Here is a 136079-nt window from a genome sequence, read left to right on the forward strand (position 1 = left end):
AGGTGATTATTATGGGGGGCTTCAACTACCCCGATATAGACTGGGAAACTGAAACCTGCGTATCTCAGAAAGGAAACCGGCTTCTGTCAGTAACTAAGGATAATTATCTGTCCCAACTTGTGCCGGGCCCAACTAGAGGGGCAGCCCTTCTGGAGGCCGGATAGAGGGGCAGCCCTTCTGGAGGCCGGATAGAGGGGCAGCCCTTCTGGAGGCCGGATAGAGGGGCAGCCCTTCTGGAGGCCGGATAGAGGGGCAGCCCTTCTGGAGGCCGGATAGAGGGGCAGCCCTTCTCGACTTAATTTTAAGCAACAGGCCAGATAGAATAACAGACGTACGAGTGGATGGGCACCTCGGGAACAGTGACCACAGTATAATACAATTCCACTTGTCCTTCAGTAAGGTGCCTTGGAGGGGGGTTACAAAAACGCTGAATTTCAGGAGAGCAAAGCTTGATCAGCTGAGGCTACTTTCACACTTGCGTTGAACGGTATCCGTTGCATTGCGTTGTGTAACGGATGCAACGGATGTGTTGCATATAGTGACACAACGGATGCAACGGATGCTGCAAAACAACGCAATTCGTTTTGATTTTTTTTTTTTTTTTTTTCCCGGTTTTACCAGCGGCAGACTATAGTGAACGATCAGCTGATCGTTCCCTGCAGCCGGCCGCTGGGTGATCAGCTGATTGCTCCCAGTAGCCGGCCGCCGGGTGATCAGCTGATCGCTCCCGCCCGCCGGGTGATCAGCTGATCGCTCCCGCCCGCCGGGTGATCAGCTGATCGCTCCCTGCAGCCGGCCGCCGGGTGATCAGCTGATCGCTCCCTGCAGCCGGCCGCCGGGTGATCAGCTGATCGCTCCCTGCAGCCGGCCGCCGGGTGATCAGCTGATCGCTCCCTGCAGCCGGCCGCCGGGTGATCAGCTGATCGCTGTCACTTGCCGGCGCCCGGGCATGCCGGCGGGCGGGCGCTCAGCTGAGCGCTGTGACTTGCCGGCGGCCGGGCATGCTGGTGGCCGGTCATTCAGCTGAGCGCTGTCGCTTGCCGACGGCCGGGCGCTCAGCTGAACGTTCGGCCACCGCGAGCCAAAATAAAGTTTGATTTAAAAAAAAAAAAAAAAAAAAAAAGAGCATGCGCAGTGAAATCCAGAGGATTCCGCTGCTCAAAATAACGTTACATGCTGCGTTCCTCCCGCTGGGCGGAAGCAACGGAGCGTCGCCCAGCGGAAGCAACGCAGCTCCTTTTGGTACAATCCGTCAACCATACAAGTCTATGGGAAACAGCGGAATCCGTTAACGGATTCCGCTGTTTCCCAAAAGGGCGGATTGTAACGGAAGGAAAATAACGCAAGTGTGAAAGTACCCTTAGAGAAGACCTTCGCCAAATTGATTGGGACAATGTCCTCAAAAATGGGAGCACAGAAAATAAGTGGGAAATGTTTAAATCGGTATTAAACACCCACTGCGAGCTAGCCATACCATACGGAAATAAAAGGGCTAGGAACAGGAGAAAACCAATGTGGCTGAATAAGGATGTAAAAGGGGCAATGAAGAATAAGAAAAAGGTATTTAAAAAGCTAAAACAAGAAGGCAGCGAAGAAGCATTAAAAAGATATAGAGAAAAAAATAAAATGTGTAAAAAAACAAATACATTTAGCAAAAGTAGAAACTGAGAGACTCATTGCTAAGGAAAGCAAAGCAAATCCCAAACTATTCTTTACTTATATAAACAAAAAAAAGATTAAAATTGATGGTGTTGGCCCTTTAAAGAATAATGAGGGTAAAATCATAGAAAGCGATGTGGGAAAAGCAAATGTTTTAAATGCTTTTTTCTCAACTGTGTTCACACAGGAAAAGCATATGCCACGGGAAATGCAGAGTGATCATGTAAACACTTCATTAAGTATGACCTGCCTAACCCAGGAAGAAGTGCAGAACCGACTTAGTAACATTAAAATTGACAAATCACCAGGCCCTGATGGCTTTCACCCTCGGGTAGTAAGGGAGTTAAGTAATGTGATAGACAGGCCTCTATTCCTTATATTTAAAGGGAACCTGTCATCAGAAATTTAGCTATAAAGCTAAAAGTTCCCCCCTCTGCAGCTCCTGGGCTGCATTCTAGGAAGCTTCCTATACTTCTTGTGGCCCCTTTTATACCAAAATAAACACTTTGTAAACTTGTACCTTTTCTTATGCAAATTTCATAAATCTTCCATGGTGGCGGGCTGCCTGGGGTCCGTTGCTGTCCTCCAGCAGATTTACGCCGCCCCCGAACGCTGAATTTCAAAGCTCAGGACGCCGCCCCTGGGTGCCCGTGGTCCCGCGCATGTGCTGTTCCACTGTAGCGGTGCCGTGCACTGTGTGCACATGTGACCGCTGGTGATGCTTTGCGCGGGCACGAGGTTATGGGCGGCGCTGTGAGTGTCATCAGCAAGTGCCGCCCATAACCTCGTGACCGCACTTTCCCCTATTACTCCAGCGTTATGCGCAAGCGCTCGCTCGCCAGATGACCGGACGTCACCTGCTGCTGAGCAGGATGGGAAAGAGGTGACGTCCGGTCATCTGGCCAGCGAACGCTTGCGCATAACGCTGGAGTAATAGGGGAAAGTGCGGTCACGAGGTTATGGGCGGCACTTACTGATGACACTCACAGCGCCGCCCATAACCTCGTGCCCGCGCAAAGCGTCACCAGCGGTCACACGTGCACACAGTGCACGGCACCGCTACAGTGAAACAGCGCATGCGCGGGACCACGGGCACCCAGAGGCGGCGTCCTGAGCTTTGAAATTCAGCGTTCGCGGGCGGCGTCAATCTGCTGGAGGACAGCAACGGACCCCAGGCAGCCCGCCCCCATGGAAGATTTACCAAATTTGCATAAGAAAAGGTACAAGTTTACAAAGTGTTTATTTTGGTATAAAAGGGGCCACAAGAAGTACAGGAAGCTTCCTAGAATGCAGCCCAGGAGCTGCAGAGGGGGAAACTTTTAGCTTTATAGCTAAATTTCTGATGACAGGTTCCCTTTAAAGACTCTATAAACTGGGTCTGTTCCACTGGATTGGTGACTCGCCCACCCCAGGGCTATGGGACACCCGGTGCCGGGCCGGACTAGTCCGGTGGTAGTCAGTGGTGGCTGGGCCCGGCTCCGTGGCCCTGGTGGGTGTCAGTAGAATATGTGGCTTGCTTGTTAATGGTTGTGTTCGTGACGCCACCTGTGGTATGCGGCTATTAAGCCGCCGCTGCTGTGTGAGGCCTCCGGGATGATGATATAGCAGCTATGGTAGTACTGCTCCCCACAGGTGGAGCAATGCCCGGGGCACAGTTGGTGCTTGTGGAAGTCTATGGCGCTGTGTGACTAACACGGTGCAGGGCCGACAAGCAATGAAAGAAACAGGCACAAACAGTAGTCTCTTTACCTTCTCCTCTTTTACTCGGCAGAAACTTAGTCCTGGGAGACCGTCACAGATGGTAAAGGTGGTCCGGCCGGCCTGGAAGTGCCTGGGGTGATCTTTGGCCAGTTGAGTATGAGGCCTACTCCTTAATCTTTCTCTGCTGTTTTAGGACACTGCACTTTGGGTTTGCAATTGCCCTCTTGCTGCTGGGACTTGTTGTTCGTCCCCTTTTCTGTGTGGTAGACTGCGCAGGCCCTCTCTGGTGCTTCTCTGCTGGAGCCCACACCAGGCCCTTGGAATGCAGCTGTACCTTCAGATTGCTTCTGGGACAGGGGGCTTGCAGCTCTCCTGCCCTCCGGATTCAGCTACCAGGGATGGATTTTATGCCCTGGCAACTACAGACTCCGATGTCCGAGTCTCTGCTGTGCCTCTCTGCTCCCCTTGCTTCCCTGGGCCAAGCTATCCAAGCTCTAGGCCTCAGTTTCACAAGGCAGCACTACTCTGCGTCTGCACTCTTTCACTCCTGTCTCCAGACTAACCCCCACTTCCTCCTTCCAGCCAGACTTAAGGAATGCTCCCTGAAGTTCCAGGTTCAGAGCTCCCCCTGCTGGCCGGAGGGAGAACTGCGGTTGGTGTTACACTTACTGGCCAATAGATCTCCCAATTACCTCCAGGCTCAGCATTAACCCTTTGGGAGGGCAATGCTGTTGTGGCGACCAGGTCCTGGGGCGCCACACTCCCCCTTAGTTAAATTCAGTACTCCCGGACTGTAGAAACAAACATGACATGTTAAAACATTTCATCCCATTATGGGAGGCGCATTACTTTAACGTTACAACCTTAAACATTACTATAAGAGTCCAGTGTGGCTCCCTGCCGGGTGTCCATTACACTGCTCCATGGGGGACCCGCCGCGTTCAAACCCCCAACGTAGGCCCTGGGCGTGCGTCAGAGCATTGATGACCCCACTCTATGCACGCCGGACGGGTTTTTCTTCAGGGGTGTTGAGCACACTGGTGCTAACTATGAACAATTTAGGTGTTGGCCACCCATAGTCCAGTGGCCCAATTGTCCATTTTCGCAATCAAAGAAAAAGAAAACATTTTGTACACAACATGACAGACATTTTGCATAACTATTTACATTCTAATAAGTACTCTTTCCCTTATACAGTTGACTCTCTATACCTTAGAGGGGGTTGTCCCCGAGTGCTGCGCTGGGACCTACGTAGCTCTGGTGTTTGCCCCTGACTACGTGGTGTGTCTTCTATCTCAGCACTACAGGTGGGCCTAACCCCAATAGGTAAGCGTGATGGTTGCCTTTGTGATCTAAGAGTCGCCAAGGGTATGACAGGTTCACCACTGACAGGGGGTTGATCCTCCTGTTCCACTGCTGGCGTGTCATCTCGTGCTGGAGCGGACGGTTCTTTAGGTGGATCCGGAACCTTTTCTGTTTCTGGCTCGACCAACTGCGGAAACGTCAAAACTGGTACCACTATGGCATTGTTTATTCGGGTCCAAGTTTTGGGGAATTTTCCAAGGATGGTTTGAATCATCTCCCCTTCTTTCTCTTGACTTTGGGGACTTCCTTGTACTCCTTCCATTTCTCTTTGGATTCTGCACCGTTCAGGACACGCTTTCAGGCGGTCTCGAGAAATTGCTTGATAGGTCTTGCCTTCATCCTTGCTTATGAGGCATACCTTACTATTGTCAAAGTTGGAGGGGATAATGGTGTAGGGCTCGTTTTCCCACTGATCATCCAATTTATGCGTCCTCCGCTTCTTCTTGAGGACTTGTTCTCCAGGTGCTAAGGGAGTTGCTGGGGCGGTTTGATTGTAATGCTGCTCTTGTCTCGTTCTTGCTTGAGACAGGCTCCTCTCTACGCACTCCTGGACCTTACGGTACCGCTGCTGCCGTTCTGTATCCCAATCCTCTATTTCTTGAACCGCCTCGGGCGACACAGTCCCCATCTATAAGTCTACAGGCAACTTGCCAGGTCTGGCTCGCATCAGGTAAGCGGGGCTGCAGTTGGTCGAATTCACTGGGATATGGTTGTACAGGTCTACCAGATCGGGCAACTTTTCTGGCCATTGGTTCCTTTCCTCCAGCGGTAGGGTCTTCAGCATATCAATAACCACATGGTTCATTTTCTCGCACAGTCCATTGGTTTGGGGGTGGTACGGTGTGGTTCGGATTTTCTTACAACCGTACATGTTACAGAACTCTTGGAACACTTCAGCCTCGAATGCAGGACCCTGATCAGTCAGTACCCTTTCCGGATAGCCGTGAGGTCGACAAAAGGATGCCTGGAACGCTCTAGCTGCTGTCCTGGCTGTCTGGTCCTTCACAGGCACTACTACCAGGAAACGAGAGTAATGGTCCACAATGGTGAGAGCGTACACATAGCCTGACCGGCTTGGTGTTAACTTCACGTGGTCCAGGGCCACCAACTCCAGGGGCTGCTTCGTGACAATTGGCTGTAGGGGAGACCTTTGGCTGGCATCATCCTTCCGCCTCAGGTTACACGGGCCACAGTCTCGGCACCACTTCTCGATCATCTTTCTCATGTGCACCCAATAGAACCGATCACGGAGTAGGGCCTCCAACTTCTTCCACCCGAAGTGTCCTGCGTTATCATGATACGCTGCTAGGACCATTGGAGCATCCCTCTGCGGAACCACTATCTGCCAGACAAGTTCATTTGTTCGCCAGTTGACATATCTCTTGCAGAGCTTGCCTTGGTAGGTGAACAGTCGTCCCCTCTCCTTCCACAGCTGCTGGGCTTCCTCTGGAGCGTCTGGGCCAAGATGGGTCTCAGCTTGCGCTAGCTTCTCTTTGACCAATCGCACGGCCGGGTCACCGTTCTGTGTTTCTTCCCAATTATGGTGGAGTAATGGGTTGACCGAGACCTCGTGCTGGCTTGAGCGCTTCACTCCCACCGCATGCTCACACTGGGAAACACCTTGGTGATGGAAAGCCGGTAACTCTATCTCTTCGAGTTCATCCATGTCTTCTCCAGACTCGGGTAAGTGAGGCATTCTGGACAGCGCATCAGCATTGTTATTCTTCTTGCCAGCCCGATACTTGATGGTAAAGTCAAAGTTAGACAGCCGGGCCATCCATCGCTGTTCCATCGCACCTAACTTGGCTGTTGCCAGGTGTGTCAACGGATTGTTGTCCGTGAAGATGGTGAACTTGGCCGATGCCAGATAGTGCTTGAAGCGTTCAGTCACTGCCCAAACAATAGCGAGGAACTCCAGCTTGAAGGAACTGTAGTTTTCTGGATTCCTTTCTGTGGGCCGAAGCTTCCTACTGGCGTACGCTATCACCCTCTCTCTGCCTCCCTGTACCTGGGACAGAACTGCTCCCAGGCCCACGTTGCTGGCGTCTGTATACAGTACAAACGGTTGGCTGTAGTCAGGGTAGGCCAGAATTTCTTCTCCCGTGAGAGCCCCTTTCAGCCGGACAAAGGATGTTTCCAGTTGGCTGCTCCATTCAAATGGAGGGCTCTGCTTCTTAGCCTGCTTTGGCTGGCCCACCAGGAGATCTTGAAGGGGCGCTGCTATCTTGGTGAAACCATCAATGAACCTTCGGTAGTAGCCCACCAGTCCAAGGAACTGCCGCACCTCCTTCACTGTGGTGGGTCTTGGCCAGTCCTTGATTACAGTGACTTTCTCCGGATCAGGTGCCACACCTTCTGCGCTGACCACATGACCCAGGTACTGTACCTTTGGCTTCAAGAGGTGACATTTGGACGGCTTGATCTTCAGGCCATATTTCGACAAGGACTCAAACACTTCTGCTAAGTGCTTCAGGTGGTCCTCATAAGTCTTGGAGTAGACTATGACGTCATCCAGGTACAACAGCACGGTTTCAAAGTTGTGGTGGCCCAAGCAGCACTCCATCAACCTTTGGAATGTCCCTGGGGCGTTGCAGAGCCCGAATGGCATACAATTGAACTCACAGAGGCCCATTGGTGTCGTGAATGCAGTCTTCTCCTTGTCCGCCTCTGCCACGGGAACCTGCCAATACCCACTGGTGAGATCCAAGGTGGAGAAATAGTTAGCTGACTTTAAGGCTGTTAGTGACTCCTCTATTCTGGGCAGTGGATAAGCATCTTTATGTGTAATGCGGTTAATTTGCCTGTAATCTACACACATTCTCATCGTACCATCTTTTTTCTTTACGAGCACTAGTGGAGCTGCCCAGGGGCTACAACTATCTCTGATAACCCCAGCCTCCTTCATTTCCCGTAACATTTCCTTGGCACACTGATACTGTGCGGGGGGTACAGGGCGGTATCTCTCTTTAATGGGATGATGATCACCCGTGGGGATTTGATGTTTAACCCCTTTCACCTGCCCAAAATCTAGGGGGTGTTTGCTGAAGACCCGCTCGTACTCCTGTACCACCCGGTAAACCCCATGCTTTTGGTGCGAGGGGGTGGAGTCGGTGCCTACATGTAATTTTTGGCACCAGTCTTCCGGCTGCCCCTTGGAGCCATTGTCTTCCGCCTGGTCGGACGGGATCAAGGGTTCCACTGCTTTAATGGTATTGCTGCTGACAGTGTACAGTTTTGCTACAGTGGCGTACCGGGGCAATTTGGCCTCCTCCTCCCCACAATTCAAGACACGGACGGGCACTCTCCCCTTGTGGACGTCCGCTACCCCTCTGGCTATCAGGACTCCAGGCCTACTGTCTGAATACACCGGTTCTACCAAGGCATGGTAATCCTGACCCTTGAGGCCTATTGCTGCCCGACACCATATCAACATTTCACTTCTTGGGGGTATTACAATGGGGAGGGGGTCACTTACCCTCACACTGCCAATTTCTCCTCCGGCTAGCTCTACCTGCTGCCTCCTCATCAGGGCTCTGATCTCCCTCTGTAGGACACGCTGCTGCCCGGAGCTGGCAGTTTCAGACGCCTGTTGCAACAAAATTATCACTTCGGCAATACAATTTTCTATCACATTTGTACCAATGGTTAGCAGTGGGTCAGATTCTTTGCGATCAATATCTACAATTATCATCCCCTGACATGGCAATTCCACCCGCCCCACTTTAATGGTTACTTCTTTGTACCCAATTTGAGGTAAGGGCTGACCATTACTGGCCACAATTGTTAAATCATCATCTGGGCCATGGTCAATGTCTGAATCAGCCCAATATCTTTTGTACAGTTTGTGGGGGATGGTTGTTACCTGGGACCCCGTATCCAGGAGGGCATTCAAAGGGATCCCATCCAGCACAATGGGAAGTGTGGCACCCCAGGGTTGCCACAGTAACAACACAAAGGGTTAACTCCCCACACACAACACCAAGACCTCCTGGCCAGAAGGGGGAGACCAAGCTGCTTCCCTGTATATTCTGGTGGGGGGGGGAGGAAATGGTCAGAAGTAGTTTCAGTTTGGAAGTTCAGTGCAGAGCACTGAGGAGACAGGATCTCTGCAGGTTGGAAGCTGGCTTTAGCTCACCTCAGGATCCACTGACCAATTCCAGGCCTAGCTGAGGGTCTGAGGAAAGGAGACAGATTACACAGAGGAACATTCCTGGGAGACAGAGCATTGCTGAGTTCATCCCAGTGGAGCACACAGAACGGATGCTGGATCCGAGACTGCAGGTTACATACTGCACAGTTACCACCAGAGAAGTGAAGATTCCAGATCTTTCACCTGTACCACAGACACAAGCAACAAGCGCAGAGTTCAGGAACATACTAGTAAGGACTCGAGTTGCCTGTCAGGTCGGTACCGAGGAGCACAGAGCCAGCTGCATAGTTCACGCAGCAGCAGGGCCACAGACACACAGTGCAGGCAAGGAAGCCAAAACGGCCCGGCTGGGTGGGAGAAGCCCTGAACCCCTCACAGACTCCGTGGACAGTACTCTGCTGAATAACATCATCAGTAAAAGACAAAGAAACTGCAAAACCGTGAGTCTGCCTGTTTATTGTGCTCGTGTCCTGCACTCCCCCCATAGACTAACATACTGCCCCGGGGAAAAGGCTCTACCCGTGGGGAGCCGTCCCATCTCAAGCTGCCTTCCATCACCCCGGAGGTTCTGCAGCAGCGGTGGTCATCTCTGATCACATTCCACGGGTGGCGTCACGAACATAACCCCCCCCTTTTATTGTGGAACCAGGGAGCACAGACCGGGTCACGACACCGTGATCCCCTTTCCAGAAGCGACCCCTTGGCCCGGTTCTGGGTATCTCCTTAACCCCTGGCGACACAACTTTGGCGTCACGAACAGGATGCGGACTGGACCCGGCTGCAACCCGGGTGACGTGTGCCTGTAAAGACTTATTGCATCGCATAAAAGACTTGCACTGTGAATTGTTGCAACAAAGAACGGACTTTAAACTTTGCAAAGATACCTGGAAAAATTCAAAAACATCATTGGTAAAATTTTCCAGGCGCCATCTTTAATCGCGCCATTACCTGCTACGCGCGGGAAAACATCGCGCCTAAACTAAGACTCCGCCCACCGCTTGCAGAGGAGGTGCGCTCGGTGCTGCGACCCGAACGAAAACGCAGAAAAGTGTCCCAGGCTTGCTGTCAAGAAGACTGGTGAAATTAACTAAGGGGGCGCAAAGATGTCGCAGCAGGGAGATGCTGTTGTACCCGGCGGTGCAGCAGCACCTATCATGCCGTTCCTGATGCCGTACACCCCGGGTGCAGTGTGGCTGCCGCAGTACTCAGGTGAGCCCAACACACTTAATGACTTTATCGGAAAGCTAAAAATCTACTACAGCATGTACCCCCTGACAGAAGCTCAGCGTGTTGGTATGCTTATGGGACAGTTAACTGGCAATGCCCAGCGGGAGGCTACATCCTGGCCGGACGATGCAAAGGACACTGTAGAGCATATAATAGCTGGACTAAAAGCAGCTTTTGAATCCACTGCTGGCAGCCGGGCTAAAATGAGGTTCTTTGGATGCAAGCAAAAACCTAGAGAGAGCGCAAGAGACTTTGCCTTAAACTTACAGGAGGCGCTCAGAGCACTTAAATTAGCAGAACCTGCCTTAGCCCCTGGAGCAGATAAGCTGCTGATAGACCAATTCCTGGATGGACTCTCATCCCCTTCCCACCGGGGACAACTGAGCATGATGGTGATCCAGGATCCAGGACTAACATTTGCCCAGCTAAAGGATAGAGCCATCCGCCTCCAGCAGGTGGAGGAGCCGCAGGATATAGACTCTGTTCAACACCTTACAGTGGCACCCCAGCAGCCAGTAGTGCCGGTGACATCGGCCATGTCAGCGGCTGCTGCTAACCACCTGGAGCCGATCACTAATGAGGCTCTACATCAAAAGCTTGATGCCCTGACAGACACTGTTGCTTCCATGGCTAGAATCGTCCAGGAGCTGCGTGGATCCAAGTCTGCACCCAAGATTGAGCTGGCGACCAGCAAGGAGGATGTCCCATGGATGAGGCCTAGGAGATACCAAGCGACGAGAGGACGACCCAGCGACCGCTACCAGCCGGATGGACAACCCATTTGCCGCCGTTGCAATGAGCCAGGTCACTTTGCCCGTGAATGTGCTTTAAATGGGGATCCCCTGGGGAGGCGGGCCGCTCCTCAGGAATGAACTCTCAAGGTCCTTCACCCTGGCACGACAAGTATGTGGGGGGACGTCCAGTCATCCCCATCGTGCTGGATGGCATTCCGCTCAATGCCTTGCTGGACACTGGTTCCCAAATATCATCAATTCCGCATGTCCTTTATAAGAGGTACTGGGCTGATTCAGACGTTAGCAGTGGTCCATCTAATGTTGCATTGAATATATGGGCTAGCAATGGTGAATTAGTACCACAGATTGGTTTCAGAGAAATGACCATTAAGGTTGGGAGAGTAGAATTGCAGAATCAGGGTATTATCATTGTTGATGTTGACCGACGAGAACGTGAACCAACTATGCTGCTAGGAATGAATGTAATTGAAAATTGTTTTGCAGAGGTAATTACTGTCTTGCAGCAGATCGTCGAGACTGCCAAACCTGGGCAACAGAGACTCCTGCAGAAGGAAATTAAAGCCTTGATGCTGAAGCAGCAGGTAGAAATGTCAGGAGGTGAAATTGGCAGTGCAAGGGTAAGTGACCCAATACCTATTGTAATTCCTCCCAAAACTGAAATGTTGGTCTGGTGTAGAGCCGCAATAGGCATCAGAGGGCGAGACTATCAGGCCCTGGTAGAACCCGTGTACTCAGACAGTAGGCCCACTGTATTGACGGCCAGAGGAATAGTTGAGGTACACAGGGGGAGAGTGCCAATACGCCTTCTAAATTGTGGGGAAGATGAGGTCACCCTACCTAAGTATGCTACCATGGCTAAGCTATATACGGTTGATAACAACGCCATCACCACCGTTGAGCCCTTGAAGCCGTCAGATCAGGCGGAAGACAATGGCTCAGAGGGAAAGCTGGAGGATTGGTGCCAAAAGCTACATGTAGGCACCGATTCTACACCCTCCCATCAAAAGCATGGAGTATACAGGGTAGTGAAAGAATATGAACAAATATTCAGCAAACACCCATTAGACTTTGGGCAGATCAAAGGGGTAGAGCACACTATACCCACTGGTAACCATCCACCAATAAAGGAGAGGTATAGACCAGTACCACCAGCTCACTACCAATGCGCCAAAGACATGCTCAAAGAAATGAAAGAAGCAGGGGTAATAAGAGACAGTTGTAGCCCCTGGGCAGCCCCACTAGTGCTAGTTAAGAAAAAAGATGGGACCATGAGGATGTGCGTAGACTACAGACGGATCAACCGCATTACACACAAGGATGCATACCCATTACCTAGGATAGAAGAGTCATTGGCTGCATTAAAATCCGCTACTTACTTTTCCACCCTAGATCTGACTAGTGGGTATTGGCAAGTTCCTGTGGCAGAGGCTGACAAGGAGAAGACAGCGTTCACCACGCCGATGGGCCTCTGTGAGTTCAATTGTATGCCGTTTGGACTCTGCAACGCGCCTGGTACCTTCCAGCGAATGATGGAGTGCTGCCTAGGACATAAGAACTTTGAAACTGTCCTCCTGTACCTGGATGATGTCATAGTCTACTCCAAGACCTATGAACAGCATCTACAAGACCTGGCAGAAGTGTTTGAAGCCTTATCCGGATACGGCATGAAAATCAAGCCATCCAAGTGTCACCTTCTAAAGCCAAGGGTACAGTACCTGGGACATGTCGTGAGCTCAGAAGGGGTAGCACCAGATCCTGAAAAAGTTACCGTGATCAGAGATTGGCCGAGACCCACCAGCGTGAAAGAGGTGAGGCAATTCCTGGGACTGGTGGGCTACTATAGAAGATTTATAAAAGGGTTCACGAAGCTAGCAGCTCCCCTACAAGACATCCTGGTAGGACAGTCAAAGAAGTCTGCAGCCCGAAATCCTCCTTTCCAGTGGAGTGATGAGAGAGAAGAGTCCTTTAAGACGTTGAAGTGGGCACTGACAGGAGAAGAGATCCTGGCATATCCAGATTACCATCAACCCTTCATTTTGTACACGGATGCCAGCAACGTAGGACTGGGAGCAGTATTGTCTCAAAAGCAGGAAGGCAAAGAGAAAGTTATTGCCTTTGCAAGCAGGAAGCTCCGGCCTACAGAAAGAAACCCAGAGAATTACAGCTCCTTCAAGTTAGAACTACTGGCAGTAGTTTGGGCTGTAACAGAGCGTTTCAAACACTACCTGGCAGCTGCAGAATTTACCATCTTTACTGACAACAATCCGTTGACCCACCTGGACTCTGCAAAACTAGGTGCGCTGGAACAGCGATGGATAGCCCGACTGTCAAACTACAACTTTGTCATCAAGTACAGGGCAGGCCACAAGAATGGGAATGCAGATGCCTTATCCCGGATGCCACACTCGGGGGACGTGGAAGAGGAACCGGAGGGACTGGAAGAAATTGAGCTGCCGGCCTTTCACCGTCCTAAGATGGGACAGTATCAACCGAGTGTCTACCAAAAACAACAGCAGGCAACTCTCAACCCATTAGCACACCACGGATGGGCTGACACACAAGACAGTGATCCAGCTGTGAAGCTAGTGAAAGAACTGCTTACACAACAAGGTGCTTACCCTAATCAGAATGCCCCAGCTGAGACGCAACATCTCTGGAAGGAGAGAGGTAAATTGTTCCTGTACCAAGGGAAGCTCTGTAGAAGGCACACCAATCCAAAAACACATGAGTTGGTCTGGCAGATCATTGTGCCCAAGAGAGACGTCAAGATGGTTCTGGAAGCTTACCACAACGGTGCTGGTCATTTTGGTTGGAAAAAGTTGGAAGTGCTCTTAAGAGAAAGATTCTACTGGGTTGGCATGAGAAAATCAATTGAAGATTGGTGTAGAAAATGCGGACCGTGCAACCTCAGAAGAAAGGATCAACAGAACCAGAGAGCTCCACTCCAGCCCATAGTAACCAAGCAACCACTCGAGCTAGTCGCATTAGACCACGTCAAGTTGTCACCAAGCCGGTCCGGCTATGTCTATGCCTTAACCATCGTGGACCATTACTCACGCTTCTTAGTGGTGGTACCCGTGAAAGACCTTACAGCTAGAACAGCAGCTAAAGCATTCCAGACGTACTTTTGCAGACCCCATGGTTACCCAGAACAAGTCCTTGCAGATCAAGGTCCAGCTTTCGAATCACAGATCTTCCAAGAATTCTGCAACATGTATGGCTGTAAAAAGATCCGCACAACAGCATACCATCCCCAAACAAATGGCTTATGTGAGAAGATGAACCATATTGTGATTGACCTGTTGAAGACCTTACCAGAGTCAGAAAAAAATCAATGGCCAGAGAAATTGCCAGACTTGGTGGACTTGTACAATCATGTCCCGGTGAGTTCTACAAACTGCACCCCCGCTTACCTTATGCGTGCAAGGCCCGGTAAACTGCCAATTGATTTAGATATGGGAATTCTGAAGCCAGATGCGGAAGTTCAAGAATCCAATTGGGATACCCTACGTCAGCAGCAGTATCGCCAAGTACAAGAGTGCGTAGAGAAAAGTCTCCAACAAGCTAGGGGAAGACAAGAGAGAAACTTCAACCAGCATGCTCTAGCAACCCCATTGCAACCTGGTGACCAAGTTCTCAAGAGGAAACGGCGCACAAACAAATTGGATAATCAGTGGGAAACCACCCCATATACAGTCTTACCATCCAGTATGGATAATCCCAAAGTGTGTCTAATCAGTAAGGATGAAGGAAGGACATCAGCTGTCGTGTCAAGAGATCAACTCAAACCGTGTCCTGAAACCCTGAAGACACCAGAAGTCACCTTACCCATACAGGTACAACCTGTCAAGAAGGAAGAAGATGTATTCCATACAGTCTTAGGAGATTTCCCAAAAACATGGCCAAATTACTATGGAGCAGTAGTAGTCCCAATGATCGCCTTCCCTCAAGTGGTGGAACCAACATCAGAATCCATACCACAAGAAGTCCCAAGACATGAAGAACTGGAAGTTGAAACCGTAGAGGAAGAACAGATTCCTGGTCCCAGTGGGCTTGCCAGTCCTACAGTCAGTACCCCATCCTCACAAGTACCAGAAACACCAAATAGGTACACTTCCACCCACACCATTATGCTAAGTACACCCAGTACAGCAACAGTACGCAGATCACAGCGTAGTACTCAGGGTCAGATACCAGCAAGATATAAGGACTAATGTGAAATTGCATATAAAATGTACATATGTTATAATGTTTATATGAAAAACCGTAACAGTTTAGTGTACAGAAAAGGTGAGAGAAGAGTGGTGTAAGGTGGCAGCACGGAGAGTTACAACTTGATCACATTGTTGGTGGCCCGAGGGCCGTGAGGCCTACTGCACTTATGACCAGAGTAGAGACACCTTTAAGAAGTGTTTGTTGATTGAAATGTTTATTTAATTGCAACGTTAAGACCAAAAGCCCAGTACCTACAGAGACTATACTGTATGAACACTTATATATTTTTGAACATTTTGGACTCTTTTTGAGCTTTAAGGTTTTTGTATTTTTTCCTTTTGAGACTCTGTATATATATAATTGTTGTGATAACTTGTTTGTTTGTTTCACAGTCCCGGAGTACTGTTCTTCACTAAGGGGGAATGTGGCACCCCAGGGTTGCCACAGTAACAACACAAAGGGTTAACTCCCCACACACAACACCAAGACCTCCTGGCCAGAAGGGGGAGACCAAGCTGCTTCCCTGTATATTCTGGTGGGGGGGGAGGAAATGGTCAGAAGTAGTTTCAGTTTGGAAGTTCAGTGCAGAGCACTGAGGAGACAGGATCTCTGTAGGTTGGAAGCTGGCTTTAGCTCACCTCAGGATCCACTGACCAATTCCAGGCCTAGCTGAGGGTCTGAGGAAAGGAGACAGATTACACAGAGGAACATTCCTGGGAGACAGAGCATTGCTGAGTTCATCCCAGTGGAGCACACAGAACGGATGCTGGATCCGAGACTGCAGGTTACATACTGCACAGTTACCACCAGAGAAGTGAAGATTCCAGATCTTTCACCTGTACCACAGACACAAGCAACAAGCGCAGAGTTCAGGAACATACTAGTAAGGACTCGAGTTGCCTGTCAGGTCGGTACCGAGGAGCACAGAGCCAGCTGCATAGTTCACGCAGCAGCAGGGCCACAGACACACAGTGCAGGCAAGGAAGCCAAAACGGCCCGGCTGGGTGGGAGAAACCCTGAACCCCTCACAGACTCCGTGGACAGTACTCTGCTGAATAACATCATCAGTAAAAGACAAAGAAACTGCAAAACCGTGAGTCTGCCTGTTTATTGTGCTCGTGTCCTGCACTCCCCCCATAGACTAACATACTGCCCCGGGGAAAAGGCTCTACCCGTGGGGAGCCGTCCCATCTCAAGCTGCCTTCCATCACCCCGGAGGTTCTGCAGCAGCGGTGGTCATCTCTGATCACATTCCACGGGTGGCGTCACGAACATAACCCCCCCCTTTTATTGTGGAACCAGGGAGCACAGACCGGGTCACGACACCGTGATCCCCTTTCCAGAAGCGACCCCTTGGCCCGGTTCTGGGTATCTCCTTAACCCCTGGCGACACAGAAGGACCGGTCGTCCTCCCACGTACTTGCTGCGGCTGGGGTTTGAGCCGGGCTTCCTTACACCTGGGGGTTGGCTCCTGGCCCCAGGCTCAGCCCGTTTAAAGGACAGCGTCGTGCAATGTGGCCCGCCTGGTTGCAGTGGCGGCAGATCGGTTGTCCTGTTGAATCATACCGGTCTGTGTCTCTGCCTCGGGTCGGCGGAATCCTCCTCTGTCGCATCCATGGGACGTCCTCTGGGCTGGAGGCCAACTCGATTTTTGCAGGCGAGGGGGTCATTTGTAGAGACTGCATGGTCTTGGCAAGGGCAGCCACAGTCTTGGTCAGCTCCTGGAACTGCTGTCTGAGCTCTGCAGTGGGATCCTTATCCAGGGACTGCGCCTCAGCCCCTGCAGTGGCTCGTGTTGCAGGCACCACCCCGGGGTACGTGATAGCAAGAGGCCGGAGGGGTACTGGGTCATTCGGTGTAGATTCTCTCAGTACCCTGATGGCCTGGTCCTTAAACTTGGCAAAGTCCAGAGCAGGGTTCTGCAGGACCAGGATACGCAGCTGGGTCCTGTGGGCATCTGACAGGAGCCCCTCTATGAACTGCTCAGTTAGGAGTTTGTCTTCTTCACGTACACTCTCTGGATCCACCTGTTTAACTGCTTTCAGGGCCTCCTGCAAGTTTAAGGCATAGTCCCTTATGCTGTCTGTGGCCCGCTGCTTGCACCCAAAGAATCTCATCTTTATCTCTGCTGCGGTGCGGGTGTCAAAAGTACTCTTTAGCTTGGCCAGTATCTGGGCTGCTGTCCCTTTATCTGTATCAGGCCAGGACTTCGCTTCACGCTGGGCTGCGCCGGCTAGCTGTCCCATTACTATGCCCACCTTCTGGCTCTCAGTCAGAGGATACACCCTGAACAAGCTGTGCAGGCTTTCTCTGAAGTCACTCAAGGTATGGGACTCCCCGGAGTACTGCGGCAGCCATTCTGCTCCCGGTATGTACGGCATGGTGATCGGCATTACCGGCGCTACAGTGGGGGCTGGGGCGACGGCGACTGGGACTACTTCGGCCGGTGCTGCGGCGCCTTGGGCGATGGCAGCCACCTGCTCTCCCTCGGAGTCGGACATCTTCCTCCCCCTTAGTGAACCTTACCAGGCTCCGTTCACTTTTCAAATTTTCCTCTGGGTCGCGCGGGGTTAACAGCGCTCTGCTCTGATGGCGCGCTCCCTTCGCGCTCTTTGTCAGGCACGCCCCCCTTCTTTCTGCGCTCAGCGAGGCTAATGGCGGCGGCAGTTTTCAAACAATGAAACACGCAGTAACACAGTCTTTTAAGCGCAATTCTTCAGGCGCACAGTACCCGGTGTGACCGGGCACGAAATCCTGTTCGTGACGCCAAAGTTGACTCGCCCACCCCAGGGCTATGGGACACCCGGTGCCGGGCCGGACTAGTCCGGTGGTAGTCAGTGGTGGCTGGGCCCGGCTCCGTGGCCCTGGTGGGTGTCAGTAGAATATGTGGCTTGCTTGTTAATGGTTGTGTTCGTGACGCCACCTGTGGTATGCGGCTATTAAGCCGCCGCTGCTGTGTGAGGCCTCCGGGATGATGATATAGCAGCTATGGTAGTACTGCTCCCCACAGGTGGAGCAATGCCCGGGGCACAGTTGGTGCTTGTGGAAGTCTATGGCGCTGTGTGACTAACACGGTGCAGGGCCGACAAGCAATGAAAGAAACAGGCACAAACAGTAGTCTCTTTACCTTCTCCTCTTTTACTCGGCAGAAACTTAGTCCTGGGAGACCGTCACAGATGGTAAAGGTGGTCCGGCCGGCCTGGAAGTGCCTGGGGTGATCTTTGGCCAGTTGAGTATGAGGCCTACTCCTTAATCTTTCTCTGCTGTTTTAGGACACTGCACTTTGGGTTTGCAATTGCCCTCTTGCTGCTGGGACTTGTTGTTCGTCCCCTTTTCTGTGTGGTAGACTGCGCAGGCCCTCTCTGGTGCTTCTCTGCTGGAGCCCACACCAGGCCCTTGGAATGCAGCTGTACCTTCAGATTGCTTCTGGGACAGGGGGCTTACAGCTCTCCTGCCCTCCGGATTCAGCTACCAGGGATGGATTTTATGCCCTGGCAACTACAGACTCCGATGTCCGAGTCTCTGCTGTGCCTCTCTGCTCCCCTTGCTTCCCTGGGCCAAGCTATCCAAGCTCTAGGCCTCAGTTTCACAAGGCAGCACTACTCTGCGTCTGCACTCTTTCACTCCTGTCTCCAGACTAACCCCCACTTCCTCCTTCCAGCCAGACTTAAGGAATGCTCCCTGAAGTTCCAGGTTCAGAGCTCCCCCTGCTGGCCGGAGGGAGAACTGCGGTTGGTGTTACACTTACTGGCCAATAGATCTCCCAATTACCTCCAGGCTCAGCATTAACCCTTTGGGAGGGCAATGCTGTTGTGGCGACCAGGTCCTGGGGCGCCACATTGGCGGCTAGCAAATGTGGTACCAATATTCAAAAAAGGGTGTAAAAGGCAACCTGGAAACTATAGGCTGGTAAGCTTAACATCTGTTGTGGGTAAAATATTTGAAGGGTTTTTAAGGGATACTATTATGGAATGTCTCAATGTTAATAATTGTTTAACTCCATATCAACATGGATTTATGAAGGATCGCTCCTGTCAAACTAACCTGATCAGCTTCTATGAGGATGTAAGCTCTCACATGGACGGAGGAGAATCATTGGATGTCATTTATCTCGACTTCGGTAAAGCATTTGACACTGTCCCACATAAAAGACTGCTAAGTAAAATGAGAAAGCTTGGGCTCGGGGAAAATGTGTGTAGATGGGTAGGTAGCTGGCTTAGTGGTAGAAAACAAAGAGTGGTTATTAATGGCGCATACTCAGATTGGGCCAGGGTTACTAGTGAGGTACCACAGGGGTCTGTATTGGGCCCCCTACTATTTAATATATGTATTAATAATCTGGTGGATGGTTTACAGAGTAAAATATCAGTATTTGCAGATGATACAAAACTATGTAAGGTAGTTAACACAAAGGAGGACAGTTTGCAACTACAGATGGATTTGAGTAAATTGGATAATTGGGCTGAAAAATGGCAAATGAGGTTTAACACAGATAAGTATAAGGTTATGCACATGGGAAGGAGAAACAGATGCTACGATTACCTACTAAATGGAAAACTGCTGGGGAAATCAGACATGGAAAAAGACTTAGGCATATTAGTCAATAAGAAGCTAAATTGGAGTGCCCAGTGTCAGGCAGCAGCCACCAAAGCAAATAGGGTGATGCATTAGAAGAGGTCTGGGGGCACGAGATGAAAACATCATTCTCCCTCTGTACAAATCACTCGTGAGACCACACTTGGAGTATTGTGTGCAATTTTGGGCGCCGGTGCTCAAGAAAGACATTACTGAACTTGAAAGGGTTCAGAGGCGGGCTACTAAAATAATAAATGGAGTGGGTGCATTACAATACACGGAAAGGTTATCAAAATTAGGTCTATTTACTCTAGAAAAGAGAAGACTTAGGGGAGACCTAATAAATATGTACAAATATATCAGAGGGCCATATAGAGATCTCTCCCATGATCTGTTTGTACCAAGGACTATGACAAGAACAAGGGGGCATTCTCTTTGATTGGAGGAAAGAAAATTCCTACATCAGCATAGAAGAGGGTTCTTCACGGTAAGAGCAGTGAGGCTCTGGAACTCTCTTCCTGAGGAAGTGGTGATGGCCAACTCACTGAATGAATTTAAGAGAGGAATGGATGCTTTTCTTGATAGCAAAAGTATAGAAGGTTATAAATAGCATAATCTTACAGGTAGATAGAAGAGCGACCAAGATTATTAGAGGAATGGGTGGGCTGCAATACCAAGACAGGTTATTAAACTTGGGGTTATTTAGTTTGGAAAAACAAAGGCTTAGGGGGATCTAATCACAATGTATAAATATATGAGGGGACAGTACAGAGACCTTTCCAAACATCTCTTTACACCTAGGCCTGCGACTGGAACACGGGGGCATCCGCTACGTCTTGAGGAAAGAAGGTTTAATCATAATCACAGACGAGGATTCTTTACTGTACGAGCAGTGAGACTATGAACTCTCTGCCGCATGATGTTGTAATGAGTGGTTCACTACTAACATTTAAGCAGAGCCTGGATGTGTCGCGGGCGGGGAGGAGGGTGTCCGCACACCGCGCTCACCCCTTCTGCTCAGGTCCGGCTGCTCAGTGGTGGCTCGAGCCGTAGGCCGGATCCCGGGGGTTTTCCTCGAGCGGCACTCCTCGCCCGTGAGTGAAAGGGGGGGTTTGGGATGTTGGGATCATGTCCGTGACGCCACCCACGGTTGTGGTGATGTGTAGCACCACCGCTGCTTAATGCGGGGATCCCGGGGATGGTGATGGGGAGCAGCCAGGTGTTGTGTTGCCCCTCCGTGGGTAGGGGTTGGTGATCCCAGGGCCCGGTGATGGCTTGGGAGGTGCAGGGCTTGGTGGGCGCAGGGACGCGGGGACAGCGCTGTGCCTTGCGGCACTGTGGTACTCACTCAGCCTGAGACGTGACACAGTTTGTACGGTAAACCAAACGGCTGGTAGGACGGTCCCACAGACGGCTGCTTTGCTTCCCCGGCAGGTGACGGTGATGTCTCTCTTCCCTGCACCTGTATGTACGGATGGTTGCGATGGGTCCCCACCGGTAACCCGCTCCCCGGCTTCAAGCTGGGCCGGAGGAGCACTACACTTTGCCCGCAGGCGCTGGCCCTCAGAGACTGGTGCCCTGGCGGTGGCGGTGCCTCTGTTGTACGGGTTGGGCTGTTGCCTTCAATCGGGACTTGGTTGTTGGGGGAATCTACATCCCCTTCACTGACGGATTCGGCAAATTTGGCGACTCCTAGCCTTGCCGGGGTCCGAGAGGCCCCTGCCCTGGTGCTGACTGTCCTTCGGAACACTGCTCCAGACCACCGGGCACACAGCCAACGGGGTCCTTCCAGGAACTTCCAAACGGTCCCCCTCCGGACAGTCACCGCCGTCGCTGACCTTGCTGTTCTGGCCCTACACAAAGCTGGGCTCTCAGGCTTGGCACACTCTCTGCTCTGTCACCACTTCTTGCTTTCCTCCTTTACTACTCTTCTTTCCTCCACTTTCCACTTGCTGTTTACTTTAGCCCTGCCTGGACTACTCCTCCACTCCTTCCACTTCCTCCTCCCTGACTAGACTGCCTGGTTTCCCCCCGCCTCCAGAGCTGTGATCTCCTTGGTGGGCGGAGCCAACCGCCTGGCCCACCCCCTGGTGTGAATCATCAGCCTCTGGAGGAAGGCAACAAGGATTTTTGGTTCAGCTTGGGTGTGCCTACCTGGGGTGTGGGGTGTTGGTGTTGTGACCTGTGACCTCTGGCTTGCCCAGGGCGACACAGATGCCTTTCTTGAAAAATGTAATATTACCAGTTATGTATATTAGATTTTATGACAGGGTGTTGATCCAGGGAACTAGTCTGATTGCCGTATGTGGAGTCGGGAAGGAATTTTTTTCCCCATTGGAGCTTGTTTGACACATTGGGGTTTTTTTTGCCTTCCTCTGGATCAACATGTTAGGCTACGGGTTGAACTAGATGGACTTAGAGTCTCCCTTCGACCTTAAAAACTATGAAACTATGACCAGGAATCTGGTGAAATTTCAGATTCTGCTTCAGGCTCCTCTTCATCCTCTTCTTCTTCCTCTTCTGATGAAGACCTAGAGGGCAGACCGTGTTTTCCAACAGCTGAGGTCAACCACCTTGTGAAAGCGGATCCATTATGGGTTTCGTGCACGCTAGAGGACCGGAGTCCTTGGAAGATTTAATGTTTAGAGATCTAAAACATAAGAAAAAATGTGCCTTCCCAGTACATGAGAAGATTAGGAAATTGGTGGAGGATCAGTGGAAGAGACCAGATAAGGGTGCTAGCCTCCCCTCCCTGTTCCAGAAGTAATATCCATTCCAGGATCAGGATTCCTCCCTTCGGGATCACTGTCCCAAGATTGATGTGGCAGGAGCCAAGATGACAAAGAGGTCTTCTCTTCCCTTAAAGGATCTCGGTAATTTGAAGGATCCCCTTGATAGAAAGGCTGATCATTACTTGAGATCAGCCTGGAAAACGTCTGCAGGAGCACTTAGACCAGCAATAGCAGGCACCTGCGTAGCTAGATCTTTGATGGTCTGGCTACAGCAATTAGAAGACCAGCTCAGGGACAATGTCCCTCGCGAAAATATCCTTGCGGCCTTACCCCAGATGAAAGGGGCTGCTACATTTTTGGCGGATGCATCAGCAGATACCTTGAGGTTGTCAGCGAAATCATCTGCTTTATCTACTTCAGCAAGAAGATCGCTATGGTTGAAGTCTAAATCTAAATTATGTGCTCTGCCTTGTGAAGGAGTGTTCCTATTTGGTAACCCCCTGATGACATCCTAGAGAAAGCGGGTGATAGAAAGAAGGGGTTTCCTCAATTTCCCTCTGCTCCATTTAGGACCCGTTCCTTCAGGAAGAGAAAGTATCCCAAGAAGAAGCCTGCTGCAGCCCAAGATAGCTAGAAGGATAATAAAAGGAAATCATTGGGTTTCATGTTCAGGCCTTCCGGAGAGGGTAAGAAGTCAGCACATGGACTCCCCCGTCCAAGTGGGAGGAAACTCTCCTCCTTTTTTCCCGCCTGAAAGAATATCTTGTTTAATGACTGGATCCTTGGAGTTATTAAGCAGGGTCTCAAGCTTCAGTTCCATTTGACCTCTTGTGGGTCACTAATTGTTACATCGCTCGGCAGGTCAATGGAAAAACAGCTAGCCCTACAACTGGAAGTGCAGGCTCTCTTCAACAAGTCTGTTCTGGTGGCAGTCCCCAAGGCGGAAGAGGGGCTCCGGTTTTATTCACCACTGTTCCTAGTAAGAAAACCAAACGGGTCATTGAAGACGATTATAAACCTGAAGCGCATGAAGAAACATCTAGTCTATCATCATTTCAAGATGGAATCAGTGAAGTCGGCCATATATTGCTTTTTACGGGCTATTTTATGGCAGTGTTAGATCTCCAGGATGCATATTACCACATCCTGATTCATGTCTCCCATCAGAAGTTCCTCAGAGTAGTCCTTCTTATCGGAGGAGAGATGAGACATTTTCAATTCAGAGCCCTTCCCTTTGGTTGGCTATGGCTCCGAGAGTCTTCACAAAAGTGGTAGCGGTGATGATAGCACACATCTGCGAGAGGGGATCCTCATTGTTCCCTATCTGGACATTTTTTTTAATAGTGGGAATGTCGCGGGCGGGGAGGAGGGTGTCAGCACACTACGCTCGCCCCCTTCTGCTCGGGTCCGGCGGCCGCTGCTCAGTGGTGGCTCGAGCCGTAGGCCGGATCCCGGGGGTTTCTCGAGCGGCACTCCTCGCCCGTGAGTGAAAGGGGTTTGTTGGGTGCGGGGATTGTTATAGTTCGTGACGCCACCCACGGTTGTGGTGATTTCACCACCGCTGCTCAATGCGGGGGTCCCGGGGATGGTGATGCGGAGCAGCCAGGTGTTGTGTTGCCCCTCCGTGGGAAGGGGTTGGTGATCCCGGGGCCCGGTGATGGTTTGTGAGGTGCGGGGCCTGGCGGGCGCAGGGACGCGGGGCAGCGCTGTGCCTTGCGGCACTGTGGTACTCACTCAGCCTGAGACACGGACACAGTTTGTACGGTAAACCAAACGGCTGGTAGGACGGTCCCACAGACGGCTGCACCTGCACTCCCGGTAGGTGACGGTGATGTCTCTCTTCCTTGCACCTATGGTTGACTTGTGGTAGCGGTGGATTCCCTCCGGTTACCCGCTCCCCGACTACAATCTGGGCCGGAGGAACTCTACACTTTGCCCGCAGGCGCTGGCCCTGAGAAACTGGTGCCTTGGCGGTGGCGGTGTCTCTCTGCTTCAGGTTGAGCTGTTGCCTTCAATCGGGACTTGGTTGCTGGGGGATCTACGTCCCCTTCACTGACGGATTCGGCAAATTTGGCGACTCCTAGCCTTGCCGGGGTCCGAGAGGCCCCTGCCCTGGTGCTGACTGTCCTTCGGAACACTGCTCCAGACCACCGGGCACACAGCCAACGGGGTCCTTCCAGGAACTTCCAAACGGTCCCACTCCAGACGGTCACCGCCGTCGCTGACCTTGCTGTTCTGGCCCTACACAAAGCTGGACCCTTCAGGCTTTTCTTCCTTTACCACTTTTCTACTTTCACTTAGTTGTTTACTCCTTTCTAGCCCTCAGCTAGACTTCACTCTTGCCCTGCCTGGGCTTAACCGTTGTTTACTCAAGCTCGTCCCTGAGCTGACTGCCTGGTTTTCCCCGCCTCCAGAGCTGTGATCTCCTTGGTGGGCGGAGCCAACCGCCTGGCCCACCCCCTGGTGTGAATCATCAGCCTCTGGAGGAAGGCAACAAGGATTTGTAGTTTAGCTGTGATGTGCCTACCTGGAGTGTGGGGTGTGGTGGTGTTGTGACCTGTGACCCCTGGCTTGCCCAGGGCGTCACATTCCCCCTTAGCAAAATGCAGACCGTCCGCGGGCTGCCGTCCTACACCGGTTTTATTTTTCTGAAAAAGATAACATTTTGGAAAATCAACATATAACATTTTTAATAACTCTTCCCAAGACGGGAGGCACATTTACTTTTAACGTTGCAAACGGTTTACGGTTACGGTTTCCGCTCTCTCCCACCCAAGCAACCTGGCCCTGATACTGCCCCTAAAACCCAGGCAGCACCCCTTGACCCACAGTCCAGCACACGGTACCCGAGCGGGATCTGTCCTTCCCCTCCAGAGGGTAGCCACCGGTTCCTTTGGTGGCTGGGCCCCAGCCTGCTCTGCTGAGGGCCCTCCCTCCAACCTGCCTCTCCGGAGGCGGCATTGCGGAAAACGGTAACGGTAACCAACATATTTACAAGCCACTAACGTCTGTGGTTGCCCTGCAAGTTCACGGGCATGTCCATGGATAGTTCCCATGCATTTTAAACGGTCCCCACGGGGACAACGGTGCCGGCTCCGGCCGGTTCAATCACTACTGACAATCTGGTGAAAACTCGGTAATCATCATTTTCATTTTTCAAAACTTTTAAACAAACAAATTTTTCCAACAACAAACAGGTGGTCCCCACGGGGACGGTGCAACGGGCCTCCGCTGCCCTACTCCGGTCCCTCTGCTGCTTCATCCGAGGGAGGGGGTGCAGGGCTCACCCTGCTCTCTTTGCTGCTCCTGAGCTTTACATCCAGGGCAAACCACCCCCTCTCTCCGCAGTGTCGGGTGTACCGCACCATGTCTCCTGGTATGAGGTTCCGGCCAGGATGTTCCTCGGGCAGGTGGGCATTCACATCCCGCCGGGCTACAAACACTTCGGCCTCCAGGCCCGGTTCATATATAAACCCGTAGCCCCGGCGGACATCAAACCGCCTCACCTGCCCCTCGTACAACGGGCCCCGGACACGGAAGGTCGCTTGCCGCAGATTTTCTTTTTCCCGAATGGCTCGGGCCACCAGCTCGGCTTTCCTTCTCTCCCTCTCCGCGATCTCCAGGCCCAGCTTTGTCGGCTCCCTTTCCCAATATGGCGCTGCTGCCAGCTCCGGCGCACGGGTCGGGCCCCGCGGGACATCCAAAACGTTACCCACTGTCAGGAAGGTGGGCGGCGTATCCCGCGGTGTCATGGCCTTGGGCGCTGCCCTGCAGCAACAACCCGGCGCCACCTCAGCCGAGGTGTGCGGGATGGGCACAGGGGCTTTCCGCAGCTGGGCCTTCGGCTCGGAGCGGGTCATCGGCTCCGGCTCGGGGACTGTCTCTGGCACACTCTTCGGGGCCTTCCATGGCAACACCTCCGGTTTGCTACGGGCTCCGGCTACAGGTCGGTCCGCTGGGGCGGACGGGCTGGGTATCGCTACCGGTGGCGGTGGTAGCGGGCCTAGTGGCGGGGTCACGGCCTCCGAGACGGGTGGCGAGGGAGGCAACGGGGGGAGAGGGCTTGGACCGGGTCCCTCAGCTGCAGCGACCGGTCCCCTCCGGGACATAGGGGCGTGGGTCACTCACCCTCCCTTCCTCCGCTTCCTCCTCGCGTCTCCGCACGGTGGCTATAACGTCCGCCATGTCGGTCTCCCACTCCTCCAAGAGGAGCTGCATCTTGACCTGCAGCCTTAGGTGGAGCTGCGCGGTCCGGATTTCCACCCACGCTGCGGTTCCCGGCGCGGGGGCCACGGTGTTTCGGGACGGCATCCACATGGTGACTTTCTCTCTTTCTTCCAGGAACGGTATGTTTGCAGGGTCCTGGCGTCCCTGCTTTTATAGCCGCGACTACATGCGGCCAGCCGCCATCGCGTCCCCCTTAGCTCTTTCTGGCCCCTCCTCTCTCGGGGCGGGGTCTTGGCCTTCGCGCCTCTACTGCTCGAGAAGACGCTCGAGCGGGAACTTTTCGCGCCAAAGATGGCGGCTTCTGCAATTTTTCTGCCGGATACCTCCGGCGGTAACAAGGCGCACCTCTACCAGACGGCAGAGCGGTAAGATCCTGTTCGTGACGCCAAGTTGTCGCGGGCGGGGAGGAGGGTGTCAGCACACTACGCTCGCCCCCTTCTGCTCGGGTCCGGCGGCCGCTGCTCAGTGGTGGCTCGAGCCGTAGGCCGGATCCCGGGGGTTTCTCGAGCGGCACTCCTCGCCCGTGAGTGAAAGGGGTTTGTTGGGTGCGGGGATTGTTATAGTTCGTGACGCCACCCACGGTTGTGGTGATTTCACCACAACTGCTCAATGCGGGGGTCCCGGGGATGGTGATGCGGAGCAGCCAGGTGTTGTGTTGCCCCTCCGTGGGCAGGGGTTGGTGATCCCGGGGCCCGGTGATGGTTTGTGAGGTGCGGGGCCTGGCGGGCGCAGGGACGCGGGGCAGCGCTGTGCCTTGCGGCACTGTGGTACTCACTCAGCCTGAGACACGGACACAGTTTGTACGGTAAACCAAACGGCTGGTAGGACGGTCCCACAGACGGCTGCACCTGCACTCCCGGTAGGTGACGGTGATGTCCCTCTTCCTTGCACCTATGGTTGACTTGTGGTAGCGGTGGATTCCTCCGGTTACCCGCTTCCCGACTACAATCTGGGCCGGAGGAGCTCTATACTTTGCCCGCAGGCGCTGGCCCTGAGAAACTGGTGCCTTGGCGGTGGCGGTGTCTCTCTGCTTCAGGTTGAGCTGTTGCCTTCAATCGGGACTTGGTTGCTGGGGGATCTACGTCCCCTTCACTGACGGATTCGGCAAATTTGGCGACTCCTAGCCTTGCCGGGGTCCGAGAGGCCCCTGCCCTGGTGCTGACTGTCCTTCGGAACACTGCTCCAGACCACCGGGCACACAGCCAACGGGGTCCTTCCAGGAACTTCCAAACGGTCCCACTCCAGACGGTCACCGCCGTCGCTGACCTTGCTGTTCTGGCCCTACACAAAGCTGGACCCTTCAGGCTTTTCTTCCTTTACCACTTTTCTACTTTCACTTAGTTGTTTACTCCTTTCTAGCCCTCAGCTAGACTTCACTCTTGCCCTGCCTGGGCTTAACCGTTGTTTACTCAAGCTCGTCCCTGAGCTGACTGCCTGGTTTTCCCCGCCTCCAGAGCTGTGATCTCCTTGGTGGGCGGAGCCAACCGCCTGGCCCACCCCCTGGTGTGAATCATCAGCCTCTGGAGGAAGGCAACAAGGATTTGTAGTTTAGCTGTGATGTGCCTACCTGGAGTGTGGGGTGTGGTGGTGTTGTGACCTGTGACCCCTGGCTTGCCCAGGGCGTCACAGGAACATCAGAGGAACACCGCAGATCCAGATTCAGTCTGTAATAATCGATCCTATGAGACCTGGGATGGATTCTGAACCTCGAAAAATCAAAACTGCAGCCCTCAACAAGTCAGACCTTTTTAGGTCTGATCCTAGACTCTCGCTCCCAACTCTGCCTCTTGCCCCAAGAGAAGGTGTCTTCTGTCAGGGCGCGGGTCTCCTTGGTCATATCAGATCTGGTCCTCCCCCTCAGAGAAGCAATGTCCCTGTTGGGGTCCCTGGTGGCGTGTATTCCTGCGGTTCCCTGGGCACAATTCCATACCCGTGCACTACAGGGGGAGGTGTTAAGGGCACAGAGGCAATAAGGAGGATGTTTGGACAACACATCAAACGTTCCTCTAGTCCGTCTATCTCTCCACTGGTGACTAGAGGTTCGAAATCTATCAGCTGGGGTTCCTTGGTTACTTCCAGTTTCAAACATCATCGCAACTGATTCAAGCGTGTTAGGTTGGGGGGCCCATTTGAGGGATCACGTGGCTAAGGGGAGTTTGAGTCTTCGGGAAAGTCAGAGTTCCTCAAATTTCAGAGACGTCTGCGTTGTTGGAAAGGCTCTGAATACCTTCTAGACCAGTTCTGTGTTTAGCTTTTACCCACTGGGATCTGAATTTAGTTTTGGATTCCTTAACAGGGCCCCCCTTTGAGCCCCTTGCCCAATCTACGGTTAGGTCTTTGACTCTGAAAGTTGTACTGCTAGTGGCTTTAACTTCTGCCCGGAGGGTGAGTTATCTTCAGGCCCTTTCTACCATGTTTTTCCAAAAGTAAGACACTGTCTTAGGCTACTTTCACACTTGCGTTCAGCGCAGTCCGTCACTATGGAGAATAGCGCAGTCCGTTAACGCACTGCGCTATTCTCCATAGACTTGTATGGACGACGCACTGTAACGCAAGTGTCAGCGTTGCATCCGCTGGACGACGCAGCGTCGTTATTTTGACGCTGCGCCGGGCGAATGGAACGCTGCATGTAACGTTTTTTTGAGCAGCGGAAACCTTTATTTTTCACTGCGCATGCTCTCTTTTTTTTTTTTTTTTTTTTTTAATCACAAACTTTATTTTATTTCTCAGTGGCCGAATGTTCAGCTGAGCGCTCGGCCGCCGGCATGTCAGGGCACTCAGCTGACCGCTCGGCCGCCGGCATGTCAGGGCACTCAGCTGAGCGCTCGGCCGCTGGCATGTCAGGGCACTCAGCTGATCGCCCGGTCGCCGGCGTGTCAGGGCACTCAGCTAAGCGCTCGGCCGCCGGCATGTCAGGGCACTCAGCTGATCGCCCGGCCGCCAGCATGTCAGGGCACTCAGCTGAGCGCTCGGCCGCCAGCATGTCAGGGCACTCAGCTGAGCGCTTGGCCGCCGGCATGTCAGGGCACTCAGCTGATCGCCCGGCCGCCGACATGTCAGGGCACTCAGCTGAGCGCGCTCGGCCGCCGGCATGTTAGGGCACTCAGCTGAGCGCTCGGCTGCCGGCATGTCAGGGCACTCAGCTGATCGCCCGGCCGCCGGCATGTTATAGCGCTCAGCTGAGCGCTCGGCCGCCGGCATGTCAGGGCACTCAGCTGAGCGCTCGGCCACCGGCATGTCAGGGCACTCAGCTGATCGCCCGGCCGCCGGCATGTCAGGGCACTCAGCTGAGTGCGCTCGGCCGCCGGCATGTTAGGGCACTCAGTTGAGCGCTCGGCTGCCGGCATGTCAGGGCTCTCAGCTGATCGCCCGGCCGCCGGCATGTTATAGCGCTCAGCTGAGCGCTCTGCCGCCGGCATGTCAGGGCACTCAGCTGAGCGCTCGGCCGCCGGCATGTCAGGGCACTCAGCTGATCGCCCGGCCGCCGGCATGTCAGGGCACTCGGCTGATCGCCCGGCCGCCGGCATGTCAGGGCACTCAGCTGAGCACGCTCGGCCGCCGGCATGTCAGGCAACTCAGCTGAGCGCTCGGCCGCCGGCATGTCAGGGCACTCAGCTGATCGCCCGGCCGCCGGTATGTTATAGCGCTCAGCTGAGCGCTTGGCTGCCAGCATGTGAGAGTGCTCGGCCGCCGGCTATTAAGAGCGATCAGCTGATCGTTCACAATAGTCGGCTGCCGGTATTGTAAAGAAGAAAAAAAATAAATAAATAAATAACGCTTTCTGTTATTTTGTACAATCCATAGCATTGCGTTGTGCCACTATATGCAACACATCCGTTGCATCCGTCACACAACGCAATGCTACGGAAGCCGTCCAACGCAAGTGTGAAACTAGCCTTATATTTTTTTTGCCTCCCAAAAAAGCACTAGGGCTTAATTTTGGAGGAGGTCTTATTCTTGGAGAAACACGGTTGGGGGGTAAGTTTATCCCCAAAAAAAGCAGACACCCCACTTCACAGGAGACTCATACTCAACAGACCCGGACGTCTGGGTGGCTCCCAAGTCCTCCTGTGATCTCCAGTGGTTGCTGCACACCGTTCACCCCTGCTGCTGGCTGACATACTGACACACACAGCCGATCGCAGACACACACAGCAAATCACACACACAGCAGATCCCAGACACACACAGCAGATCGCAGACACACACAGCCGATCACAGACACACACAGCAAATCACACACACAGCAAATCACACACACAGCAGATCGCAGACACACACAGCAGATCCCAGACACACACACAGCAAATCACACACACAGCAAATCACACACACAGCAGATCCCAGACACACACAGCAAATCACACACACAGCCGATTGCACACATACGCACACATCACATCCAGTGCTTCCGGTCATAGGGAATGATGAGAGCAAGTCATGTGTCCGGCCGTAGGTCCTGTTCTGCAGGTCCTTGCGCTCCACCGCACTGCCTCTCAGGATTCTGCCGGCGAGAAGAGATCGGTGTCGCTGGATGTGGTGAGTGCGTATGCGATCCGATGTGTGTGTGTGTGATCCGATGTTTGTGTGCGCGATCTGATTATGTGTGCGATCCGATGTTTGTGTGTGAGATCCGATGTTTGTGTGTGAGATCTGATTGTGTGTGAGAGATCTGATGTGTGTGTGTGAGATAGCTTATGTGTGCGGGTGTGCAATCACTGCAGGTCCTGCCGCTCAGCGTCGGGTGAGTGATTGCGGGGTTCTGCTGTTGTCGCGGGCAGAGGGGCCGCGCTCGCTACGCTCGGGTCCGCGGCTGCTGCTGCTGCTCGGTGGCTCATTAAAACTTAAAACGGTAACATGGTGCTGATGGTCCCAACGGGGAAACTGGGTTGCAATGGAGGACCGCTGCCTTTATTGCTCATTTCCGTACTCCTCGCCCGGCTCCAGGCGAAGAAATACAGGCTCTGTGTCAGCTCCTGAGCCGCTGTCATCTGACTCCAGGGGGCTGATGGCGGGGTCCAAGAGGACAGATACGGTGTCCAGCTGAGCCCAGACCTGTGACTCCTCAGTGGCAGGCGATTCGTTGACGGTCGGTGCACGGAGGACCGTCATCGGTTTTTCTGAGTTAACCGCTCCGGCATTTGGTTGGCCGGCGTCCTCTCGGGCCTGCGGGCCCTGGCGGGGCATCAGCGCGGACTCTGCCATCCCCATCGGGGGCGGTGGGCTGAGCGGGGCAGTGAGGGCGGCCAGCACAGGCGATGGAGCGGGCCCTGCAGGGGCCGGGGGTAGACCGGGTCCTTCAGCCGCAGCGGCCGGTCCCTCGGGGACATAAGGGCGTGGGTCACTCACCAGCTCCTCCAGCATGGCCTCTATTTCATGCGCCCGTACGACCGCAGCCAGCTCCTCCACTTCAGCGGTCCAGCAATCCAGAAGATCACACACCTGGGCCCGGTTGCGACAGCACAGCAACATCACTTGGGCATTCAGCCACGCCGCTGTCCCGGGCGCAGGCTCCAGGGAATCGGGACTTTCAGATGGGGTGGACATACTGACGCTTGTGCTTCCAGGAACCGGATGCGTGGCAGAGTCCTGGCGTCTCTGCTCTTTATACCTTCGGTTACATCAGGTACACCTGCACCCGCCCCCCCTTGGTTCTTTCTAGCCCTTCCTTCTTCTGGGGGCGGGGCCTCACTTTCGCGCCCTCCCTGCTCGGGGAAGACGCTCGAGCGGGAATCTTCACTCCAAAGATGGCGGGAACTTCAAATTTTTCGGCCGGACGCCGCCGGCGGGGACTTCAAGGCGCACTTCTACCGGTAGGTAGATTGGTTCTATCCTGTTCGTGACGCCAAGTTGTTGCAGGCGGAGGGGCCGCGCTCGCTACGCTCGGGTCCGCGGCTGCTGCTGCTGCTCGGTGGCTCGAGTGGTGGGCAGGACCCAGGGACTCAAACAGCGCTCCTCGCCCACGAGTGAAAAGGGGGAAGGTGGTTTGTTTGGGGAAATAGTCCGTGACGCCACCCACGGGTCATGGTGATAATGGGCACCACCGCTGCTGGTGACGGGGATCCCGGGAGCGATGGCAGGGAGCAGCTAGGATGTTGGTTCCCCCTCCGTGGGTAGGGGTTGGTGATCCCGGGGCCCGGTGGTGGTACGGGGAGGCAGGGTAGCTGGGGTGCAGGGTTGCAGAGGCATCGCGGCGCGGTGCCGGATGGCACTGTTGTACTTTTCGCGGGCGGGGAGGAGGGTGTCAGCACACTACGCTCACCCCTCCTGCTCGGGTCCGGCGGCTGCTGCTCAGTGGTGGCTCGAGCGGTGGGCCGGATCCCGGGGGTTCCTCGAGCGGCACTCCTCGCCCGTGAGTGAAAGGGGGTTGTTGGGTGTGGGGATTGTTTATTGTCCGTGACGCCACCCACGGTTGTGGTGATTTCACCACCGCTGCTCAATACGGGGATCCCGGGGATGGTGATACGGAGCAGCTAGGTGTTGTGTTGCCCCTCCGTGGGTAGGAGTTGGTGTTCCCGGGGCCCGGTGATGGCTTGGGAGGTGCAGGGCCTGGTGGGCGCAGGGACGCGGGGGCAGCGCTGTGCCTTGCGGCACTGTGGTACTCACTCAGCCTGAGACGTTGACACAGTTTTTACGGTAAACCAAACGGCTGGTAAGACGGTCCCACGGACGGCTGCACTTGCTCTCCCAGTAGGTGACGGTGATGTCCTTTTTCCTTGCACCTTTGTTTACTTGTTGGTTGCGATGGGTCCCCACCGGTAACCCACTCCCCGGCTTCAAGCTGGACCGGAGGAGCTCTACTCTTTGCCCGCAGGCGCTGGCCCTGAGAAACTGGTGCCTTGGCGATGGCGGCGTCTCTCCTACACTGGCTGGGCTGTTGCCTTCAATCGGGTCTTGGTTGCTGGGGGATCTACGTCCCCTTCACTGACGGATTTGGCAAATTCTGGCAACTCCTAGCCTTGCCGGGGTCCGAGAGGCCCCTGCCCTGGTGCTGACTGTCCTTCGGAACACTGCTCCAGACCGCCGGGCACACAGCCTCCGGGGTCCTTCCAGGAACTTCCAAACGGTCCCCCTCCAGACAGTCACCGCCGTTGCTGACCTTGCTGACCTGTCCTGCACACAGCTGGACTACTTCAGGCTTTTCTCTCTGTCACCACTCTTGCTTTCTTCCTTTACTACTTTTCTTCCTTCACTTTCACTTAGTTGTTTACTCCTTTCTAGCCCTCAGCTAGACTTCAACCTTGCCCTGTCTGGGCTCAACTCCACACTCTATCTGCCTGGTTTTTCCCGCCTCCAGAGCTGTGATCTCCTCGGTGGGCGGAGCCAACCGCCTGGCCCACCCCCTGGTGTGAACATCAGCCTCTGGAGGAAGGCAACAAGGATTTTTGGTTAGCTTTGGTGTTCCTAACTGGGATGTAGGGTGTGGTGGTGTGTGACCTGTGTCCCCTGGCTTGCCCAGGGCGACACATACTCACTCAGGCACAGATTCACAGAGTCTCTGGTAAACCAAACGGCTGGATGGACGGGTCCCGCAGCCGGTTGCAGTGTCTTTGCTCTCCCCGGACAGGTTGATGGTGGCTGTCTTTCCCTGCACCTTTGTAGAATGTCTTGACTCCGATGGCTTCCCAACGGTAGTCCGCTCCCCGGCGTGTATGTACCGAAGGAGCCCGTTTTGTCCGCAGGCGCTGGCCCTTGGATCTCTAGCCTATGGCGGTGGCTTTTTATCCTCACTGTGTGGACTGTTGCCTTCTATCGGGTCTTGGGTGTTAGGGAACCCCTGGGGTTCCGGTCACTCTCGGATTTGACCGTTGTCGGCTGCTCCTAGCCTGGTCGGGGTCCGATGGCCCTGCCTTTGTGCTTGGTACAAATCTGCTCCCCGGCTCGGTACCAGCGGGCCACCACCCGTCCCCGGTCCTACGGTTCCGCTGACTTGCACCACCTCCTGCAGACGGCCACCACCATCTCCCGACCTTGCTGACAGTGCCTGGGATCCTACCCAGACACTAGCAGTTTCTCCACTCCAAACTCAACTCCTCACTCCACTTCCACTGAACTCCAAACTGAACTCCCTGACTGAACTGAACTACTCTTTTTCCTGCCTCCAGATCTGTGAACTCCTCGGTGGGTGGGGCCAACCACCTGGCTCCGCCCCACCTGGTGTGGACATCAGACCCTGGAGGGAGGCAACAAGGATTTTGTTTGACTGATGTAAACTATCCAGGGGAGGGGGTGTGTGTGATGTTATGTTTGTGACTACCTGGCTAGTCCAGGGCGTCACACTGTCTATAATGAAGTGTCCTGCAGTATCTTTATCTTTTTTAGCTGCACGAACACTTCATTACTGAACCGCAACTAGGGCTTATTTTCGAGGGAGGGCTTATATTTAAGGCATGCTCCGAAAATGCTGAAAATCCCTGCTCGGGCTTATTTTTGGGGGAGATCTTATTTTTGGAAAAACACGGTATCTGTCCTCCTTATATGCAGATCATGGATAACAGAGTGATCCTTCGTATTGATCCTTCTAAGGTAGCTAGTCTTTCCACTGATCTCATGAATTATCCTCCCCTCCTGTTCTACACCTAGAAACTCGAAGGAGGAGAGGCTTCATACCTTGGATGTCTGAAGGTCTTTGCTTCATTACCTAGAGATCACTAAGGCTTGGAGGAAAAGTCAGGTTTTGTTTGTTTGTTTCTAAGGTCCTAGGAAGGGTTGTTCAGCTTCTAAGGGATCCATAGCTAGGTGGGTCAAGGAGGCAATTAGGGAAATCTATTTAGCTGAGAACAGACCAGTACCGCAGGAAATCGCTGCTCATTCTACCAGATCGGTGGCAACCTCCTGGGCCGAGCAGGTGGATATGCCCTTGGAACAAATCTGTAAGGCCGCAACCTGGTCCTCTTCTACGACCTTTTTTACTTACTATCGCTAGATTTGTCTGCCACTGCGGATTTGACTTTCGGGAGAAGGGTGCTACTGGCTGTGGTCTCTCCGTAAGTGCATTGTTGTCTTCACTATCTCTCTGGTGGCGCTATCGTGGTGAAGGGAAAAATCTAAATTTCTTACCGGTAATGTTTTTTTCCAGAATCCACAACAGCGCCATCTTTTTCATATTGCACCTTTCTGGGGTTGGTATCCACATGTTTTGTTCGTATGGTGATGTTTTTAGTTATTTTTATATTATTATTATGTCTGGTATTGTAACACCCACGGGCAAGGGTTAAATTACATCACAGGACCTGGTGATGTTGGGTCTGGGGATGTCACAGGCCCTTTCGCCCGGTTTCATGCCCCTGAGGTGTACAATAAAGGAGGGGGTGGTAATGGAGGTTTGATTTTGTGACGCCACCTGCGGTATGCAGCCAGTGAATTAGCCGCCGCTGCTGTCTCTGTCCTCCGGGGCGGATGGTAGTAGCAGCCAAGGTGTTTCTGCTCTCCACAGTTGGAGCGGGCCCCAGGGAGGATGATGAAAGGAGTAGTGATGGCGGATGCTGAAGCGCGGAGCGGTGGCGCCGGCAAGGACAGGTGGACACAGTCTCTGCAGGTTCAAGGTTTTCTTTCCTTACAGTCCTGGTTTTATCCGGAAGATAGCGGTCACCACCATGATGGGCCCCAGCCGATCCCGAGCAATTCGAGGTCACTGCCGGTGTTCCCACTGTGAGTCCTTTCTGGTCGGGGTCCCTCCAAGGTGGAATATGGAACAGGGTGCGGGTATTCTCTGCACTCTCCATAGACCCTGGAATCCTGTGTAGCTATAGAGAACTCGGGCTGAGCTGGATGCTCCAAGCCACGGGTCCTATGGCACTCACAAAAGTGTGAGGTAAAAGAAGATTGGACCGAGGTCCCAGGTGTGTTTCTCACCCCAAGCTGTGCCCAGGGCTAACTGGCTATGTGTGAAGATGCTCCTTCCCTTTTCCCCAAGTGGTTCCCGCCCCCCAGGTTGGTGTCCCAGTGACCGGGAAAGTCCCATGCTTTGTGACGGCCACCCCCCTATCTACCCAAGGCCATCCCCCCCAGTGGGAAAGCACCTAACTGTGTGTGGTTTGTGAATGTGAGAATCACTAGCGATTAACCTCTCCTTACCTGGGATGAGTACTGCATCTTAAGGGAGATACAGTACCCTGTGGCGACTGAAGCCTCAGGGGCGCCACAGTATTCCTCTCTGGCTCTATAACCTAACTGATGCGGTAGAGAGGTGCCGCCCTTTTATTTCAGTGGGTTTCCTGCCCTAAGATGTGTGGACCTCTCTCTCTGGTGGCGCTGTCTTGGGTTCTGGAAAAAAACGTTACCGGTGAGTAATTTAGATTTTTCTTTCTTTGCTGCCTCTCTCCTATTTTCATTTAGTTTTGATGTGATTTCTTCCTTTCTTCCCTTGTCCATTTTTCTTTCTTGCTTCCTCTATACTTACTTTTTCCTCTCCCCTGGAAACATTTTTTCATCTGTTTCTTCCTTTTCTATCCACCTTCCTTCCTGCTTTCCTTTCTTTGCTTTCTCTCCTTTCCACTTTTTTTTTACAACGTTGCTTTTTTTCCTTCTCCCCTGCAAACATTTTTCCTTCATTCTGTTTCTTTCTTTCTTTTTGTTGTCTTTTTTTTCTCTTCCGTTCTTTCTTTCTGTCTTTTTTCTTTACTTCTTCCTTTTCTTTCTTTTTCTTTCTTTTTATTTTTCTTTTTCTCTTCCTTTCTTTTTTCTTTCTTTCTTTTCCTCTTTCTCTCTTTCTTTTTCTCTTTCTTTGTCTTTATTTCTTTAGTTTTATCTTCCTTTCTTTCTCTTTTTTTTCTTTCTATTTCTTTTTCTCTGTTTCTTTCTTTTTCTACCTTGTTTGCTTCATCTTTCTCTTTCTTATCACTTCTATCTAATTTTCTCCCCACCTTTTTTCTCCTGATCGCCTACTTTTAGCCTTTTCTTGTTTCTTCTCTCTTTATTTCCTCTTAATTTTACTTAATTCCTTCTTTTTTTACCCTTCCTTCTCTCCCTCCTCCCTTTATTTTCTTTCTGCCTTTTCACTTCCCCTTCCCTTATTATCTTTTCCTTTCTCCTCATTTTCTTCCTACTTTCTTTTTTTTGTATATATTTTCCTTCCCCCTTACCTTTATTGTTTCCTTGTATGTTTATTCTCTGTACTTCTGCTTCCCTCCCCCTTTATTAATTTCCTAATTCATTCTTCATTTCGTACGCTATGGAAGATAGATAGATTTTCCCAAAACTATGATAAATGAGTTAAATATTCTTTGTACGGTGCTACACAATGTGTCGGTGCTATATAATATATAAATATGTAGTAATGTGCGGGAAAAGTCCGTCCTTGCATACAACAGATGTCAGAATAATGCAAACTAAGTTCAGCCCCTCCACATCAGTTTTCCTACATCAGCCCTGCTACATCAGCCCCGCTACATCAGCCCCGCTACATCAGCCCCGCTACATCAGCCCCGCTACATCAGCCTCGCTACATCAGCCCTGCTACATCAGCCCCGCTACATCAGCCCCGCTACATCAGCCCCGCTACATCAGCCCCGCTACATCAGCCCCACTACATCAGCCCTGCTATATCAGTCCTACTACATCAGCCCTGCTTCATCAACCCCTCCACATCAGAACCTATACATCCATCCTGCCACATTAGCCCCCCTACATCAGTCCCGCCACAGCAGTTCTGCTACATCAGCCCCGCCACATCAGTTCTTCTACATCAGCCCTGCTACATCAGGTCTGCTACATCAGACCAACCACATCAGTTCTGCTACATCAGCCCCACCACATCAGTTCTGCTACATCAGCCCCGACACATCAGTGCTGCTACATCAGCCCCGCCACATCAGTTCTGCTACATCAGCCCCACCACATTAGCCCTACTACATCAGCCCTGCAACATCAGTGCTGCTACATCAGCCCCGCCACATCAGTTCTGCTACATCAGCCCCACCACATCAGTTCTGCTACATCAGCCCCGACACATCAGTGCTGCTACATCAGCCCCGCCACATCAGTTCTGCTACATCAGCCCCACCACATTAGCCCTACTACATCAGCCCCGCCACATCAGTTCTGCTACATCAGCCCCACCACATTAGCCCTACTACATCAGCCCCGCCACATCAGTTCTGCTACATCAGCCCCACCACATTAGCCCTACTACATCAGCCCCACCACATCAGTTCAGCACATCAGTCCCGCCACCTCAGCCGTGCTACATCAGCCCTGCAACATCAGTTCTGCTACATCAGCACCACCACATCAGCCCTGCTACATCAGACCCACCACATCAGTTCTGCTACCTCAGTCTCACCACATCAGTACTGCTACATCAGCCCCACCACATCAGTTCTGCTACATCAGCCCCGACACATCAGTGCTGCTACATCAGCCCCGCCACATCAGTTCTGCTACATCAGCCCCACCACATCAGTTCTGCTACATCAGCCCCACCACATTAGCCCTGCTACATCAGCCCTGCAACATCAGTTCTGCTACATCAGCCCCACCACATCAGTTCTGCTACATCAGCCCTGTCAATCAGTTCTGCTGTATCAGCCCCGCCACATCAGTTCTTATACATCAGCCCCACCACATCAGTTTTTCTATATGAGCGCCACCACATCAGCCCTGCTACATCAACCCCACCACATCAGTTCTGCTACCTCAGTCTCACCACATCAGTTCAGCCCTACCACATCAGTTCTTCTACATCAGTACCACTACATCAGCACCACTACATCAGTTCTGCTACATCAGCCCCGCTACATCAGGTCTGCTACATCAGCCCCACCACATCAGTTCTGCTACATCAGCCCCGCCACATCAGTTCTGCACATCCGCCCCACCATATCCATTCAGTCCCGCCACCTCAGCCGCCACCTCAGCCGTGCTACATCAACCCTGCAACATCAGACCCACCACATCAGTTCTGCTACCTCAGTCTCACCACACATCAGTTCTTCTACATCAGCACTACTACATCAGCACCACTACATCAGTCCACTACATCAGCACTGCCATATCAGTTCTGCTACATCAGCTCCACCACATCACTTCTTCTACATCAGCCCCATCACATAATTTCTGCTACATCAGCCCCACGCACACTACACCATTCCACTTCCGAAGGGCTGCAGAAGGAAATCACATAGGACCAGGGCAATGGACCACAAGGAACAGGAGGCAGAGGCGGGACGGGGGAAGGATGCAGAGGAGGAGGATGATGGACACAAGGGTGACTTCCACAGAACGACATGGGGCAGATACAAGGGATGGGGGCATAGCGCATGGATGGAGACATAGAGGGGCAGCTTGGCAGGTGCGACCATCCCCTCCTCTATGTCCCTCTACTCAGGGGGCCTTGAGCAAAGAAAAGGAGGAGAAAACAAAAAAAAATCACAAGAAGAGAGGAGGGCGAGATTCATCATGTCCTCCTCCCTCCTCCCTCTGCTCTCACCCCCTTCCATTCCCGCAGCCAATAACGTAGAGAGCCGCACCATCCGCAGTGCCATATATAAATGTGCAGAGGGGGATCAGTCTGTTCACATGAAGGGAGAGCAAGGTGACGCTACTTTGGGATTAAAACGAATAACATCAGACTCTTCCCTCTTCCCTTTCTCTCAATCCCTGTCTCCAAAATCTTGTGCCCCCCCCCACTTTCCTTTTCATTCCAGACAAAGACCCCCCCCCCTCACCCCAATTGGCCTGCACAGCACTTTTTTTTCCCTTGCCTCATCGAGACCATTTTTTCTATCTATAGATATATCTATTTTGGGATCTTTTTCTACCATTTTTGAAATATTTTTGGATATATATTTTTTCCTTTATAAGAAGTCGGGGGAATATTTTTCATCGCAATTGAAATTTTTTATATTTTTTTTTGTAATATCTAGCTTTTTTTTTTTCTTCACGCTCCGGTTTCTTGTCTCGATCCCGTGACGGCCGCCGGGAGGGGGCAAGGGAGCGGCGGGGTGGGCAGGCGCACCTCGGACGCCAGAACGCTGAGAAAAGGAACCCGACGGCAAGAGAGGCGCAACCGAAAATCTACAGGATCCAACCTACGTTCCCTCAGCATGGTGACTGTAAGTACCGCCATCTTTCTTTTATTGTTTTTTTTATATAGAAAATGTGTGGTGAAGAAAAGGGTTAATCAGGAGGATGCTGGGGTTATTTTATTTTCTTGCACTGTGCTAGGAGAGGAGGAGGAAGAGGAAGAAGGTGCAGAGAAAGGTGGAGGGATGGAAAGAGAAATCTCAGGGGAGTCCCAGCTGGGACTAGAAGGCATCTTACAATGCAGCAATGAGAAGGACAGAAAGTGGGGGAGGGGGGGCGAGGGAAGGAAAGGAGAGCGCCTGACCTTGGTACTCCGAGATACTACCGGATGGATGGAGGGATCTGTGGAGCGATGGGTGGATGGATAGATAGAAGGATAGATCGATAGATAGAGGGATAGATAGATAGATAGATAGATAGATAGATAGAGGGATAGATAGATAGAGGGATAGATAGATAGATAGAGGGATAGATAGATAGAGGGATAGATAGATAGATAGAGGGATAGATAGAGGGATAGATAGATAGATAGATAGATAGATAGATAGATAGAGGGATAGATAGATAGATAGATAGATAGATAGATAGATAGATAGAGGGATAGATAGAGGGATAGATAGATAGATAGATAGATAGAGGGATAGATAGATAGAGGGATAGATAGATAGATAGATAGATAGAGGGATAGATAGATAGATAGATAGATAGATAGATAGATAGATGAATAGATAGGAAATATATCCATGGAATGATGGATAATTATGACTTAATTATGAATATTATTTGAATATGAGATAGATATAAAATCTTTAGAGATAGAGGAATGGATAGATGACTTTGGCTGGATGGGTGGGTTGGGGTATAAAAATGCAGACACTGCACAGACTGATACCACCAGCACCCTGCCCAGTTGCAGCTGGTACCTACAGGAACATGGGGGTGGGGGTTCTTGAGAACAATAGAAGAGACATGGCAGTCACTGGGCGTGTGAGCACGCGTGTATGATGGATGTACACAGCCAACATTTACTAGAAGAAATATCCGTATCATATAAATGTCCATGCCTTGATTAATACATTAATTGGTATCATTATCTATCTATCTATCTATCTATCTATCTATCCCTCCATCTATCTATCTATCCCTCCATCTATCTATCTATCCCTCTATCTATCCCTCTATCTATCTATCTATCTATCTATCTATCCCTCTATCTATCTATCTATCTATCTATCTATCCCTCCATCTATCTATCTATCCCTCCATCTATCTATCTATCCCTCTATCTATCCCTCTATCTATCTATCTATCTATCTATCCCTCTATCTATCTATCTATCTATCTATCACTCTATCCATCTATCTATCTATCCCTCTATCTATCCCTCTATCTATCTATCTATCCCTCTATCTATCTATCTATCTATCTATCCCTCTATCTATCTATCTATCTATCTATCCCTCCATCTATCTATCTATCTATCTATCTATCTATCTATCCCTCCATCTATCTATCTATCCCTCTATCTATCTATCTATCTATCTATCTATCTATCCCTCTATCTATCTATCTATCCCTCCATCTATCTATCTATCTATCTATCCCTCCATCTATCTATCTATCCCTCCATCTATCTATCTATCCCTCTATCTATCTATCCATCTATCTATCTATCCCTCTATCTATCTATCTATCTATCTATCTATCTATCTATCTATCTATCCCTCTATCTATCTATCTATCTATCTATCTATCTATCCCTCTATCTATCTATCTATCTATCTATCCCTCCATCTATCTATCTATCTATCTATCTATCTATCTATCTATCTATCTTTCAGTATATATAAACACCCCTATGTCACACAATACTATATCTATGGCCCTGTTTCCCCCGTCCCCTTCCTGATATCTTGGGTCACACAATACTTCAGTCTGACTGTCCTGTATGACCCATTTCCAGAAACATCCGTTCCTTGCACGTGCCTGGCACGCTCACACACCGCCTGGTGTATACTGCCCTGTGTTACATATGACTTGACATAATATTATCTGCCACATTAGTCCCGTCTAGCACGTGTCACATGTTCTATCTATCCTTCTATCAATAGATATCAGATAAATAGAGAGAGATTAAGGGATAGATAGATAGATAGATAGATAGAGGGATAGATAGATAGAGGGATAGATAGATAGATAGAGGGATAGATAGATAGATAGAGGGATAGATAGATAGATAGAGGGATAGATAGAGGGATAGATAGATAGATAGAGGGATAGATAGATAGATAGATAGAGGGATAGATAGAGGGATAGATAGATAGAGGGATAGATAGATAGATAGATAGAGGGATAGATAGATAGATAGATAGATAGAGGGATAGATAGATAGATAGATAGATAGATAGATAGAGGGATAGATAGATAGATAGATAGATAGATAGAGGGATAGATAGATGGATAATAGATAAAGGGATAATGTAGCAGCCTTAGTCAGAGGCAATAATTTTGACTTAAACCATATAATCCTCTGGTCCAGAAAATGCACCTTCATTATCTATCTATCCCTCTATCCCTCTATCTATCTATCTATCTATCTATCTATCCCTCTATCTATCTATCTATCTATCTATCTATCCCTCTATCTATCTATCTATCCCTCTATCTATCTATCTATCTATCCCTCTATCTATCTATCTATCCCTCTATCTAGCTATCTATCTATCCCATTATCTATCTATCTATCCCTCTATCTATCTATTTATCTATCTATCTATCTATCTATCTATCTATCTATCTATCTATCTATCTATCTATCTATCTATCTATCTATCCCTCTATGTATCCCTCTATCTAACTATCCCTCTATCTATCCATCTATCTATCTATCTATCTATCCCTCTATCTATCCATCTATCTATCTATCTATCTATCCCTCTATCTATCCCTCTATCTATCCATCTATCTATCCCTCTATCTATCTATCTATCTATCCCTCTATCTATCCCTCTATCTATCCCTCTATCTATCTATCTATCCCTCTATCTATCTATCTATCCCTCTATCTATCTATCTATCTATCCCTCTATCTATCCCTCTATCTATCCCACTATCTATCTATCTATTTATCAATCCCTCCATCTATCCATCTATCTATCTATCTATCTATCCCTCTATCTATCTATCCCTCTATCTATCTATACTATCTATTTATCTATCCCTCCATCTATCTGTGGCTAGGGTTGTCAGCCACTTCCGGCGCCCCTGCCGGTGACAGTCCACCTTATGTTACATGCTGCCAGTGCCTGAGCCTGTGCCATGCATCCTTCTTCAAAGGCTCCATTCTGTAAGGACCCTCGCTCTCGCCCCGTCCTCCTCCTTCTCCTCCCTGTTTTCTCTGCATTATCCGTTCTAGTCCTTTCTCTGTCACACACAATCCATCCTCTGTCTGGCACGCTCAGTTTTCGCAACGTATGCGCTCTACCCCAAGACATACAGATGTAGCAGAGCTGAATTTGTCATTTAACTTTTTGCTGACACACCATCCATGGAACATGAGTTTTCTGAGAGCATTCAGTGAGCCCGAAGTCCTGGGTGATAAAACAATGAAAGGTGGTTTTACAATGAGTTTTGCACAATGGTAAACTCAGCCCTGCTGCATCTGACTAGCTTGGCTCTGCTGCATTTGACAGAGTGGCTAGTGAGGATATATATTCCAAAATTTTAGTGCACAAGACATATCTGGAGGCCAACACATATGGGCCTCGTGTTCCCCGTGCAGAGATGAATAAATCAGGATGGTGTTTACATGCATATAATGTTTTGTATGTGCTGTAGGACTGTACATGGAGCTTCCATTAGAGTAGAGGAGTCGAGGCGGCGGGGCTGTTGACAAGGAGATAGATGAAGGAGACCATAATGAGATTTGGTGAGGAGACGAAGGAAAGGACTTATACCCAAGATGGAAGCAGATTGATGAGGAGGAAATTTGTGAGACAAAGAATGGAAGACCATGGTCTGTAGGTGGCGGGTGTTACCATGCTACATTGGGCTAAGAACAGGGTGGCATAGCCAGGATTAGAGGAAGATGGAGGGGACGTAGATATGAGGGAATCTATCATGAGGTACAGCAGGATGTGGAGGAGGAGGGGGGCGATACAAAGGAGAAGAATGGAGGTGGATGCCAAGAGGAAGCAGTGATGATGTGAAGGACATTGTGAAGGAGAAAAGATAAATTCAGTGTTGTTGTCAGTAATTCCAGGCTTATGTATCGGGACGTCTGCTAAAATAAAATGGTGACCTCTAAAGACACAGGTAGAAAGCTTTGTGTGGTGCAGCCTTAGCTGGAGGTCTTTAATATAAAGAAAAATGTAATTATAAAACAATAAGGAGGCCAAAAACATGTGGACTCTATCACAAAGTCTATCTTCTTGTGGAGGTGAAGGTGGCACCCATTGCCATGCCAAGGCTACCTTAAGTATGAATTCTTAGGTATAACATGTGACATAAACTTCATAGCTCCAGACGTTCTGGCAAACATAAGGACAAGTGGATGGAAAAGTTAGGGTACTTTCACACTTGCGTTTTTTTCCTTCCATCACAATCCACCCTTTTGGTAAACAGCGGAATCCGTTAACGGATTCCGCTGTTTCCCATAGACTTGTATGGATGACGGATTGTGCCAAAAGGACCTGCGTTGCTTCCGCTGGGCGATGCTCCGTTGCTTCTGCCCAGCGGGAGGAACGCAGCATGTAACTTTTTTTGAGCAGCGGAATCCTCAGGATTTCACTGCGCATGCTCTCTCTGGCTCCCTGCACCCGTAGCCAAGGTAAATATCTGGTAACCAAGCAAAGTGCTTTGCCGATATTTACCCTCGCTACGTGTGCAGGGAGCCCAACACTTCCCCGCTTGCCTCCGCCCCCTCCCGCACTCCACTCCGCATGTATATATACACACACACGCACACACTCACCTGTCCTCAGCACCATGGCCTCGTGCGCGATCACCTGATCACCCGGCGAGCGGCTGCTGTGAGCGATCAGCTGATCACCCGGCGGCCGGCTACTGGGAGCGATCAGCTGATCACCCGGCGGCCGGCTACTGGGAGCGATCAGCTGATCACCTGGCGGCCGGCTACTGGGAGCGATCAGCTGATCACCCGGCGGCCGGCTACTGGGAGCGATCAGCTGATCACCCGGCGACCAGCTTCTGTGAGCGATCAGCTGATCACCCGGCTACTGTGAGCAATCAGCTGATCACCCGGCGACCGGCTGCTGTGAGCGATCAGCTGATCACCCGGCGACCGGCTGCTGTGAGCGATCAGCTGATCACCCGGCGGCCGGCTACTGGGAGCGATCAGCTGATCACCCGGCGGCCGGCTACTGGGAGCGATCAGCTGATCACCCGGCGGCCGGCTACTGGGAGCGATCAGCTGATCACCCGGCGGCCGGCTACTGGGAGCGATCAGCTGATCACCCGGCGGCCGGCTACTGTGAGCGATCAGCTGATCACCCGGCGGCCGGCTACTGTGAGCGATCAGCTGATCACCCGGCGGCCGGCTACTGTGAGCGATCAGCTGATCACCCGGCGGCCGGCTACTGGGAGCGATCAGCTGATCATCCGGCGACCGGCTGCTGTGAGCGATCAGCTGATCACCCGGCGGCCGGCTACTGGGAGCGATCAGCTGATCACCCGGCGGCCGGCTACTGGGAGCGATCAGCTGATCACCCAGCGGCCGGCTACTGGGAGCGATCAGCTGATCACCCGGCGGCCGGCTACTGGGAGCGATCAGCTGATCACCCGGCGGCCGGCTACTGTGAGCGATCAGCTGATCACCCGGCGGCCAGCTACTGGGAGCGATCAGCTGATCACCCGGCGGCCGGCTACTGGGAGCGATCAGCTGATCACCCGGCGACCAGCTTCTGTGAGCGATCAGCTGATCACCCGGCTACTGTGAGCGATCAGCTGGTCACCCGGCGACCGGCTGCTGTGAGCGATCAGCTGATCACCCGGCGGCCGGCTACTGGGAGCGATCAGCTGATCACACGGCGACCAGCTTCTGTGAGCGATCAGCTGATCACCCGGCTACTGTGAGCGATCAGCTGGTCACCCGGCGACCGGCTGCTGTGAGCGATCAGCTGATCACCCGGCGACCGGCTACTGGGAGCGATCAGCTGATCACCCGGCGGCCGGCTACTGGGAGCGATCAGCTGATCACCCGGCGGCCGGCTACTCTGAGCGATCAGCTGATCACCCGGCGGCCGGCTACTGGGAGCGATCAGCTGATCACCCGGCATCCGGCTACTGGGAGCGATCAGCTGATCACCCGGCGGCCGGCTACTGGGAGCGATCAGCTGATCACCCGGCGGCCGGCTACTGGGAGCGATCAGCTGATCACCCGGCGGCCGGCTACTGGGAGCGATCAGCTGATCACCCGGCGGCCGGCTACTGGGAGCGATCAGCTGATCACCCGGCGGCCGGTTACTGTGAGCGATCAGCTGATCACCCGGCGGCCGGCTACTGGGAGCGATCAGCTGATCACCCGGCGGCCGGCTACTGGGAGCGATCAGCTGATCACCCGGCGGCCGGCTACTGGGAGCGATCAGCTGATCACCCGGCGGCCGGCTACTGGGAGCGATCAGCTGATCACCCGGCGACCGGCTGCTGTGAGCGATCAGCTGATCACCCGGCGGCCGGCTACTGGGAGCGATCAGCTGATCACCCGGCTACGGGGAGCGATCAGCTGATCACCCGGCGGCCGGCTACTGGGAGCGATCAGCTGATCACCCGGCGGCCGGCTACTGGGAGCGATCAGCTTATCACCCGGCGTCCGGCTACTGGGAGCGATCAGCTGATCGGTCACAATAGTCTGCCACCGGTAAACTGTAAATAAAAAAAATAAAAAAATCAACACGGATTACGTTGTTTTGCAGCATCCGTTGCATCCGTTGTGCCACTATATGCAACACATCCGTTGCATCCGTCACACAACGCAATGCAACGGATACTGTTCAACGCAAGTGTGAAACTAGCCTTAAGAGAAAGTATCACATAAAAAGAATGGGATGTTTTTAGGTACCGCTATGGGTCCCTCATACACTCCTGGTTTCAAAAATGTTTTTGTTTACTTGAATATCACACTTGTGTGATCTTTAAATAACCATTGCTAGAACGTCTACGCTTAGAAGACAATTTTAAACAGCAAAGCTAAGATGTAGCACTGATCTCAAGATATCAGACATGACATATCTCATTCTGTCACTACTATCAGGAAATATGACTTTAATTATGATGATGGTTCTTAAATCTTCTGACAAGAAGGCAATATATCTGGGATATGAGTGTTAATACTGCGGTACTCCCATGTACGCCTTCTTTTCAATACATGGATACACCAAATGATGACATGGGGACAGCGTGAGCAAACTTTTGTTAGAATCAGTATACATTTTTCAGCTTTACTAATTACCAATCAGCTCAATCAATATAATTCAAGGCCACAGTAGTATATGAGTGATAACTATCCATGTAGACTATTGACCTTTATTTTTATGGGCAGCACAAAAAATGTGCGAATTTAGGGATTGCGAATTTAGGAATTCTGTTGTGGCCACCATAAATCAACCTGTTTCTGTTTATTATGTGAATTTAGAGGCACTAAACCAGTAGACAACAGCCATTAGATATTCCAATTAAATAATTAGGCCACAAATTGTTACTTTACAACATGGCTTCAAAGGGCCAACAATTATACAAGAAGAATCAAATGAGCAGTTTAAACGGAGTGGCTTTGTTTGGACTAATTAGCATTATTTTCCCAGTAATGAGGAGCAAGTGGAATAAAAGGAAAGAGACTTTACACTACAGTGATGTGACCTGCGAGAATCACTGTGAGCTGCAATGTCAGCCATGCCTTCACTTCACAGTATAAATAGTTTGTTAACCTCAGACCTACCGTAGTCAAAAGCCTAGTAGATGGTCCTACTGTTCGTCATGATCATATTACAGGCTGGGTAATGGTTAACACTAATTAACACTCCCTAATTTCATTGATGGTCTCCAACACTAGGACCAGTGGTCTACCAAAAAATATTTTACCTTTTCATCTAAGCTCCTTGAGTTTATTTTTCCTTTTCAAGATTCTTGGAATGTTGACATGGAATTTCATATTCTTTGGGATTCTCCACCACTGACCTTCTCGGCAACTGAGCCAATCAACATTCGCCACTCATCTTTATCATGTGCCAACAAAGCGCCAAAATCTCAAATACCCTTGAGGTGGATCTTTAGGGTTTTTTGTGCATCACTTGTCACTTGGTGGATTCTTCCACCTTCTTGCTTCATTCCATCACCATACTGGTGACCTTCATGCAAACTCCTTTCATGATGACTAAGCCATACCATCTGATAGCTTTGGACAACTTGGATTCCATATTAGAAAGGTGGTTCACTATTCTGCAATAGTGGCCACTTATTCAGCCAATTGTGTCTCTGAGTGGCGGCACTATTGAGATCTGCTTATCCCCATGAAGTGACCCCCCCCCCCCCCCGGGCTCCGTGACCTCTGAGATCTGGTGATGTCATGTCAACTTCCAGATGACCCAACATCACCGCGGCCGGGCCAAGTCTTCCTGAGTGACTGGGCTGTAAGCGCAGTTTCACCGCTCGTCACAGCCCAGCATCACTCCTGCTTGCGACACTCTGCAGCGAAGGAGAGAGAGCGCAACATGCTGCGCTGTGACGCTGCGCTGTGACACTGGCTTGTGAAATGCCGCCCACAGCCCAATCACTCACGGAGACTGGGGTCGAACTCTGTGATGTCAGGTCAACTGGAAGTGATCTCAGAGGTCACGAAGCCCGGGGGTCAGTTCATGGGGATGAGCAGACCGCAATAGCGCCACTCAGAGAGAGAATTGGCTGAGCAAGGTATTTGACAAAAGCCTTCCCTATCAGTTTTTAAGGGATGTGGCCACTATTGCAGAGTAGTGAACCACTTCTTTAACTCGCATGATGAGAACTCCAAAATGTTACCATTATGACTCACCTAGTGATATACTGTAGATTTGTTAAGCTGTAGGTCAGGGTGAGAAGCACGGACCAGAGGTGTTGATGCAGCCAAGTTGGATAGTCCAGATGGCAGGTGGATCAGCACATATGGAAGTGATGGATGGCACATGAATCAACAAAGCTGGATATACTGGACTGCACGAAGAACGGCAGGATCAGCAAAGAAGAAAATGTTGACAGGCACTTTAGAATAGTAGAGCCGAGTGTACAGATGGCACCTTAGAGAGGCTGGGCAACTTACAAGGTCAGGAACCTTAGTAGAGCAGAGCTGAGTGTGAAGACTGCACCTAAGTATAGTGGAGTCATGTAGACAAAAAAATACCTTGATGGCAGCGTAGACGAGTTTGTGGACAGCAGCTTGGCATAGCAGAACTGAGTTGGCAGGCAGGTACCTTGATGTAACAGAGCCAAACTAGTCTTGTGGCTAAGCATGAGTGCTGGCACCTGGTTAAACCATAAGTTGACTTTCTTAAAACTCAGCCTTAAATGAGATGGAATACTACAGTCCCTGACAGACGTTCTGTCGCTTATCGATGTTATGTAAATAAAAGCTTATAACCTGACTTTAAATTCATCCATTGGTTTTATAAATTACTCTTTTGAAAGGTGAAAACCTCCCAAATTTGGTTTAGGTTATGAAAATAAAGTTGCTGGAAAGGTCAGATTTTGGCAAGACAAAAGTTTTGTCGTCTTGTCATATAATGCACCCAATCCTAGTTTACATCGTCACCTGTGCTCACTAAATGATCTCTTAATTAGTGGGTGTGTATAAAAAGAAACCCAGCACCCCAGACCTTCACTTGAACTGCAACTTGACCTCTGACAACATGCCAAAAATCCACCCTGCGACCAAAGGCTTGATTATCAAGAGGCTGAAGAGGTGGCTGGCACCTTTAATGTGTCTCAGCGTCAAGTACAAAGAATTAAAAAAAGTTTTGAAGACACTGGAGATGTTTTTGACAAGCCCAGCTCCGGCAGACCCCGCAAGACAACTGCTCAGGAGGAACGTTTGTTGGTTAGAAAATCCAAAGCGAGCCCCTCTTCCACTGCAGCAGAGCTCCAACAAGCCTGGTCACCTCAAGACCCTGTGTCAACTAAAACAGTTTGTAGGATTCTGTCTCGAAATGGCCTCCGTGGTCGAATCAGTGCCCAGAAGCCAGCACTAAATAAAAGGCAATTAAAAGTCCCATAGCCTGCTAAACAGATGGATGCTAGAAAAGTGGCAAAAGGTGGATTTCTCTGATGAATCTTCAGTTGAATTACACCACAGCCGCTGCAAATACTGCAGGAGGCCTACTGGAGCCCTTATGGATCCAAAATACACCCAGAAAACAGTTCTGTTTGGTGTTGGAAAGATCATGGTCTGGGGATACATTCAGTATTGGGGTGTGCAAAACATTTGCAAGGTAGAAGGCAATATCAATAGCCTAAAATATCAAGAAGTATTAGCTACCTCTTACATTCCCAATCATAAAAGGGGTTAAATTCTGCAGCAGGATGGTGCTCCATCTCATACATCCATCTCTACAACAAAGTTCCTCCTGGCAAGGAAGATCAAGGTGCTCAAGGACTGGCCAGCCCAGTCGCCAGACATGAACATCATTGAGCATGTTTGGGGTAGGATGAAAGAGGAAGCTTGGAAGACAAAACCAAAGAATCTAGATGAACTCTGGGAGGCATGTAAGACTGCATTCTCTGCTATTCCTGATGACTTCATCAATAAATTGTATGAATCATTGTTGAACCTCATGGATGCAGTCCTTCAAGCTCATGGTAGTCACACAAAATATTAAATATGGCTCTAATAGCATCACAACTTCATTCACCAATGTTATGCAACATATCTTTGTATTAGAAGTTAATTATTTGTTTGACTTTCACATTACTTTCTGTGGGCGACAAAACTTTTGTCTTGCCAAAATCTGACCTTTCTGTGTTCATTAAATGGTCAATAATATGTCAGCTTTGCAGCAACTTTATTTTCATAACCTAAACCAAATTTGGGAGGGTTTCAGCTTTCAAAAGAGTAATTTATAAAACCAATGGATGAATTTAAAGTCAGGTTATAAGCTTTTATTTACATAACATCGATAAGCGATAGAACGTCTGTCAGGGACTGTATGATAACCGATGTGTATTAGGACAAAAGAGGTCACGTGACAGGGAAGAAAGCCATGGACTAGCGCTAGAACCAGTATAGATGAGTAAAGGTTACTTTCCAATCAAAGAGTTTGGCGATCATCCATGTAGCCGCTGATCTTTAATGTGCCTCTACTGGAGAAGTATAAAGAATTTAATGTCTCATCATCAGAAGTCTTAGTACATTGTCACTGCTAGACTTTATGACTACCAGTATGGCTTTCCAGTAATTTTTGGGGAAAGTCCAAAAATGATCTGGAATTCTATAAAGTCTTCCCCTATAGGAATTATAAACTTGCCGAGATTTTAATGTGTTATGTTGTATCTATGACAAAAGTTACTCTACACTTTGCCAACTTGATTAGAATTTTTTATTGTACCTATCCTATCAGATAACTTTTAAGAATAAGCTGCCATTTATGTGTACGCTAGGAACAACACTATGTCTGGCCATTGTATGACCTGTTTCCCGAATTCTCCTGGAATTTTTCCCTCTACAGGCTCTATCTCTCTCTCTCTATGTATATACAGTTGAAACAAAAAGTTTATATACAGTACATTATCGAAAAAGACACATCTGCAGGTTTTTCCCTCCGCTCTCTATACAGACACATCTGCAGGTTTTTCCCTCTGCTCTCTATACAGACACATCTGCAGGTTTTTTCCCTCCGCTCTCTATACAGACACATCTGCAGGTTTTTCTTACTATCTGACATGAAATCAGAATAAACCTTTCCCGTTTTAGGTGAATCAGGAACCAAAATTATTTATATTCCCCAAATGACAGATTAAGGCATTTTGATTACTTTCTACAAAGTCAAAAGTTTCCATACAGGCCGCTTTACACGCAACGACATCGCTAACGAGATGTCGTTGGGGTCACGGAATTCGTGACGCACATCCGGCCTCGTTAGCAACGTCGTTACATGTGAAACGCATGAACGACCGTTAACGATCAAAATTACTTAACTTATCGTTGATTGTTGATGCGTCGTTCCTTTCCCGATTATCGTTGCTGTTGCAGGACGCAGGTTTTTCGTCGTTCCTGTGACAGCACACATCGCTATGTGTGATACCGCAGGAACGATGAACATCTCCTTACCTGCGTCCACCGGCAATGAAGAAGGAAGGAGGTGGGCGGGATATGCCGCCTGCTCATCTCCGCCCCTCTGCTTCTATTGGACGGCTGCCGTGTGACGTCGCTGTGACACCGCACGAACCGCCCCCCTTAGAAAGGAGGCGGTTCGCCGGCCACAGCGACATCGCAGGGAAGGTAAGTCCGTGTGACGGAGGTAAGCGATGTTGTGCACCACGGGCAGCGATTTGCCCATGACGCACAACCGACGGGGGCGGGTACGCTCGCTAGCGATATCGATATCGCAGCGTGTAAAGTGCCCTTAAGGGTACTTTGGCTTTAAACAATATGGGACAGCCCATATGATGATGTCATGTCTTTGGAAGCTTCTAGTAGGTTTATTGGCGACCTCTGAGTTAATTCGAGACACACTTGTGGATGTATGTTAATGCACTCCTGAAACACACTGCTTCTTTGTGTGGGAAAGTCAAAAGAAATCAGCAAAGATTTCAGGAGGAGAATTGTGGACTTGCACAAGTCTGGTTCATCCTTGGGTGCAATTTCCAGATACCTGAAGCTGCCTCATTCATCTGTACAAACAATTATATGCAAGTACAAACAAGATGGTGCTGTCCAGCCATCATACTGCTCAGGAAGGAGACGGGTTCTGTGTACCAGAGATGAATGTGCTTTGGTCAGACATGTGCAGATCAACCCAAGAACAAAAGCAAAAGACCTTGTGAAGATGCTGGAGGAAGCTGGTAAGATTGTGTCATTATCCACAGTGAAACGAGTACTGTATCATCATGGGCTGAAAGACCACTCTGCCAGGAAGAAGCCATTACTCCAAGGGAAACAGAAAAAAGCCAGATTAATGTTTGCAAATGCACACAGGAACAAATACCTTAATTTTTGGAGACATGTCCTGTGGTCTGACAAAACTAAAATTAAACTGTTTGGCCATAATGACCATCGTTACACTTGGAGGAAAAAGGCAGAAGCTTTGAAGCCTAAGAACACCTTCTCAACTGTGAAACACGGCGGGGCAGCATCATGTTGTGAGGTTGTTTTGCTGCAGGAGGGACTGGTGCAGTTCACAAAATAGATGACATCATGAGGAAAGAAGACTATGTGGCAACACTGAAGCAACAGTATCAATAGGTGGAAATGTGTGGAAATGGGTCTTCCAAATGGACAATGACCTGAAGTACACTGTCAAACTGGTTACAAAGTGGCTTAAGGAGGACAAAGTCAATGTTTTGGTGTGGCCATCACAAAACCCTGATCTCAATCCTATGGAAAATTTGTGGGCAAAGCTGAAAAGGCCGGTGCGAGCAACAGAAACTACAAACATGGCTCAGTTACACCAGTTCTGTCAGGAGGAATGGGCCCAAATTCCTACCAATTATTGTGAGAAGCTTGTGGAAGGTGATCCAAAATTTTTCACTCAAGTCACACAGTGGTACCAAATACTAATGACCTGGAGGGAAACTTCACTGTGCAGAAAGTAATAAGAATGCTTGAGAACATTCTGTCACTCATTATTCTGGCATATGGCAAAAAAAAAATCATATTGGTTCCTAATTGACAAAAACGGGAAAGAAAAACCTGTAGATGTGTCTGTATAGAGAGCGGAGGGAAAAACCTGTAGATGTGTCTTTATAGAGAGCGGAGGAAAAAACCAGTAGATGTGTCTTTATAGAGAGCGGAGGGAAACTAAGGGTTTCAACTGTAGATATTCACTTGTACTATTGATTTAGGTACATTTTGCTGAAATAGTGACTTTTCAACATTTACTGATTGAGAATGTTATAGGGTCCATTTTCCTCATCCTCAAAAGTATAGCTATCGGGCAGGGGTCCCAAACCTCAGCTCGGCTATTTAGATTGGTGAATTAGTGTTAGATATCCCAGGCAGACATGAGCAGGAAAATGTGGAGATATAGGACAAGTCATGGAAAGGCTGTAGAGTAGCGGTGAAGCAGCTGCATCTTCCTCCATGCGCGTGGCGCAGCATCACCCTTAGCGCGGGGCTGTCCTGACCACCTGCTCTTCCTCTTAGCTTGCTTGAACGCGGTCTTCCTCAGTTCTCCAAGTCTCCCGGCCACTTCCCGGCCGCCTGCTCCAAACTGCACCCTCCGCTCCTCGTAGGTATGAGAATGCACCATGCACACACCCAGATCCCCATTGCTCCCCCAACCTAACCGCTTCCTCTTCCAAGATCAGGGACCTGTCGATCGCGCACACATTCCTGTAGGTATCTGTAGACGTGATGTCACGTCACCAATGCTGCTTCTCTCCCCTAAAAAAGACAAATGGAGCCAGAATATCCCTTTACTTACCAGTTATCCATCACTCACGAAATAGTAATTTCTTCCCATGGGTTGTGGCTTGCGCCATCTCTCAGAGCTGTGCAAAATTGTGGAAAAACAGGGCAATATGGTCTTGATAAGAGAGCTGGCTGCTCACCTTGTGTGGTTCTGTGACTCACAACCAGTATAGAAGCAATGACAGCTTCCGGAAGGTCCATGAGCCCGAAGGCTGATGAAAATCATAAAGCAACCCTTTGGTCCCTTCTGCACCTCGCGGTCCCCATCCGTTTTAACCTTGAAGGCCACTTTCAGCTCTAAGAGATCATAAAACGAATATGGAGAAGCGTGGATCCATCTGCTCTGTCCTGGATATAAACGAAAGTCCAGTCCGAGGTGTGGATACGATGGTGCTTTGTTGACGCGTTTCGAAGCGAAAGCCAACTTCTTCCTCAGAAAGGCACCTTTTACGAACTAGAGTTTCACTTCGAAACGCGTAAATAAAGCACCCTCTTCATCCACACCACGGACTGGACCATTGTTTTTATCCATAACAGCGCAGATGGATCCATGCTTCTCCAGGTTCCTTTTATGATCTCTTGGAGCTGAAAGTGGTCTTCAAGGTTAAATCGGATGGGGACCACGGGGTGCAGAAGGGACAAAAAGGGGAACATAATTAACAAATAGATGGTGGAAGAGGATCCAAAGTGAAAAATGGGAAAACAATGGAGGCATCTTGGATAACCGTAGCCTATGGCTTATTTTTCTGGTATCACTTGGCGATATTTTACGGTTACATGTGGTGGACTCCATGGCTCATGGATTGGATATTGCATGTTTTGCCGTCATTGCATCAGTTTTTTAAGGCATGATGCAGAGACAGAGGTGAAGGACAGATGTAGGAAATCGGCTGAGATATCTTTGCGGCTGCACCTCATCCAGGCAGCACCGGTGACAGGCGCCTCTCTCCTGCAGTCATTATCCATGTACTTATGCGTCTTTGTTCAGATCTGCTCCGACCCCCTCCTCGCTGTCTCCTCTCTATTCATAGATGCCTACACAGGAGGAGAAGGAGAACGTCTATTTTTGTGAGATGATTTTATACACCTGGGTTATTTTTATACTGTGAGATCTCAGTGCATTCACCTGAAAGATTCAGACTGTGTAGGCTGCAACGACGCTGTCACCCGGCGCACACGGATACACCGTCACACGTGCGGCAGCCCCGATCACTAGAATTCACTACAACCGGTATACACAGACACCTTAACTCATCAAAGAGGTTTCTTTCTGGTGTAAAACTACATGAAATGTTGGCTGGAGGGAAATTTCTGACTCAGACGAAGGCAGACACCAATTGTTAGATGGGCCAAATTAATTAAGAAATGTGCGCCTCATAATAAAACTGGCATTTCTTACTTCTCCGAACTTTTCTTTACAACTACCATACAAAACACCATTCTTAATGAACCAGTTACAATGTGCTACATTTCCCTCTCACAATGCAACTACTACTACACCATGACAGGTACAGTACATGGTACAGAACATACATCTCACACTAATACTACACCATGACAGGTACAGTACATACATCTCACACTAATACTACACCATGACAGGTACAGTACATAGCACAGGTACAGTACACAGATCTCACACTAATACTACACCATGACAGATACAGTATACAGCACAGGTACAGTACACACATCTCACACTAATAGTACACCATGACAGGTACAGTACATAGCACAGGTACAGTACACACATCTCACACTGATACTACACTATGACAGGTACAGTACATACAGTGTGGGAAAAAAAGTATTTAGTCAGCCAAGTTAAGTTCTCCCACTTAAAAAGATGAGAGAGGCCTCAACTATGAGAGACAAAATCAAAAAACAAATCCAGAAAACCACTTTGTCTGATTTTGAAAGATTTTATTTGCAAATTATGGTGGAAAATAAGTATTTAGTCACCTAAAAACATGCAAGATTTCTGGCTCTCACAGACCTGTAGCTTCTCCTATAAGAGGCTCCTCTGTCCTCCACTCGTTACCTGTAGTAATGGCACCTGTTTGAACTTGTTATCAGTATAAAAGACACCTGTCCACAACCTCAAACAGTCACACTCCAAACTCCACTATGGTGAAGCCCAAACAACTGTCGAAGGACACCAGAAACAAAATTGTAGCCCTGCACCAGGCTGGGAACACTGAATCTGCAATAGGTAAGCAGCTTGGTGTAATGAAATCAACTGTGGGCGCAATAATAAAAAAATGGAAAACATACAAGACCACTGATAATCTCGCTTGATCTGGGGCTCCACGCAAGATCTCACCCCGTGGGGTCAAAATGATCACAAGAACGGTGAGCAAAAATCCCAGAACCACACAGGGGGACCTAGTGAATGACCTGCATAGAGTTGGAACCACCGTAACAAAGGCTACCATCAGTAACACATTACGCCACCACGGACTCAGATCCTGCAGTGACAGACATGTCCCCCTGCTTAAGCCAGTACATGTCTGTTCCCGTCTGAAAATTGCTAAAGAGCATTTGGATTATCCAGAAGAGTATTGGGAGAATGTTGTATGGTCTGATGAAACCAAAGTAGAACTTTTTGTTAGAAACACAACTTGTCGTGTTTGGAAGAGACAGAATGCTGAGTTGCATCCAAAGAACACCATACCTACTGTGAATCATGGGGGTGGCAATATCATGCTTTGAGGCTGTTTCTCTGCAAAGGGACTAGGACCACTGATTCGTGTACATGAAAGAATGAATGGGGCCATGTATCGTGAGATTTTAAGTGCAAACCTCCTTTCATCAGCAAGGACATTGAAAATGAAACGTGGATGGGTCTTTCAGCATGATAATGATCCCAAGCACACCGCCAGGGCAACAAAGAAGTGGCTTTGTAAGAAGCATATGAAGGTCCTGGAGTGGCCTAGCCAGTCTCCAGATCTCAACCCCATAGAAAACCTTTGGAAGTAATTGAAAGTCCATTTTGCCAGCGACAGACCCAAAACATCACTGCTCTAGAGGAGGTCTGCATGGAGGAATGGGACAACATACCACCAACACTGTGTGCCAACCTTGTGAAGACTTACAGAAAACATTTCATCTCCGTCATTGCTAACAAAGGAAATAGAACAAAATATTGAGATGAACTTTTGTTATTGACCAAATACTTATTTTCCACCATAATTTGCAAATAATATCTTTCCAAATCAGACAAGGTGGTTTACGGTTTTGTTTTTTTTTATTTTGTCTCTCATAGTTGTGGTCACCTATAATGTCAATTACAGGCCGACATCATCTTTATAAGGGGGAGAACTTGCACAATTGGTGGCTGACTAAGTACTTTTTTTACCCACTGTACATCTCACACTAATACTACACCATGACAGATACAGTACACAGCACAGGTACAGTACACACATCTCTCACTAATACTACACCATGACAGATACAGTACACAGCACAGGTACAGTACACACATTTCTCACTAATACTACACCATGACAGATACAGTGCACAGCACAGGTACAGTACACACATCTCACACTAATACTACACCATGACAGATACAGTACACAGCACAGGTACAGTACACACATCTCTCACTAATACTACAGCATGACAGATACAGTACACAGCACAGGTACAGTACACACATCTCACACTACACCATGACAGGTATACACAGCACAGGTACAGATAATTGTCTTGTGTCTGTATGAAAGGAGCATATGTGACTTTGACTGGGTATGTATTATGTAAAATTACCACACAATAAATTATTAGTTGTCAGACAAAATCAGATAGGCATACTAAAGGTGGAACTGATGAAGAAGAATATCAGGTTGCAATAATAGCCTAAGTACATATGGACAACATAGTACCTGCAGCATAAAACACAACTTGCACTATTGGTATTAGAGTATACGGACAGCATAATATTTATCATATCCAATGTATACAGTCATGTGTTGGCACATGACTGTATACATTGAAATATACACAAAGTGTTGGCACCCTTGAAATTGATCCACAAAATGAAGTACTTCTCACAGAAAATGATTACAATTACACATGTTTTGTTATACACAGGTTTATTTCCTTTGTGTGTATTGGAACAACAAAAAAAAAACAGATGGAAAAAAAAGCAAATTGGGCAGAATTTTACACAAAACTCCAAAAATGGGCCGGACAAAAGTGTTGACACATTTCCAAAATTGTGGGAAAATAACTTTGTTTCATACATGTGATGTTCATTCAAACTCCCCTGTGGCAAATAACAGGTGTGGGCAATATGGAAATCACACCTGAAACCAGATAAAAAGGGGAGAAGAGGGCTTAATCTTTACATTGCGTGTCTGTGTGTGCCACACTAAGCATGGAGAACAGAAAGAGGAAAAAAGAACTGTCTGAGGACATGAGAACCAAAATTCTTGAAAAAGAATCAACAATCTCAAGGTTACAAGTCCATCTCCAGAGATCTTGAAGTCCATTTGTAAATCGTTGCCCAACATGATAAAGAAGTTCACAACCCATGGAACTGTAGCTAATCTCCCTGAATGTGGCCGGCAGAGAAAAATGTATGAAAGTTTGCAACTCAGGAAAGTCCAGATGGTGGATAAACCCCATTCAAATTACAAAGAAATTCAAGCTGTCCTGCAGGCTCAGGGTGCATCAGTGTCAGCACAAACTATCCATCCACATCTGAATGAATTGAAACGCTATGGAGGTGTCCCAGGAGGACCCCACTGCTGACACAGAGACATTAAAAAGCTAGACTGCAGTTTGCCCAAATATACGTGGGTAACCAAAATCCTTCTTGGAAAGCATCTTGTGGACAGATGAGGCCAAGATAGAGCTTTTTGGTAAAACACATCTTTCCACTGTTTACCGAAAGCAGAATGAGGCCCACAAAGAAAAGAGCACAGAACCTACAGTCACACATGGTGGAGGTCAGAGATGATTGGAGTTGTTTTTCTGCTGCTGGCACTGGGGGACTTGACTGTGTGCAAGATATCATGAAATATGAAAATGACAATGATTTTGGGTGGCAATGATTGTCTCCTAGGTCATGGGTTTTTCCGAAGGACAATGACTCCAAACACTTCAAGAAGCCCCAGATATGGATGGAAACAAAGCGCTGGAGAGTTCTTAAGTGGCAGCAATGAGTCCGGATCTAAATCCCATTGACACCTGTGGAGGGATCTGAAAATTGCTGCTGGGAGAAGATAAGAGAAGTCGCCTTCAGATATGAGAGACCTGGAGCAGATTATAAAGAAGAGTCCGAGATTCCAGATGAGAGGCGTTAGAAGCTTGTGGATGGTTATAGGAAGCGACTGAGTGCAGTTATTTATTCCAAAAGGTAAAGGGTGCAACCAAATGTTAAGTTGAGGGGGACAACAATTTTGTCCGGCCCATTTTTGGTGTTTTATATGAAATTTTGTCCACTTTGCGTTTATTTCTCTGTGTTTTGTTTGTGTTGTTCCAATAGAGAAAAAGGATATAAACAAGTGTATAAGAAAACGTCTGTAATTGTAATAATTTTCTAGGAGAAATACCGTACTTCATTTTATAGAACAATTTCAAGGGTGCCAAGACATTCAGCCATGACTGTATATGAATAATTGAGCCCGGCCAACTGAAATAAATAAGTAAATAATCCCTGCAGTGAGGTGTTACGTTGCTTTCACACTACGTTTTTTTAACATGCGTCATGAACGTTTTTTTGCTGTAAAAGCGGATCCTGCTTTTACAGCAAAAAAACGCATGCATTTGCATGTGTTATTTTGCAGGATCCTGTCACTTTAAGTTTATGGGCGGGCATTGGAGTCATGTGATCGGGAGTCAGTGGAACTGAACGTGATAGACTGGGAGCCGGCATCTGACAGCTGCGGAGGCTTGTAACCAAGGTAAGCATCGGGTAACTTGCTTGGATACCCGATATTTACCTTGGTTACGACGATCCGCAGCTGCTAGAAGCCGGACTGCCTGCTCCCTGCAGATGTAACCAACGTAAACATCGGGTAACTAAGAGAAGCGTTTTGCTTGGTTACCCGATATTTACCTTGGGTACGAGTGTCCGCAGCTCTCAGGCGGGGGAGAGAGAGAGGAGAGGGAGAGAGGCAGAGAGGGAGGGGGAGAGAGACAGAGAGGGAGGGTAGCGAAAGGGAGGGGGTGAGAGGGAGGGGGACAGAGACAGAGAGGGAGGGTGGAGAGAGGGAGGGGGACAGAGACAGAGAGGGAGGGTGGAGAGAGGGAGGGGTAGAGAGAGACTGATCACCCAAGGCTGGTTTCTGGGCATGCTCAGTAGAGCAAGCAGGATCCTGTCTATCAGCATGCCAGCGTTCACACGTGTTTGCATGCAGTATAGTCAGGATCTAGCAATTTGCAGTATTTGGACGCAGCTCAAAAACGCTACAAGTAGCGTTTTTGAAAAATGTTAAAAAACTGCAAGTCGCTGGATCCTCACTATAACGCACGCAAACGCATGTTGACGCGAGTCCATTGCAAATGCATTGAAATGAAAACCCATTTGTACTGGATCCGTTTTTGCGTTAAAACCGTTCAGGACGCATGTTAAAAAACGTAGTGTGAAAGCAGCCTAAGTCATTGATAAATAAGTGCTATAACCATAGAACATCAATATTATTAATGCCATACCGACACAAACAAAAATTTTTGTTACACAATGAACCTGCTACTGGGAGCCTGGATGATGAGTGCTGGTGCCCCGATGCGCGTTTCACCCTGCTTCCTCAGGGGGCATGTATACTAATACACTATAACAGGTATATAGAACACAAATACAGTACACACATCTCCTCCTCACACCACTACTACTACCACTACACCATAACAGGTGTAAACACACCATAAGTACAATACACGCATTTTCTCCTCACACTACAACTACACCACAACAGGCATACAAAGGAAAAGTACATAAAGCTCACACAGCTCTTTCATACACTACTAATACCGTATAAGAGGTATACACAGTACAGGTACAGTATACACGTTTTCCTCACACGACTATTATGATTAACATGCACAGCTTAGGTACAGTATACACCATGAGGCCCTATAGCCGTATAGCAGAAGATCTAATACCCCCCACAAAAAAAGTAATAATATTCAGCTGGGTAACATCAGAAATAATCTGAAAACTTAACAGCCCTCACAAAATTCCTTTCCTCCTATTGAAGCCCTTAGAATCCCCTTTCATTGCAGCCATAAAGTATGATGGCAACAAAAGGCCCCCACAAACACTGTAAGATACCCCACAGTAAATTTCTCCTTAGTACCGTCCATAGGTGCAGTATGATGACCCTGCTGTACCCTCCATCTAGTATCCCGGCAAAGTATGGTGACCTTAGGACAGTATGATTGTTCATGCAGTATAATAGGCCTACATAAAGCATAATGGCCCCCAACACAGCACTTAAATAGCCCTCCAAATATTATCACGGCCCCGCAAACATTGCCTTCCATATAGTATAACTGGCCACACATAGTCCTTCTTATCTTATTATTACTCACCTCTCTTCTGTTACCCCGCTTCTCCGGTTTCAGCAGTTGTGTGTGTTCTGTAGCTGTGCACATCCCAACGCAGCAGCCGCAAAGTAGTGATGACATCGCGCCCGCTGTGCAGAGACACAATGGGAAAAAGATGAAGGAGGGAGCGTCAGCATAGTGCTCCCTCACTCATCCTTGCTTTCAACTAAATTGGCATCTGCGATGGCGATATAGTTAAAATGAGATGCCTGGCAGGGTGGGCAAGGTGCTCTTTAGCGGCCGTGTGGTCTGCTGCCATTGACAGTACGCCACTGGTATACACATTTCCTCCTCACACTATTACTACTACACCATGACAGGTATAAACAGCACAGGTACAGTACACACATCACACACTAATACAACACCATAACAGATACAGTACTTAGCACAGGTACAGTACACACATCTCACTATTACTACACCACAAGAGGTGCACAGGTACAGTGCACACATCTCAGACTAATACTACACCATGACAGGTACATCACACACATCTTACACTAATACTACACCATGACAGGTACAGTACACACATATCAGACTAATACTACACCATGACAGGTACAGTACACAGCAAAGGTACAGTACACACATCTAACACTAATACTACACCATGACAGGTACATCACACACATCTTACACTAATACTACACCATGACAGGTACAGTACACACATATCAGACTAATACTACACCATGACAGGTACACACAGCAAAGGTACAGTACACACATCTAACACTAATACTACACCATGACAGGTACACAGCACAGGTACAGTACATACATCTCACACTAATACTACACCATGACAGATACAATACATAGCACAGGTACAGTACACACATCTCACACTAATACTACACCATGACAGATACAGTACATAGCTCAGGTACAGTACACACATCTCACACTAATACTACACCATGACAGATACAGTACATAGCACAGGTACAGTACACACATCTCACTAATACTACACCATGACAGGTACACACAGCACAGGTACATTACACACTTGTATCACAGCGGTCACGAAGCAACCTAAACCCCAATACTGCAGAATGCTAGGAATGGGAAGGAAGGTAATACTAATTATACTGTGTGTATGCAGTTTTACTTGCTGAATCGCAGAGTACATATTGATTCCCTGCAGGAAGCATCTTCTCATCAGCATTTTTTGCCCGTACCTGGCTTTACGTCAAATCCCCCACATTATAGGAAAATCTAAGCAGCACAAAGTCGATTCTGACGGGTGTGCACTGCGCAGGATGTTTTTGTTTTACAGGGGCTCAAAACCTACCAAGTATCATTGATAGTCTTGCTCTGTAGTCCCAGTGTTCAGAGCCTGGGTGTTATTACAACCTCTTCACCCGACCATGGCCGCTCCAGTGTTTATGTGGACCCTTGGGTGACGGCCCATTGGCCTCCTCTTCAACCTTCAAACAGCTATAACTTATTTTTATTTTTCAGTCAATAGAGTTGTATCAGATATTTTTTTTTCTTGCAGTGCGAGCTGTGATTTTTATTATCACTATTTTGTGGAGCATATGACTTTCTGATCTTCTTCGATTTCTTGTATTTTGGAGCAAAACCACCAAAAAAACCTCAACCATGTTCTATATCTATCTATCTATCTATCTATCTATCTATCCATCTATCTATCCCTCTATCTATCTATCTATCTATCTATCTATCTATCTATCTATCTATCTATCTATCTTTACAGTGCCTTGCGAAAGTATTCGGCCCCCTTGAATTTTTCAACCTTTTCCCACATTTCGGGCTTCAAACATGAAGATAAAAATGTTAATGTTCTGGTGAAGAATCAACAAGTGGGACACAATTGTGAAGTTGAACAGAATTTATTGCTTATTTTATACTTTTTTTAAAAATAAATAATTAAAAATTGGGGTGTGCGATATTATTCATCCCCTTTACTTTGAGTGCAGCAAACTCACTCCAGAAGTTCATTGAGGATCTCTGAATGATCCAATGTTGTCCTAAATGACTGATGATGATAAATATAAGCCCCTGTGTGTGATCAAGTCTCCGTATAAATGCACCTGCTCTGTGATAGTCTCAGGGTTCTGTGTAAAGCACAGAGAGCATCATGAAGACCAAGGAACACAACAGGCAGGTCCGTGATACTGTTGTGGAGAAGTTTAAAGCCGGATTTGGTTACAAAAAGATTTCCAAAACTTTAAACATCCCAAGGAGCACTGTGCAAGCGATCACATTGAAATGGAAGGAGCATCATACCACTGCAAATCTACCAAGACCCGGCCGTCCATCCAAACTGTCATCTCACACAAGGAGAATACTGATCAGAGATGCGGTCAAGAGGCCCATGATCACTCTGGATGATCTGCAGAGATCTACAGCTGAGGTGGGAGAGTCTGTCCATAGGATAAAATCAGTCGTACACTGCACAAATCTGGCCTTTATGGAAGAGTGGCAAGGAGAAAGCCATTGCTCAAAGATATCCATAAAAAGTGTTGTTTAAAGTTTGCCACAAGCTACTTGTGAGACACCAAACATGTGGAAGAAGGTGCTCTGGTCAGATGAAACCAAAATCTAACTATTTGGGCACAATGCCAAATGATATGTTTGGCGTAAGAGCAGCACAGCTCATCACCCTGAACACACCATCCCCACTGTCAAACATGGTGGTGGCAGCATTATGGTTTGGGCCTGCTTTGCTTCAGCACGGACATTGAAGATGGTTAAAATTGATGAGAAGATGGAGCCAAATACAGGACTATTCTTGAAGAAAACTTGTTGGAGTCTGCAAAAGACCTGAGACTGGGACGGAGATTTGTCTTGCAGCAAGACAATGATCCCAAACATAAAGCAAAATCTACAATGGAGTGGTTCACAAATAACCGTATCCAGGTGTTAGAATGGCCAAGTCCCAGTCCAGACCTGAACCCAATCGAGAATCTGTGGAAGAGCTGAAAACTGCTGTTCACAAACGCCTCCATCCAACCTCACTCAGCTCCAGCTGTTTACAAAGGAAGAATGGGCGAGAATTTCAGCCTCTCCATGTGCAAAACTGATAGACACATACCCCAAGAGACTGCAGCTGTAATCACAGCAAAAGGGGGCGCTACAAAGTATTAACTTAAAGGGGATGAATAATATTGCACGCCCCAATTTTCAGTTATTTATTTTTTTAAAAAGTTTAAAATAAGCAATTAATATCGTTCACCTTCACAATTGTGTCACTTGTTGTTGATTTTTCACCAGAACATTAACATTTTTATCTTTATGTTTGAAGCCTGAAATGTGGGAAAAGGTTGCAAAATTCAAGGGGGTCGAATACTTTCGCAAGGCACTGTATATACATACAGTCAGTGTGCAGCTTGTATAACAGTGTAAATTTGGTGCCCTCAAAGTAACAACACACAGCCATTAATAGGTAAACTGTTGGCAACAAAAGTGAGTACACCCCAAGTGAAAATTCCAAAATTGTGCCCAATTAGCCATTTTCCCTCCCCGGTGTCATGTGACTCATTAGTGTTACAAGGGCTCCGGTGTGTTACATTTGGTGTTATCGCTGTCATACAGGTCACTGGAAGGTCACCATGGGTCCTGATGGCAAAGAATTCTCTGAGGAACTAAAAAAAAAAGATTTGTTGCTCTACATAAAGATGCCCAAGGCTATAAGAAGATTGTCAGCACCCTGACACTGAGCTGCAGCACAGCGGTCAAGACCATACAGCAGTATAACAAGAGAGGATCCACTCAGAACAGGCCTCACTATGGCCGACCAAAGCAGTTGAGTGCACTTGCTCAGCATCATATCCAGAGGTCGTCTTTTCAGAATAGATGTATGAGTGCTGCCAGCATTGCTGCAGAGGTTACAGGGGTGGGGGTCCGCCTGTCAGTGCTCAGACCATACGCTGCACACTGCATGACATTGCTCTGCATGGCTGTTGTCCCAGAAGGAAGCCTCTTCTAAAGATGATGCACACAAAAGCCACAAACCGTTTGCTAAAGATTAAGGAGACTAAGGGCATGGATTACTGGAACCCTCTTGTGGTCTGATTAGACCAAGATAAACTTATTTGGTTTGGTTGGTGTCAAGCGTGTGTGGCGGCAACCAGATAAGGAGGACAAAGACAAGTGTGTCCTGCCTACAGTCAAGCATGGTGGGGGAGTGTCATGGTTTGGGGCTGCATGAGTGCTGCCAGTTGTGCGGAGATACAGTGCATTGAGGGGGACCATGAATGCCAACATGTACTGTAACATACTGCAGAAGAGCAAGATCCCCTCCCTTCTTATTTCAATATGATAACAACCCCAAACACCTCCAAGACCCCCACTGCCTTACTAAAGAAACTGAGGGTAAAGGTCCTGGACTCGCCAAGCATCTCCAGCCCTAAATCCTTTTGAGCATCTGTGGGGCCTCTTTACAAGGAAAGTGGAGGAGCGCAAGGTCTCTAACATCCACCAGCTCTGTGATGTCATCATGGAGGAGGGAAGAGGACCCAGTGGCTCCTGTAACGTTCTAGTGACCTCCAGGCCCAAGAGAGTTAAAGCAGTGCTTGAAAATAATGGTGGCCACACAAAATATTGACACTTCAAGCACAATTTGGCTATTTTCACTTAGGGATGTACTTACTTTTGTTCCCAGCGGTTTTGACATTAATAGCTGTGTTGAGTTATTTAGAGGGCACCAAATTTACCCTGTTATACAAGCTGTGCACTAACACTGTACATTGTATCACAGGGTCAGATCTTCAGTGTCGTCCCAGGAAAAGATATAATAAAACATTTACAAGAATGTGAGGGGTGTACTCACTTTTGTGATATCCTGTATCTCCCATGAAGCCCAGCTCAGGTATTGGTATACCTTCAGAAGGCCCCTGGCTGCTTTGAAGATGTCATCAGCGTCCTGAAATCACATTGATGGGGGTGGGAAGTGATGGGTATCAGAAAGGACATTTTTTCATTTCCAACCTCTTATATGCCATGGTCACATTTGGCAGTAGCATCCAAGGGGTTGAGCTACTGATGTTAGGTTCGAATGCTGGGTACAAAGCACAGCTGGTACTTGTGGTGCAGGTTTAGCACCAGGCTCCATACTGTACCTGTAGTGCGCACATCCACGATAACATATATGGCACATGTCAACAATGGAAATCTGGGCCCTAAGGGTGCAGAAGGCCCCAGTAGTTTCCCAGGTTCTCCGGTGGTGAGAACCTGGGCAAATGGAAATCTGGCCCCAAGGGTGCAGAGGGCCAGAGCAGTTGCCCAGGTTCTTCAGTGGTGAGAACCTGGGCAAATGGAAATCTGGGTCCCAAGGGTGCAGAGGGTCCCAGTAGTTGTCCAGGTTCTTTGGTGGGGAGAACCTGAGCAAATGGAAATCTGAGCCCCAAGCGTGCAGAGGGCCCCAGTAGTTGCCCAGGTTCTCCGGTGGTGAGATCCTGGGCAAATGGAAATCCAGGCCCCGAAGGTGCAGAGGGCCCCAGCAGTTGCCCAGGTTCTCCGGTGGTTAGAACCTGGGCAAATGGAAATCCGGGCCCCGAGAGTGCAGAGGGCCCCAGCAGTTGCCCAGGTTCTCTGGTGGTGAGATCCTAGGTAAATGGAAATCTGGGCCCCGAAGGTGCAGAGGGCCCCAGCAGTTGCCCAGGTTCTCTGGTGGTGAGATCCTAGGCAAATGGAAATCTGGGCCGCGAAGGTGCAAAGAGCCCCAGCAGTTGCCCAGGTTCTCTGGTGGTTAGAACCTGGGCAAATGGAAATCCTGGCCCTAAGGGTGCAGAGGGCCCCAACAGTTGCCCAGGCTCTCCGGTGGTGGCGCCAGCCTTGTCTATATTTCCTATAGTCCAAATATCGGACTGAAAATGTCAAATTTGGGTAATCCCCCATCTCTATGCTGAATTATCATGGACTCGTACAGTTGCCGGCATTTCTATTTCAGCTTTGTCATTCTTTGTCTCAAGAGGGAGATGAAGGGGTTATAGCGGAGCGTGTTTATAGCCGCACTTGCAGTTTTAGCCATAGGATGCTGAGTTGCTATGGAAACAGGACCAGTAGGCCTTGGGCCTATATTCCAGGCCTAGCAAGACAGATGTCTGCAAAGGAATTGCAGGGGGTGGCTAATAATGAAAGGCTTTGCCGCAGGAGCGGGCCTGTGCGCACATGCCTGTGAAGACTGAGCCACATCGAATAAATCATGCCGGATGCCGACAGAATACACAGAGGCTGGAAACATGTAAAATGGAGGATGGACCGCAATTAAAGGGCATTTCCACCTGAAATATGAAAAGCCCTTCAAATGCGCTCTTCACTCAGCCATTATGTCTCTGTCCAAGAAACCAATAAGAAGCCATTATTGCTTCAGTTTTGATGGTCAAAACGTCCACATTTTAATTAGTCAGATTTTAGGGATTCACGTAAATCTCTGACATGTCGGAAAACATGAGCTGGATGACCCACGTTACAGCTAGTAATAAAGAGTGCTCCACCTATGGGGATTTTTATTTTTTATTTTTGTTTACATAATCGCATGTATTTGGAAGCAAAAATCATTTTTACAATTGGGTTTCATAAAAAAAAATGGCACCTTTATCTATAGGTTCTTTGTTTCCCTGCACATTTAACTTTGATGTGGTCAGTGGTCTTAAATCAGCAGAAAGGAGCTCAAAAAAGGACTGATACAGGAATTACAAGCTATATCATTAGACCATCAGAGAGAGCTCACTGACGGGTTCTCAGTTACCTCATTCTGCAGGAAGCAATAGAGTGCAATACAGTCAGTCGCCTCATTCTGCAGCCAGCAATAGAGTGCAATATAGTTACCACATTCTGCAGCCAGCAATAGAGTGCAATACAGTCAGTTACCACATTCTGCAGCCAGCAATAGAGTGCAATACAGTCAGTTACCACATTCTGCAGCCAGCAATAGAGTGCAATACAGTTACCACATTCTGCAGCCAGCAATAGAGTGCAATACAGTCAGTGACCTCATTCTGCAGCCAGCAATAGAGTGCAATACAGTCAGTTACCTCATTCTGCAGCCAGCAATAGAGTGCAATACAGTCAGTTACCACATTCTGCAGCCAGCAATAGAGTGCAATACAGTCAGTGACCTCATTCTGCAGCCAGCAATAGAGTGCAATACAGTCAGTTACCACATTCTCCAGCCAGCAATAGAGTGCAATACAGTCAGTTACCTCATTCTCCAGCCAGCAATAGAGTGCAATACAGTCAGTTACCACATTCTCCAGCCAGCAATAGAGTGCAATACAGTCAGTTACCACATTCTCCAGCCAGCAATAGAGTGCAATACAGTCAGTTACCTCATTCTCGAGCTAGCAATCGACTGCAATACAGTCAGTTACCACATTCTGCAGCCAGCAATAGAGTGCAATACAGTCAGTTACCTCATTCTGCAGCCAGCAAGAGTGCAATACAGTCAGTTACCTCATTCTCCAGCCAGCAATAGAGTGCAATACAGTCAATTACCTCATTCTGCAGCCAGCAATAGAGTGCAATACAGTCAGTTACCACATTCTCCAGCCAGCAATAGAGTGCAATACAGTCAGTTGCCTCATTCTGCAGCCAGCAATAGAGTGCAATACAGTCAGTTACCACATTCTCCAGCCAGAAATAGAGTGCAATACAGTCAGTTACCTCATTCTCCAGCCAGCAATAGAGTGCAATATGGTCAGTTACCACATTCTGCAGCCAGCAATAGAGTGCAATACAGTCAGTTACCACATTCTCCAGCCAGCAATAGAGTGCAATACAGTTACTTCATTCTGCAGGCAGCAATAGAGTGCAATACAGTCAGTCGCCTCATTCTGCAGCCAGCAATAGAGTGCAATATGGTCAGTTACCACATTCTGCAGCCAGCAATAGAGTGCAATACAGTCAGTTGTCTCATTCTGCAGCCAAAAATAGAGTGCAATACAGTCAGTTACCACATTCTGCAGCCAACAATAGAGTGCAATACAGTCAGTTACCTCATTCTCCAGCCAGCAATAGAGTGCAATACAGTCAGTTACCTCATTCTCCAGCCAGCAATAGAGTGCAATACAGTCAGTCGCCTCATTCTCCAGCCAGCAATAGAGTGCAATACAGTCAGTCACCACATTCTGCAGCCAGCAATAGAGTGCAATACAGTCAGTTATCACATTCTCCAGCCAGCAATAGAGTGCAATGCAGTCAGTCGCCTCATTCTCCAGCCAGCAATAGAGTGCAATACAGTCAGTCACCACATTCTGCAGCCAGCAATAGAGTGCAATACAGTCAGTTATCACATTCTCCAGCCAGCAATAGAGTGCAATGCAGTCAGTTAACACATTCTGCAGCCAGCAATAGAGTGCAATGCATTACAGGCAAAAAGTGATTTTTTTTTTCATGTAACCTAATTACAAAAATGATTTTTAGACAAAAATACATGGATTTCAGTGAGAAAATTAAAAAATTCCAATGGTGGACAACCCCAGGGATTTATTGCATATTTTATTTCATTTCACTTGTGAAGTTAATCGAGAAAGACACTGATGACACTGTCAATGTTTTATCCGCGCTACAGGGCGCAGCCCCAGAACATGGATGATATACATGAAAGCTGACATTACTGTCATTAGCGCGGACATTGTGATGACCTCTAATATGTTGAAGGGTCATGAGAAACCCTGATTCTTATTACGATCGTCCTTATTATTGTCCCATTATCCATCACGATAAATCCTGTTGGTCACCATATTTTATGCCTATTTGTCGCCCTAGTAAAATTGTAAATTCGGAGCCCAAATTTATGACAGGTGGAGTACCTGTCACCAAGTCAAAAATGGCAAAAAAAAAATATTCCCCCCCCCCCCACTGCTGCCATTTTTTTTTTTTCAATACAGTCCTGGAGATTTTGTCTTTTTTTATTTACTGACAATTTTTATGGGGTTTTTTGCTTTTTTTTTTTACAGGTGGGCGTATCTCATGTTGTCAGGCTGTTTTGCATATTCAATTCCCTTTTGATAACGAATATAAAACTGGTGGTAAATAAAAAGCTAATATCTCTAGAACGAAAAATGGGAGCAGCGGGAATAGAATGAGAGCAAAAACTGGCAATTTTTGACCTGGTAATGAAAAATCTGATTATTAAGGCAAATTGACTAAAGGAATGCCCTGACATGACCCCAGCTTTGTCCCTTTACCCTGGCACCCGGGCGTACCCCGCAACCAGTCAGACATTACGGTAACTACTGAGGTCTTCAGCTCAAGGACTGATCTGAGGGCAGAGAAGAAGCAATGGGGTTTGACCGTATCCAAACTCACCAGAGTAATCAGATTTTTTATGTTTCTATGTAAAACCAGGCAGCTTTAGGCTTTTGGGGAAAAGTTGGTGACAACCTCTAAGGTTGCCCATACATAGCAGATAAAAATTTGTCAATATGGCTGATTTTGACCAAAAAGAACGATCGTCGTCTGTTTAGGTGGTGCGTATTGAGAAATCAATGTTCATCCAAAACACCAGTAGGGAAAGGCTCTTTCTTTTCGGCCCATGGTAAGCGTTGGCTGCATCATTGACTGAGAGAAACAATCCACCTCTGGTCAATGCAGGCTGAGATGTATTTTGGGCCGTCAATAATTGATTGGTCTTCGTCCCACTTTCATTTGATATGTATGAAGGCCTTTAAAGAGAATCTGTCAGCAGATTTTTGCCACATAATCCAAGAGCATCCTGATGTAGGGGTAAGAAACCAGTCATGTATCACTTACTGTGCTGTGTGCTCCTATTTCAATAAAATCAGTGTTTTATCAGCAGGCGATTATCACTACAGGACTAGGTGTCTCCTGCCTTCTAGTCCAAGTATGCTCCAATCACTGATTAGTAACTTACTGCTGTTAATGACTGTACAGTGTGCACAGAAAGTAGCCAATCAGTGGTGTGTGGGCGGGGTTATACAGGACTGCTAGATCTGCAGCAGAGAACACAGTGATCAATATGACAGCAAGCAGACCAGTAAGTGGCAAATCGCTGGAATCAGGTTCTCAGCTCCTGCATCATGCTACTGTAGCGCCACATGGGGCAGGTGGTTAACCTACTCGTTGCCGGGCCATTTCGGGTCGGGTCAGGCGATGTGACGGGTGGCCTTGCCCCGAGGCGTACAGGAAATGGTGGGGGAAGACGGGTATTGGGGAAAGTTTGTTGTGACGCCACCTGTGGTATGTGGCCAGGGAGTAGCCGCCGCTGCCGGGTTCCTCGCCGGGTCAAGTGTTATGGCAGCCGGGATGGTGTCGCTCCCCACAGGCGGAGTGGGCTCCGGGTGGATGATGAGGGTTTTAATGGTTGTTGGCACCTAAGCACTGGGCGGCGCCGCCGGTAAGGATAAGCCAACACAGTCTCTGTGGGTACAGGGTGCAGTTTACTCACAGCTTCAGCTGCCAGCCCGGTCACACTGGTCACTGCTATGATGGGCTCCGGTCAATCCCAGATCCGGTAAGGGGCCACCACCGGTGTTTTGAGAGAGAAAGAGAGAGTGTCGTCCTATTTCTAGGGTGTTCCCCTCAGCAGTTAGGTACCCTGGCTGAGCTCCCGCTCCAAGCCCTGGGCCTAGTAAACTCCAAGTTTTCCAGAGATGTCTTGCCAGAACTATAGTCCTGACAGGTCTGTTTTTGAGGTGAGTGTGTTGCGCCTATTTCTACCTCCAGGTGGCTGTCTTCAGTGACTGGGAAGTCCCATGATTGTGATGGCCACCCCCCTGCCTACCCTGAGCCATCCCACCCTGTGTGAAGACTCCTAAGCTGTGGATCACCGGTGATTAACCCCGTCTTTACCTGAGATAGATACCGCACCTTAATTGAGGTGCAGTACCCTGTGGCGACCATAGCCTCAGGGGCACCACATTCCCCCATGGCAAATGGCAGCACTCCTGGGCTGCAACAAAACACAGTTAACACCGCAATTTTTATACAGTGCCTTGCAAAAGTATTTGGCTCCCTTGAATTTTCCAACCTTTTCCCACATTTCAGGCATCAAACCTAAAGATAAAAATTGTAATGTTATGATAAAGAATCAACAAGTGGGACACAATTGTGAAGTTGAACGAAATGTATTGCTTACGTTAAACTTTTTTTAAAAAATAATAAACTGAAAATTGGGGCGTGCAATATTATTCATCCCCTTTAAGTTAATACTTTGTAGCGCCACCTTTTGCTGCGATTACAGCTGCAGTTGTGACGCCCTGGGCAAGCCAGGGGTCACAGGTCATCACACCACCACACCCTACATCCCAGTTAGGAACACCAAAGCTACTAAAATCCTTGTTGCCTTCCTCCAGGGGCTGATGTTCACACCAGGGGGTGGGCCAGGCGGTTTGCTCCGCCCACCGATGAGTACACAGCCCTGGAGGCGGGAGGAACCAGGCAGTACAGTGAGGGAAGTGAAAGTAGAAGGAAGTGGTAGAGGAGCTAAGTGAAAGTGAAGTGGTAGTGGAGCAAAGAAGGAAAGAGTAAAAGTGAGCGTAGAAAGCCCTGAAGTTGGTCCGGCTAAGTGCAGGACAGTGTCAGCAAGGTCAGCAACGACGGTGATAGTCTGGAGGGGGACTGCTCGGAGGTTGCTGGAAGGACCGCGGACGGGTAGTGGCCCGGCGGTCTGGAGCAGTATACGAAGGACAGTCAGCACCAGGGCAGGGGCCTCTCGGACCCCGGCAAGGCTAGGAGTCGCCATAATTTGCCGAATCCGTCAGTGAAGGGGACGTCGATCCCCCAACAACCAAGTCCCGACTGAAGGCAAAAGTCCAGCCATTAAGGAGGAACACCGCCACCGCCAGGGCACCAGTTCCTCGGGGCCAGCGTCTGCGGGCAAAGTAGGGCTCCTCCGGCCCATATCCAAGCCGGGGAGCGGGTTACCGGTGGGAACCCATCGCTACCAACACAGAAACACTAGGTGCAGGTCAAAGGGACATCACCGTTACTTACTGGGAGAGCAAGTGCAGCCGTCCGTGGGAACCGTCTTTCCAGCCGTGTGGTTTACCGTAAAACTGTGTCAACGTCTCAGGCTGAGTGAGTACCACAGTGCCGCAAGGCACCGCGCTGCCCCCGCGTCCCTGCGCCCACCAAGCCCTGCATCTCCCACCTCATCACTGGGCCCCGGGATCACCAACCCCTACCCACGGAGGGGCAACACAACAACTGGCTGCTCCATACCACCCTTCCCGGGATCCCCATACAGAGCAGCGGTGGTGCCAATAAATCACCACAACCGTGGGTGGCGTCACGGACAATAAACCATCCCCACACCCAACAACCCCCTTTCACTCACGGGCGAGGAGCGCCGCTAGAGTCCCCAGGATCCGGCTCATCGCTCGAGCCACCGAGCAGCAGCAGGCCGCAGCGGCCGCGGCGGCCGGACCCGAGCAGCAGTGGGAGAGCGCGGCGTCCCCTCCTCCGCCCGCGACAACTTGGCATCACGAACAGGATCTTACCGCTCTGCCGTTGGGTAGAGGTGCGCCTTGTGACCGCCGGAGGTATCCGGCTGAAAATTTCCAGAAGCCGCCATCTTTGGCGTCTTCTCGAGTAGCAGAGGCGCGAAGGCCAAAACTCCGCCCCAATAAAGGAGGGGCCGGAAAGAAGCTAAGGGGGACGCGATGGCTGGCTGCATGTGAACGCAGCTATAAAAGCAGGGACGCCAGGACTCTGCAGACATCTTGTTCCTGGGAAAAGCCGCCAGCAACATGTGGATGCCGTCCCGCGACACCGTAATCCCCGCGCCTGGGACCGCGGCGTGGGTGGAGATCCGGACCGCGCAGCTCTACCAACGGCTGCAGGTCAAGATGCAGCTCCTCATGGAGGAGTGGGAGGCCGACATGGCGGACGTTATAGTAGCCGTGCGGAGACGCGAGGAGGAGGCGGAGGAAGGGAGGGTGAGTGACCCACGCCCCGATGCCCTGGAAGGGCCGGTCATCGCGGCTGCGGGACCCGGTCCAAGCCCTCTCCCCCCGTTGCCTCCCTCGCCACCCGTCTCGGAGGTTGTGACCCCGCCACTAGGCCTGCTACCACCGCAACCGGTAGCAATACCCAGCGTCCCCGCCCAGGTGGGCCGACCTGTAGCCGGAGCCCGTAGTCGACCGGAGGTGTTGCCCTGGAAGGCCCCAAAAACAGAACCGGAGGCATCCCATGAAAAATCCCCCGAGCCGGAGCTGATGACCCGCTCCGAGCCGAAGGCCCAGCAGCGGAAAGCCCCTATGCCCATCCCCCACACCTCGGCTGAGGTAGCGCCGGGTTGTTGCTGTTAGGCAGCGCCCAAGGCCAAGACACCGCGGGACACGCCGCCCAGATTCCTGACAGTGGGCAACGTCCAGAATGTCCCGCGGGGCCCGACCCGTGCGCCGGAGCTCGCAGCAGCGCCGTATTGGGATAGGGAGCCGGTACCGTTGGGCCTGGAGATCGGTGAACGGGAGAGAAAGAAGGCCGAGCTGGTGGCCAGAGCCATTAGAGAAAAGGAGAACCTCCGGCAAGCAACATTCCGTGTCCGGGGAGCGCTGTACGAGGGGCAGGTGAGGCGGTTTGATGTCCGCCGGGGCTACGGGTTTATTTATGAACCGGGCCTGGAGGCCGAAGTGTTTATAGCCCGGCGGGATGTGAATGCCCACCTGCCTGAGGAGCACCCCGGCCGTAATCTGATGCCGGGGGATATTGTGCAGTATACCCGGCACTGTGGAGAGAGGGGGTGGTTTGCCCTAGATGCCAAACTGCGGGGCAGCCAGGAGAGCAGAGTGAGTCCTGCACCCCCTCCCTCGGATGAAGCTGAAGGTCCGGAGTAGGGCAGCAGAGCACCGTTGTCCAGTCCCCGTTGGGACCACCAGAGTGTTGTTGAATGTTTGGAAAAAGTTTAAAAAGTTTTGAGAATGATAAGTAAAAATGATTACCGTGTGCTTCACCTGATTAACAATGATTGAACCGGCCGGAGCCGGCACCGTTGTCCCCGTGGGGACCGTTTAAAAAGTTAGCATGGGAACTATCCATGGACAAGCCCGTGAACTTGCAGGGCAACCACAAATGTTAAGTGGCTTGTAAATAAGTTGTTTTACCGTACCGTTTTCCGCAGTTGCCGCCTCCGGAGAGGCAGGTTGGAGGGAGGGCCCTTAGCAGAGCAGGCTGGGGCCCAGCCACTAAAGGAACCGGTGGCTACCCTCTGGAGGGGAAGGACAGATCCCGCTCGGCTAACTGGTGCTGGACTTGGGTCAAGGGGTGCTGCCTGGGCTTTAGGGGCAGCATCAGGGCCAGGTTGCTTGGGTGGGAGAGAGCGGAAACCGTACTCGTAAAACCGTTTAGTAACGTTTAAGAAATGTGCCTCCCGTTGTGGGATGATGTTATGATAAATATGTTACCGTTTACTTTTTATATATTTACAGAAAAATAAAACCGGTGTTGGACGGGCAGCCCGCGGACGGTCTGCATTTTGCTAAGGGGGAATGTGACGCCCTGGGCAAGCCAGGGGTCACAGGTCATCACACCACCACACCCTACATCCCAGTTAGGAACACCAAAGCTACTAAAATCCTTGTTGCCTTTCTCCAGGGGCTGATGTTCACACCAGGGGGTGGGCCAGGCGGTTGGCTCCGCCCACCGAGGAGTACACAGCCCTGGAGGCGGGAGGAACCAGGCAGTACAGTGAGGGAAGTGAAAGTAGAAGGAAGTGGTAGAGGAGCTAAGTGAAAGTGAAGTGGTAGTGGAGCAAAGAAGAAAAGAGTAAAAGTGAGCGTAGAAAGCCCTGAAGTTGGTCCGGCTAAGTGCAGGACAGTGTCAGCAAGGTCAGCAACGACGGTGATAGTCTGGAGGGGGACTGCTCGGAGGTTGCTGGAAGGACCGCGGACGGGTAGTGGCCCGGCGGTCTGGAACAGTATACGAAGGACAGTCAGCACCAGGGCAGGGGCCTCTCAGACCCCGGCAAGGCTAGGAGTCGCCATAATTTGCCGAATCCGTCAGTGAAGGGGACGTCGATCCCCCAACAACCAAGTCCCGACTGAAGGCAAAAGTCCAACCATTAAGGAGGAACACCGCCACCGCCAGGGCACCAGTTCCTCGGGGCCAGCGTCTGCGGGCAAAGTAGGGCTCCTCCGGCCCATATCCAAGCCGGGGAGCGGGTTACCGGTGGGAACCCATCGCTACCAACACAGAAACACTAGGTGCAGGTCAAAGGGACATCACCGTTACCTACTGGGAGAGCAAGTGCAGCCGTCCGTGGGAACCGTCTTTCCAGCCGTGTGGTTTACCGTAAAACTGTGTCAACGTCTCAGGCTGAGTGAGTACCACAGTGCCGCAAGGCACCGCGCTGCCCCCCGCGTCCCTGCGCCCACCAAGCCCTGCATCTCCCACCTCATCACTGGGCCCCGGGATCACCAACCCCTACCCACGGAGGGGCAACACAACAACTGGCTGCTCCATACCACCCTTCCCGGGATCCCCATACAGAGCAGCGGTGGTGCCAATAAATCACCACAACCGTGGGTGGCGTCACGGACAATAAACCATCCCCACACCCAACAACCCCCTTTCACTCACGGGCGAGGAGCGCCGCTAGAGTCCCCAGGATCCGGCTCATCGCTCGAGCCACCGAGCAGCAGCAGGCCGCAGCGGCCGCGGCGGCCGGACCCGAGCAGCAGTGGGAGAGCGCGGCGTCCCCTCCTCCGCCCGCGACACAGTCTCTTGGGGTATGTGTCTATCAGTTTTGCACATCGAGAGACTGAAATTCTTGCCCATTCTTCCTTTGTAAACAGCTGGAGCTGAGTGAGGTTGGATGGAGAGCGTTTGTGAACAGCAGTTTTCAGCTCTTTCCACAGATTCTCGATTGGGTTCAGGTCTGGACTGTGACTTGGCCATTCTAACACCTGGATACGTTTATTTGTGAACCATTCCATTGTAGATTTTGCTTTATGTTTGGGATCATTGTCTTGTTGGAAGACAAATCTCTGTCCTAGTCTCAGGTCTTTTACTGTCACATCTGATGGCCACTTCAGAAAAAGTCAAGAAATTTTAAGAAAGAAAAAGAGCAACCTAAAGGTTTATGGTTACTTGTAAGTTTTTGATAATAGGTGGAAATGCCTTTGCGTGCACAATTCCTGTCCTGTGGAATTTTGTCCAGTATGGAAAGTTATGAAACTTTGCAAATTACTTCATTAGGGGATGTGTAAAAACATACATGTAAATGCTTCCAAACCCCTGCTTTTCCCTGGTCTGTTAGCCTGCTTTCAGCTGTATTCATATCTGAACATTGGGAGTACAGCTGATGGCAGTGAAAGTTTTAATTCATCACCTGTTAGTTCTCAGTAGTAACTCTAGGGATAAACTGCTGTATGAGATTGTTCAGAGGTGAAGACAGGTGCTGAGCTGACACATCACTACCATCAGCTGTACTCCAAATGAGTACGTTCAGATATCAATGCAGCTGAAAGCAGGCAAATAGACTGCGGATTTGAAGCCACTTACATGCAATTTTGTTTTACAGAAATGAATACTAATTCCCTAATGAAGTGTTCTGGACAAAATTATTAATAAAAAAAAAACAAAAAAAAAAACATAAATCACTCTGCCATGATAGGCTATTGAGCCTGAAGGGAATCGGCCATTGTACAGCCGGTCATCATATATTAAAGTTGAAGGGGAAGGGAGGGGTGCAGGAATTGGGTTCTCTTGAAATTGGTGTCTAGGATTTCTAGGGGTGTACATTTTGGGTGGAAGAGGTCGCAGTTGTACTTTGCCCTGGAACCTCTAAAGGGCCCAAAGGTCTTCCAGTATACTTAGGATTAAAGGGTATTCCCATCTCCAAGATCCTATCCTAATATGTAGTATATGTAATAATGAGAATATTAGCAAATATCTCCAATTAGAAATGTAGTATAGGTCTCCTGATTAGCTATGTCTCTTACCTCATGTGCAGGGCATTGCAGCTTAGGTATTTCAATATGTATTAGGTATAATAATATGAGCAAATATCTCCAATTAGAAATGTAGTATAGCTCTCCTGATTAGCTATGTCACTTACCTCATGTGCAGGGCATTGCAGCTTAGAGATAGCAATATGTATTAGGTATAATAATATGAGCAAATATCTCCAATTAGAAATGTAGTATAGCTCTCCTGATTAGCTATGTCACGTACCTCATGTGCAGGGCATTGTAGCTTAGGTATCTATGGTTACATCCACTTATATGGTGACAGTTAGTTACTAATGGTCGTAACCAGGGCATTGCAGCTTAGGTATCCATGGTTACATCCACTTATACTCGTAACCATGGATACCTGAGGTCCTGCAATGCCCTGCACATGAGGTACGAGACATGGCTATATCAAAACTATACTACATTTCTAATTGGAGATATTTGGTAATATCATTACACCTAGCACATATTGGGATCTTGGAGATGGGAGTTCCCCTTTAAATTTACAGTAATGGCATTAAAGGGGTATTCACATCTCTAAGATCCTATTTCAATATGTAAGTATAAGTAATAATAAGAATATTAGCAAATATCTCCAATTAGAAATGTAGTATTAGCTTTGGCCCTTACCTCATGTGCAGGGCACTATAGCTTAGGTATCCATGGTTACATTCACTCATATAGTGACAGTTAGTTGCTTATGGTCATAACCATGGATACCTAAGCTGCAATGCCCTGCACATGAGGTTAAGAGACATGGCTAATCAGGAGAACTACACTACATTTCTAATTGAAGGTATTTACTAAAATTAATATTACGACCACTCATATAGGGACAGTTAGTTGCTCGTGATCGTAATCATGGATACCTAAGCGGCAATGCTCTGCACATGAGGTAAGAGAAATAGCTAATCAGGAGAGATATACTACATTTCTAATTGGAGGTATTTACTTATATTAATATTATGACCACTCATATAGTGACCGTTAGTTTTTTGTGATCGTAACCATGGGTACCTAAGCTGCAATGCCCTGCACATGAGGTAAGAGGCATGGCTAATCAGGAGAACTATAGTACATTGCTAATTGGAGATATTTTCTAATATTATTATTATTACACCTACTACATATTAGGACAGGATCTTGGAGATGGGAATACCCCTTTAAAGGTCCTGGACCCCATTACAAAATCAGTATTAGAGCCCCCAAATCAGTAACACCCCCACCTATACACGCCATTGATAATATAGGTGTCCACTTATGTGGTGGGAGAGGGGTCTTTGGGCCCCCATTATGGACCAGGACCCAATTATACCTCTTCCCTCTTAGGGCTTCTTTGCCATTACCCCAACTTTCCCCATTTGCGTGGTGCCTGGACATCTCCGGTTGGAGGGGTGGGGGATGGGGGGGCTCGGTTAATAATAATATCTAATAATAATAATAATATCCCATAACAATAATACGCCTCCGTTATTATTATGCGCTGATGGGTTCATTTTTTTCTCATTTTTGCTATATATAGAAGGTTGCATGGACGGCTTTGATGCCGGCGCTTCCATATCTGGGTCACTGGCAATGACTTGGTACCCAGTTAAAAGAACTGTCAGCATTTCGTTCTTGGATAAAGATTCGCTTGAAGGGGTTTGATTCAGGGAAGGTGGGGATAGAAGGGGGGCTTCGTCCTTAACCCATTCACCGCCGTGGGGCTTTGGCCAGTAATCAGTTTACAGCTTTATCTCCGCTGTCCTCTTTCCCTGTAATCCTCGGCCCGGGAGGATGAGTAGGGTCTTTAAAGGCATAATGCGGCTGAAATCTCGTTAAAGGCGTCCTGCTTATTTGCGGCTGCCGGGCTAATTACAGCAGGAGGCTCGCGGCAGACAGATGCCCATCGAGCCCCTCCATACACTCACACGGACACAGATGTCCATTCCTATCCGTGATGGCGGCCGGTGTAGAAGCGAGGATAGATGGCACCCTGTCAGCACAGAAAACATGTTCCTTGACATTAAACCATCACGACGGGGCCTAGTTTCAGATTTTGTATGTAGGTCGAGGAGTTGACTGCGTCAAACATAATCCAGCTACTGCAGAACCTCTTCGTGAGGAGCCTTGTCATTCAGTGATTGACTTGAGGTTCTCCAGAAGCATGTGTGTGGAGACTAAAGGCCCTGTCAGACACAGAGATAAATCTGTGGTAGATCTGTGGTAGATCTGTGGTAGATCTGTGGTAGATCTGTGGTAGATCTGTGGTAGACCTGTGGTAGACCTGTGGTAGACCTGTGGTAGATCTGTGGTAGACCTGTGGTAGATCTGTGGTAGACCTGTGGTAGATCTGTGGTAGATCTGTGGTAGATCTGTGGTAGACCTGTGGTAGACCTGTGGTAGATCTGTGGTAGACCTGTGGTAGACCTGTGGTAGATCTGTGGTAGACCTGTGGTAGACCTGTGGTAGATCTGTGGTAGATCTGTGGTAGATCTGTGGTAGATCTGTGGTAGACCTGTGGTAGATCTGTGGTAGACCTGTGGTAGACCTGTGGTAGATCTGTGGTAGACCTGTGGTAGACCTGTGGTAGATCTGTGGTAGATCTGTGGTAGATCTGTGGTAGATCTGTGGTAGACCTGTGGTAGACCTGTGGTAGATCTGTGGTAGGTCTGTGGTAGATCTGTGGTAGATCTGTGGTAGACCTGTGGTAGACCTGTGGTAGATCTGTGGTAGATCTGTGGTAGATCTGTGGTAGATCTGTGGTAGATCTGTGGTAGATCTGTGGTAGATCTGTGGTAGATCTGTGGTTGCAGTGAAATTGTGGACAATCAGTGCCAGGTTTGTGTCTGTTTACAAATGGAACAATATGTCCATGAATTCACTGCAACCACAGATCTGCCAAAGATTCATCTGTGTGTGTGACGGGGCCTTAAGAGGTTCTGTAGCTGTTCTGTAAATCCTGACTCCAGGGGTATATCTATAACTGGTGTCGGGGGTTGCAGTTGAAGTAGCCGGCCCAGAAGGTCCCTTAGGTCATCATATTATCAAAGACCTGTAATCGGTGGGGTTCCTGTTGGACATTTTGCCTGGCCGCATGTTATGAAGGAATCAGAACGGAGTGCCCTCATATACCCGATGACTCCATGAGATTTCTGGCAAGAGGTGACATCAGCAGATGCTCGGCAATGTGTGCCAGGGAGGACCGGCAGTAAAGATGACCTCACGTGGTGAGGCCGTGATGTGACTCATGGAACCATGAGATAAAGATGGACGCTGACGTGCTGCTCTCTTCTCTTCTTCTCTTCCCTCCAGCAGATAATAAGCACCATGGAGACGCAGGCCAGCAATGGTCCCGGCAGTGTGGGCATCCTCAACGGCACAAACGGAGCTGCAGACGACAGTAAAACCAACTTGATCGTCAATTATCTTCCTCAGAATATGACGCAAGAAGAGTTCAAGAGCCTTTTTGGAAGCATCGGAGATATCGAGTCCTGTAAGCTGGTCAGAGATAAAATCACAGGTAAGAGGCCATGTGAAGGGTTCATAGGTGACTCCATTGGTAAATTGACAGGTAGGAGGCCATGTGAAGGGTTCATAGGTGGCTCCATTGGTAAAATCACAGGTAGGAGGCCATGTGAACGGTTCATAGGTGGCTCCATTGGTAAATTGACAGGTAGGAGGCCATGTAAAGGGTTCATAGGTGGCTCCATTGGAAAACTCACAGGTAGGAGGCCATGTGAAGGGTTAGGGTTGTGTGATAGTGTAGTACCCAGGGATATGGGGTACTCGGTTCCGGGCAATGTATATATTGGGAATGTCCCTTTGGTGGCCCGGTTCCGTGCCCTGGGCCCTTTTTGTGATGGGGATATTTACAGGGGCTTGTTGAATAAAGTTTATACGTGACGCAACTTGCGGTGTTGCGGCTAAGTGTAGGGAGCCGCCGCTGCAGAATGTCTCCAGTGGGGCTGGTGGTATTGGCAGCTAGTATGGTAGTCCCTCCGCAAGTAGGGTTTTGCCCCAGCGGGTGTATGGTGCAGTGGGTGTCGGAAGAAGGTAGTCCACACAGGTATTCAGTGCAAATGGTTTACTGACTTTCTTGTGATGGTAACTGGTGGCCCGAGGCCGGCTGGTTTCACCTCTAGGTCCCCTTCATTCCAGTGCCAGTCTGGTTCTCTGGTACCTTCTTCCCCTGCACCTGTCTCTGGTAAGTGGGTCCCCGTGGTATAGAACACTGGGGGTCCCCGTTCTGTGGTTTGTGCACTTCTGTCCACCTGACGGTAGCGTGAACCCTGTGGGGTTGGAGTCTCTGGTCCTGTCCCCGGTTCTCCCTTTGCTACTGAGTCTTCAGATTCTTTAGGGTCCGCAAGGTCCCTGATGGTCCCCTTGCTGTGCAGGTGTTAACAGGTCAGCTCAAAGCTCTTTCCTGTCCTAGGGTCCTGTACCCCGTCAGTGCGTAGTTCTGGGAGTACTACACCACATTCCACCGGCAACCTCTTCTCCTGGGTACCAGGTCACTGTTCCACCTTCACTCTCCTGCTGTCTTACACTTTCAACAGTCACCGCAGTTCTCACTGTGTCTGCTCCGTTTCACTGCAGACTCCCTTCTGACTACTGTCTTCCTGACTACTCTCCACAGTCTGCCCCTCCCACCTGATCAACCAGTGCACTGGATTGGCTCCACCTCTAGGCGGCCATCCATTGGTCCCACCCTAGCTAAGTACCATTGTGTGGGAGAATGTTGGGGAAAATTGGGATTACCTGGGTTTTTGGTGTTACCACTGGGGTTCTGGGTCCCTAAGGGGGTAGGCCCTGCATCCTTGTGGGGTTGCAGAACCTTGTAGCACCCTGATGGCTTCATCCTTATTGTTCCTTATTAATGGAAAGTAAAGCTCCTCTGTCCTACTGAAGGCGCCATATTGGAAAATTAGAAGGGATTTCTGAAGTCTAATTCCATATAAAACTGTGACTTGTGTGTGATAGTGCTACACTTACACACCGGTGTGTGACCGAGGCCACTCGTAGGCTGGGATACATCATCCAGCCCGACCTGAGGCTGAAGAACTACAAAATGTTTCCGTCTATGCCAAAAAGAAGAGTGAGAAAGAGCCTCAAGGGAAAAATTCTTGAATAAAAAACAAATAGGGTGAAGGTAAAATATCAAAAATGTTCTCCTGGACTTGATTTTTGAGCTCCGCCTTCATTGACGTCCTTCAGAAAGGTCATCAGTGGAGAGTTATACTCAGTGTACTTCTCCCTGTAAATCTGGATGGATGACTTTTGCTCTTATTTTATTTTCTCTGATCCTTTCAATTTTTATTTTTTGAAAATCCGCCTTACAGGTCCAGAGATATGGGTCTTCTTATTTACTGTTAATTTCCATGGCCTTTAAGGGGGCGTGGCTGATGGATATTTATGCAGAGCAGCCCAAAGACACGCCCATACGGAACCTTGAGAGCCACGCCCCTTTGTAAAGACCACAAAAATTAGCGCTAAATTAAAAAGCCCATATCTCTGCATCCGTAGGGCAGATTTTAAAAAAAAAAACACATTGGGATACTCAGGGGAGGAGTGAGAATTATATAGAAGGAAAAACTGGCAACTTTTGACCCGGTGACAGATCCCCTTTAAATGGTAAATGACGTAGAAAGGGGTCTCTTTTATGGAACAATGATTTCTCTATAGAAATTGAGCTAAAGGATCACCGGTCAATTTGCTAAATCAGAGCTTATTCCCTCAGAAAATCATACTTCATTTTCAGCTGGTTCTTAGTAGTTTCTCAGTAACAGAAAACCAATATGGCCGCCATTATTCCCAGAACTCTAAGGCACAAATCGACATTACTGCCTAGCTAGCTTGCCAGTCGGGGGTCTAGGAAAGCTCATTTACATGACATGAAGCTGATACTAGGCCTCATCTATCAAAACCGACTTGTAGCCCCTAGCAACCAATTACATTGCAGCTTTCATTTTTCTAAGCTGATTTCTAATTGGTTGCCACGGGTATCAACACTAGTTTTCCTGTCAGAAAATTGTGTTTACACGGTAGTATGATATACTTGTCATTGTATACTTTCTTCGGTGCCTCCAACATGTACTCTAGTGCCGGATATGTATTTGATATATTGAGATCATTCAATTCTTGCTTTAATAACTTATATTTAGAACATGATGGAATCCCCCTTTAAGTGACATATTTTTGTTATAATTGAGATTTATAATTCATCTCACGGTAATTCACTTCTGCTTTGACAGATGTCATTGTAGATCGGAGATGATAACATGGCTGCCTTCATTTTTGATTGAATAATGGGATCTCGATATGCCATTAAAATGCCAACTCATTATTTATTCCTCCAAAAAGGGTGACTGTTAACCCTTCCTCCCCGATATCAATAGTATTCCATGGCTATCGCCCATACTGGGGAAAAGAAGAGGGGCACTGCTGTGTCTGCTGGGGAAAGGAAGAGGGGCACTGTTGTGACCGCTGGGGAAAGGAAGAGGGGCACTGTTGTGACCGCTGGGGAAAGGAAGAGGGGCACTGCTGTGACCGCTGGGGAAAGGAAGAGGGGCACTGTTGTGACTGCTGGGGAAAGTAAGAGGGGCATTGCTGTGACTGCTGGGGAAAGGAAGAGGGGCACTGATGTGACTGCTGGGGAAAGGAAGAGGGGCATTGATGTGACTGCGGGGGAAAGTAAGAGGGGCATTGCTGTGACTGCTGGGGAAAGGAAGAGGGGCACCGCTGTGACTGCTGGGGAAAGTAAGAGGGGCATTGATGTGACTGCGGGGGAAAGGAAGAGGGGCACTGATGTGACTGCTGGGGAAAGGAAGAGGGGCACTGCTGTGACTGCTGGGGAAAGTAAGAGGGGCATTGCTGTGACTGCTGGGGAAAGGAAGAGGGGCATTGATGTGACTGCGGGGGAAAGGAAGAGAGGCACTGCTGTGACTGCGGGGGAAAGGAAGAGGGGCACTGCTGTGACTGCTGGGGAAAGGAAGAGGGGCATTGCTGTGACTACGGGGGAAAGGAAGAGGGGCACTGCTGTGACTGCGGGGGAAAGGAAGAGGGGCACTGCTGTGACTGCTGGGGTAAGGAAGAGGGGCACTGCTGTGACTGCTGGGGAAAGGAATAGGGGCACTGCTGTGACTGCTGGGGAAAGCAAGAAGAGCACTGCTGTGTCTACCGGGGAAAGGAAAAGGGGCACTGCTGTGACTGCTGGGGAAAGGAAGAGGGGCACTGCTGTGACTGCTGGGGAAAGGAAGAGGGGCACTGCTGTGACTGCTGGGGAAAGTAAGAGGGAAACTGATGTGACTGCTGGGGAAAGAAAGAGGGGCACTGCTGTGACTGCTGGGGAAAGGAAGAGGGGCACTGCTGTGACTGCTGGGGAAAGGAAGAGGGGTACTGCTATGACTGCTTGGGAAAGGAAGAGGGGCACTACTGTGACTGCTGGGGAAAGGAAGAGGGGTACTGCTATGACTGCTTGGGAAAGGAAGAGGGGCACTACTGTGACTGCTGGGGAAAGGAAGAGGGGTACTGCTATGACTGCTTGGGAAAGGAAGAGGGGCACTACTGTGACTGCTGGGGAAAGGAAGAGGGGCACTGCTGTGACTGCTGGGGAAAGGAAGAGGGGCACTGCTGTGACTGCTGGGGAAAGTAAGAGGGAAACTGATGTGACTGCTGGGGAAAGAAAGAGGGGCACTGCTGTGACTGCTGGGGAAAGAGGGCACTGCTGTGACTGCTGGGGAAAGAAAGAGGGGCACTGCTGTGACTGCTGGGGAAAGAAAGAGGGGCACTGCTGTGACTGCTGGGGAAAGGAAGAGGGGTACTGCTATGACTGCTTGGGAAAGGAAGAGGGGCACTACTGTGACTGCTGGGGAAAGGAAGAGGGGCACTGCTGTGACTGCTGGGGAAAGGAAGAAGGAAACTGCTGTGACTGCTGGGGAAAGGAAGAGGGGCACTGCGTGACTGCTGGGGAAATGAAGAGGGGCACTGCGTGACTGCTGGGGAAAGGAAGAGGGGCACTACTGTGACTGCTGGGGAAAGGAAGAGGAGCACTGCTGTGACTGCTGGGGAAAGAGGGCACTGCTGTGACTGCTGGGGAAAGGAAGAGGGGCACTGCTGTGACTGCTGGGGAAAGAGGGCACTGCTGTGACTGCTGGGGAAAGGAAGAGGGGCACTGCTGTGACTGCTGGAGAAAGGGAGAAGAGCACGGTAGTGACCACTGGGGAAGGGAAGAGGGGCACTGCTGCAATTACTAGAAACACTTATTGCAAATTGGGATTGTGATCTGGCTTATATATCCTGAGTCATATTGCAAAGGATTGTCGAAAATCCACTTGTGACTTTTAGGATCGCTACTTCCAATAGGTGGCGCTGTGCTAGAGTTTGTCTCCTTTACTGGAGAGACAATTTGAATAGAAACACTTAATAACTCCTAACATGCTGGTGTTAAGGCAGACAGTGATTTTTGGGTGGTCACTATTCTTGACCTCTCAGCTACCTGTCGATCTCGTGACTCACAGTGATCTCAGTGTGCCTCTTCGTGGTGGTGGAATATTTAATGGACATTTTCGCTCATAACCTCCTTTAATATTAACCCTACTGACTCCTCTCCAGTGGGCATGAAACCGGGGCGGCCATTTTTAATCTCAGAATCACTCTATTGACATAATTAAGACACCAGGTGGCCTCGGTAACCAACATCATTTCCTCAACAACCGGCCACCACAACATGGCTTCAGCGCAATATTGAAGCTCTGGAGAATTTGTGGGAAAGAACATGGTGTAAAGATGGAGGTCTCCGTCCGGAGATCAGGGCTGGATGATGATCTTAGAAGCCTCGGTCACACAGGGTTGTGTAAGTGTAGCACAATGGAGGACAAGCGGCCATATTATATGGGATTCCTCCTCAGAAACCCCCTTCATATATTCCATTCATCTCCCAAATAGATGTATCTTGGTACAGGATCTTGGTACGGGCAGGTGGTGGCTTTGTGGTCACCAGGAGACCCCTGACCCGAGAGTGCAGCTCCAGCCACCCGGGATCCTTTGTGCTGTCTATGACTTCTGTCCTGTCAGATAACACCGACCACCATGAATCTACCTTCTCCTGCAGGTCAGAGCCTGGGATACGGATTCGTAAACTACGTGGACCCCAATGACGCAGATAAAGCCATAAACACCCTCAATGGACTCAAACTACAGACGAAGACCATCAAGGTGAGCAGAAGACTGGAGAAACGTGTCCTATATACAGTATCACTCAGTGGCTTAGATACTGCAGCTCAGTAGATAGTATCACACATGGAAGACTTAGGTACATCGGCCCAGCAGTTAGTATCTCACATGATTGATTTATATACAACAGCTCAGCTGCATTGTATCATGTGTGATAAGCTTAGATGTTTTGGCTCAGAACACAATATCACACATGAAAGACTTAGATACACCAACTAGATAGTATCATACATGAAAGGTTTAGATGCACCAGCTCAGTAGATAGTATTGCACATGAAAGGCTTAGATACATTGGCATAGCAGTCAGTATCACACTTCATTGGCTTATATGCAACAGCTCGATAAAAAGTATCACATATAGGCTTAGATACATCAACTAAGAAGACAGTATAACACATTATAGCCTTAGATACTCCAGCTCAGCAGACAGTGTGGCACATGATTGGCTAATATGCAACAGCTTGGTAGACAATATCACACATTATAAGCTTAGCTACAGCAGCTTAGCAGACAGTATCGCATATTATAGCCTTAGATGCATCCACATCAAACAGTATCACACTAAAGGCATAGATGCATCAGCTCAGCCAACAGTATAACACACATGATAGGGTTATATACATCTGCTCAGCAGACAGTATCACACACAAGCTGAGATACAGTGTATCAGAAGACAGTATTACACACAAGCTTAGATACAGTGTATCAGCAGACAGAATCACACATAAGCTGCGATACAGTGTATCAGCAGACAGAATCACACACAAGCTTAGATACAGTGTATCAGCAGACAGAATCACACACAGGCTGAGATACACTGTATCAGCAGACAGAATCACACACAAGCTTAGATACAGTGTATAAGCAGACAGAATCACACACAAGCTTAGATACAGTGTATAAGCAGACAGAATCACACACAAGCTTAGATACAGTGTATAAGCAGACAGAATCACACACAAGCTTAGCTACAGTGTATCAGCAGACAGAATCACACACAAGCTTAGATACAGTGTATAAGCAGACAGAATCACACACAAGCTTAGATACAGTGTATAAGCAGACAGAATCACACACAAGCTTAGCTACAGTGTATCAGCAGACAGAATCACACACAAGCTTAGATACAGTGTATAAGCAGACAGTATTACACGCAAGCTTAGATACAGTGTATAAGCAGACAGAATCACACACAAGCTTAGATACAGTGTATAAGCAGACAGTATTACACACAAGCTTAGATACAGTGTATAAGCAGACAGAATCACACACAAGCTTATATACAGTGTATAAGCAGACAGAATCACACACAAGCTTAGATACAGTGTATAAGCAGACAGAATCACACACAAGCTGAGATACAGTGTATAAGCAGACAGAATCACACACAAGCTTAGATACAGTGTATCAGCAGACAGAATCACACACAAGCTTAGATATAGTGTATAAGCAGACAGAATCACACACAAGCTTAGATACAGTGTATAAGCAGACAGTATTACACACAAGCTTAGATACAGTGTATAAGCAGACAGAATCACACACAAGCTTAGATACAGTGTATAAGCAGACCGAATCACACACAAGCTTAGATACAGTGTATAAGCAGACCGAATCACACACAAGCTGAGATACAGTGTATAAGCAGACAGAATCACACACAAGCTTAGATACAGTGTATAAGCAGACAGTATTACACACAAGCTTAGATACAGTGTATAAGCAGACCGAATCACACACAAGCTTAGATACAGTGTATAAGCAGACAGAATCACACACAAGCTTAGATACAGTGTATAAGCAGACAGAATCACACACAAGCTGAGATACAGTGTATAAGCAGACAGAATCACACACAAGCTGAGATACAGTGTATAAGCAGACAGAATCACACACAAGCTGAGATACAGTGTATAAGCAGACAGAATCACACACAAGCTTAGATACAGTGTATAAGCAGACAGAATCACACACAAGCTTAGCTACAGTGTATAAGCAGACAGAATCACACACAAGCTGAGATACAGTGTATAAGCAGACAGAATCACACACAAGCTTAGATACAGTGTATAAGCAGACAGAATCACACACAAGCTGAGATACAGTGTATAAGCAGACAGAATCACACACAAGCTTAGGTACAGTGTATAAGTTGACAAAATCACACACAAGGTGAGATACAGTATATCAGCAGACAGTATCACATATGATAGGATTGGATACCCCACGCAAAAAAAAACATTCACCACAGATTTTGCTGCACATGTGATTAGTTTGCTTTTGGCTGTAGGGTATCACCCGTAATATGCTGAGATACACCTGCTCAATATCACACATAGCTTAGATACACCAGGTCATTGCCATCCATATTTTCTTACATGTGCCCTGTGTGATGTGTACATACAGATATTGGGAATAATGGCGGTACCCCCCCCCCCTGCACTGACAGATGCCCCTATCCTCCATCTCCCCCCTGAAGGTCATGTCTTTGGTGGAGGCCGCAGGTCAGGGAGGACGGGGACATTCTTTTATTTGTCTTTCCTTTGTCATTCAAATCTTGGGCCCTGGGGGAGCGGCTGCTGTGAATAGTGGGGCGAGGGGGGAGGAGGGCGCACAAAGGCCTCCGCCATCTGTCCCCTCTGCGGCTAATTACGGGGTATAGCCCCTGGAGATTAAGTGATGGGGGGCAGCGGAGATTGGCGCAGGAAGCCAGCTGCTGCCATTAGAGCCCAAATCAGCTCCTCACAGGAAAACTTAAAGGATAAGTCTCGTGTAGCCGAAAAGTGACTTAATCAAGGATAATAATGGCGGGGTCAGGGCACAGCGGCGGCTCCTGCCCCAACACAGCGCCGGGTGTAATGGCTGTCATCACCACTGCGACCTAATGAAAGTGACACGGAGCATGCAGCCACCGAGCCACGTCACCACACAGCTAATATAATGGAAGGACTACAACTCCCAGCAGATCACTGTCACATTACTGTACTAAGAGAGGTTTAATAGAGGGGGGTCTCCACAGAGCGCTTCTCTGACCCCACACATTATACACAGCCCATTCACTTCAATGAGAACAGTGTCATACCTCGCTTGTCCTGTGGTGGCGCTGCAGTAGAATTACATGCAACATGATGCCCTGCAGACCATACATGTGTACATTGCAGTGCACGGGCACTACAGTGAATTACCGGTGATGTTCACAGTCATCGTAGGCGCTCATTTCGCATTTGCGCCATTTTTTCAGCCCAGACCCCCATCAACATGTTTTCCATCCATAACTCATCTTTGCAGAACTAACCTCACAGATATCATTGGGTCATCATTTTACCAACACCCCATGTACTGTGCCCCACCGCTACACAAACGCCATGCTGCCATAGCTATAATACCGCTCTAGGTCCCCATACAGCAATAGTGCCCCTCTGTGTGATTCCATATAGTAATAGTGCCCCTCTGTGTGACTCCATACAGTAATAGTGCCCCTCTGTGTGATTCCATATAGTAATAGTGCCCCTCTGTGTGACTCCATACAGTAATAGTGCCCCTCTGTGTGACTCCATACAGTAATAGTGCCCCTCTGTACCTCCATACAGTAATAGTGCCCCTCTGTACCTCCATACAGTAATAGTGCCCTTCTGTGTGACTCCATACAGTAATAGTGCCCCTCTGTGTGACTCCATACAGTAATAGTGCCCCTCTGTGTGACTCCATACAGTAATAGTGCCCCTCTGTGTCTCCATATAGTAATAGTGCCCCTCTGTACCTCCATACAGTAATAGTGCCCCTCTGTGTGACTCCATACAGTAATAGTGCCCCTCTGTGTCTCCATATAGTAATAGTGCCCCTCTGTACCTCCATACAGTAATAGTGCCCCTCTGTGTGACTCCATACAGTAATAGTGCCCCTCTGTGTGACTCCATACAGTAATAGTGCCCCTCTGTGTGACAGCATATAATAATAGTGCCCCTGTGTGTGACTCCATATAATAATAGTGCCCCTCTGTACCTCCATACAGTAATAATGCCCCTCTGTGTGACTCCATACAGTAATAGTGCCCCTCTGTACCTCCATACAGTAATAGTGCCCCTCTGTACCTCCATACAGTAATAGTGCCCCTCTGTGTGACTCCATACAGTAATAGTGCCCCTCTGTGTGACTCCATACAGTAATAGTGCCCCTCTGTACCTCCATACAGTAATAGTGCCCCTCTGTGTGACTCCATACAGTAATAGTGCCCCTCTGTGTGACTCCATACAGTAATAGTGCCCCTCTGTGTGACTCCATACAGTAATAGTGCCCCTCTGTGTCTCCATATAGTAATAGTGCCCCTCTGTGTGACTCCATACAGTAATAGTGCCCCTCTGTGTGACTCCATACAGTAATAGTGCCCCTCTGTGTGACTCCATATAATAATAGTGCCCCTCTGTACCTCCATACAGTAATAGTGCCCCTGTGTGTGACTCCATACAGTAATAATGCCCCTCTGTGTGACTCCATACAGTAATAGTGCCCCTCTGTACCTCCATACAGTAATAGTGCCCCTCTGTACCTCCATACAGTAATAGTGCCCCTCTGTGTGACTCCATACAGTAATAGTGCCCCTCTGTGTGACTCCATACAGTAATAGTGCCCCTCTGTGTGACTCCATACAGTAATAGTGCCCCTCTGTGTGACTCCATACAGTAATAGTGCCCCTCTGTGTCTCCATATAGTAATAGTGCCCCTCTGTACCTCCATACAGTAATAGTGCCCCTCTGTGTGACTCCATACAGTAATAGTGCCCCTCTGTGTGACTCCATACAGTAATAGTGCCCCTCTGTGTGACAGCATATAATAATAGTGCCCCTGTGTGTGACTCCATATAATAATAGTGCCCCTCTGTACCTCCATACAGTAATAGTGCCCCTGTGTGTGACTCCATACAGTAATAATGCCCCTCTGTGTGACTCCATACAGTAATAGTGCCCCTCTGTACCTCCATACAGTAATAGTGCCCCTCTGTGTGACTCCATACAGTAATAGTGCCCCTCTGTACCTCCATACAGTAATAGTGCCCCTCTGTGTGACTCCATACAGTAATAGTGCCCCTCTGTACCTCCATACAGTAATAGTGCCCCTCTGTACCTCCATACAGTAATAGTGCCCCTCTGTACCTCCATACAGTAATAGTGCCCCTCTGTACCTCCATACAGTAATAGTGCCCCTCTGTACCTCCATACAGTAATAATGCCCCTCTGTGTGACTCCATACAGTAATAGTGCCCCTCTGTGTGACTCCATACAGTAATAGTGCCCCTCTGTGTTACTCCATACAGTAATAGTGCCCCTCTGTGTGACTCCATACAGTAATAGTGCCCCTCTGTGTGACTCCATACAGTAATAGTGCCCCTCTGTGTCTCCATATAGTAATAGTGCCCCTCTGTACCTCCATACAGTAATAGTGCCCCTCTGTGTGACTCCATACAGTAATAGTGCCCCTCTGTGTGACTCCATACAGTAATAGTGCCCCTCTGTGTGACAGCATATAATAATAGTGCCCCTGTGTGTGACTCCATATAATAATAGTGCCCCTCTGTACCTCCATACAGTAATAGTGCCCCTGTGTGTGACTCCATACAGTAATAATGCCCCTCTGTGTGACTCCATACAGTAATAGTGCCCCTCTGTACCTCCATACAGTAATAGTGCCCCTCTGTGTGACTCCATACAGTAATAGCGCCCCTCTGTACCTCCATACAGTAATAGTGCCCCTCTGTGTGACTCCATATAATAATAGTGCCCCTCTGTACCTCCATACAGTAATAGTGCCCCTCTGTGTGACTCCATACAGTAATAGTGCCCCTCTGTACCTCCATACAGTAATAGTGCCCCTCTGTGTGACTCCATATAATAATAGTGCCCCTCTGTACCTCCATACAGTAATAGTGCCCCTCTGTGTGACTCCATATAATAATAGTGCCCCTCTGTACCTCCATACAGTAATAGTGCCCCTCTGTGTGACTCCATACAGTAATAATGCCCCTCTGTGTGACTCCATACAGTAATAGTGCCCCTCTGTATGACTCCATATAATAATAGTGCCCCTCTGTGTGACTCCATACAGTAATAGTGCCCCTCTGTATGACTCCATATAATAATAGTGCCCCTCTGTGACTCCATACAGTAATAGTGACCCTCTGTGTGACTCCATATAATAATAGTGCCCCTCTGTGTGACTCCATATAATAATAGTGCCCCTCTGTGTGACTCCATACAGTAATAGTGCCCCTCTGTGTGACTCCATACAGTAATAATGCCCCTCTGTGTGACTCCATACAGTAATAGTGCCCCTCTGTACCTCCATACAGTAATAGTGCCCCTCTGTGTGACTCCATACAGTAATAGTGCCCCTCTGTGTGACAGCATATAATAATAGTGCCCCTCTGTGTGACTCCATATAATAATAGTGCCCCTCTGTACCTCCATACAGTAATAGTGCCCCTCTGTGTGACTCCATACAGTAATAATGCCCCTCTGTGTGACTCCATACAGTAATAGTGCCCCTCTGTATGACTCCATATAATAATAGTGCCCCTCTGTGTGACTCCATACAGTAATAGTGCCCCTCTGTGACTCCATACAGTAATAGTGACCCTCTGTGTGACTCCATATAATAATAGTGCCCCTCTGTACCTCCATACAGTAATAGTGCCCCTGTGTGTGACTCCATACAGTAATAATAGTGCCCCTCTGTACCTCCATACAGTAATAGTGCCCCTCTGTGTGACTCCATACAGTAATAATGCCCCTCTGTGTGACTCCATACAGTAATAGTGCCCCTCTGTATGACTCCATATAATAATAGTGCCCCTCTGTGTGACTCCATACAGTAATAGTGCCCCTCTGTGTGACTCCATACAGTAATAGTGCCCCTCTGTGACTCCATACAGTAATAGTGACCCTCTGTGTGACTCCATATAATAATAGTGCCCCTCTGTGTGACTCCATACAGTAATAGTGCCCCTCTGTGTGACTCCATACAGTAATAGTGCCCCTCTGTGTGACTCCATACAGTAATAGTGACCCTCTGTGTGACTCCATATAATAATAGTGCCCCTCTGTGTGACTCCATATAATAATAGTGCCCCTCCGTGTGACTCCATATAATAATAGTGCCCCTCTGTGTGACTCCATATAATAATAGTGCCCCCTCTGTGCCTCCATATAGTAATACTGCCATTTTTCTACCACTTTCTAGTAGTAGTACCCTTTTCTGTCCCACCATACAGTAATAGTGGTTCCTTTGCATAGCGAGTGTCATTCCTCTTTGTCTCCACATAGGAATAGTAACCCTACTGAACCTCTACATATTAATACTGCCCCCTCTGTGCTTCCATATACTAATAGTGCCCCCCATATAGTAAAGGTGATCCCTCTGCGCCTCCATATAGCTGCACTCACTATTCTGCTGGTGCAGTCATTGTGTGCATACATTACATTACTGATCCTGAGTTACCTCCTGTATTATACCCCAGAGCTGCACTTACTATTCTGCTGGTGCAGTCACTGCGTACATACATTACATTACTGATCCTGTATTATACTCCAGAGCTGCACTCACTATTCTGCTGGTGGAGTCACTGTATATATACATTACTTATCTGGTACTGATCCTGTATTATACTCCAGAGCTGCAATCTCTATTCTGCTGGAGCAGTCACTATATACATACTTTACATTACTTATCCTGTACTGATCCTGGGTTACCTCCTGTATTATACTTCAGAGCTGCACTCACTATTCTGCTGCTGCAGTCACTGCACATACATTACCGATCCTGTAATTATCCAGAGTTACATCTTGTATTATACTCCAGAGCTGCACTCACTATTCTGCTGGTGCAGTCACCGTGCACATACATTACTGCTCCTGTACTGATCCTGAGTTACATCCTGTATTATACTCCAGAGCTGCACTCACTATTCTGCTGGTGCAGTCTCTATGTACATACCGTACATTACATTACTGATCCTGTATTATACTCCAGAGCTGCACTCACTATTCTGCAGGCACATTATGTAATGTACCGGCACATTCCGGTGAATTTCTCTCGGCGGTGCCGGGCTGTGGATAGGCACAGTTGCATCATCAGTGTGTGAGCGGTGCAGGCTCGGGGTTGGGTCCCTGGAGGGGTGCAGCATCTCTGTGGTAACCGTGTCTAGGGGTGCCGCAAACAGTTGAACCTCTCAAGGGAAATTAGACACTTAACCTCTTCACTGCTGCGCACACAGCCTCCAGGGCACATACCTGATGGCTGTGAGCCCCCCGACATTTCTATACTGCAGACCCCGCTCTGATGCCACATAATTCTATGGTAATGACACTGTCCAGAGGATCACAGGGGGTCACATGGCGTCATACAGACCCTGCCCCATGCTTGGATATACCTCTATATACGGTCCTGGGGTCAATATACTGTACGTTATAATGTTTTGCTCTGGTCTATCTTTCCCAGGTATCCTACGCCCGCCCGAGCTCAGCCTCCATACGCGACGCCAACCTGTACGTGAGCAGTCTCCCGAAAACCATGAATCAGAAGGAGATGGAGCAGCTCTTCTCCCAGTACGGCAGAATCATCACCTCGCGCATCCTGGTCGACCAGGTCACAGGTAAAAATGATCACACCGGGACCTGGATCCCTGAGGAACTGTTAAGATGGGGTAGTGTCATGCAAGGCTTAGGCCACGAGCCTCCGGCTGCCATCACCGCCTATCTATATACAGTACCGGGCAAACGTTTTAGGCAGGTGTGGATAGAATGGCGCAGAGTGAGGAGGTTCATAGTAGAAGAGTTAATAGTTTATATTTATTAACTGACAAAATTCAAACCAAGGGAACAAACGAGAAATCCGAATCACATCATTATATGGTGCAACCGGCCGCTGTCCTCCAGGTCTCTCATATCTGAAGGCGTCTTCTCTTCTCTTCTCCCAACAACAATTTTAAGATCTCTCCACAGGTGTCAATAGGATTTAGATCCGGACTCATTGCTGTCACTTCAGATCTCTCCAGTGCTTTGTTTCCATCCATTTCTTGGGCTTCTTGAAGTGTTGGGGGTCATGGTCCTGCTGGAAGACCCCTCACCTAGGACACACCCAGCTTTCTGACACTGAGCGCTACATTGCCACTCAAAATCATTTAGTAATCTTCAGATTTCATTTTGTCTTGCACACAGTCAAAACAACCAGTGTCAGAGATAGCAAAACCACACCAAAACATCTCTGACCTCCACCATGTGTGACTGTAGGTGCTGTGTTCTTTTCTTTGTAGGCCTCATTATGATTTCAGTAAACAGTAGAATGATGTGCTTTACCAAAAAGCTCTATCTTGGTCTCATCTGTCCAGAAGGATTTTGGTTACTCACTTACATTTTGGCAAACTGCAGTCTAGCTTTTTTATGTCTCTGTGTCAACAGTGGGGTCCTCCTGGGTCACCTCCATAGCGTTTAATTTCATTCAGATGTGGATGGATAATTTGTGCTGACTCTGATGCCCCCTGAGCCTGCAAGACAGCTTGAATTTCTTTGGATCTTGATGGGGGCTTAATCCAACATCCAGACTATCTTGCATTACAACCTTTCATTAATTATTCTCTGTCATTGTCCAGGAAGATTAGCTACAGTTCTATGGGAAGTAAACTTCTTGATTATGTTGCACACCGTGGACAAAGTAACATCAAGATCTCTGGAGATGGACTTGCAATCTTGAGATTGTTGATATTTTTCAACAATTTTGGTTCTCACGTCCTCGGACAGTTCTCTTCTCCTCTTTCTGTTCTCCATGCTTAGTGTGGCACACCCAGACACACAATGCAAAGACTGAGTCAACTTCTCCCCTTTTTATCTGGTTTCAGGTGTGATTTTCTTATTGCCCACACCTGTTATTTGCCACAGGAGAGTTAGAATGAACATCACATGCTTCAAACAAAGTTTATTTACCCACAATTTTGTCAAACAGCTCATTTTGGGGTGGTGTGTGAAATTCTGACCAATTTGCCTTTTAGTCTCAGGTTTTTTTTTGCATTGTTCCAATACACACAAAGGAAAGAATTGTAATAATTTTCTGGGAGAAATACTTTATTTTCTGGATCAATTTCAAGGATGTCAACACTTTCAGCCATGACTGTATGCTCTGGATAATACAAATACTGAAAATTACTCCCAGTATACAGGACAGGAGAAGTGGTACTGTGCAGTGTATATATACAGAATAATACAGAGGCTGAGAATCACAGTGGAGAACAAACGTATTTAGTCAACCCCCAATTGTTCAAGTTCTCCCCCTTATAAAGATGAGATTTGCCTGTAATTGTCATCATAAATGACCACAACTATGAGACACAAAATGAGAAAACAAATCCAGAAAATCACCTTCTCTGATTTGGGGAGATTATTTTTGCAAATTATGGTTTAAAATAAGTATTTGGTCAATAACAAAAGTTCATCTCAATATTTTGTTCTATTTCCTTTGCTGGCAATGACAGAGGTGAAACGTTTTCTGTAAGTCTTCACAAGGTTGGCACTCACTGTTGGTGGTATGTTGGCCCATTCCTCCATGCAGATCTCCTCTAGAGCAGTGATATTTTGGGCCTGTCTCTGGGCAACACAGACTTTCAATTCCCTCCAAAGGTTTTCTATGGGGTTGAGATCTGGAGACTGGCTAGGCCACTTCAGGACCTTGATATGCTTCTTACAAAGCCACTCCTTCGTTGCCCTGGTGGTGTGCTTGGGATCATTATCTTGCTGAAAGACCCAGCCACATTTCATCTTCAATGCCCTTGCTGATGGAAGGAGGTTTGCACTCAAAATCTCACGACACATGCCCCATTCATTCTTTCATGTACATGGATCAGTCGTTTAGGTCCCTTTGCAGAAAAACAGCTCCAAAGCATGATGTTGCCACCCCCATGCTTCACAGTAGGTATGGTGTTCTTTGGATGCAACTCAGCATGCTGTCTCCTCCAAACATGACGAGTTGTGTTTCTACCAAACAGTTCTACTTTGGTTTCATCAGACCATATGACATTTTCCCAATACTTTTCTGGATAATCCAAATGCTCTCTAGCAAACTTCAGACAGGCCCGGACATGTCCTGGCTTAAGCAGGGGAACACATCTGGCATTGCAGGATCTGAGTCCCTGGTGGCGTAGCGTGTTACTGATGGTAGCCTTTGTTATGATGGTCCCAGCTCTATGCAGGTCATTCACTAGGTTCCCCCGTGTGATTCTTGGATTTTTGCTCACCGTTCTTGTGATCATTTTGACCCCTTGGGGTGAGATCTTGCATGGAGCCCCAGATCAAGGTAGATTATCAGTGGTCTTGTATGCCTTCCATTTTCTTATTATTGCTCCCACAGTTGATTTCATTACACCAAGCTGCTTGCCAATTGCAGATTGAATCTTCCCAGCCTGGTGCAGGGCTACAATTTTGTTTCTGGTGTCCTTCGACAGCTCTTTGGTCTTCACCATAGTGGAGTTTGGAGTGTGACTGTTTGAGGTTGTGGACAGGTGTCTTTTATACTGATAACAAGTTCAAACAGGTGCCATTATTACAGGTAATGAGTGGAGGACAGAGGAGCCTCTTATAGGAGAAGCTACAGGTCTGTGAGAGCCAGAAATCTTGCATGTTTTTAGGTGACTAAATACTTATTTTCCACCATCATTTGCAAAAAAACTTTTGCAAAATCAGACGCGGTGATTTTCTGGATTTGTTTTCTCATTTTGTCTCTCATAGTTGTGGTCACCTATGATGTCAATTACAGGCCGACCTCATCTGTATAAGGGGGAGAACTTCCACAATTGATGGCTGACAAAATACTTTTTTTCCCCACTGTACATCCAATATACAGTTCAGTGTATATATATACAGGATAATACAGATACTGAGAATTACACCCAGTATACAGGACAGGAGACGTGGTGTACTGTGCAGTATGTACAGAAATACTTTTTTTCACAATTAATTGTTTGTTTCTTTATATATACTGTATATTTTTATATATATATATATATATATATATATATATATATATATATATACTTTTTTTTTTATATATATATATATATATATATATATATATATATATATATGTACTTGAGAAGATACTGAGAATTACACCATGCATACAGGAACAAGACAGGAGACATATACAGTGCCTACAAGTAGTATTCAACCCCCTGCAGATTTAGCAGGTTTGATAAGATACACATAAGTTAGAGCCTGCAAACTTCAAACAAGAGCAGGATTTATTAACAGATGCATAAATCTTACAAACCAACAAGTTATGTTGCTCAGTTATATTTTAATAAATTTTCAACATAAAAGTGTGGGTCAATTATTATTCAACCCCTAGGTTTAATATTTTGTGGAATAACCCTTGTTTGCAATTACAGCTAATAATCGTCTTTTATAAGACCTGATCAGGCCGGCACAGGTCTCTGGAGTTATCTTGGCCCACTCCTCCATGCAGATCTTCTCCAAGTTATCTAGGTTCTTTGGGTGTCTCATATGGACTTTAATCTTGAGCTCCTTCCACAAGTTTTCAATTGGGTTAAGGTCAGGAGACTGACTAGGCCACTGCAACACCTTGATTTTTTTCCCTCTTGAACCAGGCCTTGGTTTTCTTGGCTGTGTGCTTTGGGTCGTTGTCTTGTTGGAAGATGAAATGACGACCCATCTTAAAATCCTTGATGGAGGAGCGGAGGTTCTTGGCCAAAATCTCCAGGTAGGCCATGCTATCCATCTTCCCATGGATGCGGATCAGATGGCCAGGCCCCTTGGCTGAGAAACAGCCCCACAGCATGATGCTGCCACCACCATGCTTGACTGTAGGGATGGTATTCTTGGGGTCATATGCAGTGCCATCCAGTCTACAAACGTCACGTGTGTGGTTGGCACCAAAGATCTCGATCTTGGTCTCATCAGACCAGAGAACCTTGAACCAGTCTGTCTCAGAGTCCTCCAAGTGATCATGAGCAAACTGTAGACGAGCCTTGACATGACGCTTTGAAAGTAAAGGTACCTTACGGGCTCGTCTGGAACGGAGACCATTGCGGTGGAGTACGTTACTTATGGTATTGACTGAAACCAATGTCCCCACTGCCATGAGATCTTCCCGGAGCTCCTTCCTTGTTGTCCTTGGGTTAGCCTTGACTCTTCGGACAAGCCTGGCCTCGGCACGGGTGGAAACTTTCAAAGGCTGTCCAGGCCGTGGAAGGCTAACAGTAGTTCCATAAGCCTTCCACTTCCGGATGATGCTCCCAACAGTGGAGACAGGTAGGCCCAACTCCTTGGAAAGGGTTTTGTACCCCTTGCCAGCCTTGTGACCCTCCACGATCTTGTCTCTGATGGCCTTGGAATGCTCCTTTGTCTTTCCCATGTTGACCATGTATGAGTGCTGTTCACAAGTTTGGGGTGGGTCTTAATTAGTCAGAAAAGGCTGGAAAAAGAGATAATTAATCCAAACATGTGAAGCTCATTGTTCTTTGTGCCTGAAATACTTCTTAATACTTTAGGGGAACCAAACAGAATTCTTGTGGTTTGAGGGGTTGAATAATAAATGACCCTCTGAATAAACGTTTCACAATTTAAAAAAAAAAAATAAAAAAAGAAATTACATTCTTTTTTGCTGCATTTCACACTTCCAGGCTGATCTACAGTCCAAATGTCACAATGCCAAGTTATTCCGAATGTGTAAACCTGCTAAATCTGCAGGGGGTTGAATACTACTTGTAGGCACTGTATATATATATACTCTATATATATATATATATATATATATATATATATATATATATATGTATATGTATATACGGTATATATATATATATATATATATATATATATATATATATATTTACATTGCGACTATTGCATATACAGTAGGTGTAGGTGGAGGTGATACTGCAAGCAGTCACAATATCACTTACATAATATACATACATCAGTGGAAGTATCTCCTGCGTAATCGATATACAGACGTTGCGGTGTCACCTATATAATCTTTATACAGCACTCACAGTATCAACTACATAATATACATATAATACCCAAAGAGATAGAGTCTGATAAGTCAGATAAACCTAAGTAAAGCCCAGGGCGCTGCACCTACCAGGGTGATGGATCCAGAGACCGGGGTAGCACGTCCCCCGATGAAGTATATCTGCGAAACACGTGTTGGGACGTCGGTCCCCACGTGCTACCCCGGTCTCTGGATCCATCACCCTGGTAGGTGCAGCGCCCTGGGCTTTACTTAGGTTTATCTGACTTATCAGGCCTCACTATATCCCTGGGCTGTCATCCTCTGTGTGGTTACGGTACTTATTACCCTGGGAGGGGGTTTTTGGATCCCTGGGAGATTTTTCTCCCTTAATTTCATCCGGGACACGTGGGGTGTTCTCCCTTTCAGCACCTCTTCCCCTTGGTCCTTTCTCTATATCACCTTGATTTACTTATTGACACATTCACAGCATTATGTAAATAAAATGTTTTATACATTTATAACTATGGCTTGGTTGAGTGTCTTTTATATCTGGCAAATTTAAAGACTCTATCTCTTTGGGTATTATCAGTTTCGAGTTGTTGCTAATACTTATGTGGCTCTCTTTTGTTCTTATTATAATATACATATAGCAGTATCACCTACATAATTTATATACAGCAGTCTATATACATTATGTAGGTGATATTGCTGTACAGCAAGCAGAGTATTACCTATGTAATGTACATACAGCGGTTGTGTTATAAGCTATATGATGTGTATATATACTGCTCAGGTGAGTCCCAAGATGGAAACTTTTTTATGTATATATAGCAGTCACAGTATCACCTAGATAATCTATATACAGCAGCCATGGAATCACCTACGTAATGTATATACAGCAGCTGCAGTATCACCTGTATAATGTATATAAACTGTTGTGTAAATATAGATTATATAGATGATACTGTGACTGCTGTATATACATTATACAGGTGATAATGGAACTGCTGTATATACATTATGTAGGTGATACTGCCAGCATTCACAGTATCACCTATATAATGTATATGCAGCAGTCACAGTATCACCTATATAATCTACATACAGCAGTCACAGTATTAACATGTTTGGAACAACCTGCATACCGAATCTCTTCCAAAACTGCACAAGTTCAGCAATTTTGCAGGTAAAGAGCAGTCACCAAATACTGATGAGAGTTAGATAAACTATTAACTCTTCTATTGATTTATTTATTTATTTATTTTTTTTAAGGCATTCTTAATTTGCAGAATTTTTCCACACCTGCCTAAGTCCTTTATATTGTATGCAGCCTTATTATACTTCTCATTGTATCAATGGGAGGGACTTAAAACAAGTCTGTGTCACCTAGAGGCAGTCTATTGTACAGCACATAGGACTTTCTGTGACCAATTTAGTATATGTAGGCCCAGGCTTGTAAATATTGGTCACCTAGAGAGGAAGTCACACCATGAAAATGTACGAAGGAGGAACGCTGAGGAGATGAATGAGAAATTCTTCAGGTAAATTCAGAATTTACCGCCGGGTCGTTTGCCTGGAAGTGATTTTACAAAGGCGCTAGAAAATGTAGACTTTTCACAAAATAGAAGTACTTATGCCATGTAAAAGGATGTTTGGATACATGAGATTTTGTGTTTCTCTCCTCACAGGAGTCTCCAGGGGAGTTGGCTTCATCAGATTCGATAAGAGGATAGAGGCCGAGGAGGCCATCAAAGGGTTGAACGGGCAAAAACCTCTTGGTGCCAGCGAACCAATCACCGTGAAATTTGCCAACAACCCTAGCCAGAAAACAGGCCAAGCTCTTCTTACCCACCTATACCAGACCACAGCCCGGAGGTACACAGGACCTCTTCACCACCAGACACAGAGATTCAGGTGAGAGACCCACCACCCGAAATCCAGTCCTTTGCAAAATATCAAAACTTTCATCTCCCTTCTTGGACTTTCCCCACTTCATGTCCATATTCCATCACTAAAACCATACACCTGTCGCTCACAGTGTCTAATCAAAGCTCCTCGTAATTAATCCTTCTGAGTCTCAAAGCCAACTCATCGTCAATTCTATGGTATTCTTACATATCACCTATAATTGAGGTCTATACCTCCTCGCAGGTGTTTTGTTGACCTATAGGCGCCATATACCTTACCTACATAAAGTATATAGTAGAAACAAGTAGTGGTCCTCTCTTTTGGAGGTTCTTCCTTTCTGCCAACATCAAGTATTATCTGTTCACCACCTTTATCTCAAAATTTCTTTAATTGCATCCCAACTTTTGTCATCCACCTATATTACTGTATTTTTGTGACCACCTTCTAAGCTATATTTCCCATGTTTTGGTTTTATTATATCCCTACGAGCACTAGTGTGGTCTTCAGCATGTCCCATGATACAATTAGCTGTCTCGAAATCAAATTTGATGAAATATGAGACATCTTGATCCCAGATCATTTGACATGTCCATAGGTCTGTCTTTCCAAGTGGTCTCGACATCATTCTCCTACCAAAAAGACCGTCTATAGCAAGCGCCAGTTTAGGTGTACCACCGGTTGCCATCACCATGTGCAATCTTACGGCCAGCATACACATTGGTAGAACAAACATCAATGGCCCAAAATACATCACAGACTACATTAGCTAATGGATTTTCTTTTTTTATCCAATGATGCCCCTACTGATGATCCAACTTGACCGACCGGTGTTGTGGATTATTAAAGATGCTCATCATTCAGTTCAGGCGAATAATCGTTCAATAGGATTGATATAACTATATTCTAATGTGTGGGGACTTTCTTACGGCTTCATGACTCGTCAGTATCATATATTATGTTAGTTGATGACCAATGATCAAGTATCATCTATACATCGAAGACATTTATATTCTCAATTTGCTGTAGTTTCAGTGGAGAAAATTAATCCAGTCTAGTAGTGTTTACAAAGAGTCGTGATAGTTGGATAACTTACAGAGTACCCAAGGGAACCCCGAGCATAATGCCACCATGGTGTCTTGGTTTTTCCATCATGTAGAAGGTGGTCTTCCTAGGCCTTCCCACCCATTACTTATTTCTGTACACAAGCATAATGCCTCCATGGTGTCATAGTTTTTACATCACGTAGGTTAAGTCTTCCAAGTCTACCAAGTCTCCACTCTACTTCTAACTCCACTTCTCAATAACATCTCCCATCTTCTAAGACATCTGAGTGTATAACAAAACCACATTGTTTAGATATAAAAAAGTTTGTGAACCATTGTTCGAAAACTTTACTCTTTACATGTCTACAATGTTATGGTTGATGACCAAGCTTTTGAGTTAGATGTTTCCAGGTTGGGCATTGACTTTGTTGTGTTCTCAGCAAAGACCGTCAACCTTCTCATTAACAAAAGTTATCAAATCCAGGGCTGATTGATCAATGTATGAGACGTCTGGTCATCATTGTCTTGTCGTGATCGAATGCAGGTTGTGTGGATCTTTGACGGAGAGAAAGATTATTTAGACCTAGGCAACTTCTATAGGGTTATGGCCAACGCAAACTGGTCACCCAACTGGAAATGGCTGGATAGAAGTGCCTTGGTGGCACAAAACATGGATATCTCTACTGTATGGTATGGTTATGAAGTATTGTGGAGCTATGGATGCTGCCCACCATTTGGTGTAGTAAGACGTTGTATTGCCCCAAACTATTTCATGACCATATTTCAGTAGAATACATTGTTTGGCCATCTGTGTGAAAGACGTAAACCAGTGCCATGTATGTACATGTATTGTTGTATTGAATAGAGTTGTGGTTTCCTCACAGCTTTTTTTTTTTCTTTTTTTTTGGAAGCATTTTTTTTCCCTCTTTTTTTTATTTTTCGTGTTCCTCCGGAGCGGCATTGTGGCCCCATCCCTCTATTCCTTGCGCGATGACTAATATACCACTCCCTCTCCTGTACCTTCTCTCGCAGGCTGGACTCTTTAATAAACATGGCGTATGGAGTCAAGAGGTAAATAAGAGACCCAGACCCATCCCCTTTGCCCACGTTGCGATCCTTTCTTAGTCTGTATCCACTGCGGCTTAATGAACGGGCTGAGATACCCTACTAAAGAGGGAGACACGTTCACGAGAGATGGTAGATAAGAAAGACATTCAGTCCTGACAGTTACAAGGGTTATAGTGATGTGGTAAATATTACTTTTTGGATTTGGTCCTCCAAGGATAAAAAGTTGTGACCCCATAGGTAACTTGTTGGGAGCTTTAAGGTTCCAATTTCATCACTAAATGCCATTTTAATCTTTGTATCAGTCGGCATTTTGGCTCCCCCACATTGGCCTAATATCTGACCACAAGGATGGAATGGCAGCCACTATGGTTGCCCATGAAGAGGGGATATATCCTACTTGCCTATGCCTTCTTTATAGACACCAAAGAGGAACAAAGACCTAATTTGACCGTTCCTACTAACAAGACAAGACAACACAAGAAGAGGTCCCTCCGTCAGTTGTCTATTTATGTGAATATTGCCACTAACACGAGACGGTATCTCTCGCCCGTACAATAACCAGCAGATCCCGTCTTCATCCCCTACTTAGATTGATGGCTGAATATAAATTATTTGCTAATTTTTGGCTGCTCTGAGATTTTTTATTTTTTTTAGTATTTTTATTTGTTTTGTTTTTTTACAGTTTTGGTATTGATTGTTTGTCCTCTGTTTTTTTTTTTTTATTATTATTTTTTTCGAGATTTATTTTTCCATTTTGTCCTGGCTGTGATGTGTCGTGTTGTGTGTATCATCTAAAGCAAAGTGCAGATATAATAATATATTAGCGCTCTTAATGTGCCGTTAGCCATAACAACCAATCAGATTTGGGACGTGCTCTTTTTTTCTCCGATAGCCCTGATAATATTGTTATCAAGGTTGGCATAAGCAGCAATAGCACTGACCACTAAGGTAACCTGATCCCCATCTCAGTGGAGCTTTCTTCTGATTGGTTATTATGTGGAAAAGAGTTTTGCTTCTATATCTACCATGTTCTTAAAGAGGATATCTCACTTGCTCCAAAAAATGTAAGCTAAATAACTTGTAATAATGCCTAAACTTCCCTGATTCTGGTGCTATTTTACGTTTTGTGCTCCATCGCTCTTTTCCAGAGATATTCACATTTGTTTATTTAGGGCGCAGTATGTGAAATCTCTGCAGTAGTGCAACTAGGCGTTTCTTAACAGTCTTCTCTAAGGGATAGTACTTTCACTCTTGTCTCCCAAATGCAGCTAATTACATCATGTAACGCTACATCCCTGTGCTCCTTGCTCTGTTGCAGGGACATGTGCTATCACTCACCGCCATGGCCGGGTCCCTGCCCAGCGTCTCTGCCTCTCCTCCACGTGGTTTCTCTTCCCCCACCTCCCGGAGTCTTTGCGCGCATCACAGCATCCCCAGGAGAGCTCCTAAAGAGTGTGAGAACGCCACTGTCCCTCTTTTAAAGGGCCAATGTGCCACTCCCAGGAAGTGTCTCACAGCCTATCACTGAGAGGCACTGGGTTTTTAGGGCAATCTTCCACTAAGGGAGTTGCCTGTTCAACACCATAGTTCCTGTTAGTCTGTTCACTCTTTCTAGTCAGTTGTCAGGTCACCCGTTGTCCCGTCTGGTCCTGTCCTATATCCTGCCCTGTCTATTCCCGTCCTGGCCTGATTCCTGGTTCCCAGCCTGTTCAGCCTGTTGGCTCCTGGGTCCAGCCTGTCCTGTCCCGTACCTGGTGCCCAGCCTGTTGGGTCCAGCCTGTCCTGTCCTGTACCTGGTTCCCAGCCTGTTGGCTCCAGGGTCCAGCCTCTTCTGTCCTGTACCTGGTTCCCAGTCTGTTGGCTCCAGGGTCCAGCCTCTTCTGACCTGTACCTGGTTCCCAGCTTGTTGGCTCCAGGGTCCAGCCTGTCCTGTCCCGTACCTGGTTCCTAGCCTGTTGGGTCCAGCCTGTCCTGTCCTGTACCTGGTTCCCAGCCTTTTGGGTCCAGCCTGTCCTGTCCTGTACCTGGTTCCCAGCCTATTGGCTCCAGGGTCCAGCCTGTCCTGTCCTATACCTGGTTCCCAGCCCATCCTGCCTGTTGGCATCTGGTTCCAGTCCTGTCTTGCCCGTACCTGGACTCTGCCTGCCCTATTGGTGCTAGAGACTCTTCTTCAACTCATCCTGCCCATACCTGGACTCTGCATGCTCTATTGGTGCTAAAGACTCTTCTTTAGCCGTCCTGCCTGTACCTGGACTCTGCCTGCTCTGTTGGTGCTAGAGATTCTGCCTGCCTGTCCTGGCCGTGCCATCTGCCTTGTTAGTGGCTTTGCCTGTCTGTTCTGCCCTGCTCTGCTTGACACTCTGTCTGTCCGTCCTGCCTATGCTACTTGCCTTGAGTCACCCTGGTGGTCCCCGTCTGTACTTGAGACTCTGTCCTGCCTGCTCCTGTGTCCGCCCCTGTCCTGGGGGTCAACTACCGCAATTCCGGTCCTCTACCCCACACTAGGGTAGGCCTGGGATCTAGTGGGTCCACTCTCCTGCTCACCGTCATCCCCGTTGGTGAGCGTGACACATCTTAGCAGTAATCTGGGAGGAAGTCTTCTCAGCACACGCCTCCTAAGAAGACTGTTAAGAAACGCCAATTTGCATTTCAAACAGAGATTTCACATACTGCGCTCCAGAAGAAACAAATGTGAATATCTCTAGAAAGGAGCAACGTAGCACAAAGCAGAAAAGAGTGGCGGAATCAAGGATGCTCAGGGATTTTTAAACCATAACTAACGCAACTTTTTGAGCAAGTGTCAGGTTTTCTTTAAGCTTTTAGAATTTATGTTGTGTTCTGCATATAGAGATAACTGTAGTAGTACGGTCCAGTATCTAATTGCGTGTTAGGTACACTCTCCATTTGATGGTATCTAACTTTTGGCTGTAGACTCTGCATATTCCTAAGCCAGTTTTCCATCTTTCTTGGATAATAACATTTGTTTGTGATTTTCAATGGCTCGGATTTTGTTGCTTATTATGTCCTAATATCTTTTCCAGCCATAGTCTGCTTATAACATTGCCAGTTATAGTACCACTATACCAGAGACAAACATAATGCCCTATTATCTGTACCAGCCATAGTCTGCTTATAACATTGCCAGTTATAGTAAGACTACACCAGAAACAAAGACAGTGCCCTAATATCTGTGCCAGCTATAGTCTGCTTATAAGATTGCCATTTATAGTACCACTATACCAGAGACAAACACAGTGCCCTAATATCTTTGCCAGCCATAGTTTGGTTATAATATTGCCAGTTGTAGTACCACTATCCCAGAGACAAACACAGTGCCCTAATATCTTTTCCAGCCATAGTCTGCTTATAACATTGCCAGTTATAGTACCACTATCCCAGAGACAAACACAGTGCCCTAATATCTGTACCAGCCATAGTCTGCTTATAACATTGCCAGTTATAGTACCACTATCCCAGAGACAAACACAGTGCCCTAATATCTTTTCCAGCTATAGTCTGCTTATAACATTGCCAGTTATAGTACCACTATACCAGAGACAAACATAATGCCCTAATATCTGTACCAGCCATAGTCTGCTTATAACATTGCCAGTTATAGTAAGACTACACCAGAAACAAAGACAGTGCCCTAATATCTGTGCCAGCCATAGTCTGCTTATAAGATTGCCATTTATAGTACCACTATCCCAGAGACAAACACAGTGCCCTAATATCTTTTCCAGCCATAGTCTGCTTATAACATTGCCAGTTATAGTACCACTATCCCAGAGACAAACACAGTGCCCTAATATCTTTTCCAGCCATAGTCTGCTTATAACATTGCCAGTTATAGTACCACTATACCAGAGACAAACATAATGCCCTAATATCTGTGCCAGTCATAGCCTGCTTATAACTTTACCCGTCATAGTAAGACTACACCAGAAACAAACACAGTGCCCTAATATCTGTGCCAGCTATAGTCAGCTTATAACATTGCCAGTTATAGTAAGACTACACCAGAAACAAAGACAGTGCCCTAATATCTGTGCCAGCTATAGTCTGCTTATACCATTGCCATTTATAGTACCACTATACCAGAGACAAACACAGTGCCCTAATATCTCTGCCAGTCATAGTCTGCTTATAACATTGCCAATTATAGTACCTCTATACCAGAGACAAGCACAGTGCCCTAATATCTTTGCCAACCATAGTCTGCTTCTAATATTTCCAGTTATAGTACCACTATACCAGAGACAAACACAGTGCCCTAATATCTTTGCCAACCATAGTCTGCTTATAATATTGCCAGTTATAGTACTACTATACCAGAGACACAGACAGTGCCCTAATATCTGTGCCAGTCATAGTCTGCTTATAACATTGCCAGTTATAGTACCACTATAACAGAAATAAACACAGTGGCTTAATCACTAGGTCAGCCACATTGCTTCATATCAGTGCTAGCTATAGGGTTATCATGACAGTGCCAGCCATAGTACCACCTTAACAAAGCCAAACTGCTTTAATGACTTTGTCAGCCACAATGTTTCATAAAAATGCCAGCCCACATATTTCCACGAGTACAATCACAGTCCTGTCATCAAAGTACCAATTATAGTATCACCATAAGAGAGCTAATCAAAGTGTCCTAATAACTTTACCAGTCTCAGTGCCCCAATAACGGTGGCAGTACACCAAAAAAGAGGCAACTACAGACCACTAAAAACCGAGCCATAAGCCATAACCACTCAAAAAACAGTGAAAATCATAGTACACAAAATCAGAGGCAATCATAATACCTGTGACAATTACTGTGTCCTGATAACAATGGCAATCAATGTACCCCAAAACCAAGACAGTCAAGTTGGCCTAATCACTGTACCCGTCACAGTTTCTCCATAACAGTGCCAGCCACAGCGGTCTTGTACCAGTGACAGATCCAGTTTCAATATAACTACCGTGCTCCTGTAACAGTACCAGCCACGATGCCCAAGAAATTAGCCAACTATGTTCCAGCCATAGTTCATAAAAGAGCCAAATTCAGCATCACCCCAACAGTACCAACAATAGTACCCACATTACTGAGCCAAACACAGCCGCCACATAACAGTACTAATCAAACTAGCCCCATAACATGGCAAAATACAACTGCCCCCTAACAGTACCAAACATAGTGCCCCTGTAGCACCAGCGTCTCTTCAGAGACACCGACTTACTCACCTCCCCGGCCGGATCACGTCCTGCCCCGAAGTTCCCCGGCCATCCACTTGTGCTGCCTCCTTCCCCTCCCGGGCCCTGTACATGCTGCACTAGGTTCCCGGGAGTGCACCTAAGACACGCGCATGCACACCAGCCCTCCTCTTAAAGGGCCAGCGTGCCATTTCCCAGAAATGCCTCTCAGCTTAAGGCTGAGAGGCACTGTGCATTGATGGCACCCTCCCATTAGGGGAGGTGCCTGCGTAACACCTTTAGTTAGTCAGTCAGTCTGCTACCTAGCTAGTTGTCAGGTCCTGAGCTCTTGCCCTGTTATCCCTGTGTCCGTTCCAGTACCTGCCTTCCCACATTTGTCTATCCCTGCTGTGCATACCTGCCTGGTCAGCCTGCCTCAATCACCCTGTCTGTACCCGTCTATACCTGAGTCCATCACCTGTCCTGGGGGTCAGCTGCCACAGTCCCGCTCACTGCCCTGAAAGTGGTACCTGATGTCCGCCTCGTGGTGGGCACTTAGTTAAGCCCCACCCATTAAAGGGTAAGTCCAGGTCCCCCCTGTGATCCAGTGGGTCCACTATTCCCGCTTGCCGCCCCTACACTGGTCGCAAGCCTTACAGGCCAATTACATGACAAAATACAGTTTCCCTTTAACAGTACCAACTATAGTAGCTTCCCCATAAAAGGACAAACCATAGCACCCCCATAGTAAAGCCAACAGCAGTGCCCTAATAACCGGATAGTAATACTGTAGCACTGTGATGTCTATGACAGAACCAGCCTCAATAAGAACAATAACAGTACCACCTACAGATCCATCATATCAGAGCCAAGCACAACCCTCTCATAAGAGTGCCAGCTAAAGTTTCCCAGAAGAGAGCCATCTTGCCAACCACAGTTCGTGTATAATGTGCCAGTCACACAACACTTTAACCTCCACACTCGAAGCTCATAGATAGCATGGGTGCACAGTAATGAAAATTAGTCTTACTAACGTGATATCAGGACTGTACGTATGTACAGAATAGGTTGAAACAAGGAGACGATGAAATAAAAACAACATTAAATTGATCTATTGTCATCTCATACCCTAGTAACATCCAGAGCTGTATTCACAGTTCTGCTGGCTTCTGTTCAGAATAATTCAAAACGGTGCTGATATACTGCGAGAGATCTACTGCTATTGTACTGCGAGAGATGTTGTATTTCCTATAAAGACTGCATGTATTTCTATTCACCCCGACTGGGGCAATAAGAAACTCTGGGAGAACCCTCGATAAAATGGTGGAAATATACATTTACTGCATCCCTACAGCAAAGGAGACTTGGTGTTTCTTTCTTCTAGTGAACCTCTAGAGACACTTCCAAAGTTCCAATGAAATCTAAAGTTCCAAATAACTATGGTTGGGAAACACGGTACAGAGCCTAAAGGGGGCTTTACACGGTGCGACATCGCTACCGATATATCGTCGGGGTCCCGTCGTTAGTGACGCACATCCGGCGTTGGTAGCGACATCGCAGCGCGTGACACCAAGGAACGACGATCAACGATTGCAAAATCGTCCAAAAACGGTGATCGTTAACACGTCGCTCCTTTCCTTAATATTGTTACTGCTGCAGGTACGATGTTGTTCATCGTTCCTGCAGCAGCACACATCGCTTTGTGTGACACTGCAGGAACAACAAACATCTCCTTACCTGCGTCCACCGGCAATGCGGAAGGAAGGAGGTAGGCGGGATGTTACGTCCAGCTCATCTCCGCCCCGCCACTTCTATTGGACGGCTGCCGTGTGACGCCGCACGAACCGCCCCCTTAGAAAGGAGGCGGTTCGCCAGGTAGAGCGACGTAGCAGGAAAAGTAAGTCCGTGTGACGGGTGTAAGCGATGTTGTGTGGCAAAGGCAGCGATTTGCCCATGTCGCACAACCTACGGGCGCAGGTACGCTCGCTAGCGATCTCGCTACCGAGATCGCAGCGTGTAAAGTACCCTTTAGAGCTAACTCTAAACCAGCAAAGATTTGAATGTAGTTTTGGTTGTAATTGGAGTAGACTGGGCATATATCAAAATCAAGCCACCAAGCCCACCATATTGAGTCCTACATACATTTCTTCATAGCCCTAGTTGGGTTATGTAGCTGGAGCTAACAGGAAAGCAGCAGAATATTTAATTTCTCTTTGGCTCTTACGAGAGTAGTAGGCTAGGTGGATCTCACAATCTGGTATCTGAATGTCATGAGTGCTGTGCTCTTCATGTTGACGTAGCTGAAGAACTTCTATTTGAGTGATCATTGTTTCTTCGAGCATCATCCTTGCCATTTTGGCGTCTTGATATATCTGCTTGTGTTCTCTTCCATCTATCTAATACATAATTGTAGTTAGTGCATAACTCTTAAGTCATTCCCATGTCTTCATCTGTCACTCTTCCATTAACTCAGTAGAGAACGAAATCTAGGGCCCTTGTTTAGGTCAAGTAATCCATTGCCTTTTTTCTCCTTGATTTGGTATATTTTAGAGTGTCCTTCTAATGATTCACTCATACTTTTCACTCTCATGGACCTATTCCTTACACCCAATGTAGTCCGCTCTCTTTCCTCCCCAGGTTCTCACCCATAACCATCGACAGTGTTACCAATCTTGCCGGAGTCAGTTTGACAGGTCCTACCTCTGCCGGCTGGTGCATCTTTGTCTACAACCTATCTCCGGAGGCTGACGAGAGTGTCCTGTGGCAACTGTTCGGGCCATTCGGTGCAGTGACAAACGTCAAAGTTATCCGGGACTTCACCACAAATAAGTGCAAAGGTTTTGGATTCGTCACCATGACAAACTACGATGAAGCGGCCATGGCTATTGCCAGCCTGAATGGATACCGGCTGGGGGATAGAGTCCTGCAAGTTTCATTCAAAACTAGTAAACAACACAAAGCATGAAGGAGAGGGCAATGAGTGGAGGGCGGGGAAAGTGAGAGAGGAGATATTAAGACAAGAGGGTAGAAGTAAGGTATGCCAACGTCTAGACATACATCACAATCTGCCATCCTTGAAATTGTAGACAGAAAATTAGAGGCCAACTCAAGCTCAGCACAAAGATAAGCTCCCTCTGGTCTACCAGGATGGGATCCATTGGTTTATAGTTAACCACAGCTAGGGCTTGAGTACCAATGCTGACTGTTGTAAGGTTTCTAAGAAGCCACTGGTGCCAAACCTGCTGGCCATAAGGCTTACTAGCTGCTCACGGTACTTCTCCAGCTATCTTAGAACCTTCAGAACTTGGTGTAGCCTTGAAAAAGGTGATTGGGCACCATCCAAGATGATCAAAACATTTTGTAAAAAAAGTGTCCCACCTCCATGGCTTTGGTGCCAATTCTGACTGTTCTAAGGTTTCTAAGAAGCCACTGGTGCCAACCCACGAGGCATAAGGCCTACTAACTGGTCATGGTACTTCTTCAGCTAACTTAGAACCTTTAGAAGTTGGTGTAAGCACAAAAAAGGTGATTGTGCAACATCCAAGATGATCAAAACATTTAAAAAAAAAAATGTTCCACCTCCATGGCTTGGGTGCCAATTTGACTATTCTATGGTTTTTAAGAAGCCACTGATGCCAACCCACTGGGCTTAAGGCCTACTCACTGGTTATGGTACTTCTCCAGCTATCTTAGAACCTTCAGAACTTGGTGTAACCACAAAAATGGTGATTGGGCACTATCCAAGATGATCAAAAAATTCTGTAAAAAAAAAAGTGTCCCACCTTCATGGCTTGGGTGCCAATTCTGACTGTTCTAGGGGTTTTACGAAGCCACTGGGGCCAACCTGTGAGATATAAGGCCTACTAACTGGTCACGGTACTTCTACAGCTATCTTAGAACCTTCAGAACTTGGACTAACCACAAAAAAGGTGATTGGGCACCAAAAAAGTGTCCCACCTTCATGACTTGGGTGCCAATTCTGACTGTTCTAGGGTTTTTAAGAAGCCACTGGTGCCAAACCACTAGGCATAAGGCAACTGGTCACGGTACTTCTCCAGCTATCTTAGAACCTTCAGAACTTGGTGTAACCACAAAAATGGTGATTGGGCACCATCCAAGATGATCAAAAATGTGTCCCACCTCCATGGTTGGAATGGGCTAACATTTTGAGCAAGGTAGCATGTGTTTGGTTATTTTACCTCTCTCACTTTGGGCGTGAACTGGTTTACCATTTCGCTGCCTCTATCCCTCCTCCCATCTCCACCACTCGATATCCTCTCTTCTCATTAAGAGTAATAAACAAAGAAATGAGAGCAGAAACGAGAGAACAAAAAAAAATATCTATTTTTATAAAAAAGGAGTAAAAATCTCAATGAGCATTTTAAGCCTTTCGCACTTGTCCCAAAATAGGAGTCCATGAAAAATATATAGGTACATAATAATAGCTCTTTTAAATCATTACGGGGTAAAGCAACAGAACAAATAAATAGCAAAAAAAATAAAAAACTTTTTTCTACCAGATAAAACACCCCTTTTCCATTCTTGTGGCTTCCAAGAAAAATTAAAGTACACATATGCAAAAATAACTTGGGGGTCATTAAAAATTAATGTTTAAATTTCATATCTACATTTATGTTGGCAAGTGGAAAAAAAAATTTTTTTGATCATTTTTTTTTTATTATTTTCTTTTGTATTTTGTGGACTGGTCATAAAAATGGATGGACATATTTGCTTCAGGAATACAAAAAAAAATACACAACTTGCAATAATTCATATCATTTTAATTCCCCCAAGTTGTTATTGCCTAAGAGAAAAAATAAAAAAAAAATAAAAAATAAAAAAATCTGAACCCGAGATGCATTTTAGATTTGAATTGCAATATATTTATATGTACCGGGATTCCCAATTTTTGGGACTTGTTTAAAAGCCTTTTCATTCAGACTGTCTTTATATATTTTACACAGTGGCCCCTGTTTTATTAATTAAAACATGTGACATCCATCATCATAATGGAAAAATCCCAAAAATTGTGTATTTTTTATTATTATTATCATTATTATTATTATTATTATTATTATTATTGAATATTGTGCCAGGTTTGGGTTAGAATGTCTAGACTGGTTAAAAAATTAAGCTTCAGTCCCACTTGTCAAAAAAACAAAAAAGGAAAAAAAAATACAATTTTTAAATTTATTTCATCAATTAAAACATTTTTGAAAAAAAATTCTATTACAAAACTCACGTAAAGCTAGAATATAATGATTTGAATATCATGGCTTACATTGAGAATTAGCCTTGCTCTCTACTACTGAATTTGATAAAGATGTAAAAGTTTTTAAACAAAAAAAAATCATGTTTTTCCATTTTTTTTCTACAGTATAAAAATACAGATTACTTGGAATTGTCACTCTCAAATTTTCTTAAAGGGAATCTATCAGCAGGTTTTTGCTATGTAATCTGACAGCAGCATAGGTTAGGGGCTGAGACCCTGATTCCGGCGATGTATCACTTAGTTTACTGGGTGCAGCAGTTATGATAGAATCTGCTGCAGAGCTAGCAAAGCTCAGGAATTCTGAGCTGTGAATAACCCCACCCACAACACTGATTGGGTGAGGTGGGGGCGTGGTTGGACCAGGAAGCACGAGACATCTAGTCCTGCGATGATAATCTCTTGCTAATAAAACACTGTTTTTATGGAAAAAGAAAAACTACGTCAAATATCACTGAAATTATTGTATCTGCTCCAACATTGTGTTGCTTTCAGATTACATACCAAACACTACTGACAGATTTCATTTAATAGTAGTAGTAAAAAAAATAATAATTTAATTTAATAGTAGTAATAAAAAATATTAGTAGAACAACTGAGTAAAATTTAATAATTTAAAAATTAAAAACTTTGAAAAATGTGAAATCAATTTGAATTTATAAATCAAATATTGAGATTATTTTTTATCTTTCTAAAATGTAATAATTTAAAAAATAGTAAAATTGAAACATGTGAAAATGATTAGAATTTCTAAATCAAATATTAAGATTATTTTTTATCTTTCTTTCTAAAATTATAATTTAAAAATGAAAAAGTTTGAAAAATGTGAAAACAATTTGAATTTCTAAATCAAATATTGAGATTATTTTTGATTATCTTTCTTTCTAACATTAATAATTTAATTTAAAAATTAAAAAGTTTGAAAAATGTGAAAACGATTAGAATTGATAAATCAAATATTGAAATTATTTTTATTATCTTTCTAAAATTTAATAATTTAAAAATTAAAAAGTTTGAAAAATGTGAAAACAATTCGAATTTATAAATCAAATATTGATTGGTTTTGATTATCTTTCTTTCTAAAATTAATAATTTAAAAATTAAAAAGTTTGAAAAATGTGAAAACAATTCTCAATATTTGATTTATAAATTCAAATTGGTTTCACATTTTTCAAACTTTTTAATTTTTAAATGATTCAATTTTAGAAAGAAATATAATAAAAAATAATCTCAATATTTGATTTATAAATTTTAATTGTTTTCACATTTTTCAATTTTTTACATTTTTAAATGATTCAATTTTAGAAAGAAATATAATAAAAAATAATCTCAATATTTGAGTCATACATTTTAATCGTTTTCACATTTTTGCAATTTTTTAAACTTTTAAATGATTCAATTTTAGAAAGAAATATGATCAAAAATAATCTCACTATTTGATTTATAAATTCTAATCGTTTTCACATTTTTCAATTTTTTTAATTTTTAAATGATTAAATTTTTTAAAGAAATGTGATAAAAAATAATCTCAATATTTGATTTATAAATTTGATTATTTTTTTTTATATTTCATTCTCTTTCCACACCCTTTTTTTTTTTTACATATTGGTCTAATCAAAGCCATATTTTCACTGGAGTAATAAATACCATATTATTCGATTTGGTGGATCTGCCTTTCTTCGATGTAGTCAGAACAGGAATAAAATGAAAAGTGAAAAAAAAGAAACAAATTGTAAAGTGGGACTGAAGTCTTAATAAAGAAATATCCATAATATATACACTGAATTAGCTTGCCGTTGAATTGTGTAGCTAAAAAAAAAAAATAAAAGTAGAGATAATTTGGTTGTTTATTAGATAATGTCTGTTCTATTACTTGGTTTTTTTTTGTTATTTTTTTTTTTTTTTTAGGTTTACACCCCAGACATTTTTCTAGTAAATGTGTTTTGTTTTTGTTTTTTTAATATGATTTAATTACATTTTTTTGTGCTTTTATTTCTAATATTTAAAAAACAAATATATATAAGGTAGTTGGGATCGGAGGACACCTCTTGACCCCTTAATTTTAGTTAGTTTTTTGTGTTCTAGGTTCTGTGTGGTTTCTTTGACTGTGTTTAGTAGAATGTTGTAGGATCTCTTGAAATTAAAAAAATAAAATAAAAGTCGACAGAGCATAAAAAAGACATTTATGTAAAGAAAAAAAACAAATAGAAAAAAAGTAAAAAAAAATTTGAGAACCTGGCGAGATCTTTTTTGAAATGTTGTTTTTAACTTATTTGGAAGTATTTATTCTTTATTTGTGTGGTTATAAAAATATGTGCATATTTATGTTTGTTAAGCGTAAAGCAAACAAGTTTTTTTTCTTTCTTTTTTTTTTTATCCGGTCAAAGCCCATTCTCCATAGAGGATATAGGGCTTATTTGGAAATTGGAGGAAAAAAAAGGTAATAATTTATTTAAAGAACAAAGAAAAAAAAGGGGTTGACACATTGTTTAAAAAAAAAAAAAAGAAAAAAAAAAGAATAAACTTGCATTTTTTATAAGCTGGTTTGAAATCCATTGAGCTGAGAGCACTGAATAATAAAACGTATAAAAAGGAAATAAAAAAGATTATTAATAAAAACATTTTTTTGCTGTATTGATTATTTCGAAAGAGTGGAAATAGGAGGTGTGATTGTGATTTAAGAGAAACCCCATCAACACGAATTCCACAGAAAAATCTGAAAAACTCCACAAGGAAAAATTAATCTGATAAAGTCAGACGATATGGGGCAAAAGTCTTGATTTGTTCCACTACATCTGAACACACCCAGCATCACCTAGTCCATAGGATGTGTATGGTACGGACGTCTCATGTGAGATAGTGATTGGTCTGTGTCTTCTGGTTTCACAATTTCAAGGATATAACTACTGTAAATTGCTCCTATGTACAAGAATATAGCTACTATAATACTGCCCCTATGTACTAGAATATAACTACTATAATACTGCCCCCTATGTACAAGAATATAACCACTATAATACTGTCTCCTATGTACAAGAATATAACTACTATAATACTGCCCCTATATACAAGAATATAACTACTATAATACTGCCCCTATGTACAAGAATATAACTACTATAATACTGCCCCTATGTACAAGAATATAACTACTATAATACTGCCTCCTATGTACAAGAATATAACTACTATAATACTGCCCCTATGTACAAGAATATAACTACTATAATACTGCCTCCTATGTACAAGAATATAACTACTATAATACTGCTCCTGTGTACAAGAATATAACTACTATAATACTGTCCCTATGTACAAGAATATAACTACTATAATACTGCCCCTATATACAAGAATATAACTACTATAATACTTCTCCTTATGTACAAGAATATAACTACTATAACACTGCCCCCTATGTACAAGAATATAACTACTATAATACTGCTCCCTGTGTATAAGAATATATCAACTATAATACTGCCCCTATGTACAAGAATATAACTAGTATAATACTGCCTCCTATGTACAAGAATATAACTACTATAATACTGCTCTCTGTGTATAAGAATATAACTACTATAACACTGCCCCCTATGTACAAGAATATAACTACTATAATACTGCCCCTATGTACAAGAATATAACTACTATAATACTGCCCCCCTATGTACAAGAATATAACTACTATAATACTGCCTGTTATGATTCAGTGACCGAGGAGGATAAAAAATGCGGAAGCCCAAAAAGTAACCAGAGTGGCTGGAACCTTAACGGACTGCAGACCTAATACTGACACACAACTAGAAGTAGCCGTGGGGCAAGCCTATGATGACCTGGTCGCCTCGACACAGCCAGAGAACTAAATATTCTTACAGAGAGAAATATAAGAAAAGCTAATCTGCCTCGGAGCAATCCCCAAAGATATAGATAGCCCCCACTTGTAAAGACTACGGTGATATAGGAAAATACAATATGTAGCTAGAAAACAGATTCAGCAAAGATGAGGCCCAAACTATCTGTATAGGAAAGGATAGGAAAGAGCACTGTCTGCAGCCGTAAACACTCTAATAAATCTCAGCACGCCTGATATGGAACAAACATGCGCCCACACAGGCTCTCCCCCACTATACCAGTACTCTGGTGTTACTGGGATCCAAAAAACACTAATATAGATAGACTGAATTTAATATCAAGCATGACAAAGCACAATACATAGCAAAACATGGAGCTAGGTATACAGACACTTCCAGCAGGGAATGATCCAACTCCACCAAGAACTCCACACAGGCAAAATCAGGAATCAATTATTAGTATCAAAACAGAAAAAACTGCAAGAAAGTGAAAACAATAAGCAGAGGTACAAAGACCAACTTATCTGAGAGGAGTTCTGGTAGAGAGAAGGGCTGGTTTCAGAATGTCTTTGCACACAGGAGATACATTGAGCACCGACAAGTAACAAGAGAAAACTACTCAGTTATATAAGCCCAATCTGAATGACCTGATTGCCAGTCCTCCACATGTGTCCGGCTACCATTCAACAAGTCAACTGCACCGCCAGCACTGACCACAAGAGGGAGCCCTAAACTGGAAAATGTATTCACAACAACTGCCCCTATATACAAGAATATAACTGATATAAGAATCCATAACTACTTCAGAAGAAGGAATTTTTGATTTACTGATATACCTCCTAGGCGTTGTGAAGTAACAATCATAAATCTTCCAGGCCTCACAATTTTCTCCTCCGGCATAATTAGATATGATTCTAACTGCTGGTCAGAGGTAAATCCAGGCTGGCTCGGACTGCCTCATTGGGAAATCGGGGTATATCCCGCTGGGCCCCACTGCAGGGCCAACACTGATAAGAGATGGAAGGCTGCTCTCATTCCTACACTAACACAGCCAATCACTGCAGTGCAAATCTACATTCATAGCGGCACACTCCATCCTTCCCCTGCTGTGCTGGCGGTACGTCTTGGAGTCAGACTGACACCTGTGCAGAAGTGACAATGGCAGTAACGCATATTCTGCACAGGTGTCAGTCTGAGTTCAGCACCTTGCGCCAGCGCAGCAGGAGGAGGGAGTGTGCAACTATGGATGCAGATCAGCAGAGTGAATAGCTGTGCAGAGGGGCCAATCTAACCGGTTTAATTGTGCCCTTTCCTCGCCCTCCAGTGTGATGAGACTGGGGGTACTGCACACTCTCACCTCCTCTCTCTGGCGCCTCGGAGTAAGGGCTTGGTGAGGCTCTGAATGTGATTGGATTGGTGCTGGGTGGTTGCAGCCTGGACTCCTCTACTCCCTCTTTCCCTGCTACAGGCGCCTCAGAGTAAGGGCTTGGTGAGGCTCTGAATGTGATTGGATTGCTGCTGGGTGGTTTCAGCCTGGACTCTTCTACTCCCTCTTTCCCTGCTAATGTTATCATCCACAAGACTCCTTACTGGACCTCAGAAGACTGGTAGAAGAAGTTTTCATTTTTAAATACTATTTTATGTGACACGTTAATAGAATAGTAATAGAAAGTGGATCTATATGCATCAACTTTGAGCAAGTGGGGACTTAGTTATAAGCTATATGTGGGGGAGAGGGGACTAAGCTGTATGTGGGGAAGAGGGGACTAAGCTGTATGTGGGGAAGAGGGGACTAAGCTGTATGTGGGGAAGAGGGGACTAAGCTGTATGTGGGGGAGAGGGGACTAAGCTGTATGTGGGGGAGAGGGGACTAAGCTGTATGTGGGGAAGAGGGGACTAAGCTGTATGTGGGGGAGAGGGGACTAAGCTGTATGTGGGGAAGAGGGGACTAAGCTGTATGTGGGAATGAGGGGACTAAGCTGTATGTGGGGGAGAGGGGACTAAGCTGTATGTGGGGAAGAGGGGACTAAGCTGTATGTGGGGGAGAGGGGACTAAGCTGTATGTGGGGAAGAGGGGACTAAGCTGTATGTGGGAATGAGGGGACTAAGCTGTATGTGGGGAAGAGGGGACTAAGCTGTATGTGGGGAAGAGGGGACTAAGCTGTATGTGGGACTGAGGGGACTAAGCTGTATGTGGGGATGAGGGGACTAAGCTGTATGTGGGGGAGAGGGGACTAAGCTGTATGTGGAGGAGAGGGGACTAAGCTATATGTGGGGGAGAGGAGACTAAGGCTATATAAGCTATATATGGGGGAGAAAACTAGGCTATATGTGGGAAAGTGGTAGGAACAGGCTATCTTGACTGTATGTGGGAGGGGGGGAATTGGTTATATATTTGCTACATGTGGGGGAATAGGGGACTAGGTTATATAGGCTATATGTGGGTGAGGGGACAATAGGCTATATGTGGGAAAGAGAGATTAGGCTATATAGGGGAAGAGAGGAGGAATTGGTTATATATATATATATATATATAATATGCTACACGTGGGGCAGGGGGAACTAGGTTATATAGGCTATATACTCTATGTAGGAAGGGCGGGATTTGACTATATGTAAGGAAGGGGGACTAGGTTATATAGGCTATATGTTGGGAAGGGAAGCTATGCTATGCAGTGCAACCGGATTGTGAGCATAATTGGTTCCGGGAGTGTGCTCTTAAACCAAGTTACTCTTATATCAAAGCGAATTTTCTCATAGGAAATAATTGAAATGCAGACAATTCGTTCCACAACCCAAAAATATTTACTGTATTTATACAATCTTATTACAGTGATGTAATATCATGTCCTGTATTCATATAAAACTATTACACTACACTAATACAAAATACTGTACAGTGCAGTAAAAGCATATAAAACAAATTAAACTGCACGTTAGCTTACAATTGAATTGCTGGTGTATGGGAGGTAGTATAGAGAAAAAAATGATGCATAAATATGACAACCTTTATTCTAGTACAGGACACAAAAAACACCCCCCAAATCTATTCTCTCCAAAATAAGGGCAGAACCAAGCCAAATGTGGGGCAGGAATACTACCCAGGAAATTAGATTACCGTACAAGCAATGGGCTGCACTGGCTAGAAAGAAAGTACAACACTGTATCCACAAATGCAAATTGATAGACCTGCTATATAGTATATACTGCACTGTACAATGGTATACTGTATACAGTACATATGTACAGAAAGTTACCTCCAGAGCGGGTCAGAGTGCGGTGAAAGGACAGAACCAGACGTGTGCGCGGTGAGTATTTGCTCTTATTGCAAATCATTGCTCTTAAACCAAGTTACAATTTTTTAGAAAGCTTTGCTTGTCTTACAAAACACTCTCAAACCAAGTTACTCTTAATCCAAGGTTTCACTGTATAGGCTATGTGTAGAAGAGAGGGATATAGGATATATAAGCTATATATAAGGGAGTTGAACTAACCTATATAAGCTATATGTGGGACAGGAGGGACTTGGCTATTGTGACAAGTAGAGTTACACAAATTATCATCCAGCAACTGGGAAGTTAAATCTGCAGAAATAGACAGGAAGTATCCAGCAAGATGCTGGGAAGCAGGGAGTGTGTATCTGCTGCTCAGAAAGAGTAGTGTATGTATCCTGAGAAAAGAGTCACACTACAGAAATATGCCAATTCTGGATAGAGACTGCCAGGAGTGGAGAACAGCTCAGGATAGTTCAAAAGCAAACTTGTGCAGCAAAAGAATAGAGAAGTGATCAGCACAGAACTCTCCCCTCCCCCTCACATCACTGCATAAGGTACAGTGTTCTGCTCTGTTTACATCCATTTTGTCAGTAGAAAGAATCTGTGTAAAGAGAGAGGTTAATCTGTGATCAGTCTGTAATGTATGTTATTCTGGAAGTGTCGCGGGCGGAGGAGGGGACGCTGCGCTCTCCCACTGCTCGGGTCCGGCTGCCGCTGCGGCCTCTGCTGCTCGGTGGCTCGAGCGATATGCCGGATTCCGGGGACTCGAGCGGTGCTCCTCGCCCGTGAGTGAAAAGGGGATTGGTTTTGGGGATTTATTGTTGTCCGTGACGCCACCCACGGTTGTGGTGATTGTGTGGACACCACCGCTGCTCTGTACGGGGATCCCGGGAGCGGTGACAGGGAGCAGCTTTGTTGTTATTCCTCCCCTCCGTGGGTAGGGGGTTGGTTGTCCCGGGGCCCGGTGATGGGGTAGGGATGGATGGCAGGCTGGGTGCGGGGCCTGGTGAGGTGCAGGGTCGCGGGGGCAGCACTGTGCCGTACGGCACGGTGGTACTCACTCAGCCTGAGACGTTGACACAGTTCTCGGTAAAACACACGGCTGGAAAGACGGTTCCCACAGACGGCTGCTGTTGCTTTTCCCCGGTAGTTAACGGTGACTGTCACTTTTCCTGCACCTAAGTTCACTGTTGGTATCGATGGATTCCCACCAGTAACCCGCTCCCCGACTTGGATATGGGCCGGAGGAGCCCCTCTTTGCCCGCAGGCGCTGGCCCTGAGAAACTGGTGCCTTGGCGGTGTCTCTCGCATAGGGTTGGACGGTTGCCTTCAATCGGGACTTAGTTGTTTGGAGACCCAGGAGGTCCCCTTCACTGACGGATTTGGCAAATTCACAGCGACTCCTAGCCTTGCCGGGGTCCGAAAGGCCCCTGCCAATGGTGCTGGCTTCTCCTTGTGTACCGGTCCGGTACCGCCGGGCCACCACCCGTCCACGGTCCTCACGGTAACTCCGATAGGCCACTCCTGCAGACGGTCACCACCGTCTGCTAACCTTGCTGTCTCAGTCCGGGGCACACACCCGGACCAACTTCAGGCTTTCAAACTGTCACTTTCCTCTTTCTTCTACTTTCACTACTTTTACTGCACTACTACTCAGCTCCTCTCACTTCCTCCTCCACAACTAATCTCTCACTGTTCTGCCTGGTTTTCCCGCCTCCAGGACTGTGAACTCCTTGGTGGGCGGAGCCAACCGCCTGGCCCACCCCCTGGTGTGGACATTAGCCCCTGGAGGAAGGCAACAAGGATTTTAGGTTTAACTCAGGTGTACCTATCCGGGGTGTAGGGTGTGGTGGTGTCATTACCTGTGACCCCTGGCTTGCCCAGGGCGTCACATTCCCCCTTAGCAAAATGCAGACCGTCCGTGGGCTGCCCGTCCAACACCGGTTTTATTTTTCTGAAAAAGATAAAGCATAATACAAATAAAATATCATCATCCCACAACGGGAGGCACTTTGCTTAAACGTTACGGTAACATTTCAAACGGTTGCTGCTGCCGCTCTCTCCCACCCAAGTAACCTGGCCCTGATGCTGCCCCTAAGAAACAGGCAGCACCGCTTGACCCCAGTCCTGAACCAAGTCACCCGAGCGGGATCTGTCCTTCCCCTCCAGAGGGTAGCCACCGGTTCCTGTGGTGGCTGGGCCACAGCCTGCTCCACTGCGGGCCCTCCCTCCAACCTGCCTCTCCGGAGACGGTAACGGTTAGCTGCAACAAACATATTTATTTACATGCCACTTAACGTTTGTGGTTGCCCTGCAAGTTCTCGGGCCCGTTCATAGAAGTTTCTATGCATAAACTGTGGATGGTCCCCACGGGGACAACAATGCCGGCAACGGCCGGTTCCAAATCACGGTTGCAGACAATCAGGTCAACCTTCGGTAATCATTTTCATTTTCTCATAAACTTTCAAACTTTTAAACACACAGACAGGTGGTCCCAACGGGGACGATGCAACGGTGCTCCGCTACCCTTACTCTGAGTCCTCGACATCACCTGAGGGAGGGGGCGCGGCGCTCACACGGGCCTCCTGGCTGCCCCTCAGCTTCGCATCCAGCGCAAACCACCCCCTCTCCCAGCAGTGCCGGGTGTATTGTACAAGGTCCCCTGGCATCAAGTTGCGGCCTGGGTGCTCTTCTGGCAGGTGAGCATTCACATCCCGCCGGGCTATAAACACGTCGGCCTCCAGGCCCGGTTCATAAATGAATCCATAGCCCCGGCGGACATCAAACCGCCTCACCTGCCCCTCATACAGCGGGCCCCGGACACGGAAAGTCGCTTGTCTCAGGCTCTCCTTCTCCTGAATCGTACGGGCCACCATCTCCGCCTTCCTTCTTTCTCTCTCCTCGATTTCCAGGCCCAACGGTACCGGCTCCCTGTCCCAGTACGGCGCTGCTGCGAGCTCCGGCGCACGGGTCGGGCCCTGTGGGACCTGTTGGACACTGCCCACCGCTGGTGATCTGGGCGGCAGGCCCCGCGGTGACTTGGCCTTGGGCGCCGCCTTGCAGCGGCAACCCGGCGCAACCTCAGCCGAGGTGTGGGGGATGGGCACAGGGGCTTTCCTCTATTGGGCCTTCGGCACGGAGCGGGCTATCGGCTCCGGCTCGGGGACTTTCTCAGGGGACGCCTCCGGTTCGGATTTCGGGGCTTTCCACGGCAGCACCTCCGGTCGGCTTCGGGCTCCGGCTGCAGATCGGTCCGCCTGGGCGGACATGCTGGGTATCGCTACCGGTTGCGGTGGTAGCGGGCCTAGTGGCGGGGTCACGGCTTCCGGGACGGGTGGCGAGGGAGGTAGCAGGGCGAGAGGGTTTAGACCAGGTCCCGCAGCCGCGATGACCGGCCCTTCAAGGGCATCGGGGCGTGGGTCACTCACCTTCCCTTCCGCAGCTTCCTCCTCGCGTCTCCGCACGGTCGCTATGACATCCGCCATGTCGGTCTCCCACTCCTCCATGAGGAGCTGCATTTTGACCTGCAGCCTCTGGTAGAGCTGCGCGGTCCGGAACTCCACCCACGCTGCGGTTCCAGGCGCGGGGGCTATGGTGCTTCGGGACGGCATCCACATGTTGCTGGCGGCTTCTCCCAGGAACAAGATGGCTGCAGAGTCCTGGCGTCCCCACCCTTATAGCTGCGGCTACATGCGACCAGTCGCCATTTCGTCCCCCTTAGCCTCTTTCCGGCCCCTCCTCTATCGGGGCGGGGTTTTGGCCTTTGCGCCTCCACTACTCGAGAAGACGCTCGAGCGGGAACTTTTCGCGCCAAAGATGGCGGCTTCTGAAATCTTCTGGCCGGACACCTCCGGCGGTAACAAGGCGCACCTCTACCCAACGGCAGAGTGGTAAGATCCTGTTCGTGACGCCAAGTTGTCGCGGGCGGAGGAGGGGACGCCGCGCTCTCCCACTGCTCGGGTCCGGCTGCCGCTGCGGCCTCTGCTGCTCGGTGGCTCGAGCGATATGCCGGATCCCGGGGACTCGAGCAGTGCTCCTCGCCCGTGAGTGAAAAGGGGATTGGTTTTGGGGATTTATTGTTGTCCGTGACGCCACCCACGGTTGTGGTGATTGTGTAGACACCACCGCTGCTCTGTACGGGGATCCCGGGAGCGGTGACAGGGAGCAACTTTGTTGTTATTCCTCCCCTCCGTGGGTAGGGGGTTGGTTGTCCCGGGGCCCGGTGATGGGGTAGGGATGGATGGCAGGCCGGGTGCGGGGCCTGGTGAGGTGCAGGGTCGCGGGGGCAGCGCTGTGCCGTACGGCACGGTGGTACTCACTCAGCCTGAGACGTTGACACAGTTCTCGGTAAAACACACGGCTGGAAAGACGGTTCCCACGGACGGCTGCTGTTGCTTTTCCCCGGTAGTTAACGGTGACTGTCACTTTTCCTGCACCTAAGTTCACTGTTGGTATCGATGGATTCCCACCGGTAACCCGCTCCCCGACTTGGATATGGGCCGGAGGAGCCCCTCTTTGCCCGCAGGCGCTGGCCCTGAGAAACTGGTGCCTTGGCGGTGGCGGTGTCTCTCGCATAGGGTTGGACGGTTGCCTTCAATCGGGACTTAGTTGTTTGGAGACCCAGGAGGTCCCCTTCACTGACGGATTTGGCAAATTCACGGCGACTCCTAGCCTTGCCGGGGTCCGAAAGGCCCCTGCCAATGGTGCTGGCTTCTCCTTGTGTACCGGTCCGGTACCGCCGGGCCACCACCCGTCCACGGTCCTCACGGTAACTCCGATAGGCCACTCCTGCAGACGGTCACCACCGTCTTCTAACCTTGCTGTCTCAGTCCGGGGCACACACCCGGACCAACTTCAGGCTTTCCAAACTGTCACTTTCCTCTTACTTCTACTTTCACTACTTTTACTGCACTACTACTCAGCTCCTCTCACTTCCTCCTCCACAACTAATCTCTCACTGTTCTGCCTGGTTTTCCCGCCTCCAGGACTGTGAACTCCTCATTGGGTGGAGCCAACCGCCTGGCCCACCCCCTGGTGTGGACATCAGCCCTTGGAGGAAGGCAACAAGGATTTTAGGTTTAGCTCGGGTGTAGGGTGTGGTGGTGTCATTACCTTTGACCCCTGGCTTGCCCAGGGCGTCACAGAAGCCCTGTGTGAACAGTATTAAAGCCTTCAATCTACTGGAACAGTGTTATATAGCTGTGTATGTTGCTGGAAACTGTACATCACCTCATGTATGGAAGATGCTGATGAGGTGTACCTTGATTTAATCCTCCAAATTTCCAAAGACCTCCTGTTTACTTTGCCAGCCTCCCTATACAGAGTGGCAGACATACACCACTATATGTGGAAAAGGGGACAAGGCTATATAGGCTATATGTGGGGGAGAGGGATGTAGGCTATACAGTATATGCTATATGTGGGGGAGGGGGGACTAGATTATATATGGGGAAGGGGACTAGGCTATCTATGCCATATATGGGACAGGGGGTACAAGGCTATATAGGCTACATGTGGGGAAGTGGGGGACTAGGTTATATACAGTTAGGTCCAGAAATATTTGGACAGTGACACAATTTTCGCGAGTTGGGCTCTGCATGCCACCACATTGGATTTGAAATGAAACCTCTACAACAGAATTCAAGTGCAGATTGTAACGTTTAATTTGAAGGTTTGAACAAAAATATCTGATAGAAATTGTAGGAATTGTCACATTTCTTTACAAACACTCCACATTTTAGGAGGTCAAAAGTAATTGGACAAATAAACCAAACCCAAACAAAATATTTTTATTTTCAATATTTTGTTCGCGAATCCTTTGGAGGCAATCACTGCCTTAAGTCTGGAACCCATGGACATCACCAAACGCTGGGTTTCCTCCTTCTTAATGCTTTTCCAGGCCTTTACAGCCGCAGCCTTCAGGTCTTGCTTGTTTGTGGATCTTTCCGTCTTAAGTCTGGATTTGAGCAAGTGAAATGCATGCTCAATTGGGTTATGATCTGGTGATTGACTTGGCAATTGCAGAATGTTCCACTTTTTTGCACTCATGAACTCCTGGGTAGCTTTGGCTGTATGCTTGGGGTCATTGTCCATCTGTACTATGAAGCGCCGTCCGATCAACTTTGCGGCATTTGGCTGAATCTGGGCTGAAAGTATATCCCAGTACACTTCAGAATTCATCCGGCTACTCTTGTCTGCTGTTATGTCATCAATAAACACAAGTGACCCAGTGCCATTGAAAGCCATGCATGCCCATGCCATCACGTTGCCTCCACCATGTTTTACAGAGGATGTGGTGTGCCTTGGATCATGTGCCATTCCCTTTCTTCTCCAAACTTTTTTCTTCCCATCATTCTGGTACAGGTTGATCTTTGTCTCATCTGTCCATAGAATACTTTTCCAGAACTGAGCTGGCTTCATGAGGTGTTTTTCAGCAAATTTAACTCTGGCCTGTCTATTTTTGGAATTGATGAATGGTTTGTATCTAGATGTGAACCCTTTGTATTTACTTTCATGGAGTCTTCTCTTTACTGTTGACTTAGAGACAGATACACCTACTTCACTGAGAGTGTTCTGGACTTCAGTTGATGTTGTGAACGGGTTCTTCTTCACCAAAGAAAGTATGCGGTGATCATCAACCACTGTTGTCATCCGTGGACGCCCAGGCCTTTTTGAGTTCCCAAGCTCACCAGTCAATTCCTTTTTTCTCAGAATGTACCCGACTGTTGATTTTGCTACTCCAAGCATGTCTGCTATCTCTCTGATGGATTTCTTCTTTTTTTCAGCCTCAGGATGTTCTGCTTCACCTCAATTGAGAGTTCCTTAGACCGCATGTTGTCTGGTCACAGCAACAGCTTCCAAATGCAAAACCACACACCTGTAATCAACCCCAGACCTTTTAACTACTTCATTGATTACAGGTTAACGAGGGAGACGCCTTCAGAGTTAATTGCAGCCTTTAGAGTCCCTTGTCCAATTACTTTTGGTCCCTTGAAAAAGAGGAGGCTATGCATTACAGAGCTATGATTCCTAAACCCTTTCTCCGATTTGAATGTGAAAACTCTCATATTGCAGCTGGGAGTGTGCACTTTCAGCCCATATTATATATATAATTGTATTTCTGAACATGTTTTTGTAAACAGCTAAAATAACAAAACTTGTGTCACTGTCCAAATATTTCTGGACCTAACTGTAAGCTATATGTTGGAGAGGGGGCTAGGCTATATATGCTATATGTGGTAGAGGGGGGTATAGGTTATATAGGCTATATGTTGGACAGGGGTCTAGGTTATATAAGCTATATGTGGTAGAGGGGGGTCTAGGTTATATAGGCTATATGTGGTAGAGGGGGGGGTCTAGGTTATATTAGCCCCCTCTAGGTTAGGGGGTCTAGGTTTTATAGGCTATATGTGGTGGTGGGGGGGTCTAGTTTATATAGGCTACATGTTGTTGAGGGGGCTAGGTTATATAAGCTATATGTGGTAGAGGAGGGTCTCAGTTATATAAGCTATATGTGGTAGAGGGGGGTCTAGGTTATATCAGCTATATGTGGTAGAGGGGGGTCTAGGTTATATACAGTGCCTTGCAAAAGTATTCGGCCCCCTTGAATTTGTCAACCTTTTCCCACATTTCAGGCTTCAAATATAAAGATAAAAAAAAAAAATTTATGGTGAAGAATCAAGAACAAGTGGGACAGAATTGTGAAGGTGAACGAAATTTATTGCTTATTTTAAATTTCTATAAAAAACTGAAGAGTGCGGCGTGCAGTATTATTCATCCCCTTTAATTTCAGTGCAGCAAACTCACTCCAGGAGTTCATTGAGGATCTCTGAATGATCCAATGTTGTCCTAAATGACTAATGATGATAAATATAAGCCCCTGTGTGTGATCAAGTCTCCGTATAAATGCCCCTGCTCTGTGATAGTCTCAGGGTTCTGTTTAAAGTGCAGAGAGCATCATGAAGACCAAGGAACACAACAGGCAGGTCCGTGATACTGTTGTGGAGAAGTTTAAAGCCAGATTGGGTTGCAAAAAGATTTCCAAAACTTTAAAGACGAAGCACTGTGCAAGCGATCATATTGAAATGGAAGGAGTATCATACCACTGCAAATCTACCAAGACCCAGCCGTCCATCCAAACTTTCATCTCAAACAAGAAGACTGATCAGAGATGCAGCCACGAGGCCCATGATCACTGTGGATGAACTGCAGAGATCTACAGCTGAGGTGGGAGAGTCTGTCCATAGAACAACAATCAGTCGTACACTGCACAAATCTGGCCTTTATGGAAGAGTGGCAAGGAGAAAGCTATTTCTCAAAGATATCCATAAAAAGTGTTGTTTAAAGTTTGCCACAAGCCATCTGGGAGACACCAAACATGTGGAAGAAGGTGCTCTGGTCAGATGAAACCAATATCGAACTTTTGAGCACAATGCCAAATGGTATGTTTGGTGTAAAAGCAACACAGCTCATCACACTGAACACACCATCCCCACTGTCAAACATGGTGGTGGCAGCATCATGGTTTGGGCCTGCTTTGCTCCAGCAGGGACAGGGAAGATGGTTAAAATTGTTGGGATGATGGATGGAGCCACATACAGAACCATTCTTGAAGAAAACCTGTTGGAGTCTCGAAAAGACCTGAGACTGGGACGGAGATTTGTCTTCCAACAAGACAATGATCCCAAACATAAAGCAAAATCTACAATGGAATGGTTCACAAATAAACATATCCAGGTGTTAGAATGGCTAAGTCCCAGTCCAGACCTGAATCCAATCGAGAATCTGTGGAAAGAGCTGAAAACTGCTTTTCACAAACGCCTCCATCCAACCTCACTCAGCTCCGGCTGTTTGCAAAGGAAGAATGGGCGAGAATTTCAGTCTCTCGATGTGCAAAACTGATAGAGACATATCCCAAGCGACTTGCAGCTGTAATTGCAGCAAAAGGAGGTGTGCCGCCCCAGCAGCGGATCGAACCGCTCGGATCTGGGGGTGGGGGTTACTCGTGGCTTGAGGGTCTCTGGACCCGGGGGCTAGGGGCCACACTGAAATGAAAATGGGGTATTTACAGGGGATTTGGTATAGTTCATGACGCCACCCATGGTGTGCGGTAATTGGGAGTACCGCCGCTGCTGTTGGGAGTACCCGGGGTGATGGAGTGGGGCAGCTAGGTGACGTTGCCCTCCACGGGTAGGCGGTAGGCCCCGAGACTCTGGATGGTGATGTGGGGGCGCAGTGCAGGGGTCAGTCGGGTACTCACTCAGCAATGAAGCAGACGCTGACAACAGGGTAAACCAAGTCTCTGAACGCCGTTGCTTCTCGGGGGGAGCTCGTCCGGGTCCCGTCCCCCACAGTACTGCTGGTGGTCCGTAACCTGCCTCTTGGCACTAAGTTTTGAATTGTCCGTGGTGGCCCGGTAGCTTGGAGCTGTCCGGGCCCCTCCCCCCACTATGGCTAAGTGAGGGAGCCTGCTCTCATGGCTCACGCTTGGGATTTCAGTGGGCTGCTTGCTAGGAATGCCCTATCCCCCTCGTTGCACTAGTGCCCCGATTCTGGAGCTGGTGGGAACGGTCCGTGAAGACCCCGTTCTCCGCAGGTTAATTGCCGGGTTGCCTGAAGCTTCTCCTCGACCTAGGATCTGTGTACCCCGTCATGCCTTTGGTCCCAGACCGATGATAGGACCAGGCTGCTGACCGTTCTCCTTGACGGGTCCCAGGCACCTAGCCTCAATCCCCTGCGACAGGGGGTCCGACTCCTCTAGGTCCAGACCACCGTCTGCGACCTAGTTTACTTCTCCCCTGGGAGCTCCAACTCCCAGCTTCCTCAGAGCTCTTTAAAGCTCGAGGGCTACGACTCAACTCTCTTGACACCTCCCACCTCCCTGTCTGACCCCTAGGTGGGCGGCCCTGTTCCCGCCTATGCAGACCACTGGTGTGCCTGACAGGTGTGGTGCAAAGTGTATCTAGGATTTGGGAATGCTGATGGAGGCAGTACTGTAGGATGGAGACCCAGAACCATGGGGGGTTGAATACCGCACGGGCAGAGTAGTTTGTGCAGTACCCTGTGACGACCTGAATAGTCCAGGGGCGTCACAGTGACGCTACAAAGTATTAACTTAAAGGGGCCAATTTTCAGTTTTTTATTTTTACAAAAATTTAAAATAAGCAATAAATATCGTTCAACTTTACAATTGTGCCCACTTGTTGTTGATTCTTCACCAGAACATGAACATTTTTATCTTTTATGTTTGAAGCCTGAAATGTGGGAAAAGGTTGAAAAATTCAATGGGGCCGAATACTTTCGCAAGGCACTGTAGGCTATATGTGGTAGAGGGGGTCTAGGTTATATAGGCTATATGTGGTAGAGGGGAGTCTAGGTTATATAGGCTATATGTGGTAGAGGGGGCTATGTTATATAGGCTATATGTGGTAGAGGGGGCATAGGTTATATAGGCTATATGTGGTAGAGGGGGCATAGGTTATATAGCCTATATGTGGTAGAGGGGGTCTAGGTTATATAGGCTATATGTGGTAGAGGGGAGTCTAGGTTATATAGGCTATATATGGTAGGGGGGGCATGGGTTATATAGGCTATATGTGGTAGAGGGGGGGTCTAGGTTATATAAGCTATATGTGGTAGAGGGGAGTCTAGGTTATATAGGCTATATGTGGTAGAGGGGGTCTAGGTTAAATAGGCTATATGTGGTAGAAGGGGCTATGTTATATAGGCTATATGTGGTAGAGGGGGCATAGGTTATATAGGCTATATGTGGTAGAGGTGGCATAGGTTATATAGGCTATATGTGGTAGAGGGGGCTAGGTTATATAGGCTATATGTGGTAGAGGGGGCTAGGTTATATAGGCTATATGTGGTAGAGGGGGTCTAGGTTATATAAGCTATACGTGGTAGAGGGGGATCTAGGTTATATAGGCTATATGTGGTAGAGAGGGATCTAGGTTATATAGGCTATATGTGGTAGAGGGGCTAGGTTATATAGGCTATATGTGGTAGAGGGGGCTAGGTTATATAGGCTATATGTGGTAGAGGGGGGCTAGGTTATATAGGCTATATGTGGTAGAGGGGATCTAGGTTATATAGGCTATATGTGGTGGGGGGTCTAGGTTATATAAGCTATATGTGGTAGAGGGGGCTAGGTTATATAGGCTATATGTGGTAGAGGGGGCTAGGTTATATAGGCTATATGTGGTAGAGGGGGCTAGGTTATAAAGGCTATATGTGGTAGAGGGGGGGGCTGTTGTGAATGTCAGTTATGCTTTGGCTGCTGGGAGGCTCCCTCTTGTGGCCAGGAATGGTTTGGACATAGACCAGGTGTGTTGAGCAATGGGCGTTTCCATTGCTAACTCTCTGCTTACTTAAATCCTGGTCTGATAGCAGGCTATGCCGGATGTCAGTTGTTCTTTGTTCACCAGCCTGCTTCATTCTGCTCCACACCACATCTACCCCAGATAAGTGCTTTGCTCTTTATTTGTTGTTTGGTTCTTTTACTCTTATCTGAGTTTGTCATTTGCTGTGGTTGTTTTCAGTTTATTTGCATGCAGGGATTTTCC

At 47.5% G+C, this 136079-nt stretch overlaps 1 protein-coding gene across 5 annotated transcripts; it reads left to right on the forward strand.

Annotated features, from left to right (window-relative positions):
• The first annotated feature begins 40094 nt into the window (after positions 1 to 40094).
• On the forward strand, positions 40095 to 118116 carry ELAVL3 (ELAV like RNA binding protein 3). 5 transcript variants are annotated; one of them, XM_075346561.1, is made up of 7 exons: positions 40095 to 40660; positions 82989 to 83196; positions 88786 to 88889; positions 97398 to 97551; positions 104609 to 104834; positions 106904 to 106942; positions 114731 to 118116. In XM_075346561.1, the coding sequence occupies exons 1-7, from the start codon at positions 40652 to 40654 to the stop codon at positions 115077 to 115079; spliced, it is 1089 nt and encodes a 362-aa protein (XP_075202676.1). In that variant the 5' UTR covers positions 40095 to 40651; the 3' UTR covers positions 115080 to 118116. The 5 variants fall into 5 exon arrangements, with proteins under 5 accessions (XP_075202676.1, XP_075202678.1, XP_075202677.1 ...); XM_075346563.1 differs by having other exon boundaries at positions 114752 to 118116; XM_075346562.1 differs by having other exon boundaries at positions 82992 to 83196.
• Positions 118117 to 136079: the final 17963 nt, after the last annotated feature.

Source organism: Anomaloglossus baeobatrachus, chromosome 4 (assembly GCF_048569485.1).
Source record: "Anomaloglossus baeobatrachus isolate aAnoBae1 chromosome 4, aAnoBae1.hap1, whole genome shotgun sequence".
In the NCBI taxonomy this organism is placed as follows: domain Eukaryota; kingdom Metazoa; phylum Chordata; class Amphibia; order Anura; family Aromobatidae; genus Anomaloglossus; species Anomaloglossus baeobatrachus.

What these genes read in the sequence shown, in the direction of transcription:
- ELAVL3 (XM_075346561.1), top strand. An exon ending in CCTGGTCGACCAGGTCACAG is followed by an intron (nt 97,552 to 104,608) that starts GTAAAAATGATC and finishes CTCTCCTCACAG; the next exon opens with GAGTCTCCAGGGGAGTTGGC. An exon ending in ATGGCGTATGGAGTCAAGAG is followed by an intron (nt 106,943 to 114,730) that starts GTAAATAAGAGA and finishes CACCCAATGTAG; the next exon opens with TCCGCTCTCTTTCCTCCCCA.